At 35.9% G+C, this 144179-nt stretch overlaps 12 protein-coding genes and 1 long non-coding RNA gene across 14 annotated transcripts in view; 7 read left to right on the top strand and 6 right to left on the bottom strand.

The window, feature by feature from the left end:
• LOC114245554 (uncharacterized) overlaps positions 1-11103 on the bottom strand; it is a 13476-nt gene extending 2373 nt beyond the window's left edge. Inside the window, exons 1-7 of the mRNA XM_028177773.2 lie at positions 10876-11103; positions 9782-9945; positions 7773-7966; positions 1474-1683; positions 800-971; positions 362-536; positions 1-292 (exon numbers count right to left, since the gene is read on the bottom strand). The exon at positions 1-292 is cut by the window's left edge and continues 369 nt beyond it. Of these exons, the coding sequence (XP_028033574.2) occupies positions 1-292; positions 362-536; positions 800-971; positions 1474-1683; positions 7773-7966; positions 9782-9945; positions 10876-11103 (1435 nt within the window). The remainder of the gene's footprint in view (positions 293-361; positions 537-799; positions 972-1473; positions 1684-7772; positions 7967-9781; positions 9946-10875) is intronic.
• The window catches only part of LOC114245557 (uncharacterized), a 35463-nt gene extending 12976 nt beyond the window's left edge, over positions 1-22487 (top strand). The window contains exons 2-7 of the mRNA XM_028177775.2: positions 17581-17678; positions 17812-17949; positions 18327-18429; positions 20349-20483; positions 21030-21300; positions 22333-22487. Coding sequence (XP_028033576.2) covers positions 17581-17678; positions 17812-17949; positions 18327-18429; positions 20349-20483; positions 21030-21300; positions 22333-22448 — 861 coding nt within the window. The 3' untranslated portion in view covers positions 22449-22487. The remainder of the gene's footprint in view (positions 1-17580; positions 17679-17811; positions 17950-18326; positions 18430-20348; positions 20484-21029; positions 21301-22332) is intronic.
• Positions 11927-16054, bottom strand: Cyp6ae22 (cytochrome P450 monooxygenase CYP6AE22). The gene is made up of 2 exons (XM_028177774.2): positions 13690-16054; positions 11927-12730 (listed from the first exon to the last, which is right to left on the bottom strand). The coding sequence occupies exons 1-2, from the start codon at positions 15062-15064 to the stop codon at positions 12555-12557; spliced, it is 1551 nt and encodes a 516-aa protein (XP_028033575.2). The 5' UTR covers positions 15065-16054; the 3' UTR covers positions 11927-12554.
• A 1570-nt stretch (positions 22488-24057) lies between the features above and the next one.
• LOC114245597 (ubiquinone biosynthesis O-methyltransferase, mitochondrial) lies at positions 24058-29012 on the top strand. The gene is made up of 6 exons (XM_028177826.2): positions 24058-24367; positions 25239-25415; positions 25912-26020; positions 26611-26745; positions 27217-27487; positions 28425-29012. Exons 1-6 carry the CDS (start codon positions 24291-24293, stop codon positions 28544-28546), a joined length of 891 nt encoding a protein of 296 aa, XP_028033627.2. The 5' UTR covers positions 24058-24290; the 3' UTR covers positions 28547-29012.
• A 714-nt stretch (positions 29013-29726) lies between these two features.
• LOC114245567 (uncharacterized) lies at positions 29727-39389 on the top strand. Its single transcript, XM_028177789.2, has 4 exons — positions 29727-30284; positions 32084-32308; positions 32813-32935; positions 39142-39389. Exons 1-4 carry the CDS (start codon positions 30194-30196, stop codon positions 39381-39383), a joined length of 681 nt encoding a protein of 226 aa, XP_028033590.2. The 5' UTR covers positions 29727-30193; the 3' UTR covers positions 39384-39389.
• Positions 34704-38489, bottom strand: LOC149500168 (uncharacterized). The gene has a single exon (XM_089737482.1). The coding sequence runs from the start codon at positions 38393-38395 to the stop codon at positions 37451-37453; it is 945 nt and encodes a 314-aa protein (XP_089593608.1). The 5' UTR covers positions 38396-38489; the 3' UTR covers positions 34704-37450.
• A 641-nt stretch (positions 39390-40030) lies between the features above and the next one.
• Adck1 (aarF domain containing kinase 1) lies at positions 40031-45796 on the bottom strand. Its single transcript, XM_028177822.2, has 6 exons — positions 45074-45796; positions 44452-44862; positions 44060-44233; positions 41930-42130; positions 41130-41336; positions 40031-40813 (listed from the first exon to the last, which is right to left on the bottom strand). Exons 1-6 carry the CDS (start codon positions 45509-45511, stop codon positions 40700-40702), a joined length of 1545 nt encoding a protein of 514 aa, XP_028033623.2. The 5' UTR covers positions 45512-45796; the 3' UTR covers positions 40031-40699.
• Positions 45797-50218: 4422 nt separating this feature from the next.
• RpL18A (ribosomal protein L18A) lies at positions 50219-53473 on the top strand. The gene is made up of 4 exons (XM_028177797.2): positions 50219-50374; positions 51067-51243; positions 52340-52519; positions 53266-53473. The coding sequence occupies exons 1-4, from the start codon at positions 50357-50359 to the stop codon at positions 53422-53424; spliced, it is 534 nt and encodes a 177-aa protein (XP_028033598.1). The 5' UTR covers positions 50219-50356; the 3' UTR covers positions 53425-53473.
• Positions 53474-60550: 7077 nt separating this feature from the next.
• On the bottom strand, positions 60551-109595 carry dcr-2 (dicer-2). Of its 2 annotated transcripts, none has more exons than XM_089737835.1 (34): positions 109429-109595; positions 108948-109085; positions 108102-108229; positions 105690-105803; positions 104932-105109; positions 104373-104496; positions 103882-104074; positions 102727-102905; positions 100200-100336; positions 99509-99749; positions 98678-98796; positions 97980-98092; positions 97359-97461; positions 96116-96291; positions 95243-95358; positions 94065-94194; positions 91992-92266; positions 91155-91332; positions 90485-90570; positions 89587-89725; positions 88966-89180; positions 88547-88629; positions 88321-88417; positions 87788-87890; positions 86082-86251; positions 85279-85515; positions 84376-84511; positions 72171-72356; positions 67824-67928; positions 66055-66210; positions 64716-64927; positions 63776-63929; positions 62873-63057; positions 60551-60912 (listed from the first exon to the last, which is right to left on the bottom strand). In XM_089737835.1, exons 2-34 carry the CDS (start codon positions 109054-109056, stop codon positions 60756-60758), a joined length of 5034 nt encoding a protein of 1677 aa, XP_089593961.1. In that variant the 5' UTR covers positions 109057-109085; positions 109429-109595; the 3' UTR covers positions 60551-60755. The 2 variants fall into 2 exon arrangements, with proteins under 2 accessions (XP_089593961.1, XP_089593960.1); XM_089737834.1 differs by having other exon boundaries at positions 108948-109060; positions 109429-109589.
• Positions 68091-68598, top strand: LOC149500167 (uncharacterized). The gene is made up of 2 exons (XR_016325274.1): positions 68091-68217; positions 68480-68598. It is a non-coding gene; the product is annotated as an uncharacterized LOC149500167 (long non-coding RNA).
• Jheh-lp1 (juvenile hormone epoxide hydrolase-like protein 1) lies at positions 77574-84370 on the top strand. Its single transcript, XM_028177754.2, has 7 exons — positions 77574-77636; positions 77811-78004; positions 78085-78474; positions 79404-79561; positions 81192-81382; positions 82110-82338; positions 83011-84370. Exons 2-7 carry the CDS (start codon positions 77828-77830, stop codon positions 83246-83248), a joined length of 1383 nt encoding a protein of 460 aa, XP_028033555.2. The 5' UTR covers positions 77574-77636; positions 77811-77827; the 3' UTR covers positions 83249-84370.
• Positions 109596-112801: 3206 nt separating the features above from the next.
• Positions 112802-115880, top strand: LOC114245583 (PRADC1-like protein). Its single transcript, XM_028177806.2, has 5 exons — positions 112802-113047; positions 113486-113622; positions 114281-114396; positions 114467-114592; positions 115522-115880. Exons 1-5 carry the CDS (start codon positions 112987-112989, stop codon positions 115691-115693), a joined length of 612 nt encoding a protein of 203 aa, XP_028033607.2. The 5' UTR covers positions 112802-112986; the 3' UTR covers positions 115694-115880.
• A 2919-nt stretch (positions 115881-118799) lies between these two features.
• LOC149500166 (uncharacterized) lies at positions 118800-121898 on the bottom strand. Its single transcript, XM_089737836.1, is given in 4 exon segments — positions 118800-119343; positions 119346-119792; positions 119795-120525; positions 120527-121898. Coding segments are annotated over 4 exon segments (2886 nt in total). The 5' UTR covers positions 121816-121898; the 3' UTR covers positions 118800-118924.
• Between the last annotated feature and the right edge of the window lie 22281 nt (positions 121899-144179).

Raw genomic sequence — 144179 nt, 5'->3', positions numbered from 1 at the left:
GTGTTGGTTTCAAGGTCCTTTTTACAGCATTGACATCGTTGGTGCAAAGGTCTTCACGTTTTGATTTTACAACTGATATCGTTGGCGGATATAATGAATATTCTCCTTTAATAAAGTTATTAGATGTTTTAGCTAACAATTGAGCATCAATTCTGGTGCAAGCAATCAAAACATCATCGTCGTTGTTTCTTTTTTTGGGCGGGATAGCAGATCCAAAATCTTTGTCAGCTTTCTCATAGCCAAATAGCATAGTCTTATTGTCATTTACAGTTGAATTCAAAATTCCTCGAAGCTAAACAGAGATAAATTTAAGTTCATGTATTTTAAAGTAATACAAATATTTTAGGAAAATATTACCTACCTCAATTATAAAAGGGAGATCTAAGAAAATTGCACAAATTTCAGAAGCTGATTCAAAAGTCATAGGTACTGCATGATGATCGTTAAAATTTATTGATTTCGTTAATTTCATTGTTTGCTGTTCAGAATCATGACTTTCCTCTCCTAATTTCCAACGGGTATACAATTTTGATATTCTGAATGTATTGAAAAAGTAGTTTTAGTTTAGATATACATTTTCTACACGATTGATCCCAACAACACCCTGTATTAAAATCGAACCCGGTAAATAAAAGCCAGTGGGAGTCTTAATCTAACCGTAAACTAATCTTTGCTGATGATGACAAATAAGCTTTTTCTTACAAAATAAATAAATAAAACCGATTAATGTAATTATTTATTAGGATAGGATAGAATAAGATAATTCGTCTAATCCTAACTTAAACCTCTGATAATTTACCTTAATTTTTTAAAGTCATTAACAGGGGCATCAAATAACTTTTCAATATTCACAAAAACTATTGGTTTGTCATCTTTAGCAGGTAAATTATTGCTTGACAACAAAACTATAACTTCACCTAGTTCAGGCGGTCTCTCTCCAGATACCTCAAAAGCAATGATCCTTCCAACACCTAAAGAAAATATGCCTATGATTCAAAACTTCATTTTCAGTAAATATTAATTCTGTTCTAATTTTCGACCAGAGATTGAGCATCTCTAAGACTAAATAGTTCTGACGGTTCTTTCGTCTGAAATAATTCAGGTTCGTCGTACTTACATAATGGTCTACACGTTACAGTGTGTGTAAAATGATTCTCGAAGCAGATACGGAAAGAATCTAAAACCCTGATATAAATGAAAAACAAAATTTATTTACAAGGTAAAGTTACTTGTATAATTATATTAGTAGTTCATTTAGCAAACTCAAAGGGCAAGTAATACCCCATAAATGTTCATGTGCTCGTCTTTTAAATAATCGCCAATCGCAAAAAATCGCAAAAAAATTCTGAGTACCTTCAACATGTGCCAAGTAGCCTGCGAATATTTTCAACAATTATGTGATTTTCGTATAGCTTAGCGGTATCCAGAGTGTATCTTAACAGGCTAATTAAAACAACAAAATTATTATAATACCAGCTAATATAGCGTCACCAGTTAACTTTATCTCAAACTTCTCTTTTGCCACATCAGTTGTCTTCTTCTTTTCTTTAAGTTTAGAATCACGCTTGACCTTATTTTTTGGTTCTTCGGGCACAGTTACAGCATCTTCGGCTTTTTCAAATACATTTCGATTTAATGTGGCTTCTCGAACATAATATAAAATTTTATCTTGTTGTCTGACATCTGTAATTTTCACAATTAAAAAAACTGAAACATTTTAAATTATTGTTCATTGGAAAATAATGAATATGTTAAATGTTTTACTATAAATCTATCACACATCTATTATCTATAAATATATAATAATCTATCATCTATTATCTATAAATATTGTACTTCGAAGACAAACAGATAATCGAACGAGGTCTATTTCGTTCAATTATATTATCCTCCGAACCTCGTTATTTATTTTATTCAGAGTTTATCTCTATTTCTGTTTGATAATCAAAACATACTTGTTATGAAAACATACATAAGTAGTATAATAATATATGCTGCGTAGAAGAAACAAACTGTACAAACCTATGGACTCGATATTACACTAATCAATTTTCATCAAAATGGCACGTGGCGTCGCCCGGAACCGAATATAAGATCCTCAGTAATAAACTATTCAATTCTTAATACCGATAAACATCGATATCATATTGATGACATTGAGATTATGTTTTAAAATTACCAAAAACACGTGGCTTAAAACAAACTAAAATCTTTCAGAAATATTTCTTTGCATACGTAGGTGGAGTTTACATCCCACGTTATATATAGGTCATGGTCAAAGAACTAAATGATACAACAAGTGCAATGTCCTGTACTAATCTACTATGCTGTTAGTCGGAAACGAATTATTACGACGCGAATAGAACTAAGATCATGATATCATTTCGTGCAAGCTCACAATAAATCCTACTGTGAGACATGCTATGTCTTAGGTACGAAATTACGAATACACATGATGAACATATACGACTAAGACGAATAGTAAGTAGGTCTTAAAAAACAAAAAATATCTGAGACATAGAGACCGTGATCGCATAATACTATATACATATACGCACACGTATGCATAAATACATCATCACCGTCATCATTCTCCTTCCCTTCTCCCAGTCACCTGGGGTCGGCGCAATATATTTTCTCCTTCCATACTCCTCTATCATACCATTTCTTCGCTCACTCCCCTCTTACACATATCGTTTTTCACGCAATCCACCCATTTCTTCTTAGGTCTAACTCTTCCCCTAAAGCCTTCCACATTCATATTTAAAACTCTCTTACCAAGCTCAATGTTATTTCCTCTCATCACATGTCCATACAATCCCAAACGCGCACTTCTCAAGTTCTCTGTCACAGGTGCCACTTTCATATACATATATAGCTAGTCAGGTCATAAGTATTGTCACACAGTAAAAACTTTTCTTTTAGAATGCTGGCCACAAAAAAGTTTATTGAATTGGAATTTCGAATTGTTCATGAAAATTAAAATGTATACTTTTAGAATTTTACTCATTTTTAAATATGGAGTGGACGCTTAAAGAAGACCGTGTTGCAGTTATTACGATGCATCGTTGCGGTTACGCGCCAATTCAAATTTTTAACATACTGAAAAATTTTAATATAACCAAAAGATTCGTTTATCGTACCATCAAACGATACAATGAAGACTCTAGTGTAGATGACAGGTCAAGAAGTGGTCGCCCTCGGTCTGTTAGGACTCCAGCAGTGATAAAAGCTGTGAAGGCGCGAATTCAAGGAAATCCCAAACGTAAGCAGAAACTGTTGGCCCTTCAGATGGGGTTAAGCAGAACCACGGTGAAAAGGGTGTTAAATTAAGACTTAGGGCTTCGGGCATATCGAAGAAAAACAAGACATCGTTTGAATGCTCGTCTAATGGACCTGAGACTGAAGAGATGTCGCGCTTTGTTGAAGCGGTACGCGGGAAAAAAATATCGGGAAATTATTTTTTCGGATGAAAAAATTTTTACCGTAGAAGAGAGCTACAACAAACAAAATGATAAGGTGTACGCACACAGTAGTGAAGAAGCGAGCAACCGTATTCCGCGTGTCCAACGAGGTCATTTTCCATCCTCGCTCATGGTATGGTTGGGAGTTTCTTATTGGGGCTTAACAGAGGTACATTTTTGTGAGAAAGTTGTAAAAACGAATGTAGTTGTGTATCAAAATACAGTCCTGACGAACCTTGTGGAACCTATTTCTCATACCATGTTCAATAACAGGCACTGGGTATTCCAACAAGATTCGGCGCCAGCTCATAGAGCGAAGAGCACACAAGACTGGCTGGCGGCGCGTGAAATCGACTTCATCCGGCACGAAGACTGGCCCCCCTCCAGTCCAGATTTGAATCCGTTAGATTACAAGATATGGCAATACTTGGAGGAAATGGCATGCTCAAAGCCTCATCCCAATTTGGAGTCACTCAAGACATCCTTGATTAAGGCAGCCGCCGATATTGACATGGACCTCGTTCGTGCTGCGATAGACGACTGGCCGCGCAGATTGAAGGCCTGTATTCAAAATCACGGAGGTCATTTTGAATAAACTTTAGTGTCATAAGAATCTATGTTTTGTTAAGTTCATTTTGGTATATGAATGATTACATAATGAATAAACTTGTTTCAATTATTTTACATTAAACATGTGACAGAATTTATGACCTGACTAGGTATGTACACGTGTACAGTATACTTAAAAAATAGTATTTTGATATGTGACAGTCAATATAGTTTTCTGACTGACTCGGTAGAACTATTATTTAGAGCCCCTGACTGCTGTGCTAAGGTTCGTGGCTTAAGGTGACAAACAGCTATGTTTGTTATTTGTATAGGTAGTTCAACATCTACATATATGCATCTATTTAAAAATTGTAAATTAATATTGCATTGTTTTTTTTTTGCTGTTGGAACTGTGACATTGGGCAAATCACGTTGAACTCCAGTTTACTGGATCAGCTCATCGACTTATAAATTGAAAAAAGTATTGTTTTCAATTTTCTTAGAATGGATGGCATTTTCATGAATTTTTACTGCTAATATCTCAATTGTAGAATATAACGGCTACCTCACTCTTTAAACAGAAAAGCATAAACTGCCTCGTGGCAAATATAATTAAATTGATGACATTCATTCGTTAAAACGATAAATCAACAACGTCGTGAAAAAATTATTTTTATTATAAATTTTATTATAAATTATTTTATTATTATAAATTATAAAGTCATAATGGCCTAAAAGATAAGACGCCTGGTACATTCGTATCGACAAATTTTTATAATAAAATACGTACTTAACAATTGTTCAGGAATTAATTCCACGATGCAATAAAAATCAAACCCGCGAAACTTATACTTGGAGTAAATACTGGTGGTAGAGCGTGCTGTGAACCCGCACGGATATACAAGGGCGGGATGATAAATAACTAGCCTTAAAACACTTAACTTTCCGTGATAAAATTAATTTTATTTTTCGACATAGTCTCCGTGAAACTCTACGCACTTATTCCATCTTCGTTCTAAAGCAGTAATGCCTTCCATAAAATGATTTCTTTCGAGGCCTGCAAAATACTCCTCTACAGCGGCTATGACTTCATCATTTGTGGCAAATTTCTGTCCGCCCAAAAAAGTTTTGAGCTTAGGGAATAAGTGGAAGTCTGATGGTGCTAGATCAGGCGAATAAGGTGGGTGGGGCAGCAAATCATACTTCAATTCGTTGATTTTTGCCATAGCTTTAACACATGTGTGAACCCTAGCGTTGTCTTGGTGGTAGATGATTTTTTTTTCGCCAAGCCTGGTCCTTTTTGCTGAATACATTGCTGAAAATTATCTAGAAGATTAGCGTAGTATTCTCTATTAATTGTTTAACCTTTAGGAAGGTAATCTATCATCAAGATCCCATCTGCAGCCCAAAAGCCGGAAGCCATCACTTTTCCAACCGACTTTTTTTTTAATTTTTTTTTTATTGCCTTTATTGGCAGACGGGCATACGGCCCACCTGATGGTGAGTGGTTACCGTCGCCCATGGACTTCAGCAATGCCAGGGGCAGAGCTAAGCCGCTGTCTACCGAGCCAAGCCGCTGCCTACCGAGCCAAGCCGCTGCCTACCGAGCCAAGCCGCTGCCATGGCTTTACAGCCATGGCTTTTTTTGGAGCCGGGCATCACGATTGCGTCCGCTGTTTTAATTCTGGCGTGTAATAATGAACATACGTTTCATACATACATTTCTGTTGTTACAATCGATGTAAAAAATCGGCATTATTACTCTGAAACGGTCCAGACATTCTTTTGAGTTTTGCACCCGAATCCTTTTTTGATCGTGCGTAAGCAATCGCGGCACCCAACGGGCCGATGACTTTTTCATATTTAATTCTTCACTTAGGATATGATGTACCCGTTTGCTTGAGATACCTGTAGTGTCAGCTGTTTCAGATAACTTCAATCGTCGATCTGTAAACCTATATCATGTTCTTTCACGACAATTTCCGGAGTCGTGACGCTTTTTGGACTTCCGGGCGGGCTTCATCTTGGACACATGTACGACCGCGTTTAAACTCATCCACCCAGTTTTTTACTGTGCCATAAGAAGGAGCACATTCACCCAAAACATTCTTTAGCTCGTCATAGATATATTTCCCCTTCATGCCCTTCATATGAAGAAACTTTATCACCGCTCTTTGTTCAATTTTATCCATTTTAAAAACAGTTGACGAAATATATTTTCAAATGACAAAAAATCAATAAAATTTTCACGCCACCAAATTCAAATTTAGAACACAGGTAGCCAGGGATACGAATTTAAAAATGACGTATATATTTTTTTTATTTTAACTTTTTAAATAGGAGAGGCTAGTTACTTATCATCCTGCCCTCGTACCACCACCCTGTGTACTTCTGCCGTGAAGCAGTAATGCGTTTCGGTTTGGAAGATGGGGCCCCCGATGTACTGTAAAAACTGAGACTTAGAACTCAAGTCGCAAGATTGGCGGCTTCATTAACGACGACTTAACACTAGGTGACCCCTCTTAGTAACAAACATAAAAAAATGTGTTTGTGCAGCTCACGTTCTGATCTCCACTTTATCTTTTGTTAGTTTGACCTGCATCATTAACAAGCGATATTAATGTTCTTAATTAGCATTGATTATTACTTATGTGGACCTTGAGCGCTTAGTCCAATGTAATTCGATCACGACTTAAGCTTTCAAACGACACACACATGTAGTAGCAGGGAAGTAGCTAGTAGGTTGATCGAAGAGGATCGAGAGCGCGGAGCGCATTAACAGAACTCTAGAGTTCTACTTTCTGAGAGTCTTGTGTACAAGAGCGATCAGTTGGCGATGTGTCACGTTTTGCTCCAGGTGGTTCAGCGGGGTATTTCGAAACAGCACCGGCAACGCTTGGGCGACCAGACGGACCGTCGTATAAAGGCTGCCCAAACAGAGTCGTTGATTCGCCTAGACGACTCCGCCAACCGGGCGTTCTCGAGCGAGATTACAATGGGAGTCACTTAGCGGGTGTCATCTTACATTTGACCAGTTCCGCATTCACCGTGAGCCCCCTCGGTGCGGGAAACTCGTAGATGGTTTGAGTCACAGTCCATAAAATAAGAAGGGAACTGGGTAATGAACAACAGCGTGGTCTAAGTTTTATACCAGCATATTTCGATCCTGCACGGGAAATCATTTCTATACTTCCCCGAGCAATCATGCGCTACGATTTAAAGCACCCTCAGCCGGTACCCTATACATGAGACTTCAACCTTATGTAACAAAGTAGGTATCGGCATTCACGTTTTAATGTTCATGCATTTCGGTAATCATTTAATACAATTCGTTTTCAATACACTATGTATATTTATAAATAGGTAAAGACAAAATAGTTAAATACCCCCGCGCGGGCGTACTCACTCCTTTACTCGCTCATCCAAGTTAAGCGGTAAGACTACACAAACAAACTTTTGGGTACCATTTTCTACTCTATTTTTCAATCGATTTTCTTTTTCTTTTGTTTTACTCAGTAACTATGAAAGACCTTCATTTACTAATTTCGTTTTTTGGAAATAATTTACTTCTCAATCTCACTACACAAAATCAAAAACAAAATCATCCAATGAATCTAAATCTTGAAACATCAGTGAGTATGGTCGATTTTCCATCAACCATTCATTCGTCATGATACAGTGTGTTGCTAAAGAGGCGAATTCGTAAGCCATATTAGTAATTTTAGTTTAATAATTCTTTTAATTATTTCTAATACTGACCTTCAATAGGCTGTGGAACATCAAATGACCCATCGAAATAAGAAGATGGAATATATGTCTCCACGTTTTCCCATATGATTTTCTCGCAATAACTACTAATACTTTCTTCACTTTGAAACACGGGTCCGAAGAATCGGCTTTCGCCAAATTTTAAAACAGGAACATAAACTTCAAAGTTCTTATCATTTTTCGCACTTAAACAAATTAGTGAGATGGATTCGTTTTATCAGACAGACCTAACTAGTGCATACATACATTTCTTAACAATGAGTTAAATTTTTTGGTGGACCAAAAAATATCTAAATTTTCATATATCTTTATTTAGTAAAAAAACGATTGTAGTAGTTTTTTACTTGCTTGCGGAAATATGCCCGATATGCGTATCTATCACGATTAACTGCCTTTTATTTTTAACAAACAACTATATTGCTGTTCGATAAAATATATACACATTTCCTCATCAGGTAAACAACTTTATTATATTTCCGTTGTAGGCCAACCTGATGTTTAGTAGTCGCCGTTATTCATGGATATCAGCAATGCCAGAGGCATAGCCAAGCCGCTACCTAATCCTCTAATATATATTATGATGTATGGGAACTCGCACACGCTGACTAAACAGTCGATTACAGACTTTAGTGCGTTAACTGCAGCCGTTGAAGCTTCAACTTCACATCTACGTTGCGGAGGAATTCAATGAAAATATTGAGGACATTAAGCTATTCTGTACTCAAAACAATTTCACGAAATACAAATTTCGCTTCAAACGTAACCTAAGAAAGGTATTGAGCTCTGCTTCGATGAAAGAGTGGGATTATACTAACAATCACAAACAAACAATCTACAGGGATGTTATTCTCTCCAAAAGTTTTGCATGAAAATATAGTTGAGTTTCATTTTGAAGTCGTCGTGGCCTAAGGGATAAGACGTCCGGTGCATTCGTGTTGAGCGATGCACCGGTGTTCGAATCTCAGGCGGGTACCAATTTTTCTAATGAAATATGTACTCAACAAATGTTCACGAATGATTTCCACGGTGAAGGAATAACACCGTGCAATAAAAATCAAACCCGCAAAATTATAATTTGCGTAATTACTGGTGGTAGGACCTCTTGTGAGTCCGCACGGGTAGGTACCACCGCCCCGCCTATTTCTGCCGTGAAGCAGTAATGCGTTTCGGTTTGAAGGGTGGGGCAGCCGTTGTGACTATACTGAGACCGTAGAACTATATCTCAAGGTGTGTGGCGCATTTACGTTGTAGATGTCTATGGGCTCCAGTAACCACTTAACATCAGGTGGGCTGTGAGCTCGTCCACCCATCTAAGCAATAAAAAAAAAAAAAAAAAAAAAAAAATTTTTACGTCAAAATACTTTTTGTCGTGTTTACAATCACCTTTTTGACAGTGCGTCATTAACAGTTAGAAACGCTGCTTGACTGATGGACAGCTTTTGATAACCACTCGAAACTTAAAGTGAATACGCCACCGCATATAATCCAGTAAAAGGTTTTTCAACATTAACTACACATCTACACAAGATTATACTATAGATTTCAACGGCAACTGTTTCGTCACACATAAAAAATTTGAGAATTCAAGTTCATTGATTAATTAACCAAAAGATTTTTGTTGGAACTACAAATTACATTATGTAAGTACAACACCAATATTTCATCAAACCATCTACTAAAACTAACTTTGTTAGAACTTAGGTCATTATCGATACAAAAAAAATATGTACATACCTATATATAAATATTTACTGGTGGTAGGACCTCTTGTGAGTCCGCGCGGGTGGGTACCACCACCCTGCCTATTTCTGCCGTGAAGCAGTAATGCGTTTCGGTTTGAAGGGTGGGGTAGCCGTTGTAACTATACTTGAGACCTTAGAACTTATATCTCAAGGTGGGTGGCGCATTTACGTTGTAGATGTCTAGGCGTTCCAGTGGCCACTTAACACCAGGTGGGCTGTGAGCTCGTCCTCCCATCTAAGCAATCAAAAAAAAATTACATTGCACTCAAAGCTGTTGATCCAGGTGTGACGACAACAGTGGCTATAAATTCACGTAGATCCTCCACTCTCACAGGAAAAGCATGTCGTATTGAAAAGCTGAGCCATCTTCGTTCTAAGAACTGCCAACATCTCACCCAACCAAACTTACTGCCGCACCAAACCTATCGGACAATGATACTATGCATTTCCTACAATGACAGTATAGTTCATAACAAAATTAACATAAAAAAAGTATGCGCCCTATGATTGAAATTTGATCATAATCACTGACACCTCAAGATTCAAATTCATCAGTCACCTCAAGATTTGAATCTTTGAATGAATTCATTTGTGCGTTACATTTTATCTTTTTTTTTGTCATGTTAAAAAAAACCATTACCATTGGTTACCAACAATCGAAGAAATTCACAAAGGAGAACAGGAAGAAGGAGAAAACGGTACTTAAGTATTTTGTCGTTGTCTAATTATGTAAACAAGTAAATACAGATTCCTGTACGTGCCCATAATTATAAAGGCGTATAATTCACTATTCGAATCACCTAGCTATTTATTACCATACTTGATCCAGCCTAAACATCATTTCCTTACTTTTTTACCATCACACCGACCGCCACTGGAGCATGGTTCATTCATACTATTGGAGTCGCTGTGTTCATTCACAGTGCATTTCCAGATATTTGTTTTGTCATGTATCACCCGGCTCTTTAATGAATTCCCCTCTACGGTGTTCCCGGGCGCTATGACATGTCTTTCTTCAGACGAGGTTTACGGAGACTCCTCATCTGTAGACAGCGGCTTGACTATATGCTGATTTTCACGAGGGACAGTGACTACTTACTACTTACACGGGCCGTATGCTCGTCTGCCTACAACCGCTATATTTAAAAAAACTTAATAGACGCCAGCGTGCATGCGCTCTTACTAATAATGACAGTTTATTATTACGATAGGATTGTCAGTTGGTACGGATAAGAAGCGAATGCATAAAATAATTTAGATTTTTCTCAATAACCTCAACAATTCTAAAAGTAAAATTATATTTAACATCGTTACGAAAAAAATAACGAAATGCTTAAAACATAATTAATTACCTTAGCTACGTGTGGCCACACTAGTATATCTAAGTCAAATGTCTGTCCGTGATACAGTTGATACTGTATTTTAAAGCCTTGCACAAATGTTCCGAGGTCCAATAATCCATTTTCAAAATCTTGCCATACATCTAAACCAATAATTTCAATGGCAAAACTCAGTGCAAACACACTCTTGCAGTATTTCGATAAATCAGCTGTCTGCGATTTTGTGTTGTTTTTACTCATTTGATTTGTATAATCAAATAAACACTGCTATTTATTTACTCTAAAACCACCAAGTTTTCTTTTACTATGTTTAAAGTACGCTTTTCAAAATTTATGAATAATGCATAAATAAAAATGCTTTTGTATCGGAATTGCTACTTTAATATTTAATAATATCAACGACAGGACGTACACATGTCAACAAATAACAATTATTAGAACCAAACAGTATTTAAGCCTGAAAAATGCCTGAACTAAATTTTCGTATAACATTAGCTGTTCATGACCTAAAAGCAGAAAGCTCTATGTAATCCCATCGAGTACACATACAACTTTTAACCAGTTAATACAAAGGTGCTCTGTCGACTTCCACAAATAAAACTAATCAATCAATTCGTAATTATTAACAATTACTAATCTTAAATTCTTAAATATTTAAAAAAAAAGGTTTAATATATAGTCGAATTCCACTTATTAAAAAAAAAAAGGTTTAATTAAACACACTCTTCACTATCAAAGCACAAGACTTTTCCCTATCTCTCAGTTCGCAAAACCATTCGCGAGCGTACTACAGTTTTCAAATAGTTGAAATATTCTAATAAAAAATTCAAGTTTCCTTTTAAGGTTTCAAGTAGATATTACGTTTCTGGTTGACACTTTATTAATATTTATGTATTTTACATTAATTATTAAAATGCCGATGTACCTATCGGTAATTACCATAAATACTTGCTAAACCATACATACATATATTATTTTATTTATTTTTTATTTATTACACTTCCTGTAAAATTTACATTGGCGGACTTAATGCCTAAGGCATTCTCTACCAGTCAACCAAATATTACTGTATAAAACAAAAAATTATTATTAAAGTGAAAACTTTTTTTCACCATAGTTATTTGATAATGAAAAAATTACATACATACTTTTGAAAGTTTCACTTCTACCACGTGTGTTTTGCATACATATTATTTACAATGTCATTTTAGGAGACTCCAATATATTCATTACTAGCGACCCGCCCTCACTTCGCTTCGGAAACTAATTTATTACTGATTTCTCCACTATTTAATGGATGTTATTATACATATAAACCTTCCTCTTCAATCACTCTATCTATTAAAAAAAAACACATCTAAATCCGTTGCGTAGTTTTAAAGATTTAAGCATACATAGGGACAGACAGATATAGGGACAGAGAAAGCGACTTTGTTTTAAACTATGTAGTGATTATCATTAAATTAAAAATATTAACATTGTACACTTCTTCTCTATGTTCTCTATAAGTGTAAAAAAGGAGTTTCGTAAAAAGGAATACAAAGTTTTTGCTTCACGTATTAATATATTTAGATACTATTATTGTGCTGTATTGACAGATCGATTCGATCGAGAAACAAATATAATCCGTGAAGTTAATCGATTGCTACAACTGGTGTTCTCGTGTTTCATCTTCAAACGTTTGCTTTTTATTATAGTGCATGTTGACGCGCTATCAACTTTAATTGAATATTTTCAATTGGAGTAGTAACAATAATTCTTGGATCAATTGTCAATTCCTGAGGTGTGGTATCATCTACAGCTACTTCATATTTCTTCAACAGAGTTGCAAAGCCCGCTAACATCTGCATCTTCGCAAAACGCATGGCTAGAAAAGTTTAAGACGCGTTACTATTATAGTTTATTAAAAGATCAACTGCGTAGGTTATCGGTAATCAGATATTAAAAATAAAAAACATAACGAAAATACATTTATGTTTCAACATACTAACTATACTTAATTAATTTGTTTTTTGTCTTTGAAAGTTTCTTTGATGCCCTTATCTTCGACTTACCAACCACCCTAAGCCGTCTTTTGAGGCAATCTTTGATCGGTTTTTACGCTTCCCATCACCCATTAGTTGATCTGTTATCAAGCTCGCTTATTTCCAAAAGGTAGCTAGACTTTGTTAACATTGATAGAAATTAGAAATTTCTAGAGATAAAAACTTTCGTGTTCTACTATATTACAAATACTTATTTAAGGTTTCTTTACAGCTTGCTTATATCAATGGGAAATTCATTAACTACAAATAGGTTTATCTAATAAGTTCTTTACGATATTTTTCAATGATTAGGTAAATACTCAAGAAATCATTTGTGGAGCATACAAAAGAAGTAGGGTAGCACAGACGTAAAGGAATTAATTCATGAAAGAGGTTTTTTAAATTTCTTTTTAATTTAGCGATTATTAGGCATTACATAGAATATAGAAAACTGAATAACGGCATTTATCTCCCGGGTTAAACCGGGTAACCATTTCGTCGCAGAAATACACAGGATGATGATACTTGTGCGGACTCATCATAATATATACATAATATGCATATTTTGCGGGACTGATTTTTACTACACAATATAATGCATTTGTTGTGAAAGTCGTTCGCGAAGTTGTGTTACGTCTGTATTTCCGCAGAAAAATGTAGTTTGCGGAATTTGAACACCGTCACAGCCTGATGAAAATACACCGGGCGTCTTGTTATTAAAGCTACGATAGCTCCAAACTAAAATCTATGAGCTTCGGACAGAAACGCTTGGAGTAAATAATGAAAGAAAACTGGAACTTACCAATACATATCCTATGGCCCTCCCCAAATGGCATATATGTGAAAGGGTAAATTGTTTGCTTCGCTTCTGGTAAAAATCTTCTAGGATCAAATTTATTTGGCTCGGGAAAATATCTCGGATTGCGTTGAAGATGATACACAGGAATATGAATTCGGGTGCCTTTTTCAACTTTTAAGCCCGTCGGGAATGTGTAGTCTTCCATTACCTCTCGAGTTAAATTGGCTAATGAGGGATAAAGACGTAATGTCTCGTCAATGCAAGCATTTAAATACGGAGTTTCCGAAACAATGTCGAATTCAATTTCATTGTTGTGCTTAGCGAAATAATCATCAACTTCTTCGATGGCTTTTTTTTGATATTTTCGATTTTTGGCGAGTTCATAAAATGTTAAGCTCAGGGTAGTCGAAGAAGTCTCAAAAGCGGCCCCAAAAAAAGAAATGCACTGGGCAATCAGTAATTCATCTGTCACTTCCAAATTCACTTTCTGTACACGGCCATTTTTTATATCTGGAATACTATCACCCACCAGATACTTATTCTGTCTGAGCTTCATGAATAAATCAATAAAGTCTTGTCTCTGTGATAAATTCGTTTGTCGGTCTTTAAACGCACATTCTACCAGGTCAGTAAAGAACATTGTAATTACTTCTGGAAAAAGTTTCAGTCGTAATGCATAAAATAAGGAGGGCCAAATTCCTCTTAATACATTTATGATACCTCTTGTAGTCGATTTCGGAAAAATTTCCTTACTGACCTTCACAATTGGGTTTTGCGAGTGCTTTTCCATGGCATTAATTTCTACTCCGAAAAGACAAGCACCAACACAATCCATTATAAAATATTTTATTATAGAGTTTATTTCGAAACTTTTAACAGTGGCTTTTTCTACCAATACGTTTTCGAAGACTCGGCAACAATTCTTTATCAAGTGAAACATGTTTTTCATTTTTGAAGTTGTAAACAAAGGGGTTAAACTATGCCTCAAAACTCTCCAATCGTCACCGTACGTAAAAAATATACTTTGCGTGGTAATTTCTCTATCGACATATTTGCAGACCTCTCGTCCATGAAAGTAAAAAAAATCTTTTACCAGAATCAATCTTATCAGATCAGGATCCTGGACCACAAGAGCTGGTTCGGTACCATAAAAAGTGCCCACGTATGGTGATTCCGGAAATTTTTCGCAGAGCTTCTTCGTAACATTCCCAAAAAAATTTTTCAACAATATATAATCACCGTAGTTTCCAAGAATCGGGTATGGTTTTTCAAATGGAACTTTTTTATTTTTCCAGTAATCATGGTTTCGTTTTGTTATATAATATACAACCAATACAAGAAATAAAATAAAATGCAGTAAAAAAGTTAGCAGATACATAACTCACCAACGATCGATTGGAGTACAAATTGAACTAACAATATTGACGGTTCTTTTTTGCTATTTAAACTTCAGATAATAATATTTATAAATATACATATGTATAAATATAAATGAATTGACCTGACCGACCGATTAAGTTACTGAGTAAGCGGTTGAGTGAACGATACATCAACGCCTGCTGATCCTGTAAAACTAAAATTTAAGACGGCGTATTTTAAATTTGAACGCGTAGAGTTGTAAGCAATTATCGGAAAAATCATTCTCTCACCAGATCTTCATATTAGGACAAAACTAAAAATACGGAAATAGTTGAATATGAAATAAATAATATTTCATTATCATAAATTGAACCCCTTTCATTGGCAAAAGGATGGTAAAGTACGCACAGAAATACAAAACAGATTCCTTTGTCGGATTAAATTGAAACTTCATGTAAATACTTTTAACAATTTAAAACGAACTGCATATCCAAATTTAGATTTTTCTGACGATATTAATTATTAGCATTTATAGCGAGTGAAGTCACCAGCAACAGCTAGTTTATCTATACATAATTTAATATGAGTTCACTTGATGAACTTTTTATCAAACGGGTGATTCCGGGTGAGTAATGTCATCCAACCAGTATACGAGTATACGATATAATCTTCCGTTGTTTGTGATCGTTTTTCAATAAAGTCTAAGTTTGTTTATTATTATGTTAATTAAAAAAGTTAATTAAAAAATTAATTTTGTATGCGACTATTAGAAGAACGAATTTAAGTTTTAAAACTATGTCAAAAAAGATATTAATTATTTTGGATGCTTCAAAACAAAACTCGTGATTTATTTTGCCGCAGAAACAGGCAGGACGGTCCAACCGTAGCGACTCGTTTGGTCTAACAACACCCGTAGTACCTTATTCCTTACCACAAGAATTAGAATGCTATTATAGAAAATAGAAAAGTAACAGCAAAAGCTTCCTTTATGGTTCCTCGGTGCCGAAACGGTTCCTTCACCATCTCGCTTTTAATAATAATATGTGTCAGCAACTCAAATCACATAAAGAACGTCTTTCATTTTATGGGATACACTCATTAAGCACACGATCTATATCAGCTGTGCATTATTTTCCTATATAAGCTTATACATAACATAATAGATTCCCCAGATTTACAGGAACTTGTTTATTTTATTTTTTATTGCTTAAATGGGTGGATGAGCTCACGGCCCACCTGGTCTTAAGTGATTACCGGAGCCCATATACATCTAAAACGTAAATACCGCCACACACCTTGAGGTATTTGTAATGTATCTTCAAGTACAACGGCTGCACCCTTCAAAACGAAACGCATTACTCCCTCACTGCAATAAGTAGGGTGGTGGTACCTACCCATGCAGACTCATAAGACATCCAAATTCAAATTCAATTTTTTTTCCTACCTCTTCGTTGGTAGCCTAAGAAGCTATTCCAGCTACGATCGGTCAGGTAGGTGAGCTCATGGGCTTAACCTGAGAGAATTTGCTAGCACTAGCCCTACCTAGCAAAAGCAGTGCTTTGCAAAGTCTACCACCGGATCGGGATCACGACCCACTGAGAAGAAACGCCGAGAAACTCAGTGGACTGTGTCTATGGGCTTAAGTAATCAAAAAACTTTCAACGTACCAAAAATTTAAAGTAATCTTGGCTAGCACTCTACTGTCTACCGTATGACTTCCCTAACTAATAGTAACGTGATGAAATCGACCTATTTGTTTGTTCTTTAGCCTTACTAAAAATAAATTTAAGATCCGCGATCCACACTGAGCTGTAGAGCTTATTAAAATTTGATTTTACATAAATGTTTTTGTTGCAAATATTTATATAACTTTAATTTGCTCTTTTTTTGTTTTTAAGTTGTTGAATGCTTTTTGTTAGTTTTATATATATTTTATTATTTAATAAATAAAAGTCAGCCTCTGACGACTTTTAATACCTATGAATTGGAGTTAACCCATTTTTTTCTATTATACATAGGTTGAATTTTAATGAGTAGATTTTATCCAATTGTGGAACCTAATAATTAAAGAAAGTTTAGAAACCGCTGTAGGAAAACAAATTATATTTATACGTACACACTATTTATTCCCAAATGATCTTGTAACACCATAGGTGAAAGGTTCGTGATAATAATTGTTTATCTGAGTATTCATTAAGAAGATACGAGTAATTATGCTCGTCATCCACGTACATCAGATGATTTTGAGATACATTCAGTACATTGAGTGTAGTTTAAAATGTAATCGTACGACCGCAGCTTTTTTCAATGTCTTCGTGTTGGGAATTAAGAGCAAACAATCACATGTTTTTATTTTTAGCAACAGCATCATTGTACCAGACGATTTACTATATTATAATATAATGTTATATCTTCTTCTTTGAAAAAGAAGATCAAACTTCAAACTAAATCTCAACAAATCCGTATTGAAAAAACTGATTAAATATATTTAAAATTTTAAATAAAATACTTTAATATTTCCCTGTTTTGTTTCAGAAAATATTTTTCCATTTAATATTAATAACAGTTATCGTTTTTTGGACACTAATAAAGGTCCCAAAGCTCCTGCATCAGTACCTCTCAGAAAGAAGAGTGTAAGTTGTAAATACGAAATTATTGAAACGATTGTATAGCCAATTATACTTCTAATTATTTTATTAATTTATAATTATTTTTCCATTTTTTTTGTTTAATATGTTGTATTTTACATTTTCCAATCTATTACAGGACACACGAACGTAAAGTAACAGAATGCAATGAAAATTCAACAGTAGTAGAACAAAACGTCGAAATTTTTGCAAATCTAGATGATTGGTGGAATCCTCGTGGAAAACTTTCTACATTACACAAATTCAACGTTATAAGGTAGTTTTACCTATCATAACGCAACACCTTGTTTGGGATTTGAAAATATTAGATTAACCGAAATAAAATCATGAGTTACGTTGCTAAGATTCTGAAGTTGAATTTATTTGTAATTACGTTAAATAAAATTTACAGGCTTTTTTATTATCATACGATTTGATATTCATCGTCGTTCGTCAAGACTTATTAGGTAGGTACTTATTTATAAAACACGTGACCTACCAGAGAACTAGAACACCTACAAAGTCTCATCACTCGTTACCCAGTCACAAGTTTAATGTGTCTTAAACATCAGATTATTGGCACCAAACAGCTAAATAAAATTGGAGTAATCAATAATTTCTTAACATTCACAATTTTGCTTTTATCTTCTACAGAATTCCGTTCATTCAAAATGGTATCCTTGCTCACACCGGAGCAGACACTCTGAATAATATAAAAATACTAGACGTCGGCTGTGGTGGAGGAATACTGTCCGAGGTATTAAAACTTTCACTAACTTTCTGAATTTTAAATTTAAAAGCGGCCCTTGATGCCTTTCTTTCTTCCATGGTTCTTGTAAGACTCAACGATCGACAGAGGCTTTCGGCGAGAATACTTTCTTATGCACTTTTGTACCCTGATTTAGTGTACATTTACGATGTTCAATTACGTTTATTCTACCTTTTACTGCGTCAACGTGGAGTGTGAATTCAAAACTCACTATATTTCCTTTTCTATTACGATTACGACGATCTTATGACTTTGCTGATTTTATACAATTACCGGAGTCAGCAGAGATAGTATAATGAATGCGTCTGACCACAATGCGACATACAAACAATCATTCGAACCTTCAAATTTCGCTACTACCTTTATTTAAAATAATACTAGGGATTATCAATTAGGGGTTAAGTAGAAAAATAGGTTAGGTTATTGGCACTATCAGCGGATGATAGGTATAGGGATCGTACTTCATCTGATTAATAACCGGATTTCATTAAGATCCTCCGACCTTAAATTTTGCTACCATTATGTCCTAGTACTACAAGAGAGGTGTTTTTTATTATCATAGCAAGCATTTGGATTATTTTTCTTCAATCTGCCTAGTCTTGCCATAAATACTGAGACAAAGGAAAAAAAAAACTATTGCAAATAACATTTATTACTTTTACAGTGTGTTAGTTTAATACATAAATATAAAACAATCTAAAGTATAAAAAGCTTATTCGAAGTTGTCTCCATTGGCTGCAATACAGTCCTTTAAACGTTGAGGCCAGTTATCAATAGAAGCACGCACTCTTTCCATGAGGAAAATTTTCACTGCCAATTGTACGGATTGTTTTAGGGACTCCAAATCACCATGGCGTTTAGAGCAAGCCGTGCCCTCTAAAACTGACCATAAATCATAATCCAGCGGATTAAGATCGCGACTAGACGACGGCCAGTCTTCAGCTCCGATGAAGTCCGAAACGTTCGTTTCCAACCAAGACTGCATAGACCGAGCTTTATGACCTGGCGCCGAGTATTGCTGGAAGGACCATTCTTGATTATTGAACATGGTGTTGTTAAGGGGCTTCACTACCTTCTCAAGAATGGTATCTTGATACACTTGTGCCGATGTTTTGATACCTTTTTTACAAAAGCATGGCTCAGTCACTTCTTCATAGCTAATATCCCACCAAACCATCACTGAAGTCGGATAGTGCCCACGTTGTACTCTGTCGACTAATTGGGAAGCTTCCTTAGAGCTTTGAGCATAAATACGGTCATTTTGTTTGTTAAAATGTTACTCAATTGTAAAAAATTTCTGATCCATAAACAAAAGTTTTCTATGACCTCCTTGTGCGTACCGCTTCAGTAGTTGTTTCGATTTTACCACCCTATTCTCTTTTAAATTATTAGATAAGAAATGACCAGTACGTCTCTTATAGGCTGCAAGTCCTAAGTCATCTTTTAAAATACGCGACATGGCTCTAGGTGCTATCTTCATCTCCCGAGATAAAATCTTTTGCTTTCGGACAGGATTTCTTCGAATTCTTTCCCTTACTGCTTTGGCCCCCTTTTTCGTACGAACACTACGTGGACGGCCAGATCTTTTTCTGTCACAAACAGAAGAGGTCTCATTGCACCTATTAATAGCCCGGTACACAAACATTTTACTAATACCAAGCGTATGGAGAGTTTTAAAAATTGCATTTGGCTCCATACCTACTTTGTGTAATGCAATCACAGCGATTCGGTTCTCTTTATCACCCCACTCCATTTTAATATCGCAAAATATTGTACAATGTATTGGCGCCAAAATGAGAAAACTCAATGAGCAATCATATAAAAATGACAAATTCCAAATTCAAATCTAATATTTTGTTTATTTTTAATTGTAACAGCATTTATGGCCATACTAAGTATATTTTCAGGGTTTAGCAAAAGCGGGAGCACTCGTGACCGGAATTGACGCAAGTGCAGCTTTGATTATGATAGCAAAGGAACATCGTAATCTCAGTTCAGGTCTACCAAACAGCAACCCTATTTATCACCATAATACTATTGAAGTAAGTAGCGATAGAATAAAAAATAAAAAATAAATCTGGATGATTTTCATGATGCTATCAGTTAACTAGCTCTAGGGCTATAATATATTTATACTCGAACGAGGAAAATAAGTTTACGAATAAACTTAAACTTAAAGATAAATAAATTAGACGTATTTTCCACTCAAAGCTGTAAGTCAATGCGTAAATACCAGTAGCAAGCTTACTCAAACGACACAGCATTATGTCGCTAGAAAAGCCAAAACATCAGTCCTGGTATCGAGTGGTTATCATACATAGCTCACAACACGGATACCTTATGAAACAGGGCCATAACCTGAATTTTGCATAACGGTTCTACCCTTCAAATTTAAACGCATTACTGCTTCGTGTCAGTAGTAGGTAAGGTGATGGTACTTACTCATGCGGGCTTCCAAGACGCCCTACCACCAGTAATTAATGAAATTAAAAACTTTGCAAGTATCGTAATACTTCATTTTAATTTAAATAAAAATATTCTTACATATTTATAAAGGAAAATATAACAAGCACCTACACTTATTTCAGGAGCACGTAAAAACACACCCAAACTATTACGATGCAGTCGTTGCTTCAGAAGTTATAGAACACGTGAACAATCCAAAATTGTTTCTAAAATCCTGTGTAGAGACTCTCAAACCCGGAGGGGTTATATTTTTAACAACACCAAATAGAACGATATGGTCTTACCTAACTGTTATATTCTTTTGTGAGAACGTTATATCGATAATACCGAAAGGCGCACATGAATACAGCAAACTGATCACTCCAAGAGAACTTTCCGAAATGCTGACTGAAAGTAAGTACATTTGTCGTATTTCAGCTTATTCAAATATTATTACTTATTTCACTTCCAGCTCAGCGTCATTTATTTATACGTTTCATATTTAGTAAAAACTTCTTTAGCCGCGTTGTGCGATAATTTTTTCTTCACTCAGTATCTATTCGAATGTTCTTAGACAGTCGCCGTATGGCATGTATGTTTGTATGTACGTGTATAGTACTAAATGTGTTTCTCCTAGCTGAGCCTTTGCTCGCCCACCTGTCCTGATTAAACTAGAAAAGCCTCCGGTATCATAATATATACAGTCAAACCTGGATAAGCGAGAGTTCAAGGGAGCACAATCTCATTCTCGCTTATAGAGGTTTTTCACTAACCCGCTAATGCACCCTCTGAATTTCATTTCGCGATTTTCCGGATTCAAACGCATTCACTATTTTAAGTTTATCACTTAATAACAGTACTTTAATTTTCCGTTTTGACATGATGCAGAACAGAACTTTCCTTTGCAATTGATTAACAATAAACTGAGTAAGTTCGACAAATAGGACAATACACAGGCACACAAATAACAACGTTATTTAGTTCCACGAAATATAATAGGTTAAATATTGACGAGAAAACAATACAAAAACAATGGTAGGAAGTTCGACGGAAGTTAAGAATGAGTCATAAAATAGCAGATGTTAAATTTGTAATTTGTTTTGTCATTTGTTCCTCCTAAATAATATAAATAAATAAAGCTCGACTGTCGCTTATAAAGGTATAGATAAGTAGCAGTCTCACTTACGGAGGTCCATGAGGGAAAAACGACTCTCTCTTACAGAGGTTTCTGTTTCTCGCTAATAGAGGTTTTGAGAGCTTAAAATGACGGGTCCTGGCTATTACTCTCACTAATAGAGTTTTCTCACTTATCCAGTTCTCACTTACCCAGGTTTGACTGTATATAAAAAAAAACTAAAAGCATTGATCGACTCTTGTACCCGTTTCATAATAATACTTTCACTTTTGTTTATTTGGTTTTAAAGTGTATTATTTTTCTCTTTTCAGATAATTGCAGCGTTGTTTCAAATCAAGGAATTATTCTTAACATAATTACTCGGCACTGGCAATTTATAAAACCACGTAGCATAATGTATGCAATGCAAGCAGTAAAACTGAATTAAGATCAAAATAAAAAATTGTTAAACTTAAGAAACTCAAAAATGTATTTTGTTATTTATATTGTATTTTGGAGTTTGGTCAAACAAAAATAATATAATTGTAAACATGTATTCTTATTTTTATGCGATTCCGTTCACCAGATACAACTCAGTTCCTCGCCGGATCTTGTCATAAGTAAATGATTACATAATAAAATTTATTAATAATATAAAATAATTAATGCACACACCTTTTATTACTGTATCTTACTAACCCTTTTCTTTAACGCCGGGATTTTTTAACGGTCGAAGGTAGCAGACCGGGTTATCTCGGACTGCGGCATCTCCAGATAAGAAGAGGAAGACCGAGGTTCTCTTCCTCTTCCAATCCCTCCTAGCACTCTAGGAGGACTAGGACTAGAACCTAGGAGGGGGCGCGCGGCGTCAGCCACACAAGACCCGCCCCGTAGAATCTACCCACTAATCTAAGCTGCTACCACCTGAATTCCGTCGGACTCTACAATATTGGTTTGACCAAATCTACGGTGTACTATAGTATAGCAGCGTATACTTAGTCAATAATATATAGTACAGTACAGTGTGAACGTGTCTATAACAATGTATGGTGGATGATATTGTTGTACTATGAGCTATAGGTATACTATATGCTATTATATTATAACATAGTCTTAAAGCAGCTTTACGGTGAAACATAAAGTCGAATTTATAAAAATCACCTACTTATGAGTGATCCAAAGCGATATAAAGCGGTCGAAATGTCATGGAAGAATTGCCTCACATCGCATATGAGTCGGTGAGGACATTTTAGAACGAATCAATTCTGATCTAACATTCATGAAACGCATTGTTACTGGTGACGAGACGTTGGGTTAAGAATTTGACTTGCAAACTAAGCCACAAGCTTCGCAGTGGCGCTTTACAACTCAACCGAAACCGAAAAAACCAACAGCACAACAACATGAACAGCGTTATTGAAATACGTGTATTAATATGGATCCGACACCTTTGTCGTTTTTCTAAAACTATCGGTCCGACCTAATGTGAACCAGTCAAACAAAATTCAAAGCCATTATTTGCCAAAGATTATTTTTTGTTGCTGTTGCGGTATTGTGTACTCGGAATTCTTGCCAGAAGGTCAAACGGTAAAAAAATAATATTAGTTGAGCGTTATGCGGCGTTTAAGAGAGCTAATTTGAAGAAAAAGGCTGGATTTGATGAAAGGAAATTCTTGAATTTTGCACCACGTCAATGCCCCTTCACACAATCATTTTTAAAAGAATTTTTGACCAAAAACCCAACACAAACCATCGAGTAACCCCTTATTCACCAGATATGGCTCTAGCCGACTACTTTCTTTTTCCTAAACTCAAATGACCACTTCGTGGCGACCAGAAGACACAAAAGAGAATACGCGGCGAGAACTTAACTCAATTCCGGAAAAAGCGTATAAAATGTTTAGATGATTGGATTATTCGCTGGAGTAAGTGTATACTTTCTGAACGAGCATACTTTAAAGATAATAAATAAATTTAGATGAAAAACTAACATTTTGTGTTCTAATGAACGTTCCGGTATTTTCTTGACAGAGTACCTAGTATGACAGCATTCTTAAGTTTGACTTTGACAGTTGACAATTATATTATGGTGATTTAATCACAATTCACCCGAAATCAGCTGAAAAACATAATAGTAATAATAATTTACTATTTACGACAGCTACAAACAACATAATTTTATAATTTTAACAATTTAAAAACAATGAAATAGTTTGTTAGTGAAATAATATATGTTCATTCATGCTATGGCAAATAGAGTGACAGTAGTAAAAAAGTATATTTCAATATAATGTTTGCGAAAATGAGTACCAAAGCGCTAAACACTTGGCGACTTGCATGCTACCCTGCATCTCCAGTTATTAACCGGTAAAACTTTGCACATACTTTAAATTTCTCTATTTAAGCTATGTAACCATAACCCCTATAGGCTCTACTATTTCTACTACTTACCCATGAGACATTCTTCTAGTACATTTTAAACTAGTTACAACTAAGACTAAACTGAAGAATTGGTCAAGATGATCCCTTCATCTACTTTTTGCTATCAAACCTCCCGCAACCAGCGTAAAGTTCATAGATATAATCTGGAACCGCTGCATTAATCACAGTGCCGTTCTAGAGATCTTTTTTGCCACGTACCATCCCATGATTACGATAGCTCGTTGCTGTTTTCCAAGCACCAAAAGAGTAAACGATTTTTTTCTGTTTTTGCTTTGGTAGGCAGATGAGCATGCGGCCCACCTGATGGTAAGCAGTTAGTGTCGCTCATGGACGTCAGCAATGGCAGGGGCAGAGTCAAGCCGCTGCCTACCACTTTAAATGAGGTTTACAACGAGTACTCAGCAGTAAGCAGCAACTTGACTGTTCCACTAGTATTACTGACATCTATGAGCAATGTTAACTAATCACCATCAGGGGGCCATATGCTTGTCTTTGGCAGACAAAGGAAAAGCAATGTAAAAAACGTAATAGAATTAAAACTTTTTAATTAAAAGCTGCCAGTAACAGGCAAGATATGCAGAAGAAGGCCCAGAAGCAGTCCAATGTGCTGGTTGGATCAGGTACACTCTACCCTCAACATCTGGGTCCATGATACCATCCATGCAGCTGAAGATAGACTGAACTGGCACAATATAGTCGAGGAGATTATTTATGACCATCAACATTAAGGATTATTAACATGACAAGGAGGAGGAGGAGAGTATATAGAACATAATGCCTGATGAATTTTTTCCAGAATAATCACATATCCAAAATGGAGATACTATGCAACAGCCAATTTATACAGTAAAGATGAAAATCATGGGCGTACTACACTTGATTCCTCTGAGATCAAAATGTTTTCAAAACAAATGAGTGAATGGTGGGATGTTAATGGTTATCTAAAATCATTACATGCTATGAATAAAGTGAGGTAATATTATTCTTTTTTTAAAAGTCTAGTTTATATGATAAAAATCTATTTATTATTGAATGTCTAAGCCTCTGAAATTCCATAATATTGAAATATCTACATCTAACTTACTTTAAGTTAAAGCTAGCAAGTTTTCTTTTTATGATGCTTATTGTTATGTAGTAAGTTTATTGAAAACTAGAAATTAGATAAAAAATACATTCTTTGTTTTTAATATGATATGATGAAGATAATCACCACCAATTTAACAATCTTCATGATTCTTATAAAAGCAGACAAGATTTTAATATCTTATAGATTAGCTTACAATTTAACAAAATTCCTACTTGTTGATACTGTTACGGTCACTGCTGTTATGGCTTCATCTTTTATTTGCTAGTCATTATAATATTCTCATCATTTCAAATACTTTACAGTTTTTGTGATTACAAAACAACTGAGGAATTGCATAATTCTTATTTTAAATAATTTCCACATTTTATAATATTCTTTTCAGAATACCATTAATTAGAGATGGTCTCATACAAACATCGGAAAGAACCTTAACACCTTTGCAAGATAAAAAAATTCTCGATGTTGGTTGTGGGGGAGGCATCTTGGCAGAGGTAAAGTCTTAGTGAATTTTTTTATTAAAATACAGACGAATTCGATTCACAAAGAAATGACATTCGTTTTATAAATGAAAATTTGAAAAAAAATAATAATTTGTGAAATACATATTTTAAGCTAGTAAGAATTGTAAGCTCGCATGCATAGATAGCATCTTCTTGTCTATTCCTGCCTGTTGTTGTCTATAAACTCTATAAGAGTTTAATATTGTGTATGACGGTGGGTGGCACATTGTATCTAGGATTCTGATTGCCAAATGGCAACAATTAATACCAGGTGGCTCTTGAACTTGTTCAAATATTCAGGAATAAATACACTAAATTATGTTTATTCAAAATACGCAAATAATGCAAATGATCATTTAGCCAATGCTGTTTTTCATGATTACAATCGATGATGTCTCTGCTAAGACAATTTGTTATCCTCAAGTAAAGTTTTTCAACCTCATTTGGAAGTCTTGCACTCAATGGAATAGATTGGTTATTTATCGCTTTTTTTTATGATCATCAAATTACATGAAATCTTTTCTAAATCATTGGCTTAAAATAGTAATTAAATGTAATGAAACAAATATTTTTTTCTTAAGGGCTTAGCTAGACTCGGGGCGAATGTGACAGGAATAGATGCAAGTGAAGATCTCATAAACTTAGCCAGAGAACACAGTGAAACTAATCCAAAAATAAGTAAAAATAAACCAACATATTATCACTGTACTATTGAGGTAAATCTTACATTAATCTAATATCTCTATGAATTATAAAATTAACTGTAGTTTTTTTATAGGCTTTGTAGGTAAATCAGGTTAAGGCCAACCTGATGGTAAGTGGTCATCGTTGCTCATGGACGGTGAAAATTCCAGAGGCACAGCCAAGTCGCGGTCTACCGCTGGGTACTCTCCACAAACCTCAATTGAGGAAGACATCATGGTGGTCACTGGTCAGGAAATACCGAGAAGGAAAGTTCATACCAAACAAAGATGGTACATAGCAAGAAAGTTATCTGGAAATGCACTGTCATTGAATGCAACTTATTTCGGATATTATTAGAGTCAATAGATTATTTACTTATTATTAAAATTTAGATTATTAAAATTAATTTAAAATGTACTATAACTGAGCATAGATGTTTAATTTTCTCGGAGATATTTATAATTGTAAAAAATGTACCTAATAATAATAATAATATTTTTCAGAATCACATTAAAACACATAAAGAACATTATGACGCTGTAGTTGCATCAGAGGTAATTGAACACATAACCGATAAGCAGTTATTTGTGAATTCGTGCGTTGCAGCAGCGAAGCCCGGAGGTAGATTATTCTTCACGACGCCAAACAAAACGAGAATATCGCAGTTCCTAACGATATTTGTTGTCGAAAATATTATAAAAATCGTAAAAAAAGGAACGCATCAGTACGATAAGTTCATTACACCTAATGAGTTAACGTTCCTGTTAGAAAGAAGTAAGTATAGTAATGGTAATCTTTACTATTAGTAAAGCATTTCCGGTGCCCGTGAAGATATTTATTTCCTCCTTACTTTTACGCCAAAGCAATCGTGTATTCCGGTTTAAATAATGGTACAAATGCTTTACAATATAATTGAGATTTCAACCTCATAAGTCAAAGTGACCAGATTAATCTATGGGCTGCAGTAACTGTGTTCAAACTTCCTTGTAGTGGAGTAAAAAAAAGCCTTTTTTCCTTACCAATGCTGATAGCCTTGAGAGGCTATATCAGCTTCTCCTTGACGTGTAGGTGAGCTCACGGGGCTCAAACCGGAGTGTTGCTAACACTGGCCCTAGCAAGAGCAGTGCTTTGCAGAATCTACCACCGGATCGGAAACGCGACCCACTGAGAAGATCCGGCGAGAAACTCAGTGGGCTGTGTCTGTGGGTTAGTTTACTCGTCGAGCCCTTCCTCCCAAGCGACGGGTTCGACGAAGACGGTGACCGGTGCTTGTGGTACCTAAAAGCACCGTTAATGGATCGGGAGGATCCGTAATGCCGTGAAAAAAGTCTAAAATATATAAATAATTCGTATCGCAACTTTAGAATTGAATTAGTTTAATCCGAAATTCTTGTTTTTTTGGTAAACACTAAAAGTGTAATTGAACAATTGTATAATAATTTTTCGATTAACTTTAACGATTTTAATACTTTAAACCTTCAAGCGCTAACCTTAAATCTTAGTTTACTTTCTCGTTTTCTAGATTAAAATTAAAATTAAAATATAATGTTTAATTTTAAATATGTAATTTTATAAAATGATAGAATACATATTTATACGTCGTTCAAAGTATAAAACTCATTTTCTTAAAATTTTTAGTTAGGCCACTTCAATTCTAAAGGTGCGATATATTGATGATATTATTTTATAATTTAAATATCTATCTTTCCAGATAACTGCCTAGTCGAATCGATATACGGCTTGTTCTACAATCCGTTAAACAACAGTTGGCATTTTACAAACTCACAACTTCTACTATACGCTTTACAGGCCGTCAAACTGAAGTCATTGTAGTTTTAGATTATTATTTTTTTATTGCTTATATGGGTGGACTACCTCACTGCGCACCTGGTGTTAACTGGTTACTGAAGCCCATAGACATCTATCTACCTTGAGATATAAGTTCTAAGATCTCAAGTATAGTTACAACGGCTGCCCCGCCCTTCAAACCGAAACGCATTACTGCTTCACGGCAGTAATAGGCAGGGTGTTGGTACCTACCCGCGCGGAATCACAAGAGGTCCTACCACCAGTAAGAGTGAAAAGTTATTTAAAGTAAAAACGTCTTTAGTAGTAACTTTTGTGATTTAGTGGTGGACATTAAAAAGACAAACATAATATGTTATGTCCATAAGATATATCCCGGCAGAATAGATAAAAAAGAAATCCCTTCGATCGCGTGCAAATACACACGTTTTTTTTATAAGAATTTGTTACTGTTATGATTTGATTAAAAATAAAAATACTCTGAATAAAACACTATGCTTGTTTATGTTGTGTGCTGTGTGGTTGTCTCTGTGGGTGTGTGTGTGTAACTTTAGTATTTTTATATTCATTGAATGAAAGCTCATTGTATTTAATTTAACTTTTTATTATTAGTGTAAAAGGGCAGTTAACCTTATATTGAACGGTTAAGGAAACCCTTCAGAGCGTGAATGTATTGCCAATCTTAAGACATGGTTGAAGTCTCACCATGATAACGTCGAGGGGTGAAAGCCTTATTTGGTTTCAGCAATATTTTTGGAAGTTAACAGGAGAGCCATTTGAAGTTTAAAATCTGAAAAAAATATCATAACAAAAACATCTTCATCTATTCACTTAATTGAAGTTCAATTAAAAGCATCGAACTGTTAAGTATTGCTAATACAAAAAAAAACCGCACCTTCAATTACAAAGATAAATGTCAAACAAAAACAAATATTCAACCACTTTCGCAAGAGGGGTCGTCGTACCCCTTTACGGAGGCACGGAACGGGCCTCGGGGCGAACCCCACTATCCGGGCAGAAGCTCCCTGCCATGAAAGGCAGGGGTGGAATGATGTAGGGAGGACTAAAAGGGGGGGATCGCATGCGTGTTCGGCGCACTCCACATCGACATAATATATACTTAAATATAATACGAGGGCTTGAGTAGTTCACTGGATGGCGCCCGGCAGCAAGATTTCACCAGCGCCGTGCTGTCGACTGCTTGTTTTTTTTTTTTTCTACAACTAATCTATCTAATACTATCTATCTACAACTACTTAACACTAACTATACACTATATACACAAGCAACAACAGTCAGCGGGTTAGGGCCCCCCACCGGCCCTGTGCCGTGGCCCCACCTCTACAACCCAGAAGAGGAGCCATGGCACTTTGTTTTGGCGCTCACCCGCTCGGGCTCCCCAAAAGGGGAAGACCGAATCGGGGACGGACCGACATTAAAATAACACTCAGCCAAGGACAAGCAAGCAAGCAGTCGGTTGTTTGACTTCTAGCATAGTCTATAATAACTACTCTTTAGTGTAACTTCTCCCAACTCCCATCCAATTAGATCACGTCATTACTGTGACATTGTGACTGTCACAAAATTTCGGTACGTAGTAGGTAACAGGTTAAAAATATGTTGTGATTCAAAATTTACCTTCAACTTTTGCATTTGAAGGTGTGTTATGTCGAAATGTCGCTGACGAAGTTCTTAAGAGCACCGATCAAACTATTTAAGAAAGAAGTCATTACGTTCTTTGTTGTGCGACGATATGATTTGGGAGGTTATTAAAACAATCTTTGGTTATTTCTTATTCATTTACTCCTGGTCAATACATAGTTTAATATTATAAATAGACTATACTAAGTCTCTGCATGTTCTGACATTATAAAGAATATAGATTCCGTCCCTTTTATGTCAATAAAATTCGCAAATTAATTTGAAAAATTAACCTTACTCTTAAAATTTACGATAACGTCTCAATACTTAAAAATATAAAGCTCATGTCATGTTATCCGGCCTGGGTACCCCATCCTGGACCAGCGTCTTGCTTATTTATGACCGAAGTCTAGACTTCAACGACGTGATGCGATATGGGTAGCGGCATTTACATTGCCAGGTTCCTAAAAACGTTAGAATAAGATCTTTAATGAGAAATTAGTTAACGTGTGATATAGTTCCTTTTTTCCCCTACCTATTCGCTGGTAGCTTAAGGGGCTATTCCAGCTACGCCCGGACGGGTAGGTGAGCTCTCGGGCGCAGCCTGAGAGAATTTGCTAACACTAGCCCTAGCAAGAGCAGTGCTTCGCAGAGTCTACCACCGGATCGGAATCGCGACCCACTGAGAAGATCTGGCGAGAAACTCAGTGTGCTGTGTCTATGGGTTAATTTACTTGCTAGGGCCAGTGTTAGCGACACTCCCGGTTTGAGCCCCTGAGGTCACCTACAAGTCAAGGAGAAACAGAAATAGCCTCTCAAGGCTATCAGCATAGGTAGGGAAAAAAGACCTCTTTGTTATAATCGACGAATTCGACGAGGACGGTGACCGGTACTTGAGAGACCTAAAAGCACCGAGACTGAATCCGGGGGATCCGACAAAACATGTTTGGGGCGATGGCGGCTTTGCGTTGCCCCATCGCGGTCGGATAAGTAATTAGCGGCGGCCACGATAAAAGGGTTTTCGTGTCGCGCCGTTTTGTCGAAGTAGCTAGTTCCTTATGCCGGCCACTCACATGCGCGCGAACATTTGTACATTGTGCGAATGTTCGCGCGCATGTGAAGGGCCGTCAGACATTCATTCGCAAATATAGCGGCAGTGCAAATGGGTTCGGTACTCAATTTGCGAACCCGTTTGCGCTTCCTCCTACACTTGTTTACGAATGGCTCCCAAATTTCTCTTCGTTTTTAATTCATCAATAGAACATTGAAGAGAGAAAGAGTTTTTAACTGGAAACCAGGCGTCATTAACGGCCATTCTGTTTTTATGGGATTTCTTTTGAGGGTCCCATATGATCGATTCATTTTGCAGGAGTTCAATGAACTCCATCACCTTAGTGTTGTTTCATTCCATGATGAAGGTACGCTACACAGTAGACGTCACGAACTATGAAAATGGCGAAACGTCCGTCACCTTCGCAATCGTGGGCGCAACTGGTCACACGAATGTGTGGGAGACTACGCGAAGGATCGCGGTTCGCGCGCTTTGATGTCTGTTAAAAAACCGACTAAGCTTGGAAAACCGCGAATGCAGCTAAAACTTTGCGTACCTAATCATTTGCAAATGTCGTCCTACACTTGTGGGTTGCGTATTCGTGCGAATGTGAGTGACCGGTATCACTAAGAAGTTTTTATAATTTAAGTGCGTTTCAGTAAATTTCACTTCAACTACAAAATAAAAAAATTTCAACGTCATAAAACAGACAATTACTCCTTGACGAAAGTTAACAACATTATAAGTTGTCCTTAAGTAATATCAATGAATTAGTGATGAATAGTTACAATGAATAGTTAACATCGCAGCGGTCGCATGTAATATACTTAGGCATTCGTGATCCGAATAAAAAATCCTTTAAAATGTTTTAGTTACTGATGAGAAGCTCCGGTATGTAGCGGTAAAACCATCTGCCTCTATTTCGGTACTTCGACATAAAATATGGTTTCTTTTGAATCTACCGGACTACTGTGAGGAATTGATTATTCTCAAATCAGCCGATAACATTGAACTACCGTTAACAGCACTACGTAATGGCAACGAGCCTCAACGTCCGTACTTGTTAGAAGTTTGGCCTTCTGAAAAACGTAAACACCGTAAGTAGTCTTGTAGTCAACGAGATATTTGTGAACTAGGTGTAGAAGCATCAAATCAAATTACATGTCTGTTGTTCGAAATCAATAAAAAATATTTTATTCAAAATAATTTACATTGATCTCAACATGCATTTTTTCAATCTCTAATTTCAATTTATGCGGTACCCATTTGCCGATTTTCAAAATAGTTCACCTAGATTGCATAGAAATGGAGATGAAGATTTTTTTGAGTTTTAGTATTACTTTCATCCAATACTTAAGGCTTGAAATTTCTTGTCTGAGAACTTTTTTCCGGCTTTGGAATAAACTTCTCTTCTTCCTACCCGTGCAATGTACCTATATGAACTTAATCAAACAAAAAGACTGTGACCCTGGCATCGCTGCTGTACATGAGCGACAACCACTCACGATTATCTGGCCATGCAATGTCGAAATGTCCTCGATGGCAGTAAAGAGCTCATATTAACTCACTATAAGCTTATCGCTAAACTTTAATATCCACAGCGTCGACTAACATGCAATATATGCTGACACTAAGTAACAATACTCATAAAAGTAATACAGAATCAGAATCAAATGCCCTTGAGAATTGTCCGCGCGGAACCAAAAACGGATACGACGGCAGCGGTAAGGTTGTTTTAAAATTATAACGTGTACCAAACCTAACGGTTTTAGGGCATATATTTGCGCAACAAGGACTCCAGCGGCTCTCATTGAATAATCAATATCGATTGCATTAACATTCCACCCCATGAACCGAACCGAACCGTTAAATGGCAGAAAACTCCTACAAATTACAAGGATCACGGTATCATCCCTTACGAACGGTAGGCAGCGACTTAGCCGGTAGGCAGCGGCTTGGCTTTGCCCCTGGCATTGCTGAAGTTCATGGGCAACGGTAACTACTCACCATCAGGTGGGCCGTATTCTCGTCTGCCTACAAGGGCAATAAAAAAAACATTTAGTAGGTACGTACAAATGAGGATACTACTAATTTAAGACCTGATTTTGAGCTAGTAATGTCATTTATATTGAGCAGGGTTGCGTTACAGCCCTAATAAATTCAAAAGACCGGTTTGATACCGTGTAAAATACCATATATGAAATAGAAGAGATAAAATAAGCTATATAGATGAAAAACTTGATTGCATACAAAAACAGTGAATTTCGTATTAATGCAAAAAAGGAATCTATCGTCTAAAACCAGATGACCATGTTAAACTAAGACTTTTATTGAACAAATCTTAGACGCAAATTGATAAATTCCTTCGCAACAAATTTTGCGTCATGCGAGGTGTAAACAGACAATTAACACTTTAAGTCAAAATGTTTCATAAACTTACCAATTTCTTGAATCATTTAAAGCTCACGTACGTTTTTTTTTTATTGCTAAATGAGTGGACGAGCTCACAGCCCACCTGGTGCCAAGTGGTTATCGGAGCCCATAGACATCCACAACGTAAATGCGCAACGCACCTTGAGATTTATTTATTTATTTATTTATTTAATACAAGAAGAACCAACAGCCAACTAACAAAGTAAAATAATATAACAAATAATAGAAACAAAAAGCCAATTAAAGGTTCTCACCAATATAAACAAATTAAAAACACTAGAGAAACAAAAGCATAGAAACAAAAAAAATAATTAAAAACAATCAGCAAGCAAGAAACAACATAAGGAATGGAGGAAAACACCAGACTAATTTAAATGTACACTTATGTATAAATGTCACAAATTAATTAAAAACTGTTGTGCTACACATCACCGGCACATGGCCCCGCACCCTCTGCCCCCTCATCGCCCACGAAAAATCGGGCACTAAGCTGACGTCTAAGTCCTGTGATAGAGGAATAAAATGGGTCAATATCTAAGAACCTGCCAAGTCTGTTGAGGTCACCACCAACACGTAAAAAGAATGAGTTTTGCCTATAGTTAGTGGAAGCTAGTGGCAAAGAAATTAGATTTCGATGCCTTAAAGATATTCTCTGTGCATTGAAGTCAACCTTGGATAAGAGCTCCGGGCAATCCACCAAACCTTTAACGATCTTAAAATAATATATAATGTCGGAAACCTCACGCCGCAAGTAAAGAGGAAGTAGATGATGTTTTTTACAAAGGTTATCATAATTATTAGAGTTATAAGCAATATTTAATTTAAAACAAAGGTACTTTATAAATTTACGCTGAATTCTTTCAATTCGTTCTATATAGATATTATATCGAGGATTCCAAACTTGTGAAGCGTATTCTAAGTGACTGCGAACAAAAGTACAGTATAGTATTTTAATAGTTTTAGCTTTACGAAAATGTTGAGAGTTACGCATAACAAATCCAAGCATTTTAGAGGCTTTAGTCACTATAGAGTTAACGTGTTCATCGAATGTGAGTTTGCTGTCATGAATAATACCTAAGTCACGTGTACTATTAAGTTTAATTAGTTCATGTTCATTTAGTTTATACTTGTAGGCTATTTGGTTGATTTTTCGAGTGTAAGTAACAACATGACATTTAGTTGGACTAAGATCAAGTTTGTTTAGTAAACAATAATGACAAAGACGATCTAAATCAGATTGCATTAATTTGGCGTCATTGATGGAAGCAACCTTCATAAAAATTTTCATGTCATCAGCGAAGCAGAGAAGGCGTGAGAATTGAAAGCACTTAGTGATGTCGTTAATGAAAATAATAAAAAGCAAGGGCCCCAGTAACGAACCCTGAGGCACGCCACTGGGAATAGGTACCCAAGCAGAAATATAATTGTTGATCACGACTGCTTGCGACCTCTTCTCAAGATATGATATAAACCATCGTAATAAGTCGCCACAGATTCCTACGTTCTGTAGCTTTGAAATCAGAATAGAATGGTTAATTTTGTCAAACGCCTTGCTATAATCTGTATAAATTACATCAACCTGTTTACCACTATGCATGGCATCAGTAAGATAATCATTTAAGATAACTAAATTAGAAACAGTCGATTTATTTTTTAGAAATCCATGCTGAGTTGAATTAAATACATTTTGCAATGCCGCGTATACTTGAGTATAAATAACACGTTCAAATATTTTTGAAATAATACAAAGTTTGGAAATTGGTCTGTAGTTGGTAACCTCGAACTTAGAGCCTTTCTTATGTACTGGGGTAATAAAGGCCGATTTCCATATTGCTGGAACAGTGCACTCATGTAAAGAACGCTTAAAAAGAAGGTATATTGGCAAAACTATGCTATCAGAGCAACCAACGATAAATCTGGCAGGCAACTGGTCTGGACCAGCTGATTTAGATAGATCAAGATTAAGAATTAACTTATGTATTTCGGCTTGGTCCAAGTAGATGTTGTTTAAGTGAGAAGTTGCGGTAAAATGCTCATCGGCTACTCTAGGTGTCAGATTAACAGCGATATCACAGTCAAGAAAAGTAGATTGGAAATAGTTAGAAAATGCACTGCAGACTCCCTTAGCCGAACTTGAGATCACATTGTTATACGAGACAGATCCTGGCATTGAATTACACTTAGACTTTGATTTAACATAAGACCAGAACTTTTTAGGATCATTTCCTATTGAAATTTCAAGAGAGTCAATATAATCATTGTAACAATTGGTTTCCAGTACTCTAACCCTATCCCGAAGCACATTAAAAGAGTTTAGATCAGATTTATTTCCATAGTTTGAATATTTACGTTTATATTTATATTTTTCTTTGATAGCTTTTTTAAGAGCAGCTGAATACCAGACTGGGTAATGATCAGAGCCAGTCATGCGAGATGGTACATATCTCTCTTTAAGGTCGTTAACTGTCTCATAAAAATAATCAGTACAGCCCTCCAAAGATCTTGACTGAAACTCAACACACCAGTCAATATTATTAAGCTCTCTATTAATTGACAAATAATCACCTTTATTGAATCGATAGTTAGTGCGCGGTGCAGTTCTTAGAGTTACAAGTTCAATACATTTGAACGTAATACCAAGAGCCTCATGATACGGATCAATCGGGACCATTGGATCAACACACTTACTCACAACCAATGATTCATTTGAAAAAACTAGATCCAGAATCCTATCATCCTTATTAGTTATCCCATTATACTGAGCAAAGTCGTGAATATGCATTTCATCCACAAGCAATAATTCATCACTACTACGAGCATTATAAGGTGTAAAGTAACCAAGATTAGACGGCAGCCACGTAATTCCGCTCAGATTAAAATCACCAACAAGTAGGAATTTATCAAGTGAATTATCCAAAACAATGTTGGTGAGTTTCGTAAGATAATTAGTTAATTGTTCAGAGAAAGAAAACCTAGAACCCTGTTTGCATAAATATAATACACATATATGCAATTTAATAGTTTCACGTTTCAACTTAACGATGAGTGTAACCCACAAATCTTCAACCGATGAGTTAAATGACGGCTGCAAACTAACTTTTAAATCTTTACGAGTCGCAATCAAAACACCGCCACCCCGAGATTGACCCGTAAGGTCACTGTTCCTATCCCTACGCCAAACTGTATAATGTTCATTAAATAATTCGCCATCTAGGATACCATCAGTCAACCAAGTCTCAGTTAAAATAATCACATCATAAGAACATAATAGCAGGTTACGGCTAAACTCAAGAACTTTCGTTCGAAGTCCACGAACATTTTGGTAATAGATATGAATACTATTCAGGACTGATTCATTGTCCATTGTAAGAAAATAGTTAATAACATAGTAAGTAAAATTAATATTACGCTGTGGTAATTTCTAGACATTAAATAGTAAAAGTGAAAATAGTAAATTAAATTAAATTGTAGGTAGTATAAAAATAGTCGAAGAATATAACAAGTACCAATAAACCCCTGACACACTAGATCAGCGTTAATAAGTAGTAGATATGCAATACATTCGTGAAAGCAAGACAAATATATGTCAGTAATGACAACCTCAAACAGACAAGCAACGAGATATGAGAACAATAGCGGCAAAAGGCGAGGCGCCGGCCAGTGAACAACAACATGTGTTGTAAACATTTGGACCACGATTATAATTAATAAGTGTACATAACCTATGTCCAGTGACACGTGAATTTGCAACAAAAAGTTACTATAGAAACTAATACAAAATACAAAAAGTAATAATAAGACACAAGCTAAGTCAATTTGTTTAAATCTGCCTCTGTATGTACTATAATAACCGGAGACGAGTCAGATCTTCGCACATGGATCTTACAGAACTTAACCCAAATGTACTTAAAATTCTTCTTTTTGGCCCATGTTTTCACTTTTGTGAGCAGTTGCTTTGAATCACGAGTCAGGTGGTCATTCACGAAGATACGATTAGAAACAGTAAAACCAATGTCCTGGGCATTAAAAGATTTTAGTGCACGAGCAGCGGCGACAAAATCTTCCTTTGTGTACCTATTGTGGAAGTTTAGTATGATCAGTTTGTCAGGCGATCCAAATGTAGGTACCCTCGTAACATGGTTGATGTCAGCCCTGGAAAAGGACACACCCAGCCTCTGGGAGATGTTCTCGACGATTGTAAAAAGGTTTTCGTTCTTCCTTACAGGAACGCCCTTGATCTCGACGTTATTAAGCCTAGCTCTCTGCTCCAAAGCATCGATCTTACCCTGCATTTTCCGCATCGCTGATTCGAGACATTCAACAGACGACTGAGTACGCTCAATCACTGGGAGCTTGCTTTCAATCTCAATAAGCCTAGCGTCACACTCGGATACCTTTTCTATGTTTTGAGTGACGGACTCACGCAGCAATGACAGTTCTTCACGTATATTTATTACTTCCTGATGCAGCAGAGATAAACTATTTAGTTTCGTTTTGACGCCGCATAATTCAGCGTGGATCATTTCTAGCGTCACTAAGCCCTGAACTGGAGAGACTGGGCTTGCCTGTGAAGCAACCGCTTGCGAAGGGTTTCTGCAAGCAGAACACTTCCATGCCGCCCTTCTTTCGGGGCCCAGTTTCCTATATCCAGCTTCTGTAATATTAGCGCATCCGAAGTCAAAATGCTTCTTGCACGTACCGCATTGAACACCATCACTGAATTGGATCTTGCACAGATTACAATTCTTCATTGTCTGATAAATAATAAATTAAAGGCGACCAAATGTTGTCAATATCTGAGAAAAGATCGACACACTCTTCACAAACAACACGTCTTGCTTCAAGATATAAGATATAAGGATCTTGCGTCAAAGATATAAGTTCTAAGGTCTCAGTATAGTTACAACGGCTGCCCCACCCTTCAAACCGAAACGCATTACTGCTTCACGGCTGAAATAGGCAGGGAGATGGTACCTACCCGTGCGGACTCACAAGAGGTCCTACCACCAGTAATTACGCAAATTATAATTTTGCGGGTCTGATTTTTATTACACGATTTTATTCCTTCACCGTGGAAGTCAATCGTGAACATTTGTTAAGTACGTAGGTATTTCATTAGGAAAATTGGTACCCGCCTGCGGGATTCGAACACCGGTGCATCGCTACATACGAATGCACCGGACGTTTTATCCTTTAGGCCACGACGACTTCATAGAATTCACATTATTGGCTTGTCTTTCTACTCCTGTACAATCCTCAGGAGACAGTGCGAGTAGGTAGGTACCACTTTTGTGTCTATTTTTGCAGTAGTGAGTTCCGATTTGAAAGGTAGGACACTGACAGTTTTTACACAATTGTGACCGACCTATTTCCAGTATATCACCCTATCTATTTGACGATTTTCATCAATTTCATACTTTCTGTGATCTTATATTTCTTAATATGATTTCAAGCAATTATCACGCAAGTCGTTTGCAGTAATAATTTTATTTTTCAGTTACATCAACAATATCACATGTTAACAATCCTTTGCACATCGATGAACGTAAGCCAGTTCATAGTTTCTACGCAGACTACAAGAAGTCCGAACTGTCTTGCAGAGTTTCTAGTACTTCGTTCTTTAAGATTAATGGGAAGAAGAGTCGGGATAATTTCATACATGTACTGCTAAAAATACAAAGCGATTTGTCGACACTGAGCAACAAACTTTCTACTTTGGAGAACAGAATACCGGTTTGAGTAAAATATCACTAAAATCGTTTTTTTTTATTTCAAATCACGTGATGATACGCTTACCTAATCAGACATTTGTGACGCGCTAAGTACCTAAATGTCATTTAAGCTGGGATTTACTGTTGCCTAACTAAATACCGGTGGACATAACATTTTTAAAAATAATTTCAGAACTGTCAATAAAATTTGGTCGAATTCATTGGTTAGTGTTACCCATGCCCTGCGTTAGGGTAACTTTTTTTAACTTTTTCTCTTGATCGACAATCGCGTTTATGATCCCCCTGGTATCATCGCTATACAATACGAACCTTGAAGCATGAGACCCAGGTTTTAATTTTTGGTGGTTATTGAGGAAGAACTCGTCAGAAATAGGCAGCATAGTGGTACCTACCCATCCAGGGTCGATACGCCCAATAAACAATAGAAAAAATACTACCAATACTGATGGAAGATGCGAAAATAGTATTAGTAATTCTAAGCGACAATGATTATTAGCATCTTGTAATTTAATATCATGCCTGACCATGTCATTTTCCGATACGTTTATGTTCTCCAGAAATTATTTACGAACAAAACACGACCGGTTTTTTTCATAAGACTAATGGAGTACATCCTATGAACACGATTCACATTGTGATAAAATTAAAGTGTAGTTCATATTCAAAATAGTTTATTCTATCCTAGGTATATAACTTAACAATAACAAAACATGTACAGCTCTTTTTAATTTGGATATCAAAGACAAAAGGTTGGATATAATTAATTTCAATGATTCAAAATAAACATTTAAATTCGGCATTGGCTCTAACGAATACAGACCACGCAACTGTGTTTAAGATAAAATTTGTTGACATATACATGTTTTAAAAATAATTTTGTCTATGTATAACACACGGTATAACAGATAGGGACCGAGAGGAAAACGGAAAAAAAATTATACTTAAGAATCCACATATAGGTCATTATACAAAATAAAATCTTAGTTTGCTTCTAATATAAAAATAGACTACCATTACCAATGAGGTATCATCCTGTAGACTAGTTATTGACTAACTAATTCAGTAGCATCTCACTATTTTGGTTGAAAAACATTAGAACAAATACATACAAGCACCTTAACATTTTTATTATTAATTTAAGAACACAATTATACCTTTTATTACATGTGTAAACTAATTTATTATTTTTATACCATTTTTGATTTAACTTTGGAGAACAGCAATAAGTTACCCTAAAAAAGTTTACTTACATCATTTTATATAAATACGCTTATAAAATTAGTCAATTCTCACTACATATATAGGCTTTAGAAAGAATGTTTTTTATAATATTAATGTATCACATAAATTTAAATATACACTGTACAAGTAAAGCACCAGCATGGTCCAACTAAATTTTAAATTTAAGTATTGTCTTCTAAATATAGACTTCTCTTTCTGTAACAAAAATATTTTAAATAAACAACATTTTTATTACAATTCACATTGTTAGGTGTGTGAAATTTAAATTTGCACTTTAATCTCGTGTTTACTCAGAATCCAATGAAGTTTTCCAGTCTTTTATTACCACTATGAGACTAATTTTGCGAAATCTCAAAATAGTTAACTTCACCATTTAAATGGTTTTGATAAGAAGTTGTCAGCCAAAAGACAATTAACTGTCAATTTGCTTATCTAGACATTAGATATACGCGTCATTTTTTGATAATTTATTTTTAATTAGATTTTCAATCACACAATCAAAAATACTTACATTAATTTCTTCTCTATATGCGCTTTGTATGCAGCATTTACTCATTACAACAAAACCACACATTCTCTCTTGTGTTCCTAGAGCATATTCTATGCTACGGATTAAATCATTGGTTTTGAGAACCAATAATGCTTGCCGGTCCACATGCTCCAGGCAATCAGTGATATGGTGGAGAATGTTAGGCAATTCGTTTTGGAAAGTTGATTTCTGAAATTTTATTTTAATTTACATGTATACATGTCTGTTAAGTATTATATCTGATTTATAAGTTTATTTTGAGAACTAAATCATACAATGTGTCCCACAAGGTCATAACAAGTCAAAAACTTTAGTATTCTATTAGTATGATTCGGCGGAAAAAAGAAACCCAAGTAAATGGTTTCAGAATCTGACTACTGGAACATAACAATCAAACAATTTTCTGCAAACCCTTGAATTATGTTTTATTCAAGATACCATAACATTATTCGTAGTAAAAAAATATAGGTGGCATATCAAAAGATACGAATTTGTGTTTATATATTTTTTTATTGCTCAGTTAGGTGAACTAGCTCACAGCTCACCTGGTGTTCAGTAGTCACTGGAGCCCATAGACATTAAGAACGCAAATGTCGCCGGCCACCTTGAGACATCAGTTCTAAATCAGGCCGAAATAGGCAGGGTGGTGGTACCTACCCCTACAGACTCTCAAGACGCTCTGGCATCAATCAATACCACCAGGAAGTAAACGTATGAATACTAGTAGAAAATACTCTACGACCAGTAATAGTGCAAGATAATAAAAAACACATTTTAGATACCTCTTCTGAAGATGGCTTAGTTTTGCCAATTCCTTTCATAATAGAATCCCAAGGTCTACCCGTTACCATACAAGCAAACAAACCATACAATTCATTTCGAATACCTAGCTGCTCTGCATGTACTTTCATTTCTTGACGATTTCTGTCTATAATGGATAGCCACAATTTTGAATAGTGATATCTGAATTTATCCGAAAGTTGCTGAAAAATATAATTATTTTTAAATATTAATGATTATTATTATTATTATTTATTTACTAACAATCACGCCACATTAACTGGTCCCGTGCTAAGCTCGTAAAGAACTTGTGTTACAGGTATCAGATAACGGAAATACATGTAATTTTTTTATTATACACATACATATATTTAATAAACATCCATAACACTGGAAAAGTCATTTTATATTTATCATACAAATATCTTCCCTTGGCGGGATTCGAACCTGCGACCGCCTTGTGTAGTGACCATGTCACTTACCACTACACCAGACGGCCGTTTATTAGACATAATTTATTCTAATTGTTAAAAGATTTAAAACTTAACTAACATTTTTGACGAACTTTATATTGTAATCACTAGATCACATAAATCTTTGCATTTGGAATCATTATACTCAAAAAATATGAATGACCTGTTGCTTGAACCATTTATCCAAATTTTCTTTAAAAATTAGTCATAATCTTGTGCAAAATGCAGTTGATACCTACCCACAATTGTCCATCTTGATGAATATAAGCTTTTATAATTACCTGTCCTAACCGACCAACTCACTAATACATCAAAGGAGAGCCCTTACGGATTAACAATCTTAGCAATTGAACTCATTAATGTTATGGAAGTATTTTAGTAAAATTCACACATAAGTGTGATAGTTGAAAAATAATTAAAAACACACTATTTTAATTTTTAGGTCAATTACCTATAAAAATTAAGGTGAATAGATTAAAAAGCTGAAAAAAGTTATTAAGCATAAAGTATTCATAGTTCAGGATAAAAATAACCACTAAAATTTAAAAATCTAAATTAGAAATATTTTATCTAAAACATCATTCAGTTTTCTTAGAATGTGCTTAAATTACCCAGGTTTACCCATTAACAACTTAATAAAATAGTAAGAAAACCAATTTATTTTGAAATGAATTGGTATGAATTGACGTGGTGGTAGATTTAGGGAAGCATTACTTTTGCTACGGCAGATGTTAATAAAATATCTCAGGCTGAGCCCTGTGAGCCTACCGCCTAACTATCGAGTGATATTCTAAACTGTAATGACAGATTCACTCTTCTAATTCTATAAAATAGCAGCAATGCCTTTTAGTTTCAAGGGTGGTATAGCTGCTATGCAATTTAGATTTCAACATCATGTCACTTAACACTAGTTGTACATCTTGTTTGCCTATTAACACATAAATAAAAAATCTTGTTGAAGATTTTTCTGCAGGACGAAATAGGGTTTTTTATAGTTTAAGAAACAAATAGATTTAATTTAACCGTTACTAAGTGATTACGTAATAAATGTATAATCTTAAGTTATTTTATAGTCAATATGTTAGTGTATCAGATCAGAGAATGTAAATAGACCAATAGGAACGATTTGTGGAGCGCTTTCACTACGGTAACATACAGATCAAGGGACCGACAGTGGCAAAATGATTGCGCGTCGCGAGATGGGGTACTGATATAAATATAAAAGAAGGGCCATTTATAGGCAAAAACAGTTCTCGGCAGTTCTCCGATAGAAACAGACAGTTCTCAGAAGCTCTCTGACAAAGTAACATCATCAAGACAGAAACAGTTACCATCAGTTCTCCGATAGTACAGTTATCAGAAAACCACCAGTGAATCAGCTACCAGTGAACCAGACAGTTACCTGTGAAACCTCGCTACAGAAGCCGAAACCCATCGAAAGAAACAGCCGTCTTCTACCAGCGCACAAACAGACAGCAGAAAATATTATCACACTACTCGGAAACATCCATACAGACTGGGTCGTGTACAATTTTTAAAGTTTTGTTATGTTAGAAATTACAGCACCGTTGATAACATGCTGTTTAATGATTTAGAAGATATTGAGATAGCATGCATCTACAAAGAATTAAAAAATTGATGAACAAAACAATGACTTACAGCATATAACCCATGGTCCAGCAAATAGACTGTTACATCCTTGTCTCCTGGAGCTTTTTTAACCAGTATATTCCCTGGATGTGGATCACTGTGCACAAAACCAGTTATGAAGATCATGTGGGAGTAGAGATCACCAAGCTTCTTACATAAATCATATCTGTTGATTTTATGTGTCTAAAAATATAATGCATAAATAAATAGATAAACACATGTTTTATTACTAGGCATTCCCAGAGTTTTGTGCTAAATCATTCCATTATATATTTTGATGTTTCGATGTTTCATTTTTTTTACTAAGAGGCAGTTTTTCCTTAATAACATTTATATATTAAAATATTTTGAAATTTGCTTAATTATAAACAACATAGGTAAAAAGTAAAAGTTACACTTACATCAATATAATTAACATCATTAACTTGTCCACCGTAAACATATTCCATGACCAGCACTCTCTCTGTACTGTAATCCCAGAAAATCTTTGGAACCTTCAGCCATTTGTAATTACTGAACAATTCAGCTACCTTCTCTGCATTTTGACCCTCTTGCAGGAAATCCAGCTCTTTTGCAATGTTTTTCTTCGTTTCATCCACTAGCCATTGCATTTGGAAGTCAGGAAATACTTTTGACATTGTGTTTATAATAAATTCCATCCATTTTAAGTCAATCTTAATATTTTTCCTCACAAAATGATGTTGTACTTTGACCGCAACTTCAGTACCATCTTTTAATTTTGCTTTATGAACTTGTGCTAGTGACGCTGTGCCCAGAGGCTCAGGTTCAAAGTTGTCAAACAGTTCCTTTGGCTGAATAAATGAAATAGTTTGTCAGTACATTAAAATACCTTACAACTTCTAATAAGTTATTAGCTATTGAACGTTAAATTTTTAATGAGCTTAATAACAAAAAAAAAAATATATATAACAATAACAAATTTGTGTTAAATTACACCATGACATTTTTGTAAAAATAAATAGTAAACGCAATAATAAATCTCCAATGTATTTTATTACTTACATCCTTTTTCAAATCTTCCCTGATGACATTGTATAGTTCTTCGACTGTGTTTTGAGGCGCATCTTTATGCAAAACACGCATTGTTTTGACATATTCAGTAGGCAACAAGTAATCTAACGCGCCTACGTGCTGTCCAACTTTAATGTACACACCTTTGTTAGCTTTGCATAATTCAAGCAGTTTCTCTGCCCCAATTTGATGAGCTTGTTTCTTCACTTCTAAATACTCGGGGGACGATCTATCCCAATCTTTGCTGTACAACAAAGACTGGTAAGTCCTGCCTATGTCCACAGCAGTACATGCTGTCCTCGTGATTCTGACGATGGCTAACGAATTATAATCACCATCATGAAATTTTAAAGCAGTTACACAACCACCAACAGCAACACCACCATAAAAGCCGTATTTTATGATCCTAGTCAACTTTCTGGAGAACATGTTGATTAAAAGGGAAAATAATTATTTTAGGTACATAGCAAAAGCCAATTTAAATAATGAGCAATAATTGTGACATGAGCAAAACTTTGACTTTGAACTAATGTATCACTAACCAATCACTTATATCATTTTTTAAGCACTGAATCTAGAAAATAAAAACTACCGAAAATTCCTTTTTCTTTTTTTATTCAAAAAGTATTTAAATTTTAAACATTAAGTATTACAGTAGGTACCTACATAGCCTAGTGCAGTGCACGACTGCACACTTTTTTTTTTAATTTTACTGGCTTGGAAACAATGTCCTTTGAGGCAAATTAGTATTTCTGTTCAACAATGCACAGATTAATTAGTTACAATAAAAACTTCATACCTACTTCATATTGTTCATAGTGTTTTTATTAAGGGATTTTATGACCTGGTAACTAAGACTACTATATAGGTCAGGTCTTATTTTAATTTATATTCTTACTTTTATGAAAAATAATAATGTGAAATCAAATTAAATGAAATTAAAACTACTTCACTCTAGGAGTGGGTGATATAAATCGTATCTAGATTCAATATCTATATATCGCAGCATTATCGTTGAATCCGATATCGCCCCGCACGAAATCTATATATCGATATCAGCCGATACACGATATTGCTCAATGTGATGCGCATCGGCATATCGTACCGATTCGTGAATATCAGCAATATTCGTTTGGTTCGTATCGAATCGGCCAGAGTGAGTGAGCGCACTATAGGGATATCATGTGATGAATGAGACAGAAACAGGCATTATCCATACAATTGTAAACCTTATATTTAAGTCCATATGTCTGTAGATTATTCTTAGCGTATCAGCAGGATACAATTTAGGAAAGAAGTTTCAACTTTCGACCCTAACTTGAATGCAGTATAGCCTATTTGCATCGTTGAATTTAATTTCACGCGCTTTGACCTTGAACTAGAATTTTTGGACAAGTGTTTATAAATACTTAAAAGTTTTTTGTGTTTGATTTTTAAAGTACACATTTTTCTATTTTTAGTTGAATCCAAATAATTGAGTTTATTTCTTGTGTTTGTATTAAACTTTTGAAATCTACAATCTTTTGGTATATTTTGTAATTTTAAATTAAGACACAAAATACTAAAAACTGAAAATAATGTAGCCAGTCCTAAGCCTGATAAAAGCATGAAGGAAAGTTTTTTTGATATTTTTATTTTCATGTTATTTTTATTACTTTAAAATCATATTATAAATTGATATCAGAAAACCAACCGTATAACGTTGACTTAAATCTATATCTACTACGATATTATATCAGCGTACCGTTTCAAATCTCAAATATCATGAATCGAGAAAATCTACTAGCACCCATCAATATATAGATTCAATATCCGATATTCATACTCGATATATAGATACGATTCGATACGCGGCAAAACCGATATTACCCACTCCTACTTCACTCCTCGGGCTCCCCCCAAAAAGTTCCAACTGTATTTCAGGTGAATGAAGTTAGCCCCTCAAAAAAATTTTTTTTTCCTATATTATACTTATTCTCTATTAATTCGTTTGTTCATCATTTGTTCATGATTGTTCACTGTTAATAATTGTTTGTTCTGCATTTATTTATTTAAAAAAAATATTTAAAAATATACCTACAAGTTAGCCCCTCTAATGCAATTTTTAATACTTTTTCATCCTTAATGACTCGTAAATAGTCATTTTCGATTGTTCTTATATAAAACATGTTTGTTCTCTTTCGAAATTACTCGTTTTTTGTTTAATTTACTATTTTTATTAGTTGAATAAATGTATGCAAAATATGTGTACTGCGCATGCGTCAACTATAATGCCTAAACTTTCTACACGGTTTTAATCGTGAAAAAAAAAACAAATATAAATCCTGAAGGAGCAATTAATTGGTATACAGTTTAATTAAAAAAATTTAAAAATAAATAAATGAAGTAATGTGCATTGGCGTTAAGTTAGACCAAATACATTTTTGCCATCCTCTTACCTATCGTATTAAAATGTTATTTTACTAATGTTAGGAATATAATTTCGACTGTGTAAAAAAGTTATTATAATGTATACCTATATTATCTCTTGAAAGATAAATAATGAACATATTTACTTATTTGTTTATATTACCTATGTGAACTCCCTATCTTTTTTATACCTTCATAACGATAAGTAGGAGGATGGAAAAAATGTATTTGGTCTAACTTAACGCCAATGCACATTACTTCATTTATTTATTTTTAATTTTTTTTAATTAAACTGTATACCAATTAATTGCTCCTTCAGGATTTATATTTGTTTTTTTTTTTCACGATTAAAACCGTGTAGAAAGTTTAGGCATTATAGTTGACGCATGCGCAGTACACATATTTTGCATACATTTATTCAACTAATAAAAATAGTAAATTAAACAGAAAACGAGTAATTTCGAAAGAGAACAAACATGTTTTATATAACAACAATCGAAAATGAATATTTACGAGTCATTAAGGATGAAAAAGTATTAAAAATTGCATTAGAGGGGCTAACTTGTAGGTATATTCGTAAATAATTTTTTTAAATAAATAAATGCAGAACAAACAATTATTAACAGTGAACAATCATGAACAAATGATGAACAAACGAATTAATAGAGAATAAGTATAAAATAGGAAAAAAAAATTTTTTTGAGGGGCTAACTTCATTCACCTCTGTATTTCTATGTCAACCATAACATAGGTTATCTTTTATGGAAAAGCAACAAAAATTTATTGTATTAAAATAAATCAAATGAACTTAAATAGAAGGCCTTCATAAAATCTTCAACAAAAACAAAGAGTTCCTACTTTTTTTATAGATTTTGTTGCGTAGTAACGCGATCTTTATGCCATCATTTTAAATCCTAGTCCTCTTAAGCTAGCTAAGATGCCTATTCATGTGCTCTTTAATTACATCACTATCATTGTAAAACGAATAGGGGTTAAAGTATGAAAATTGCCCTTCTATTGTAATAGGTATTTCGAATTGACATAAAACCTTCATGGTTTGAGATTTTTGAGTGAAACTTTTTTTCAAATGGTACTTGGTTCTTTTTTTAAAAAATGTGGAACATTCGATTATCGACTTTTAGTTGTTTTTTTTTTATTCAGCTTAGACAAGAACTATGTTTAAACACTAAATGATAAAAAAACAATTCCCACAATTACGTTACTCACATTCCCGCCAAAAAATTTATACGCTTCTGTAAATATTCAATTTTGCTAATCAATACATGTTATGAATTTACTAAAAAGAAGAATTAGCATATTTCATTTTATCTTTGTCACTATATTTCAGAATTTTAATAAATAATGTTTAATACTGGTACATTTTTTACTCGTTAAAAAATCACAATGAAATGACTCATTGTGGTTCTAAAACAAAAAAACTCCGTGAGGCTGCAATTGAGTGCTAGGTGACACATACTCAGGTTTTTTTTAAATAAAATCCTGTTTATAGAGTATATATGAGTCGACTAGTATCAAAGCCGGCAATGTGACTTGTGGATAATTATTGGTAAATCAGAAAAACGAATTATTGACTTGGTATTCCATTGGCAGTCACAAAACTCTTCTGAACGACATCTTAGATAAGTAACAGGTTAAGTATTAACCTTTATTTAATGCAGGTTTTGAACCGTATTCTTTGAAGGAGACGATTATATTCAAATCAATCTGTATTGAAATATCAATAAAAATTTTTTGTCCAAATGCACAGATTGCCACCTTTGATAATAGACGACTCATATATACTAAGTTTATTCTTCCATATTAAATAAATTTCTACTAAATGTCCCTGCAATATATTTCTTGAACTTATAAATAATTATATATCATAAATAATCAATATAAATAAATAATCAATAATAATCAATAATCATTTCAACAAAAACAGATTTTGTGTGCATTACATTTATATTTTTTGAACTACGTAATTAAGTTAGGAATTAATTATTTTATTATAAAATATAAGTATCATAACTATCTCCTATTGCATGGTAATGAATAGTATCATTTTAACACGAAAGTTGTACTCCTAAAATATTCTTAGAATAATTAGAAATCATTGAAATTTCTTTAAGCTTGTTAATATTCAATATCATTAAAAATAACTGAATTTATTAAAACCGCGCTAATCGTACTTTAACGACTAATTGGCCGTCTTCACTGACATCTTTTTGTTGAAGTATTGTTGAAGTTTGTTAAAGTTTTCAATATTTTTTTGATATACATATGAAATAATTAGACAGTATAAAGGCACTTGTTAACAAAACGCCTGTAAATACGGCCATTGCCAGCTGCCTGACAAAACCGGCGCATGCGCAATGTAGGCGTGAGGTGATGGTTTGCTTAATAGATATAAAATAATTAATAATTGGGAATTTAATTGTTTTTATGATCGAACAATCACCAATAGGCGTTGAACAAACAATAATTGATCAAAATTAATTAATTTGAGCGATAAAAATAAAAATATCTAGTAAGAGGGGCCAACTTAAGGGTGATCATTTGTTTAATTAATTATAAATAAATATAAGACGAACGAACAATTTTTACATTTGAACATTAACGAACAAACGACGAACAAATAATTAAAAATAAAATAAATCCGAAAATCAAAAAAAGAGGGGCCAAATGCAGTAAGCCGTGTCTTTATAGTCACTTGTAAGTTTAATAGCGACTTACTTGTAGGTAGTTAAAAATAGCGTAGATTATACTCTAGAATAGTGCCAACGCTAGTCTGGTCGCCATTTATTTTCTTTACGTCAGTGTTCCGTTTCCGCTGACCAAGTCTTTCAGATAAAAACTCCAAAAATGAAGGCTAAAGGACAGGTAAGAATTGTGTATTATGTGTGTAATACATAGAATTTGTGAAAAAGAATGCCGTTATATGCTCAGGAACTCTTATTAGTATATAAATTAATCAAGTATTGTACAATAGTGGTAGTGAATTCCTCTGAAACGGCTATGATGTCAACCAAACACGCTGTCCCCGGGATTTGGCGTGAATAAGGTTCCTAATTAGTAAATTATGTGAAAATATAATCTTAAGTTATGAACTTAATAATGTAGATATATATTCACGTAGCTGTATTTATTGTGAAATGACGAATAAAGCAAGAAATATTTTAAGGTTATGTCATATTGTGTTGCCGAAATTAACCAAACACCATGCTTTTCTCCGTGCCATACTACACATGCCTCCTGATCGAAAATCGTAGACATGACACTAGATATTTACCAGGCTCCCTTCTTTGAGTCTATTGAAAGTAACCTGAAGTGTTTACAACGTTCACGTTGTCAATGTATTATGATTCTTAGATCTTCTCAGTGGGTCGCGTTTAGTTACAATCGTTAGTTAACGTTTTCCAATTAATTTGATGCTTTTATATAATAAAAATACATAAGTATCGTAGATATTGGGAACCAATAAAAATTTACCAGTCCCTTCTTTACTTTACTTTCACATCACCAAATTCTCTCAAAGATCCATAGAATTTTATTGAAAATGTGTTTTTTTGCAGTTGAGAGAATATGAGGTTATCGGCCGCAAGCTCCCTTCGGAGAACGAGCCCAAGCCTCCCTTGTATAAAATGAGAATTTTCTCTCCGGATCCAATTGTCGCCAAATCTCGTTTCTGGTATTTCCTGAGACAACTTAAGAAGTTCAAGAAGACCACTGGTGAAATTGTCTCTATTAAGGTTAGTTACATAGAAATATAGCTGAAGTTTGAGAATAATATATAGAATAAGAACGTGATTACAATGTACCTATCACAAGTAAGAATGATTAAGCAAAATCTTCCCATCTGACAGTAATTATATCGACTATTTGTTTTCACGAAGTGCAAATGATTAAGATATAAATAGGATTTGATTAACTACAATATATGTTTCAATTGTATTTTACTAGTATCTATTTGTGCCCACAAAGTGCCCTACCACCAATAAAATGTTGAACCTGTACAGCTCAGTAAAAAGTACAGCACCACTTAATATATATAGTCTTATAGTTATTCTACTAGCAGCTGTCGGTTACATGAATTCTATGATGGAGATCATAAGCCCAATATTTTAGCAACAACAGAGCAGACTACCTGATATCAATTTATTTATTTATTTAACTTATTTATTTATTTATTCAACTTGCCAAGTAATTAACACTATTCATGAGGAGTAGGGGGGCCTACCCAGACTATTGTCTTAAATTTGATGATATTTCTTTATATAGTCTTGGATCTTTATGTAACTGTGTAATAAGTAATCTTTAGTAGTGGGTAAAATTTGTGGGCCAATAAGGGAAAGTGAATGACGGTATTATTTTGTACAGGCAGGTACAATATTTTCTAAGTAAAAACCTACAATACTAAACACTTGTTATGAAGTAAAATAAATAAATTTTCATTAATGATTCTCATGTCAACAAACAATTTGCTTGATGATTATTAGGATTTGATTAATTTGAAGCCAGATAAGTGTGACAGCTGTTTAAAATAACATTCGGGCTGCAATTATGAGCTCTTGTAACCACTTATTATTTCATTATGTATAAGCTAGTTCGACCATATATGCAATAAAACAGAAAGACAATTGTCAATAGTCAATAAACTATCTCAAAATGTTATTACAAAACTTATGGGAAGTGTTCAGAAATGACAAACGTGCCCAAGAATTAAAATATTGGGGAGTAATTTGATAAGGAGAATCAGAAAATATTTATTAAATCAAATTATTCATATTATATTAAATCAATTTATCTAATTTCTAAAATTAATTTTTTATCTGCAATTGATTTCAGGAAATTCCAGAGAAAAGCCCCATCAAGATTAAGAATTTTGGTATCTGGCTACGCTATGAGTCTCGTTCGGGTGTACACAACATGTACCGTGAATACCGTGACCTGAGTGTAGGTGGAGCTGTCACTCAGTGCTACAGAGATATGGGAGCTAGACACAGAGCCCGAGCTCACTCAATACAGGTAATTTTTTTATTTTTTTATTGCTTGGGTGGGTGGACGATCTCACAGCCCACCTGGCGTTAAGTGGTTACTGGAGCCCATAGACATCTATCTACAAGGTAAATGCGTCACCCACCTTGAGATATAATTTCTAAGGTCTCAGTATAGTTACAATGGCTGCCCCACCCTTCAAACTGAAAGGCATTACTGCTTCACGGCAGAAATAGGGGGGGTGATGGTACCCACCCGTACGGACTCACAAGAGGTCCTACCACAGTAAGGTGACTGACCATCTGACTCCCAATAAAATATTCATAAAACAGATTTATAAATACTGACGAGGACCTGTCTGTGGGCATGGGCTAGAATAGTACCTGCAGTCCACACATTGCAGTATAATAAAAGATGGGGTTGTAATCAAGATGCTTATAGGACCCTATTCCGCAAAGTTCATAAAATTTGTGTTTTGTTTTGGGACCAGAGCAAAGTAACACTTAAGGTCTAAAACGGTCGAAGTATTGGGTAGTACATCTCTGCCAGTCCCTCAAGTATAAGATAAGAATAGGGGGTACTTGCATAGTTTTCCAAATCCACCAGTAATAAAATGTTTTAGTAAGTGATAATAATCACATCAAAAACAAACACTATTTATATATTTATTTTGTCTTCTTATTTGGGCATTTTAATATTATTATTATTATTTAAGTCTTGGCTGGGTTTTTAATCATGTTGATTTCGTGCTTATTAAATCTAATTTTAAATTTCAGATTATCAAAGTGGAAGTAATCAAGGCTGCTGCGTGTCGCCGTCCACAGGTCAAACAGTTCCACAACAGCACCATCAGATTCCCATTGCCCAAACGTGTGCACCACTACAAGAGACTTAATACCTTCGCGTACAAGAGGCCTAGCACTTACTTCTTGTAATTGTAATGTACGTCACATAACAATAAAACCCATGTAAAAATGGAATAAAGTTTCTTTTTATATCCCATAATATGTGATAGAAAATGCTTTTTCAATCTATTCAATCGCCCTTTTTTTATCGTCATAATGGATACCTTTTAACTAAAACGCTTCAATATATTGTTGACCCATCAGTTCAGTACGACACCAACAATCCGGTGCACAAAGTAAGACGTCATGTAATAAAAATATGATAAAATTATTATATTTTACAGCGATAAGTCTGTTCGGGGTGCCGTCTTTTAACCTGGATGACGAGGACTTGATTATTGCATCTAAACCTGCTATTGAACGGAAACCTTGATTGCCTTTCAAGTAAAATCACTGTTCATCCCGTTCGTATTTGCGAATTATGCGTTCCTTTCCTCCGGATCCATTCTGTGCTTTTAGGCGTTCCAAGGACCGGTCACTGTTCTCGCCAAAGGCGACGAATAGTTGGATATGCAACTCAATGCAGAGTTTCTCGCCAGTTTAAGGCTCCCCGCGCACTAGGCAGTCAGGCTGCGGCAACCGAAATATTTGAGCAGCCAATCGACGCCAATTTATGATATTTTCGTCGAGCGATTTGGAATTTATCTCGTAAAAAACGCAAAGCAAAGAAAATACACTGAATTCATCCTCTTTTTCTAGAACAGCATTCAGAAGGCTTATTCATAACTATTTTAAAGATGTTCATACATGCCCAGACTGGGTTCTTTAAATGCAAGGGATTGTACAAGTATGCTGTGTCATATAACTAATATTTGGCAAAACATTATACATTGGCTGCTACAGCAAGTGCGCGAGGACTGACAGCAGCCACATACATTCGCCAACAGCCTGGCTGCCTAGTGCGCGGGGAGTCTTAAGTGTCGCGATTAGATCCGAGGCTAGATTCAGATTTTAGCAAACTCTCAGGTTGAGCCCCTTCAGCTCGCTCATCAGGTGAAGTCTGAATAGCCTCTCGAGACTACTGGCGATATAAAATGAAATTGCGGAACACAGATAAACGGCGGGTCTTAGTGCTTTTTTCTTTACCACTGCCCATTTAATTTACGGTATAGACGTATTCTGTCTACCTGAGCTTATTCATAGGAAATGGGCTTTTTTTTATTGCCCTTGTAGGCAGACGAGCATACAGCCCACCTGATGGTGAGTGGTTACCGTCGGCATGGACTTCAGCAATGACGGGGAGAGTCAAGCCGTTGCCTACCGTTAATTACTCTCCACAAGCCTCGTTTGAGGAAGAATATGTCATAGCGCTCGGGAAACACCGTCGAGGGGAGCTCATTCCAAAGCCGGATGGTACATGGCAAAAAGATCTCTGGAAAAGCACTGTGGATGAACGCAGTGGCTTCAGGAAGTATGGACGAATTCTACTCCGGTGGCGGGCGGTGCGATGGTAAAAACGAGATGATGGTATCATCTCAAACAATTCCTCAGAGCACTCCTCATGAAACATACGGTACAAAATACAGAGGGAACAGAAGTCCTCCGCAGACTCAGAGGTTCCAAATGATCTGTGAGAATAGGCTGAATTAGGCGGAATACTAATATCTATAGTAACTACATAAAGTCAACAATGTAGTAATTAAGTAAAGTCCTTACATCATAACTTTTTAGTGACTCCAAAACTCATGCCAATTAACAAAGTTTGTTTTATTCGGAATTTATAATACAAATACGCAAAATTAAAATTTTTTTTCATGGAAAAAAAACATTGATAGTATGGTTTTAGAATATATTTATAGACATTTAATTTCACACGTAATATTGCCAAATTATTTTATGGTGTGGTGCTCCGGTAACATCAGGTAGACGGTGAGCTCGTGCACTAATATAAGCAATAAAATAAAAAAGAAATTTACAATCGAAATATTCGCTCAATTTTATACGTTTGATGAATAAATTGGCCAATGTGCTCACGGCCTAACTAGTATAGTTATCGGAGAACACACGACTATCGACACTCACCTTTGGGCAAGAGGTCGATGCATTAACACTGTGAAGGAAATTCATAAAATCCAATTCATGAAATTAATATAATTAATTATAATTTCTAATCTACATAAAAATATAGTAACATAATATAAAACACGTAATTTTTATATAAAAATACCTTCATAATCGTTCCAAAGCGCTTATAACTAATGTCCTGTATCATAAAGTATGTGAAATAACACACATTAGTTTAAGAAAAAATATTTATCCTAAATAATTGATATCGACAGTAACATCGAAATTGTAAGATAAAATTAAGGAAATGCGTTGTTACATATTTTCTTACCTACTATCTTTTTCTGAATTAAATGCTAAAAATTTCGAACACTACATCAGGCAGTCCTTCATTATTAATTTCGATTCAAAAATAAATATTTTAAATAAAACTTAGTTCAATGTTCCAGAAAAAAAAATAAAAAAAAACTGTCTGGTTACTGTCAAATAATTGAATTTCATTGAATTTCTATGGATATAATTATAATTATACTGTATTTTTTGTGACACTAATTTTTTTATTTATTTTGAGATGCGACTGTGTACGGGTTTAAACATTTCAAATCGTCGATGCCTTCATGATTTTGTATTCGGATAGAGAATACTCGCAATACATAATAATATGACTTTTCGAATTTTTTTTAAATTATAATGTTTCTATGAGGGTATTTCTAATAGGTAAATAAACCATAATCATATTTTTAAAATTTTACACTAATATCTGGCAAAGGTCTTTTGTCGTCACTATATTTTATATAAACGAGACTATTATAGAGAGGCGACTGTATTTTTGGTAATTTGAAAAAAGTTTTATTGGGAGGACCCGGTGATCTAAAAATAAAAAAATTAAGTTTTAAATATATTGTAAAATTGTGGTGAAATCAGTATGTAGAGTAGGCATGGTCGTTGCGCAACGTAAATGGTTATTGAAACTATCTATAGACAAAATAGCGGTTAGCTAGTTTCGCCGTACTGCAATAACCTGCTAACATCTACTACTCAATCACGTCACCGATCACGAACACAAATCACACAACGTTCGGCAATATTCGTTTAACTTCGTACCGCTCGGTCGGCAGCTATCGCGACACGCAGCGCAAACATCGGTTCGATCGAAATAGACAATCATCATTTTGTCTCTTTCACGCACACGACTGAGATGCATTTGACCTTTGACTTTAGCCCTTAAAGCCCTTAAAATAAGATTTATAAAATTAAATTATGAGTGCAAGTTGAAGTCGAATTTTGTGGCCTTGAACCAGTTATTCACGAATCGCGTGTTTAGCGACAAAATGTATTAAAGACTCGGCGCGGAGTTTTAAGTTTAATTGCCAAATTAAATAGTTAAAAATATAAAGTGTATAGTTGTTTAATATAAATTATCCTTAAAGATAAATTACAAATAAAGTCGTAATTACTGAAATATTAATCGCGACGCTAGCTCATTCGTGTGCACATTAGTTTACTGCTAAACAAAACCCGCTATTGCTCGCTAATGAAATAGCGCGTTTCAAAAGCCGCTATTGACATTCGATAGCTAGTTTCGTTTCGCTAACCGAAAATGCCGCTACAACCCACCGCTAATGTAGAGTAGTAGGTTTAGGTGTAATCTATTTTTACTCTTATTTTGAAAAATATCTAATTTCCACGAAATAATAATAAAAAAGTAGTAACTATTATTGTATTTAGTATAATTGTTGGTGTTTGAGATAGCTAATGCCCCTTGAGCTAAAATGATCGATTTAACTTCTTCTGCAGACTGAATTATACGCGAGTGTTAAAATAACATTTTTTTATAAATAAAGTAATATATAAAGTAATAATATAATAAATAAAATCTTTAAGAAATAATAGATCAAAAAAAAAGAAACTGTCAAATCGTGGGTGCTAGGCCACAGGGTCCCCCCTAAGCAAAAAACAAATTGTCAGTAATATTGTTAAATAAACTAATCTAGTTTTGAATGATTTTATGCAGTTTTCAACCCCTTATGTGCCGGGATATTATTGTGAAAACGATTTTTTACTAATCCTAATAATAATGTCCAAGTGTGAAAGGCTATTTGGTTTAACACGTTAACAGTCCCTATACAAGCGTTCCAAAACACGCCATATGTCCAAGTGTGATTATATATTTTTTGCCCATTATTAGATGTCCACCTATCGGCTGATGCATTAAAAGTAACAAAATATGGTCGTTGACCCCGGATATACCCGTGTACAGCGGGCGGTACACGGACTTATGAATTAAATTACCGGGTAACTTTAACGTGTACCACAGGCTCATGAGTGTTCCAGTAGACGTATGTATGGTTAGTTTATTACCATATCGATGGTACCCTTCCGCGGCAGACTACTTTTCCGCTAATACATACCCTCAAACACATAAATATAACATAAGATCTATAAACTATGGTCTGCAGAACACTTGGGGATACCAAATTTACAATGGTCAAAATGTGTAAGTTTTTGGTTTGGATACCTCCGGAAGTATAGTAGTAACATTGGCAAAGGTTTACTTGATGAAGGTCGCTGCATGATAACTGACAACTACTACACGAGCGATCCTTTGACAGAATTTATGCTTTCTCGCAATACAGACCTCTGTGGCACAGTCAATAAAAAGAGAAAAGGTTTACCGAAAGAGGAGAGAAGGAGAGAAAAGCATTCTAGCAGTACATGAAACGTTCAAGTTCAAGTTACGCCGCTGAGAAAAACACATTTTTTTTAGTTTTTGGGCAAGAAATAATCTCGATTCATCCGAAGACGATGCGTGGGATGCTGCCAAAACCTTCTTAATGAAGGTCGACTTGCTCCATATGCACAGGCCCAAGGCAAAAGGGTATCAACGCAATGTAAAATATGCAAAAAAGCATATTGCGTTGTTTGTTTTTCTAAACTTTTAGTTCACCAATTAAAATTTGTATCTTTTTTTCTAAGTTTTTTTATGTCGTGTTGCTATACTAAGAATTTTAAAAAAATATGACATGTCTTCGACTTTTTCTATTTATTAGATCCTTGGCCACAAGTCCACAAAGAAAACACTAACTAATTTGACAAGTCCGTGGATCTAGGCCCCGTAGAGAAACACATCGGCTCGTGTACCTCATAGGGCACACGAACTCGGCGGAACCGCTCACCGTGTACCACATACGTAACACCGGACTGTTAACGTGTTAAGCGACATTTTTGCAACTTTACAAGAGTCGTTTAAAATTTGGAAATAATATCATAACAAAAACACTTCTCCAGCTATTTGAATGGAGTAAGCTTAATTAAAGGTTTAAATAAAATAAAACAAAAACGTGTGGCACTCGGGGACTGCCGCGGTAAAGCTATTGCATAGCATATTTTATCAACTTATGCAATTATAATTAGACAATCAACAATTTTGTATAAAAACAATAATAAGACCACGTTATATTTATAAACATTAACAAAAGCAAAACATTAACTGTCCCCTTCACACTCATAAGCTAGACCGCGCGAGAGAGAGATGGGCAGACTTTTCATGATGCATGCGTGTGACGTCACGCCGCGCGCTTATTCACAAACACTAAACAAGCGCAACGTGTGAATGTGTTGAACGCGAGCTACCCAGTAGGTGGAGTGGGGGGTATTAGGTTTTATTTTCGTTACGGAATTTCTTGATTCAGTCGCCGCGCTCAAAGCCCGCGATAAAAGCTATGCAATAACTTAACATCGAACTGTTGATGCTAAGACAAAATAAAACGAATTTATAGTTACAAAGATAAATGTTGCGTATTAAGCAAAATTTCGCTTAAACCGAATAGCCCTTTCACACGTCGATGTGCTTTTGTTGTGTATCGTTTATAGCTGACACACTAAAAGATATCTTATGTATTAAGCGGATACAGATGAAAGTGAAAATGACAATTTGATTTATAGCTCTTAATGCATGTGAGAAAAATGACTTAAACAACTCAGTCTTTGTTAGTGCCTTAAAATGTAGTAAATATACACACAAATGAATGATTTTTAATTCGTTTACTCATATGTAACTATTATGGTTCCAATTGAAAATAATAGTAACGACCAGTTTTTTTATATTATAGGAGATAAACAAGAGAGTTGTTGAGGTTTGTATTCATCGAAACCGAAGTTTAAACTTGGACACTACTACTACTGCGCTGGCGCTATGACCTCGAAGTGTGTCTTGGCCTCCCACAATAAACGTCGCCATTCATACTAGCACTGCGCAACACCTTACCAATCCGACACTTGGAGCTCACGCAAATTTCATTTCACAGCATCAGACCACAGACAATACCATAGATTGAAAATAAATATTGCAAATTTTGCTCGCAGAGAGATTCATGACTATTTATATCTATATATTTTTAATAATAATTACATTAAAAATACTTAGAAAAGTTAATAATCATTATCATAATAATAAAATAATTTTGACACATAAACATTTACACGAAAAATAAAACATGGAATAAAATTGTAATAAAAATTATTTGGAAAATGAAATATTATGTAGTATTATTTATATATACAATTATATTGTCCAATTTTCTTTTTATATTAACTTCGTTATTGTTTTGAATTAAAATACATCGAAGCATTCTCCATATTTAAGAACTTCTTCCTTCATAACATGGTATTCTAAATGGAAAATTACAGGAATGTAAAAATACATTACTTTGTGACAACTCTCTAGAAGAGATAATACTCTCAATTGCATTATCATCGGAATGAAGCAACGGTTCATCTGCATATTTGAATTAAATGAAAATTAAAATTGAAAATAGTACCTAATTATAGAATTGTAATATTTTTTTCAACGAAAATAGTTCATGAATTTTTATTACCCATCAATCGCGTAATATTCTAATTTTTACACAGATTCACAAGTTTCAAATATATCTTTTTTTTTAATTAAAAATAAGTATGCACTTTAAAAAAATAAAAATAAAAATTTCTGAATTGTTTTTGTAGATAATAAGTGGTACTCTGTCCTATCGCTAATTGTATTAAAAACAGCGATTTCTTGAACGTACTCCCGCGTCACCTGTTGTACGTCAACAGAAACATGTTAATGACAGGAGTGTTAAGAACACATACAGGAGAAACATACACGTAATGATTTTATTTTTTTAGATTAAACGAATATCCAATGTTATATTTGTTTTTATATTGACTTGTAACACTAACACCGGTATCTAGAGCTAGGCGCTGGAAGTTACACGGCTAAATATTTCTTAACTAACATAGGATTTTTTTTAAAATATAAACTATAATATAACATATCTATTTCTTATATGTCTATATGAATAACGTTCCGTTGGAAATTAAGAGTCTAATATTTTGAGAGCTAATTTCGCGGCGGCCCTCTTCGCTTGCGATTTGTTGACGCCGACTCCGTAGGCGGCGAGACGCTGGTCGTTCTTCGTGAACGAAACCGGCACCATCACCTTCGGGATGTCCGGATTGATGACTATTTGTTTTCTGTGAATATATAATTTTAATTGTATAATTTAACACTAAACATACCGTAACGGGTCAAATGACCCATTTTGAACTTTTGCATTGAAAATGCACGTATCATCTTATTGCATTTGCACATTTGACTTCAAGACTTTTTCTTATCAATTAATCTACGGTTATTATACTTTTTGTTGTCGTTTTGTTTTGTTCATTTTGAGAAATACTTGTCGTATGCCGCTACCTTTTTTTTTTATTGCTTAGATGGGTGAACGAGCTCACAGCCCACTTGGTGTTAAGTCGTTACTGGAGCCCATAGACATCCACAACGTAAATGCGCAACGCACCTTGAGATATAAGTTCTAAGGTCTCAGTATAGTTACAACGGCTGCCCCACCCTTCAAACCGAAACGCATTACTGCTTCACGGCTGAAATAGGCAGGGAGGTGGTACCTACCCGTGCGGACTCACAAGAGGTCCTACCACCAGTAATTTCGCAAATTATAATTTTGCGGGTTTGATTTTTATTACACGATGTTATTCCTTCACCGTGGAAGTCAATCGTGAACATTTGTTAAGTACGTAGGTATTTCATTAGGAAAATTGGTACCCGCCTGCGGGATTCGAACACCGGTGCATCGCTACATACGAATGCACCGGACGTCTTATCCTTTAGGCCACGACGACTTCATAGAATTCACAGTATTGGCTTGTCTTTCTACTCCTGTACAATCCTCAGGAGACAGTGCGAGTACGTAGGTACCAATTTTGTGTCTATTTTTGCTTAGATGGGTGGACGAGCTCACATCCCACCTGGTGTTAAGTGGTTACTGGAGTCCATAGACATCCACAACGAAAATGCGCCACCCACCTTGAGATATAAGTTCTAAGGTCTCAAGTATAGTTACAACGGCTGCCCCACCCTTCAACCGAAACGCATTACTGCTTCACGGCAGAAATAGGCAGGTGGTACCCATCCGCGTGCCACCAGTAAATCTATCTACCCGCTATGGTAGAAATAGATACCAATAAGTGTTGGTATGGTTAGTGTTAAAAGGTAATCGCCTTTAGCTGTTCGATTAGGCGAAACGCGAGAAAAAAAACTATTAAGACTGATAAAATGTTGTTTTGATAAATATCAGAAAAATGTAGGGTAGGCGCCGTAACGCCAAAGTATAAAATGGCGGTACGTGGACAGAGTCGGGTCCATCAGTCAGTCGGAACGAAACTGTCGGTTTACCCTGTCGTTGTGAAAACTATTTGTTGAGAGTTTCAATAATTATTACTCGAAATCCATCCCTGGCGCCGAAATACATATTCTTATATAGAGATGGCGAATTAAATAACTGGGAACTAATCACGCAGTCATCTGGCCTCGATTTTAGATTCCCTGTGTTATGGGTACACAATGTTTGCCCGATGTGTGAATCAAACTCACGACCTTAGACGCACCAGTCAGGGGCGCTAACTACTGCACCACCGAGTCAGTCAGGCGAGAATGCGGGACGCGTTTTAATCTTATGTATGTGTATTTTCAAACGTTGTACGTATTGTTACGCCGGTAACAGTAAAGCCATCTATCGCCGAATTGCCGAAACGAATATGAAATGATCTAGTAACATCTAGAACGCTCGAGAAGTACAATGCCATCTATTGTCAGACAGCGGAAACACACATCGAAAATACTCGACTTGTGAGGAATGTTCTCGATAATTCTAGGAATGTCGTATAGGCTATAAAAGCGTTGCAGAGATGGCACGAAGCAGTTAGTAATCGGAACTACTCGAAGCGAAACAGCGAAAGGAACACCTGAAGCGAAGCGGAAGAAGTGAATTGGGAATTTTAAAGTGTTCGTTAAGTGTTTTAAGCGTTAATACAGTTAGTTCTAATTTACACTTCGGTAGAACTTTTTTTATTTATCCCGAAAACCTCACTCAGCGCGTAGCAGTACAACCACGAAACGAAATAGAAAAAAAATACTCACTCGAAAACCGGACAAGCGTGTATCATTTCGTATAGAATTTTGACGGGCTGCTTCGGTATGCGTTTCGAGAACGAATCGATCTCGACGTGCATTATCTTGTACAGAACCGACCACACCGTCTCCAGATTCCCGCCCGAGTCCAAGTACACGGCGCCGACTAATGCTTCGAAAATGTCGCTCAGCACCTGCGAATGATTACAACATAGAACCATTGGTATTGTGGTATTGAAAGGCTTAAGGCTTGCCGTTTTCAATAACCTATCTGAGATAACATCTCCGATTATCAGTATGAGCGTATCTATCTATCTTTAGTTTACGTTTCACAATCACGGATAAGTGCTATCTATCTATAATCAACAGTAGATAGCTTCTTACCTCTGATCTATCCGAGCCTCTGGATAAGTTTCGTTCTACTGCAAATACGAAACAACAGCAGGTCCAAGATTTATTTTATTTTATTCTAAACTAGCTAGCTGACCCGGCAGACTTCGTAGTGCCTCAATCGACAAATAAAAGACTAAACATTTGTATAAAATAAACTTAAAACAAACAAAAAGAATCCGTCCGACGGGGAACACATCAAAGGAAAAACAAAATTGTTATTTTTATTTAATTCCGAGAATTTTTATATTTATCTACTTTTTAAACCTTCTCTGGACTTTCACAAATAATTCTAGACCAAAATTAGCCAAATCGGTCCAGCCGTTCTCGAGTTTTAACGAGACTGACGAATAGCAATTCATTTATTTATATATAGATAGATTATAACTATAATTTAACCATCATATCGTAGACCGTCATACATTCATTTGTTTATAATAAAAAGTAATAAAAACATTTGTATATTTTTACTATACTGTAAAAATGCAGCTTAAACCAAATTGGAGAAAAGAAGTATAATACCTTCGGCACATCAACATATTCAGCGACTTGACAATCGACTTCGCTGATAAGTAACAGAACGTCGAACTCAATCTCGTGGTTTCTTTCTATTTGATGTTCGACGAATTTCATTATCGCCTTCTCCAACGAAGGGTTCAGCTCCGAGCAGAGGTACCTGCGATGTTATTACACTGTTACCTGTATTTTCAGCTAAGAAGCAGTCAGTCATTCCGGTTTCAAAATACAGTTCGGACTTTCGACTTTGTGTATCGGGAACTAATTATTAGATGTAAAACGTATTATCGACTAGCTTTTGCCCGCGACTACGTCCGCGTGGAATAGTTACTTTGGCATAACGCTAAATTTTACCCGCCTCTTCATTTACGCAGAAAGTGAAAATATTTTTGAATAATAGAATGTTAAGGAGTTATTTAAGGTACCAAAATCTATAATTGTTAAAGCCTATCTTGAAGTGATTTGGGTGTTTCAATGTTGTAATGAATAACATATTTATTTGGATAGGGATTAATATGATCTTTATAAAAACACCTTCACAAAAATGCTTTTTTTTTAGAACAAATTTGTTTAACATAAAAAACGTTATAGTGAGCCAACCTTAATAAACAGACATATGCTGTCGCGGACTTTTTTTTAGATCTTTTAAAGGGGAACAATTCTCTCATACATTAAGTACTTTAGCAAAACTAACCGTTTCCGCAGCGCACGCAGTGGAAGCTCTCAAAAGGGATTAAAACCCCGATTTTGAAACATTCTTTATTGGTGCTCCGCTTGCATTGATCTTAGCGTGATGTTATATAACCTATACCCTTCCTCGATAAATGGTCTATCTAACACTGGAAGAATTTTTCAAATCGGACCAGTAGTTGCTGAGGTTAGCGCGTTCAAACAAACAAACTCTTCAGCTTTATAATTTTATATAGTACAGGTAATAATAAAGTACTTGTGCAATCCAAGTTTGACGGTGTAGGCCGCGAACGTGACGTTATTGACGAGGGCGGATCTCAGATCGGTCATTTCGCCGGGCTTCAGTTCGCGACAGTTCTCGAAGATGTGCGACGTCACCAGGAAGTCGATTATGGCGTCCCCGAGGAACTCGAGGCGCTCGTACGAGCTCGTCAGCCTGTTCCGGATGTACGACGAGTGAGACAGAGCCTGGAAACGATTTAATGATTGAGCTAATATTAGACGACTTTAGTTCACTGAGATTTTTCGCCGGATCTTCTTCGGTAGTTTTTTTTTATTGCTTAGATTGGTGGACGAGCTCACAGCCCACCTGATGTTAAGTGGTCACTGGAGCCCATAGGCTGCCCCGCCCTTCAAACCGAAACGGATTACTGCTTCACGGCAGAAATAGGCAGAGAGGTGGTACGTACCCGCGCGGCCTCACTAGAAGTCCTACGACGAGTAAAAATAGAATAGATTCAGCGAAGCACTGCTCTAGCTAGGGCTAGTGTTAGCATATTCTCTCAGGTTGAGCCCGTGAGCTCGCCTACCCGTCCAGACGTAGCTGAAATAGCCCCTTAGTCTACCAGCAAATGTTGTTGTTGTTGTAGTCCTAGGGTACCCCGCTGGTACATAGGGCCCTCACAAGGTGTCTCCACTTGACCCTGTCTTGCGTTTGCTCCTTGACATCACTCCAGGTCACGTTGGCAGTCCTCATCTCACTCTCCATGGTGCGACGCCAAGTGTGTACAGTCTTTATTAGAGATAGTGACTGGCCAGAATATGCGGAGTATAGACCTTAAGCACCGAATAAGTAGGGAAAAATAAATTAAACTACTGTCATCAATGCCACGACCGGGACTTATGGCAGGATTTGGGGGAGGCCTATGCGAATGCAAAACAATCTTAGCCGATGTCAAATGCAAAGAAAAAAAAATTAAATGAATAGTATGTACCTAAATATGAATTAATTGTTAATAAAGGCTTCTTTATCTTCATCTAATGTCAACAATGTACACGGATTGAGCTAATAGTTTTAATTCACGTATGTCGAGCAACATAAAATTGACGACGAAAAAAAATATTTTTTTTTAATTCATTTATTAATTGATAAAATTTGATCAGTTTTGTTTCTGTTGCTTAGTTGAGTCTTCGAGCTTACGGCTTACCTGATGTTAAATAGTTACCGAAACCCATAAACCGGAGAAATAGGTGGGAGTAGTAGTACCCACCCATATTGTAGACACGAAATTATTGTTTTACTTATTATTACTTATTATTTTACTTATTATTACTTTATTATTATTACATTACCAAGCCGTGTTTTCTCCACTTACGTTTAGCAGGAAGGTCGAATCTTTGAACGTGTAGTTTAGGATCTTTTCGACATCAGTTCTCGAATTGTTTAATAAAAAGTCAATATCAGCTTCGGTAGCTAAATTCTTCGATAACGGTGTCTGCACCGGCTTGTGGAGCATGTCTGCAAAGTTATCCTGTAAAATTCGAATACAATCTCAATTAAACGTCTTGTTTTTTCTTTTCAATATAAACCTTGACATTCGATTTGTCAGGTTATATTGTGAACAAATTATTGTACAACGCCATATCGAGGGGCGAAAGGCTATTTGGTTTAAGCGACATTTCACTTAATATGCGACATTTATCTTTGTAATTAAAGGTGCGTTTTATTGGGCATTAACATCAAAATTTCGATGCTTTTAATTGAACTTCAATTGAGTTTACCCAACCCAAATAGCTAAATAAGTTTTTTAATGATGTCTTTTACAAATTTTAAACTTTTAATTACTCTTCTGTAAAGTTGCAAGAATGTGTCTTAAATATTTGGTCTTTGGTTTGGCCTTTCACCCTTCGATATGAAAATGTTGAAAGTAGTTTTATAGCGAATTAATCAATCGTTCGCAGCCTTTTAAAGAGCGAAACAGCTTTGATCCGACACAAGGAAATTTCGACCTTATGTCTCGAGGTAGATTCCGGTTTTTTTTCTATTCGATGTCTACGGGATCCAGTAGCCACTACAAGGTCGATAATCAATAAATCGTCATTTGCAAATGAGTTAATACATTTCATTTGCGCACACAAATATTATTCGCAGTAAATGTCCTTCTTCAAACGAGGCTTGTGGAGAGTATTAAGCGGTAGGCAGCGGCTTGGCTCTGCCCCTATGGCATTGCTGAAGTCCATGAGCGACGGTGACCACTTACCATCAGGTGGGCCGTATGCTCGTCGGCCTACAAAGGCAATAAAAAAAAAAAAAAAACGTGTGCATTACGAATAATTATTTTAACTCGCTACATTTACTCAATGACGTTTCCGTCGCTGCCTTGTTATTACAAATGATGAGACGTGTGTTTTGTAAAGACAGTAACCAATAAACATATCTAAAATACTAATGTTTTATCAGCGTTAAAACCATATTATCATTAATACATTGTATGTAGCAATGTTAGTTAGTATACTAAACAACATCTATGTAGGTTTATTACTAAACTATAACTATTAACAGATACTCGAAACGCCTGCTTCGGACTGGATATTTTTATTATGTATCGATGTATATTTTTAAGAACTTTTTTTATGTAGAAAGGATTATTGCTGGCCCGAAGGCCTTTCCAGTTCTTTTTTTTTTTAGAACCACATCTACACTATAGGTAAAGCGGCCTCTGTTTCATCCCTACATCCACGCAAGTCTGGATACATTTTTGGAAATCGTTTTTGCAACGTACCAATGCGGTTTCGATATGAGCTGATCGACTCCCTTACACTGCACTAAAACAACTCTAAACGAGGTCATGATCACGAGATTTCATAATCATCATGAATCATCACAATCAACATCCGGTAGGCTCTGAGCCATAAAGCGCAATACTTTTGGGTAAAAATACACTAATAAAAATACGTAGTCCATGTATGAAGGGACCTCGAAGATTGAGGAATCGTAGGATCGTTGCCTGAAAATACATTTCCAAAGAACACAATATAGCCAGTTTAAATCATTTGAAAAAGTTTGACAAATTTTGATAAATAAATCAAAATAAAAAAATAACGGGTTAAATTAAAACGGTATTAAATTCAACTCTCGTGTTACCTGTGGCGGAAACACCTCCATCCATTCGAGTAGTTTTACAGCTGCTAATATCCCTCCACTAAGCAGATATGTACCGATCAGAGCTTCCACGGAATCTGCTATAGACTGAAAAAGAAGTGATTTTTTTATACACATATTATGCGTGTTTGTTATGTATTTTAATGTTTATGTATAATAATATTTGCACATCGCTTTTTGTGTGCATTATAACTTTATTTTTGGGTTTTTGATTGTCCAAAATTCATAGTACCAGAATTCATTAAATTATTTTTTTAAATTGGCCTAAACTTGAAGTTCTTGTTAGTTAATCGAGTTCCTGATTCAAGATATAATCTCAAGAGTGGTCATCGTAATGATTAGTTAAAGTCAGAAATTAGAAATTAGTGCATAAAAGGTTGGTTTTAAACTGGTGGTAGGACCTCTTGTGAGTCCGCACGGGTAGGTACCACCACCCCGCCTATTTCTGCCGTGAAGCAGTATTGCGTTTCGGTTTGAAGGGCGGAGCAGCCGTTGTAACTATACTTGAGATCTTAGAACTCATATCTCAAGGTGGGTGGCGGCATTTACGTTGTAGATGTCTATGGGCTCCAGTAACCACTTAACACCAGGTGGGCTGTGAGTTCGTCCACCCATCTAAGCAATATATAAAAAAAAAGGTTGAATAACGTACATATTTGTATTGAATTAAAATGTATATTTCTCGTGATTTGAGTAAAAAAAGGTACCACTTAAAAAAACTAATAAACTTTAACTTAAAAAAAAAAACAAATAAAAATCAATGCTAAATTCACATCAACATGATTTAAATGGTTATCTATAAATGTTATTAACTTATTAATAACTTTATACATGCGCGTGCTAAGAAACGTCCGTATAATTCGATACGTAATACCTATAATCAAAGTGCGCAATGGTCGATATTCCGACGCTTCGCACATTACACGCATTAAATAGAGAGTCGATATATCGAGGGTTCGCGCCTAAGTATGAAAAACTAAGACAATCCGGCCATTCATTTCTAAATTATTTTTACTCATCTGTTCATATCCGTCGCATCGGCCATCTATTGACCTCTAATAAACAAAAATGTTGTCATTAACGGTTTTGTAACGGTAATGTAGAATGCAAAGTGAATTAAACACTGTTTTCTATTCATGGGAATCAGTTTTCTTTTGGCGAAAAATATTTTTATGCATCAAATAATTTAATTTTGTTCAAAAACACCTTTCAACGACTAGTATCAAGCTAAAATTACTCTCACACAGTTGTGACAAGTGACAGTTACAAGGTCTACGAATATCAATCTCATATTTTATGGTTAATATATTGACTACGATGTGACTTGCATCAAAAATAGAAAAGGCTCACCCATGCAATTTTAGTATTGACTGAACCTTCATGGAGGTTCTGACAACACAAGGATTTGTGTTGTAGTTAGTAGAATTAACTATGATCATCCGATCTACTAAAAGATGGTAGAAACTGAGGGATTGAAAGGGAAGGAAATCTTATTACCGTGCAAATTATTTACTGATGTAACAAAAAGATAAATAATACGCGAAGTTAGTACAGAGTTCAAAGATCAGGCTCGTTAGAACACGAATATTCTCAATATTTCTATACGCTGCTGAGATGTGAACCGTGCGAGATGTGGACAGGAAGAAAATAGACGCTCTGGAAATGTGGTGTTGGAGAAGAATGCTTGGGGTTTCGTGGACCGACTTTCGTACAAATGTCTCGATACTTCAGGAAATCGACATTAAGCAGCGCCTATTTGCTATAGTACAGTCTCGAATGGTGGATTTCTCCGGACACGTTTCGCAACGCGATGGCCGATACATAGAGCTCCTCGTTGTACAGGGAAGGGTTGATGGTACAAGACCGCGCGGGAGGTCACCAATGCGGTGGACCAACCCAATTAAAACTGCAGTGGGAGGTCCCCTAAATGAGTGCAGTAGAATGGCTTCGAGCAGGGAGAGATGGCGGGACATCGTGAAACGCATCGCCCCTTCCAACACTACATGACGATTACGACCACTCTGCCAAGAGTGACACGATTGAGAAGAAGGAGTACAGACAGTTACAATATAAACAAGGAAAACATCAAGTTACGTCTGGTACGTAATAACAAGCGAACTTTGTAACTTGCCTCGTGTGTACATTGCGGTCGTACGTTAAGCCTATTCTATAGAAATAAATATTATACGGAACCCAAACATTAGACGATTCTTATAATAAAAAGTACATTGCTCCGGAAAATAGAAACCGGCACGTGTTGACGCGCCTCGACTTTTTTTTTATATATTGAAATAGGAAACAGGTTTGAGCAGAGGCATTAAGTTGTATAACAGCGTTACAAAAAAAAGTCACCGAGTTAAAAATAAGCTGTCGTTTACAGTATTATATATTTTTTATAGATAGCCTATCAGTACCGGTCGGAGGTACCACTTGTTGTCAAGTGGTCACCACATCCTACGACGTCGTGAATGTGACCACCATTTATCTTGAGACTTGAGTTTGGAGTCTTATGAAGACTCAATAAAATAAAAACCCAGAGATTAAACAGTTAAAGTAATTTTAATTATATCTAAGGTGAATGTTTCATAAACTAGAAAAAGAAACGATTGTTTTCCTCATAACAATATTTTTCGCAGGATTAAGTAAATACGACATTTCCAACAACGCGATATAACTACAATATTATATTATTATCTACATAATTATATCAATATTTAATTTGAGATTCTAAACCAATCATAGATTTAGCAGTGTAGAGTGAAGTAGTTGTATGAAAGCCTGAACCTGTTTTTTTATAAAAGGTTTAGGAAGATTACATTTAAGTTAATAATTAAATTGCTAAATACTCTAATCTAATCGATTTTATTTGAGTTAGTTGAAAAATACGACGAATTAATAGTTTCGGGCTAATAGAACGGTTTTTCTGATCCTGACCGACATTACTAAGTTGAATTCGTAACTGACTAAAGCCGGAAAACCTCACAAAATTATTAAAGTTTGAGAAACAGTTAGTGACAATACGTAATAATAATATAAAAGGGGTAAAATAATATACAAAGGCAAATTTTGATTCTTTGGAGATCGATCCCAGACATATGTAAGCAGCGGCTTGGCTCTGCCCTTGGCATTGCTGAAGTCTATGGACGGTAACCACTCACCATCAGGTGGGCCGTACACTCGTCTACCTACAAGGGCAATAAAAAAAGTATATGATCTGATTAGAGCATCGAGTTTAGAACGCATGATCTGACTTGAAAATCGATTCAGAGATAAATGCTCCATGCTGATAAAAAAAATCGTGCACTCCTAAACTAATCTTATAACGCCATTGAACTTTCATGCAGTTTCGTGACAAAAATGATAAGATTTTTTGATAATCAATAATTTGGGTGCAAAACGAGTATATAACGCAATTAATAAGTATTTATCGTGTTTTTCCAATTACTTTTACTTTGCGATATTTCGACTTCTGATAGTTGAAATAATTTAAAACAATCAAACACTATTTTTTTGTTACTGTAACATTTACAAAACATGAGAATGAATAAAAACAATCCATTTATATATACAACATTTAAGAATCAGCAGCAAATTTAAATGGCCCTCGCTTCCTTGAAATAAATTTGTGAGCGCAGGTTTTGTTGTAATCGAAATGTTTCGAATACTTTAAAGTTTTCGGAAGACTGTGACTAACGAAACACTAGTAGTTCTAATTATGTCTACATCTACCGAGAAAATACTATGAAAAAAATATCATTCACGGATCAGTGTCCAATAGACGTTTGTAACCACTAAAACTCAACAAAACACTCTGTCGTCGTCGTGGCCAAAGGATAAAACGTCCGGTACATTCGTGTTGAGCGATGCACCCAAGTTCCAATCTCAGGCGTGTACCAATTTTTCTAATGAAATACGTACTCAACAAATGTTCACGATTGACTTCCACGGTGAAGGAATAACATCGTGTAATAAAAAACAAACTCGCAAAATTATAATTTGCGTAATTACTGGTGGTAGGACCTCTTGTGAGTCCGCGCGGGTAGGTAACACCGCCTTGCCTATTTCTGCCGTAAAGCAGTAATGCGTTTCGGTCTGAAGGGTAGGGCAGCCGTTGTAACTATACTGAGATCTTAGAACTTATATCTCAAGGTGGGTGGCGCATTTACGTTGTAGATGTCTATGGACTCCAGTAACCACGTAACACCAGGTGGGATGTGAGCTCGTCCACCCATCTAAGCAATAAAAAATAAATAAATAAAACTAACGTTCGTCTAATTTTGAATCATAGTAACGTGTTTCTTTACAAAAGAAAATTAAAGAAATTCTTACTTTGTCCGCAACTGCTTGTGAATGTACATAGCATTGCATAGAATTTTGGGCACAGCCTTCGGGTTCTGACTCAGCGATGCCATTTTGGAAATTATTCATCACAGATTCCCAGCTTTCTTCACTTAATTCACCGGTCATTACTTCCTCTTCGGTGAACTGTATGCCGATTAAGAATGTTGGACGAATCTGTGAAACAAAAAATATTTTTAATTCATATTATTAAATATTTTTTTTAAAGTAAGCATTTTTCAAAAAAACAGACAACCCACCGATATGAGCTTAAGCATAGAATTAGACCTAGAACTTGTAACGCTTCGCATTAGCAATTAACATATTATGTAGTTAAACGGCTCGTCTGTGCATTGATTGCAAAAGATGAACTATTTGTTCGTCTTATGTGTTATGTATAGGTAATATTAGTACGTAATAAACATTAGTTACATAATTTTAATAGACCAACTAGAAAAAAAAAGCCACCGGCCTCACATATCTTTAATGATTATTTGATTAAGATAAGCAATAGAAAAATATTAGACAATGACTTCAAGAAAAAACAAAAGAATTATACTCGTATTGAAAGAAAAAAATAACTATACATTGATTAACACAAACATTCCGCATACGCATAGTTTTTATCTAAGCCGTGTGGTAATAATGTTTTTATGTAAATCAATCCTTTTATTCTTTGGTGATATGGAATCAATTGAAAATCAGTAATCAGTTGTTCTTTAAAGCGCTGATAAGACCACGTATACGTGCATAAAAAGTGTTGTGCGGACACGAGTCTTCAAGGAAATTGTTTTATTGCTTAGACGAACGAAATATCGCCACTCACCTCGAGACGATGAGTTCAAGTCTCAATTCTATAGTACAACGGTTGCCCTACCCTTGAAACCGGTAGGAATTGGCGAAAGAAATAGGCTTAATTGTGGTAACTACCGGTGGAGTCGAACGAGATGCTTCATCACTACGAAGGTACGGTAAAGTACCTACCCCCATATTTCCTATCTCGTAATGAAAACCATCATCCTAGTAAATTCTGCCGCGAAGCAGCGATCCAGTTTAAAGACGGACAGGACAGTTCTACAGTACAATTGAGACTTCTGCCTCATTCATGTCTCAAGATGGACGGCGTCATTCACATTGTAATGTCTATTATTTCAACAATAAATAAGGTAAACTAATACTGAACAACACAAAAAAATATTTATTAGATAATAACGTTTCGGAAGACGAAACGGTATTAATTTCTGCACCGACGACGTAAGTGAAAAGAAATATTAATTTACATAAACATATATCGTTCTAATGTTTAAAAGTTTATAAAAATTTCATAAATGTGCCGAGTAAGTGTGCATTTAAAGTCGTCGTGGCCTAACGGATAAGACGTCCGGTGCATTCGTGTTGAGCGATGCACCGGTGTTCGAATCCCGCAGGCGGGTACCAATTTTTCAAATGAAATACGTACTCAACAAATGTTCACGATTGACTTCCACGGTGAAGGAATAACATCGTGTAATAAAAATGAAACCCGCAAAATTATAATTTGCGTAATTACTGGTGGTAGGACCTCTTGTGAGTCCGCGCGGGTGGGTACCACCACCCTGCCTATTTCTGCCGTGAAGCAGTAATGCGTTTCGGTTTGAAGGGTGGGGCAGCCGTCGTTACTATACTTGAGACCTTAGAACTTGTATCTCAAGGTGGGTGGCGCATTTACGTTGTGGATGTCTATGGGCTCCAGTAACCACTTAACATCAGGTGGGCTGTGAGCTCGTCCACCCATCTAAGCAATAAAAAAAAAAAAAAAAAAAAAAAAAGAGTAATACAAAGGTGTCTTGGTGACGCCCGTCCGCTTCAAACGAGGTCGTGGGCTGTATGTAACCAGTACTAACTACCCGCTACCCACCTATCGTTGTTTTCGGGAAAATCTCGACAAATACTTGTACATAGATATTTAAATTTGAACTATGTTCAAGCTCAGATCTCCTTCAGGCATGATGGAATTAAGAAAACCGTCTATTGTCATATTCCAGACAAGAAACAAAATGTGTTCAGACACAGATTTTGAAACATATTTCTGCTCAATTAAAGTTCACAGTTCTCTTCATTTACTATCTTAATTAAAAAAACTCCCGCCTCGTCCTTGTTTTCTTTTGTTTCTGCATCAAAACTGATAAATAGGGAAGTGCTGTGTTGAATATCCATACTATTATTTAAGGATGGTTCACACTGGCTAAGCGATGTGAAACCACGGAACGATGACCTCTTCCTCGCAGGTGGACGACCAAAGTTTCACAAACAAATTAACGCGTTTAGTAGAGCTGCATTGTCGAATGACAAAATTCATTAGCCTTTAACGGTTTTAGAATTAATTTTAGTAGGTTTAACTCTCGCAATATCTATACTCATATTATAAATACGAATGTTTGTTACTCAATCATTCAGAAATTCCTGATCGGATTTAGATGAAATTCCACACTAATAATTTTTACAACCTGGATGTTACTCTAGTAATATTTTATCATGGTAAATGAGATGGCCCGGCGAGACCTGGCATATATGCTACTTTACTGTCAGTAGCTTCAAGAGACTATTCGCTTTGATAGATGGGTGAGGTCACGGGGCCCAGCTTGAAAGGATTTGCCCTAGCAAGAGCAGTGCTTCGCTGAATCTACTACCGGGTCGGAAACGCGACCCGCTGAGAAGGTCCGAGTCGAAATTCAGTGGGTTGTGCTATAAATGTTAGTTCACTGTTTCGTGTTGTTTACGTACCAACGGATCTACAAATCGACTGGTATAAATAAACCACATAGTGAAACAAGTAACTTTTTATCTCGAGAAAATAAAATATATTGCATTATTTCTGAATTACAAATCTTAAACCTTAGAGTAATAATACAGCATATTATTTCTATGCCTCAAACTTATTAAATTTCTTTTAAATTGTAATTGTGCCATACCGGCATAAAAATGAATGACGCGTTAACTCGTCATTTTACTGAAAACGTTATTAAATATTCACTATGAAATGCTTCTTAGTCATAAGCGCTGTCCCCATTCTTTCGTCTCGACGTTCGACGTGACAGACCGTCGCTATCTTGGTTATCAAAGACCTATTCATTTTCGGCCTAATTCTTTCTTCAATAAACTATCTCCTCCGGTTCACGTATTATGCATTTATTTTAATTATGATAATGCAATATTAAAACTGTGAACATATTTTTTTTATCGAACGCTATCATATCGCTTGACGGTATGCACTAGCGTTAGTTCCGTAGCGAGTGCTAGTGAGTCCTGCGTAAGACAACCGGCGAATATGATTTTGGCGGTCGTTGCCGGCGAAGATACACGTGCTTCAAAAAAGTTATTATACAAAAATTCCGGCTCGTGAATATTACTATGAAGTATTTATTTTTGGATCTGCATCGTATCAGTTGAGGTACTTCGTTTTGAATATTGAATTTTAGTGAAAGTGCTTTACAAGAAATATTTTTACAATTTTGTGATCACCGTATAAATGAAAGTGTGATAAAAAAAATATGTTTTGTGATTCCTAAATTCTACTTAGATTTATAGGCTTTTAAATAGCAGATTATTGAAGAAAAATTAGAAAAATATAGAATTTAATTTTAATTTAAAGATTACCCCCAGAATAAGCTAGATTTAGATCACCATTGATTTTAATTAGGTTGATTTTTGAGGGCTTTTCTTTACTATTAAATTTTATTTACGCCCATTGATTTTTAACGCTTTTATTCAGACCACATTTGGTACACAGAAAGTGAAAGCCTTGGATGACCTATTTTCAAACTCGTTCCGGGAGCACAGCATTAACTCACGTTTAAACAAAGTTGTTATAAATATTATATTAGTCTTATATATTCTGAATTACGTATGAGGTCTTGAAATTTTTTATAAAAAAACCCACGATATATTATTGTGTATAATATCCTGTAGCATTTTATTTAGCGAGCACGTATTTTGAGGGTAGCACGTTCACTATCAGTGTTATCGTATCATGATTAAAGTGAATTTACCTATTGCACTAACAACTAATAAATGCACAATCGAAGACAGTAATCAATATAAACGTGACATAATAAATTTCGGTGCATTTCCTGTGTCATTGTGGAGATAAGGCTTAAAGTTATGTAAGAGCAGGCGTAATAGTTACTTTCATTTTAGAATATTAAAAAAAAAAATCGTATTCCGATCTAAATATTAAGGTGCATAGTACAATTTTCATGGGTAACATTTTACTGAACACAGTATATTATTATGATTTCATTAAAGCCATTCATGAACAAAGTACTAGGCAACAAAGGTCAATACCCGGAGACATTTATTTTAAACGCAAACAGTGCTAGCAAACACAGTATTTACGTACTTTAAAAAAAAAATTAACGTTCTACTTTTAATTAAACATAATAGTGCACATCAGCTAGTTGCAAAAATAAAGGGCAGTATTTGTTTTGTTAACACGTTTGTAGTTCTTCTGGTAAAGACAAATGTTAATCACAATTTATGACAAGGATAAGCAAAAAAAAAATTGGTTTTGGTAAAATATAAAAAAAAAGGTTTGAATACATATGTAGAGTATACGACTCATCGGATTTTAAGACGTCGCCATGACTTATTGAAATCGGCGATAGCAGGCACAGCCCGGATCTTTTTCTAGAATTTCATTTGAAGAATGACAAAAAATCTGAACTACTTCAAACGGTTTTTTTTTGTCTCTCTATTTATTCACTTATTCGGTCGAGCATCGAGAAATTGTTTTCTGATGGTGGATAAGTGTGAGTACTGAAATATTGGGAGTCCAAGATGCAACAATGAAACGACATTTTTCACAAACCAGATAAACAAATTCAAAGTAGGCTGGCGAATAGATAATAATGCAACATAACAGACAAACATCTAAGCGGTCTAAAAGTTCTAAAGGAAGTAGGAGTAAGGTACAAATGCTTTCAGGAAATCCTTTTAATGAATATCGTGTTAAATATTCTGAGATAATTCAGTTTTTCAAGACGTCATGAGAGCTAGTGAAATGTAGGTAGGTGTATTCCCATTTATGAGACAACAACATTGAATCAAATAACATGGAATAGGTAATAAACGGTCTAAGAAAATTGTTATGTCAAATAAATTAGAAAATGTTAAGAAAAAGTGATTATGTCATACTGTACTTGATAAATTGACGAAGATTTATTTATACATATATATAAACTTGAAGGTCAAATTGAATTTTCTGTTTCTAGTGGAGTGTGATTGTAAGAACGCACTGTTCTCGTTCGTAGAATTATACCTAATATTTTATATTTATTTCCAGTCGGAGGCTCAACAAGGTTTCAAGCGCCTCTTTTTTCATATACATATTCCTATTATAGTGAATTTTTGGTACATCCTTTTTAAATACATTATTTCAAGATAATTATTTTTACGAAAACAATATTCGGATGTTTTTATGTAAGTAGACTAAGTATATTGATTCTATTTTCGAGTTTATATATGATGTCTTTGTTAATCCACAATTTTAAGAAAGATAAAAAGATCTATTTTAGATATTATTTGGTACCTCAATTAAAATCAGTTAAGTGACGACTTCGGTCTTGCTAACACTTTCGCGTTTTTTTTTTCCAGATCTACCATAATTTAAAATGATACCAACACTTATAGCGACGTTCGGTTTAGCATCGGGTTTGGCAATTACATATTACTTATTTAAATCGCCGAACCCACCAGAATTAGATCTCCAAAAATGGTGGGGCAGTGGATCTCCTGTTGCAGTAGTAGACACATCTATTAGACCCTTCAAAATTGAATTTAATTATACGGTACGTCGTTTGTCAAGTCTATATTCTGCAGTCTCAATTACCAAATATTTGCGTGCTTTATTAGAAAGTTTACATTACAGATGATTAAAGACTTAAAAGAGAGATTGCATAATCGTCGAACATTTACAAAACCGCTTCAAGGTATCCAATCTGAATACGGTATTAATACCATCTATTTGGAAACGGTCCTCGATTATTGGGTTGAAGATTACGACTTTAAAAAAAGAGCGGACCTATTGAATATGTTTCCCCATTACAAAACAAATATTCAAGGGCTCGACATTCATTTCATCAGAGTAAAGCCCGACGTGGAGGATATCGAGGTTCTGCCGCTTTTGATGTTGCACGGATGGCCTAGTTCTTCGAAAGAGTTCGACAAAGTTATACCAATGCTGACGAGGCCTAGAGTAGGCTATAATTTTGTTTTCGAAGTAATCGCCGCCGATTTACCTGGTTACGGATTTTCTGAAGTGAGTTAAATTTCGCTTAACCCTTTTAGTGCTGAGCTTATATTGACATATTTTGCATAAAATTCTAAGAGATTTTTGAAAAGTAATTTTTAAAAAATTTAACTTAAAATAATTTTAAATGGTTATTTATAAATGTTATTAACTTATTTAAAACTTTGTACATGCGCGAGCTAAGATACGTCCGTTCTGGTCGATACCCAACACCTATAATCAAACTGCGCAATAGTCGATATTCCGACGCTCCGGACTTTATACGCATTAATAAAGAGTCGATCTATCGACGGTTCCCGATCTAAGGGTTAAAGTTGTAACAAATAAATACTAAATTGCCCTACTAAAAATCATCAAAAAACAAAATGGATTAGAAGAAGCACGCCGTAACAAAATACGAACTTTAATTTGACAAGTTTTAAGTGAAGTTTATTATAAATTATACTCTTTTTCAATGTACAATTAAAATGTATAGAGAATCACTTTACATATTCGATTACGGAACCCTAAATACGGTGCGGTCACTATCGGGGTCACTTAGCCACTGTTACACGTGTCTGTTTTTTGCCGAGATCACGTTCAAGCATGACAATCAAATCACAACATAGTATCCGTAAAGTCTGAGTGTACGGTAAATACAAATTTGGCAAAAAACGCCATTATTCTATGTATAATAATTTTTTTATTGCTGAAGATGAGAAGCGAATTCCGTTTTTGTGTTTTACTTCAAATTTGTAGCGGATAGAACAGTGGCTCATATTTAATATCGCGTAAACGGATAATCTTTTCTTGAAGGTCTTCTTATGTCGTTTTTAGTCACGTAGTACTTTAGAGATCCTCATAAAATAGTTTTTTGTAGGTGAGGATTTTTAAATTATATTCGTGTATTCGTTAAAATGTGTCACAAGCACGATAGTTAAAAATGTCACTGATTTCAGGGTACGAACAAACCCGGTCTCAATCCAGTTCAAATTGGTGTGATAATGCGAAATTTAATGATGCGGCTAGGCTTCGAAAAGTTCTACATTCAGGCTGGAGACTGGGGTTCGCAATGCGCAACGCATATGGCCACCTTGTTCCCTGAACAAGTCCTAGGGTAAGTGATCATTGGCGCGGTCATAAGGTCATAAGGCGCAAATTAATTTTTATAAGTTTAACATCAAACCAGAGCCACCAGACCATATATGTTTTAAAATCAAGATCCCCAAAATTTAAGTCATGGTATTAAGAGGAAACAATTCAGATTTTCAATGATATAGACATCAGAACTAAATTGTTACAAGGAAAATTCTATACTATTTTGGAACTGCAATATCTCCTTTTTAATCAGTTTATGGAATAATTGAATTTGTGAAAAGGCTCGATTCCAAAAAATAGAAACAACATTTTATTTGTGGTTTTAAACTTACTGTGATGCATTGTGATTGATATAATTTCAAACTTACACTTTTTTATTTATTGCTTAGATGAGTGGACGAGCTCACAGCCCACCTGGTGTTAAGTGGTTACTGGAGCCCATAGACATCCACAACGTAAATGCGCCACCCACCTTGAGATATAAATTCTAAGGTATAGTTACAACGGCTGCCCCGCCCTTCAAACCGAAACGCATTACTGCTTCACGGCAGAAATAGGCAAGGTGGTGGTACCTACCCGTGCGGACTCACATGAGGTCCTACCACCAGTGAAAATACATAATTTTAATAAAATAATAATAATGGTAATAAAAGTAATATGATATATCGATATGAATGATTGTGTACGAGTAAAAGACGAAAAACCAATTTTCTGCTTTGTTGTTTCGATAAATGATGCCATGTAGTCGCTCAGTAAGACGGGTTTTATGTAAATCCTATACAGAATGAATTTTTCATCTAACATGGCATACATAATAACTACGCATATACATTTTATAAGTTGCCATGGTAACGGTTGCTATGGCACTAACACTTTACCAGAGAGTTGACACAAGCAACTCTTTACCGCGGGAAAATTCAATTTGCTTCATTATTACTTGCCTATTTCTGCCGTGAAGCAGTAATGCGTTTCGATTTGAAGGGTGGGGCGGCCGTCGTAACTATACTTGAGACCTTAGAACTTATATCTCAAGGTGGGTGGCGCATTTACGTTGTAGACGTCTATGGGCTCCCGTAACCACTTAACACGAGGTGGGCGGTGAGGTCGTTCACTCATCAAAGCAAAAAAAAAGAACTGATTAAGAAATTGAACACCGATGAAATGGCGGGACGTGTCTAGTATTATTATGGAAGTAAATATACATAAATATAATTATCGATATTATAAAAACGAAAGTGCGTTTGGGTATTTGTTTTTTTGCTCTCACGTCTTATTTACGGTAGATATAAGTGATCAATACGAAAATGTTCGAATACGCTGTGAGGGGTACCTTTTATCCCAAAAAAATGCCATTCCCGAGAGATTAAATTTTTTGTCATACATTAACGGGAGTTATTTTGCAAAAAAATACAATATTTAATTAGCAGTAATCTACCGACCAATTAATTAACCAGGTGGAACTATAATAGTTAGGATTTATGTTTCTTTCATAATTTATTAAATTTAACAAGACATTCATATTGATACTTGAACTCTTTAATACTACTTTTAGCTTATGACTATTTTTGAAAGTGTTCTTAAAACTGATTTCCTTTTCTTTTTTATTATTTTGTTGTCTTTTTCTTAATTACCTTCAATCTTAATTTCAGCTTGCACACAAACATGCCACTATCATCGAAGCCAGTTAGTACGTTAAAATTAATATTAGGCGCTTTAGTACCAAGATTAGCCGTCGACCGGAAGTATGCTGATAGAATATATCCATTAAAAAATCTTTTCTCGTATTTGCTCAGAGAAAGCGGATATTTTCATATTCAAGCTACGAAACCAGATACGATTGGTGAGTATCCCTCGTGTTTCAATGACTTTTAAACAAACGATCTCACGGTCTGTCGTCTGTTAATTTATTATAGAAACGATACCACATTGTTTCATAAATACCAGTCATAAATACATGGAGTCGGAAGTCTTAATTTTAAAAAGCCGCCCCATTTTTCTTCGATTTTCACGATTCGTAGATACAATTAGAACTACGTTTACGGTTTAATCTTACCATTGTATTATTGTTACACTGTTTCCGATGCTTAGAATACTTTACATTTTTCCTAACACGAAGTTTTCGAATACACGAGATTAAACCGTTTAAAAAAAAGGAAGTTAATTATGGTCCACAATATTACTAGTTGGTCTTGAAACCGAAACATAACAATGAGGCCTACTAAATACTACTATGAGACCTAAATACTAAATAATAATTACTCAAAGACTTATTCTGAAGCATAATCATGACATTTCTTTATTATTTCGCTAAAAACGCCGACTCGTTTGACATTCGTATGTAACTTGACTTATGCCATTTATGAAGTTTCCGATGTTCTTGGATTATGAATGAGCAACGAAAGGTATTTTAGAATTAGAGAATTTTAGAATTCCTTTACCAGAGTCTAATTAAGGACCATTCGTTAAATTAACCATATTATGTACTATTACGACACCGGTTTGCTGTTTATGTGTTTCCAAGTTCTTTTGTTAATTCCTCTATAAATATCAACTACGTCATTTCGCAGGGGTGGCACTAACGGATTCGCCATCAGGTTTAGCAGCGTATATAATTGAAAAGATGGCCATTTGCAGCAGTAGAATAGAACTCGACACGCCACACGGAGGCCTTCAACATTTAGACTTGGACGACGTTTTGGATACAGTCACTATAACGTGGATGAACAACTGCATTGTTACATCCATGAGACTGTATGCAGAAGGATTCGCACTGCCCGAAGTGCAGACAGTTCATGAGTGAGTTCTCTATTATTTACGTTTTTAAAACCTCAAAAAAAAATCAAACCCACAAAATTATAATTTGCGTAATTACTGGTGGTAGGACCTCTTGAGAGTCCGCGCGGGTAGGTACCTGCCTATTTCTGCCGTGAAACAGTAATACGTTTCGGTTTGAAGGGTGGGACAGCCGTTGTAACTATACTTGAGACATTAGAGCTTATATCTCAAGGTGGGTGGCGCATTTACGTTGTACATGTCTATGGGCTCCAGTAACCACTTAACACCCGGTGGGCTGTGAGCTCGTCCACACATCTCAGCAATAAATAAAAAAAAACGTTTTTTGTACATGACGAAATCTTTGAACGTAATTTCCATTAAATTCAAGACGTTCGATTAACATGAAAATTTGCACACGCATCGAAGACGGATGAATGAATAGAATAATTTTATAATTTCGCTCTAATATCGCGATCAGCATTAAAAGGAGAAAAAATACTAAATTATTGTTAGTTTTGCTCTTTAAGCGTTTTTTTTAAATTTCAAAGCTAAAGAACGTTTTGAAGAACTATTTGTTAGACTGGAAAGTATATAATGAATTTGTTAATTAATAGTCAAATTAGTAGCACCACTGCATTAATAAAGTTGAAGGGAAAAACGCCACGCCATGTATAACGAAATCCCTTTTTACAGCATACCGACCTACGTACCTACTGCTGCAATAAACTTCTTATACGAAGTTATTTACCAACCGGACTGGATTCTGAGGGACAAATTCAAGAACTTGGTTAGGTCAACCGTTATAGAATCGGGGGGACATTTCGCCGCCATGCAGACACCCAACTTGCTGACCGACGACATTTTCGATTCCGCTGTGGAATTCTTGAAGTTTCACGAGAAAAACAAACGAATTCGAGACCAAAATTATTAGTGAAAACTAATCGTAGACTTACTAAAGACAAATCAGATTTTAAAGTTCGCTGAACTCATTTATTCCAGTCATTGTACCGAACTTTATTTTTTGATTTGTTTTTATAATAATAAAAAATGTAATATAGGATAGCAAAAAAAATACACAGCAGTTATTTTAGGTAAGTTAGTTTTAAGTTCTTTCTCGTAGTTTATTTGCATTAATCTAATAATGCATGCAGTGCATTGGCACTACTGAGCTTTCCAAGTAAAATTGAATATTTAGAAACAATTTTAGGTATCAACTTTTTAACGCATTTTCATTCATACCTACGCGGAATACAAACGAGGCTGAATAGGATAAAACCATTTTTAGTACATTAATAGAATTATTCTAGTATCTATATTCTCTGTAGACATGAATTAAAATGCTAGAACTGTTTAGAAAATTCTAGAATTTTATCTGTAAGTGACTGGCTCGGGTTGAACTAAGCATTTTAGTTATGTATGACGGTGTGCTTGCTTGATATCGTTCGTTCTAGATATAATATTACACGAATGACTTGATATATCTATTTATATCTTGAATAAAGCAGCTGGACGACTCATGAATCGAAGTTTAGATGAAATATTACATTTGACATTTGTATTATTTTTAATTTAGTTTAAGGTTATTTTGGTAATAATAATAATAATAACATAATAAAATGTATCATAATAATTGCGACCGAATCTGATTTGTGTGTTCAAATGTTAATTATGTATGTTCAATCGTATTAATTTATAATTGTGAAATGATGTCTTAATTATTTGTGCATAAAGAACATTTTAACAATTTAAACAATAATGTCGTTCGAGATATGGATATAAGTAAATAGCAAATTTTTCGTATTACTACGATCGATTTTAATGTAATGAACATAATATTAAATAAATTAGGCCTAAGCTTACATTGCCATTATATTAGCCAAATGTTATGTGTTTGTTTCGTATTAGTTACATAAGTTAACTTTTAGTTTCTATGACCTACATTATTATTTGACAATCATGATATAAGGTTATTATTGGCCCGAAAGTATTACTAATGTAATGATTACTAATCTAATGTAATGATACGAAATATATTATACAATACTAATTCGAACTCACTTGTTTTTGTTCAATAAATTCTTCCAATTTAGGGGGCGCAAAGAAACCTGGGACGAGGAAGTCACTTCTAGGGCTGAACTGCTCCACCTTCATGCGTCCACCCAAGTTGAATTTCGCACCAGCGTAATATAAATTCCTGTGAAACAAATTATATTATTAGTGCAAAAAAGGTGCGTGTAACTTTGTGCACATGAAAGAAGTGAAACTTCTTTTGCGGTGGGTACTATTGTGGTTTTCTTTATTTTTTATCCTTAAATCAAATTGGTCTTTTAATAGGGAATAAGAGAAACGACCTAGCTCGCTTTGTCCTTTCCCTCTCTCCACAGTCGAGTGGTTTGCGAGTTAGATTAAAATATCGATATAAGAAAGCAGAATTGTCGTAACTTGAAAAAACCAACCAGAGCCATATGTATAACATAAAATGGTAAAAAGTGATTTAACTCAAAATGTAAGTTTCTCCCGTCGATATACAAATAGTGTCCATTTGTATTCACGGCCCACATAATGTGAAATGGTAGCTGGACCTCTAATGTCAATATCGTAGGATATTGTTGTAGGACCTCTTGTGAGTCCGCGCGGGTAGGTACCACCACCCTGCCTATTTCTGCCGTGAAGCAGTAATGCGTTTCGGCTTGAAGGGTGGGATGGCCGTTGTAACTATACTTGAGACCTTAGAACTTATATCTCAAGGTGGGTGGCGCATTTACGTCGTAAATGTCTATGGGCTCCAGTAACCACTTAACACCAGTGGGCTGTGAGCTCGTCCACCCATCTAAGCAATAAAAAAAAACTGTTCCCGTTCAGTGACTTAGTATTATTTTTATTTTCAGCTTTTATTTTTGCATTAGTGTCGTTCGAAAATAGAACACGCGAACTTGATTTAAAAAAAAAAAACATAGTCACCTGTTACTGATCAGCTTGCCCTTGATGTTCGTTAGTTGACCCTCGTTCATGTTCGGAAACTTGTGGTGCAGGTACAGGCTGGCGGCGAACTTCAAGAACGAGTCCCCCAGTGTCTCCGGTCGCTCCAGATCGAAGGTATCATTGGAGTTGATCGTGGTGAGCGCGGCGAGCACGTCTCTCAGTTCCGGACCTCGCCCGGTCGGCGTCTTCTTTAATATTTCGATTTTATCAACGTACCTACGAACAGAAGATCGTAGTAAAAGTACAAGAACAAATAAGTAGTTTAATTTTCATACAAGCAGACATTGGCCAAAGCAAATGTAAGGTATAGCTGTCCCAACCTTCAAACAGAAGCACATGATTATTTAGTAAAAACTAACAAAATACGCTTTTATAGAAAATCCAACTAAAAAATAGAAAATAAATCTTAATAAATTTGAATTAAAAATAGTGTAAGATAAAATGGTTTTATAGTAAAAAAAGCGTCGGGTGCTTTTCAGAATATTATCCAAATAACCCTTCTACTCATATCTGTTCATAAAATATTTATAATTACTGATACCATGCACCCCACGCTTTTTTTTCAATAAAATCATTTTTTCTTACAACACATCGGTCCTTAATAAGTATACCAAATTTCGAGTTAATCCGACGTTTTGAAGGGGGTCAAAATTATGTTCAAAGATTCCGTTACATATTAACATACATACGTCTGAAGCTAATAAAAGCGTATTAAAACTAGTGTTTTATGCAATCGCTATTTTTATATTTAGATATTTTCTATATTTGTAAGAATTCCTTACTTGATGGGCGGCGGTGCTATAGCTGGGGCCTTAGGAACGATTCTCGGCGGGGAACAAGGGTTGTTCGATGCAGACGATATCGGAGCCGACACAAACTCGTCGTAACATTCTATGTCCATTAACGTGATGGTCGACAAGTTACGCTCTACGTCGATGGGTTCGATTCGTTGCTGTTTAGTAAAAAAAAGTTTTTAATCCTTTTAAAAAGCGATCGGGTCATTATTTGGTGCACAGGCAATTTGTTTTTTTTTTTTTTATTGCTTAGATGGGTGGACGAGCTCACAGCCCACCTGGTGTTAAGTGGTAACTGGAGCCCATAGACATCCACAACGTAAATGCGCCACCCACCTTGAGATATCTAAGGTCTCAAGTATAGTTACAACGGCTGCCCCACCCTTCAAACCGAAACGGATTACTGCTTCACGGCAGAAATAGGCAGGGTGGTGGTGCCTACCCGCGCGGACTCACAAGAGGTCCTACCACCAGTAATTACGCAAATTATAATTTTGCGGGTTTCATTTTTGTTACACGATGTTATTCCTTCACCGTGGAAATCAATCGTGAGCATTTGTTGAGTTCATTAGAAAAATTGGTACCCGCCTGAAATTCGAACACCGGTACATCGCTCAACACGAATGCACCAAACGTCTTATCCGTTAGGCCACGACGACTTCAAAAATTTTTCAAGCTGTCTTATTATGGTGACTAAAATACATTTTCTTAACCACAAATTAAATGCAACATTATAAATATTTTCGTTACATTCTGTTTGCCACAGTGCTAAATTAAATCGCAAATTTCAAATGACGAAGTCTTTTACTGGACCACCTACCCAAAAAACAGCATTTATCCAATTAAGTCATGAAAGAAAATAAAAAAAATAGTTAATAATACTTTAAATTTCTTTTTTTTTCGCTAATTATGAAATAAAAATACTTTGAACCTACGTGCACAGTTCAGCGTATTCCTACTTTGCATACAACAGTACTTCTCGATTTAGCAAATTTATACGGATTGATAAGGGTATTGCTTAAATCTTACGTTAAGGATCTATTTTCCCATATCGGGCAAATATTTGTGTTATGAACAAATTTCTTTAATATCCCCATATACATTATGTATTTATGTTAACGTTGGTAAGTTTTCATAAAGTTCACTGGTTTCCATAGTACAACTGAGTTTCTTAATTTGGATTTTGGATCTTTCAGATGATCTTGTGCGATTAGTAAATGATTTTTTATTCAAGACCGCTTAAAAAATAATCAAATTTATGTTTTTAACAATGCTCTTGGTTTCTATGTATGAGTTGAATTCAAACTTATACTTATTCTTTATTATTTGTGGTGTCCAATTGTTATGTACACATTATTTAGTCAATATACTAGTTGGTGGTATGACAGAAAGTTATCATAGCTATATAATTCTTTAAATAATATACAAAGACAAAACAGTTGGGTACCATTTTCTCCTGCGTTTTTCAACCGATAATCTTCTTTGTTTTTTATTTGTTCTTTTGTAGCCATTGATGAGCTTTAGTTATAATTAATAATCTTTATAAGTTTTTTTATTTTTTTTCATCAAGATGTCAATTGTGAAACAAAAGAAAATGCAGTACACAAACGAAAGCCTTGAGGTATCAGTAATTGTGGTCCAATTTTTATTATGAATACTGAGGTATACCTACTAGAGGTATCAAAAATACTTACATCCCAGGGGTACTCTTTGTCGATTTTCTTTCTTTGTAGTTTATATAAGCTCTTTTTTAACGGTACAACTTTCTTCAAACAATCATCTGTGCCTTTGTGTATTCTAAAATACAAACAATAAATACAACTTTATGTTTCATAGAAATTTTCAGTTACGTAAAACAAGTAATTTTATCGGGAATTATGAGACATTTGAGGTGAAATTAGTTCTACTTTTTAAATATCTTTTCTTAAGCTAGATTTTTGAAATGTCTATTTTAGTGCTAGAAGCGTTATCATTTTAGGCTTAAATGAGCCTTTTTTTGCTGTATTGCTGATATATCTTAGTGACTCAAAATTAATCTCTAAATGCTAATTTACTAATATTTAAAATTAATTCTCTTTTTTGTTTCTATTCGTTCCAGCATTGTATTTACGATTGAGTTAAAAGTTCTTGATCGTACTTTCGAGAATGAATCTGTAATAGTACAGTAGTGGCAGGAATTCCTAGCCGGTAATAAAATGAAAGAAATACGATGTGAAAATATGATTACCTGTCAATAGTGTGGACATGAAGTGGTTCTTCAACTTGGGACAATAATGAATTTATGGCTATATACCGGTCCACTTGTATCGGTTGAAATGATTCCGCTACAATCAATGTAAAACATCGATAACTTTTAAAAATCGAAAAAATAAACATATTTTTTTAATCGATGTTGCCTAACTCTTAATAGAGATAAACAAAAACAACTCTTACTTTTAATTAATGACACTTACTTTTTTTCAAAATTGGTTGCCCGTATTTAGTGGCGTTTGATATTTCCACGAGCAATTCATGTGCCACTAACAACATGTGAACTCTGAAATAAAATTCAATCTAATATTTAATAACACTGATTTAATATAAATGTTAATGGAATGTTCGCCGGTAGTGTCTTAAGAGTCCGCACGGATGGGTACAACCCCCCTGCTTATTCCTCTGCGAAACAGCAATGTGTTTCGGTTTGAAGGGTGGAGCAGCCTATATACTTTAAAAATAAGACTTAAAATTCATGTTTCAAAATGGGTGGCGGCGTTTACGTTGTTGATGTCTATGGGTACCGATGACCACTTAACACCAGGGGTCCTTGACCTCGTTTACTCAACAATGCTATAAAAATAATAATAATGATAAATTAAGAAAACTTTATGATTACCTGTGAATAATACTGGGCAGTAGCGTTGCCTTATACCACAGTACTCCTGGGTAATCGTATTTAATACAGAATTCCGGTATAAATATCTCTGCAAATCCCTTCGGTTTATCGTCGCCGAACGCAATCGATATCATCTTCAGCTGCTTGTCTGTGAACGCTTTGAGCGTAGCCGCCCGGGGCAGGAGGCAGTTCATCCGCGTGCTTATGTTACGTACCTAAATGTTTTTGACAAAATTTTAATAACGCTAGTCAGTAATTACTTCCACACTCGTATTAGCTGGTACTATGGCTGCCTATGCCTCTTTACTGTAATGCAAGATTGCCGCAAGCAAAAGCTTTTTACGTTGCAAGAGATGATCATGACTTTTGAAGCTGTTAATCGAATGATACAGACATTTCTGGTCTGAGTTGTTTGGTGGCGCCACCATCGTTAAGGCCGTACGCTCGGCTGTCCTTACGAGACAATAAAAATGTCGCGATGTCTATGGTATGAAGGTAATAAAAGGCGGGCCTTGTGATTCGTCAGCTATTTGTTCATATTACAAAAAGTTTATGTTTTTATTAGAGAATGGATATTTATTTATTAATTACATTTTTAATCAAATAACATGCATGACATACCTCCAACAGTGGTTGACTTTCACTGCCTAATATATCCAAGTTATATTTGTTTGCATAATAATTTGCATACGATTCATAACAGTCAGCATCGAATTGAGATTTCGGCGTCATGTATTCGAGAACCTTTGTCACGACGTACCTTTAGAAAAAACATTTAAAGATATATCAAAATATAAAATTAATATGTTATAATTTATAAGAATTAATTCCGCTATCAATAAAACGCATTTTAATCATCGTCTAAATTCTTATTTTTAACTATGAATGGGCTGATAGTTTTTATGATAGTAATATACGACTATAAATTCGTAAATAAAAGAGTTCTAAAAAAATTAAATTGTCTTGTTACTTCGACAAATATTACTTTCGCTTTCCTATTATCATGACTTTACCCATCGATTCGGGATAATTGTTTTTTACCACTGAGAAGGATCGGAATTACGGGGCTTGATTTTCGAATATAAATAAATACACCATAACACAAAAAAAACAGTTCAAAATATTCTAAATAGCAAATAAATGAAACAGAACTAGATAAAGTCTGCGTTACTGAGCACAATAACTGTTGAGTGTGGTTGCGCTGATGAGAAATTATTTAGTAAATTAATATTTAGCTACACTCGAATATTTACGAATGCTAATATAAGGAAAATGTGAATATCTTATTGAAATAAACAAATTATAATATTATATAAACGTCTATCTTTCTTTATCTCACTATCACTATCACTATTTTTTTAAATTAAATATACTATTATTAATATTAATTTACTATATATTTATTATACCATTTAGTAATATTCCCATGTTCGTGTCATCCCTAATGAATATACTTTCGGCCATTCCCTAAATAAATAAAAAGTAAGCGGCTTTTCGCTCATTCAACTCATCAACATACCGTTCAGGTAGAATAGTCCCGCGATACCAGGGCGTTACAATACAATTCGTGTAGTTTTCTTCTGTGACTAACAGCGATTTTCTTTCCTGTTAAAAAAATTCAAAAGGTTTTATTTACTTTACTTCCTACCAAGCTGATATTCTTCGAACACCACATAACATTAAGTAAACGAAAATACGGATACCAATAGGACGACGAAAGATAATAGTTTTGTATACGATAATTGGAAATATTTTAAGATACATTTGAAAAAAATATCCAAATAGACCTGTTCAAAGTCATTCTCTTAGAACCTTTTCTTAGTAATGTCCGCATGATACGATTTTCGGTTATGATACAATACGATGGTACGATTCAACTCCCGATTCACTAACGGTGCTTTTAAGTACTTCAAGCACCGGTCATCGTCCTTGTCGAACCCGTCGCTTGCGACGAAGGGCTCGACGAATAAATTAACGTATAGACACAGCCCACTGAGTTTCTCGCCAGATTTTCTCAATGGGTCGCGTTTCCGATCTTGCTAGGGTCAGTGTTAGCAAACTCCGGGTTGAGAGCCCCGTGAGCTGACCTACTCGCTAGGGTAAAGCGGATATAGCCTATCAAGGATATCAGCATAGGTAGTCAAAAAAAACGATTCAAGGTTCAGGACTGTTCGTTCTGTTTCTATTACCTCAACTGAAGGCGCGGCGACGGGTGGCACCGTGTGGTGAGTCTGCATTGTTGTCCAATCAATGTTGTATCCATTATGTTCCAGTACCGGGACAACGTACATACAGTTCTTAATTCCCTCGAATATCAGAAACTTCTTATTGATCGCCAAAATTTGGTCGAATAGAAAATAATGGAATCTGTAACGAATTTAAACGGCTCAAAAAGAACATGATAATTTTTTCTAGTCATTCTTCATCATTACATTAGAATAAAGATGTATATTAGATTGCCCCCGTAATCACCAAATTAAAGAGGGGACGGTTAGCGTGGTATGGACATGTGATACGTAGAGAGAAGATGCATGTGACTAGGAGAAGGGGAAGAGGTCGACCGAAACAGATATGGATGGAGTGTGTGAATGACGATACTAGAGAGAGAGGAATGAGTGTTGAGATGACGGCTGATAGAAGAGAATGGAAGAGAAAAAATATCTGTGCCGACCCCGCCTAGTGGGATAAGGTGGAGAAAAAGAAGAAGAACAATAAATATGTATATTTAACTGAAAATGCTTTAGCTTAAAGCCATTGTGATTGATCAAAGATAATACTATAAGAGTCAAAAAAATATTGAGATGTTAGCAAAATGTTTTAACTGGATACTTTAAGATCTTGATTGAAGCGTAGAGCATATAGAGAGACCCAAGCTCAATGCGCTCAATGGAAAAGAGGCGTATGTAGGAGAAAATTTTTTTGACCAATTTCACTTTAAATAAAACTGAGAGGCAGAGTTTAAAATGCTTTGCATTCCAACATGTACAGAGTTCACTCAGGGTTGTTACCCAGCCGTGCGTACTTACTGCTTCACTAGCTCGAATATAATCGGGGTCAGTTTTATAACTGCGTAATTAACTTCTATTGACGTGGTGATTTCTCCAACGGACGTGAACGCTGGGAACTCGCACAGTTTAGGCAAAGGCTTCTGCGTCAAAAACCCGTAGCATTCGTTTCTCTTTATAAAATCGTACAAAGCCTTTTCACGATTATCGTTGGGTTTCTCGAATGCCGCCTCCATTTTTATTACGTGAAGATAGAATACCGAACTATCTGGTACTGCGTCTAGGTGTGACGGGAACTGAAATCAATTTTAGTAGATTATGTTATTGTTTGTGAAAGTGAAATATGTACGTGATATATACAAGATGGTATTTTTTATTGCTTGGTTTGGGTTGGGATGGCCCATCTTGTGTTTGGTGGTTAAGTGATGGGTGACCATTGTTTTACACAATTTTATATTCACACGCACGCCTATGGGCGATGACCCGCATGATAGCATGTCACGTCTTTACGGATCCATCAGATCCAATAACTCTTGCATTAGATACCTTCAACTCTAACACTAGGAGCAGGCTGAGGAACCCCGGTAACCGTACTCGTCGAACTCGACAAAGAGGTCGACGTGCAACCTAACCCGTGCATCAGCCCGCTGAGTTTCTCGCCGGATCTTCTGTGAGGCGCGATTCCGATCCGGTAGTAGATTCATTCGCGAAGCGTTAGGTTGTTAGGTTTCCTTCGGAGGCTCTAGGGCAGTTGTTAGCAAATCCCACCCCTCCTGGCTGAGCCTTTGCTCGCCCACCTGTCCTGGTGAAGCTGGAAAGGCCTCCGGGCAACCAGTAATCTTTCAATCATATAAAAAAAAAGGAAAAAAGATAGCATGTTTTATTTATTTTATTGGTATTGGCGGATGACCTTAAGGCCCTCTTATTGTTAGATGATCACCGGAGCCTACAGAAATCCACAATGTAAATGCAACCACCAACCTTGAGATAAGAGTTCTAAATCTCAGTTTTAAGTTTTTTTATTTTTTTATTGCCTTTCTAGGCAGACGAGCATACGGCCCACCTGATGGTGAGTGGTTACCGTCGCCCATGGACTTCAGCAATGCCAAGGGCAGAGCCAACAGCTGCCCCACCTTTCAAACTGAAACACATGGTACCTTACCGATGTGGACTCACAAGACACTCTGCTACCACTAATTACGCAAATAAAAACTTTCGCGGGTTTCATTTTCACTCCTCGATGTTATTCCTTCATCGTGGGAATCATTCGTGAACACCTTAAGTACGTATTCCATTAATTGGTAGCTGCCCGTGGGATTCGAACACCGACACAGTCGGATCGCTTGATACGAATGCCCGCTCGTCTTATCCTTTAGGCCACCACGACTTCTTTCCTTATCACTATAATCGCTAACCACTATCACGTTCGAATAACCGGTAATTGAAATATCAACAGAGAAAGCGGCTATTATTAATGAAAGCAACGTCTTAATTTTAACGTTTGACAAGATATTAAAATTTATAATCACCTAAGCTAACTTTCATTTCTTTAATTCGTTATCCGATGTTCAATCGACATTTCGACTTCATATCTCAAGGTGGATAGCGGAGTTCAAGTTGTGGTGTCTATGGGCTTAGACAGCCAATCTATCCACTGTGAGTTCGTTTTTCTGCCAGTCACTATAGTCATCCATGGTGTATAGGCAGCGTTTTGACTAGAGTCACCGATATTTTCCTGCCAGTGACTATAGTCATCAATCGTGTATAGGCAGCGTTTTGACTAGAGTCACCGATGTTTTCCTGCCAGTGACTATAGTCATCAATCGTGTATACACAGCATTTTGACTAGAGTCACCGGTGTTTTCCTGTCAGTGCAAATAGTCATCCATCGTGTATAGGCAGCGTTTTGACTAGAGTCACCGATGTTTTCCTGCCAGTGACTATAGTCATCAATCGTGTATAGGCAGCGTTTTGACTAGAGTCACCGATGTTTTCCTGCCAGTGACTATAGTCATCTATCGTGTATAGGCAGCGTTTTGACTAGTCACCGATAGTAGCGAAAGGGATAAGAACAGTCAAACTTAAGTTATTAACCTGTATTTTATGCTTTCGTTTTCGTTTCTTGGAACCAGGCTTGGGTACATTCTCTTTGATCTCGGTCTCACAATCTTTAGTCCAGTTCGGGAAGCAGCCACGTATGTCATCTCGTTCGTAATCAACTTCCCTAAAGTAATAAATTGCACTCTCCAATTATTGAAACAATGAAAACGACTTTATATTATTTAATCACGCGGTTTTACTCCTATTATATGGAGGTGTAAAAGGATATTTGGTTTAAGCAACATTGTTGCAACTTTACACGAGAGCCAATTCAAGCTTAAAATTTAAAAAAATATCTTAAAAAAAACTTCTTCAGCTATTTGAACGCAGTAAACTTAACTGAAGTTCAAAACACATCTTCAGTTAAAAAAGATAAATGTCGCGCATTAAGCGAAATATTGCTTAAACCAAACAGCCTTTGACCCCTCAATATTATTTCCGAGGATTAAAATGCTTTAAACCTTTCGTTGGGAGAATACTGACTACAAATACTGAATACAAAAGAAAACGCGAAATTAAACCTTAAAAATAGTGTAAATTAGGTCTACGAGTTGCGAAAACCAAAGAAAATACTATGTTTATTTTACAATAATTCTAGTCAAACACGTCACAATACAGTATTGTATTCTTAAAACAATTTTCTATAAGGCTTTCTATAAGGCAATTTTCTATCTAGCGTGTTCTGAGACAGTGCTGCAAGGCGGAAATTCTTGATTTTTTTTTATTTTTTATTAAGTAATTATCATGTAACAATTGTTTGATAGGTGGGACAACAATTATACAATACAATAAGAGATGAGTAACACCTTGCCGTGTTTATTTATGTACACTTCTGTAAAGCCGGTCGAGATGTACCTATTGTCGATCAGGTCATGTTACTAAAAATTACCTCACAGTAATTTAAATTACGCCACCACCACTTCAGCTTTTAAGTCAATCAAGACAATTGTATATCTTGTATTCACATATATTTTTTTCGTATTTACCCACTCCGACGATAGACAAACTATTTTAAGATTAAATAGGTTTAAAATTTTAATGTCTTCAGTTTCGTAATAAAAATAACGAAATTACCTGACGAAAAAACTCCAGAGCTGCACTTTCGTAAACTTTCAACTTTTCTAGATACATTTCATAACAGATTCTATTATCTATTAAAAAATTAAACTTACGCGTATTTGTACGGGAGTAATGTTAACGGATGAAGTTCGCCCAATTCATGTAGCTTAATGCACGCCTTCAGTGCAGCGGAGCGTTTAGCGGTTTTCGTGTTTGAGTACGGGTCACCCTGGATTTTGGAAAAAAAGAATAATGACTTTAAACAATTGTTTATACAGGGTGTTCCGTAATACCATGTCAAATGTGCTCTTCGGTTTGTAGTCACCACGTTTGACGGGCTTCTTACGGCAGACTTAATTACACAGAATAATACATCCCTAGCTTTTTACCCCACCCTATCCCTAGAACTACGAAACATCCGATTGAACTGCCAAAAGGAATTGACATCTTCAAAATAAGTTTGAAAGTAACCTTCACATATAGCGGCTCTGTCGTGCCTCTGATATTAACAAGGACTCCATTGGGATCCATGAGTGACGGGGCAACAAAAAAGCTTGGCAAGTATTTCAAGGGAAATGAGAATTCTTATATCAATTTGTTATTTCGATCAATATAATATAATGGACAGAAGCCGGCTCGTAATTCATATCAATATACGGCAAGTGTGTATTTTGGATCTAACACCATTGTATACTATACATACCATAATATTATGCATCTCAATTGAATCTGCACTAATTTGAAACCGAGTTCCCACTTTAATTTTATTTAATGACAAGATTGAATTACTTTTAAACCGATCGCTTGTGATGTGCTGAAGTTTTTTTGAATTTTTAAGATTATATAATTATTTGTAGCGTTGGTGGAACTCCAACTCAATTTGAAAATTATCAGCGGCTAAAGATCATATTTTTACTAATAATTGTGCGACGTTATACGACATTACGCTTTTAATCAGTTGTTTATGTATAAATTGATCCACGTACCTTAATTTCTTCTTTGACGGGAGATCCTATGGGAAGTATGACGGTGACCTGTTTTTTAGCTCCGCTCTCAACCACCTCTTGTAACCAAAGCGGAGTGATCGTTGTGAATTGATCATGTGGTAAAATCGAGCAATACCGGCTTAGTAAACTAATTGCTGATACGGAATATAATATATCTGAAAAAGAAATTACTTAATTAAAAAAAATAATAGTTGAGACTAGTCATTAATTAAATGACGTTTATTAAAATGAGTAGAAAAGAATACGTCATAAATGCTTTATCCAGGATAAATATGTGATTTTTAAATTAGAATTTTCGGAGATTTTCTCTTTCATCTCAAAGACTTATGTACAATAGCAGGAAAGGCGTATTTAGTCCATGTAGTGCCCGCCATTACCCTAGCGCCCTCTAGTGAGCGCGCGGTCAAAATGGAACAGTTTTTTTTTTTATGATTGAGAGTTAACTGATGATGGCCCAGAAGTCTTTCCAGTTTCACAAGGACAGGTGGGCGAATAAGGGCTCAGTCGGAAGGGGCGGATTTTGCTAACAGCTACCCGAGCGCCTTCGAAGGAGACGTAACAACTCAAGAGCGGCTGCTTTGCGAACGAATCTACTACTGGATCGGAATCGCGACCCGCTGAGAAGATCCGGCGAGAAACTCAACGAGTTGATTCATGGGTTAGATTGCACGTCGAACTCGGAGTACGGTTCAATGCTCACTCAAGTGTCTCGGACATTCGAACCATTCCAGCACGGCCTTCGAACATCGAAATCTCTGGACTCGTGTACTAGTGATATCGATAAACACCTAGGACTTTACTTCAACTGTTTCTAAGCTTTTTAATAATACCTCGTAAGCAGACTTGTCGTTTTCGACTAGACCTTTTGGCGCCTTTTCAGGTCAATTTATACAGTGGTTTCAACTAATTTTGTGTATCCGACAGATCGTTAGCTTGTTACCCTTGCCCAGCCCCTGCCTTCTGAAGTGTTATTTAACTGACCCATACACGTTAATCTAGACCTTGTACTGGGCAAGAAATAATGCACATCGACTTCTAGAAAGAGACATTTGGTTAATTTCGGCTTTGTAGAGCATTGTCCTTTTCGCACACTACATGTGTTACGGTTTGTCAGTCGTTAGACAACTGCGGTGGAGTATGGCCGCGTCCAGTTCAAAATATATATAGAGAGAGTTGTTAACACCACCAAATTTAAATGATTTTGAATTATGTATTTACTCACTGCCATTAGATGTTTCGTATGGGGGAACCTCGTCGTCATCATACAAGTTCTCATGAATGTCTTGAGTTGTGGGAGCGGCGCGGCTGTCATCACCGACTATGAGCTGTCCAGCAATTGCAAACACAATTCAGATTAATTAATAACAAGTAACAGTCATATCTTTTGAACGTATACTATTTTTAATTTATTGCTTAGATGAGTGGACGCTCACAGCCTACCTGGTGTTAAGTGGTTACTGGAGCCCATAGACATCTACAACGTAAATGCGCCACCCATCTTGAGATATAAGTTCTAAGGTCTCGGTATAGTTTAAACGGCTACCCCACCCTTCAAACCGAAACGCATCACTGCTTCACGGCAGAAATAGGCAGTCTATTTATTCACGAATCACTCACACGATTAAGGAATAATATTGTTTAGTAAATAAAAATCAAATCCGCAAAAAGTATAATTTATTATGCATTTGAGACAAAGACCTCAAGCCTCAAGTAGGTGGCGTTATTTACGCTGTCACGTTTATGGACATTTACGGGAACTTAACACCACGTGAAGAGTAAGATCGTTTACCAATCAATGCAAAAAAAGTTCTGTGTATGGATTTTTAAGAAGAAGAGAACTTACATTACGAATACGTTCTTCGGTTTTTTGGAACGCGTCGTATTTTATTAAGAACGACTGTTTGTCTTCAATATCAACGAGTATAACGAAACTGGCTTCAGAACTTCTTGCACGACCTGTTTAATAAAACACAAAATGCAATTTGTATGATTAATAAACTAAATATTTTATTATCTCGTTTATCTGTCAAACGAATTACTATTCGTAAATGTCAAATTATATATAGTTATATATTGGCTCTGTATTTAAATAGAACATATATTTAAAACATTTTCATTACTGGTGGTAGGAAGTCTTGTGAGTCCGCACGAGTAAGTACCACCACCCTGACTATTTCTGCCGCTAAGCAGAAATGCGTTGAAGGGTGGGACAGCCGTTGTACTGTAAAACTTGAGACCTTAGAACTCATGTCTCGAGGTGGGTAGCGGCATTTACATTGTAGATATCTATGGGTTCCGATAGCCACTTAGCACCGGGTGGGCCGTGAACTCGTCCACATATCTAAGCAATGAAAAAAATTACGGCCGTCAAAATAATAAAGCAAAAGGCATCAATCACTATTTAATCGAATGAAAAAATATTAAATTTATACATCTTATGAATAAATGAAAACCCTTTTATTTAATTACGAATAACGAACCCCTGAGAATGTCTAAAACTTTAATTTTCATTAATTTATAAATGAATTGATAAAATGTCACCTTTGCTTTGGATATAAGATCGATATTCGGTTGGCGCATCGTATCGGACAACTAAAGCACACTGAGGTATGTCCAAGCCTTCTTCGATGACGCTCGTCGATATCAAACAGTTCAGGTCTCTAAAATTAAATTTATATTTATTTTTAAATTCTAAACTGAACATATTTATCTAATAGGACCATACGAAAGCGGTTGTAATAAAGCAAAAGCTCTTCATTCATACATATAAATACATATAAATTAATAAAAAAGATTCCAATATGTAGATATCCAACCGAATATACTTTGTAAAGGCGCTTTTACATATTCAAAGTTTCTGTATTCGCAGCATGTTCACGGAATAAAGAGCTTTTACTGTAGTATTTACACACTCAAGGACCATGATGCTATGAGACGACTCGTTACCAAATACTGTTTCTGTTTGCGTTTTTCGATAACCTATATTCATGGCTAATAAGTACATACTTTTCCCAGTTACCGTCCTTGCCGAACCCGTGGCTTGCGACGAAGGACTCGACAAGTAAACTAACCCACAGACACAGCCCACTGAGTTTCTCGCCGGATCTTCTCAGTGGGTCGCGTTTCCGATCCGGTGGTAGATTCTGCGAAGCACGGCTCTTACTAGGGTTCGTGTTAGCAACATCGTCAGGTTTGAGCCCCGTGAGCTCACTACTACTTAAGGTTAGGCTGAAACCTCTCAAGGCTATCAGCTTAGGTAGGAAAAAAAATTTGTTTTCTCAACTTTATTTTTACTGAGTAAGCAAATTATCTTAAACGCGTCGTTTTCAAATAAAATAATTATCTCGTAATATAAAACTTAAAACAGCTCACCCGTTATTAAATCCCAAAATGGCTTTTTGAGATGATTTTTTTAAATAATGTTCTTCCCTTGTACTTTTAAAAGGATTGATACTGAAGCCGACAACAAAATCATGTTTCAAAAATTCAAACTCGTCCGGTCTAGCTTTTTTCAAGTCCATTAAGATATTATACAAAATCTTGGAGGTAAACCTTTGTTTCGTGAAAATTATTCCACAGAGAGGTTTTCTTGAGTGGTTTACTTTCAACAATTCTGATAAATAATGAAAATTGGATAATTACATGTCAAGCTTTGTTTACTAGTGTGATTACTGCCATTCATACTATATGTACAAAGCAATTGAGGATTTGACCTAGATCCTTAAGGTCGGTGGAGGCATTATCTATGTAATGTCTATGGGCTTTAGTAACCAATCAGCCCCGGATTCAGGAGCAATAAAAAATTAATTGATTATTTTGAATTAAATTCTAAGTGTCATGAACGTTTTGTATATTGTTGATTATAATTATGGATAAGTGAATACCTTTAGATTACCACGTTCGGTTTTTAATGACACAATAAGATCTGTCCAAGCATTAAGATCCCTAGAGACAAAGAAGTGCGTGGGGAAACAAGTTCTAATGTCAACTGTGCGTTTATAGAGTTTTCTGTTAACTAATTCTCAGTGATAGTAACACAATCTTACAGCTCTGTCAAACTCACCTCCAGGCTTTTCCAATATCAAAGGGTTATATTCCTTCAGCAAGTCAATCAATTGTAAAATCTTTTCCGATGAATGTTTTATTATTTTATCGTACCCAGTCTCGTTTTCCATGGCGTCCAAGAGTATCATGCGAGCTCTGTTAACATAAGAGTTTTTGTTTATTCGACGGCCTGAAAATCTTACATATTTTTTTATTGCTAGATTGGCGGACGATCTCACAGCCCACCTGGTGTTAAGTGGTTACTGGAGCCCATAGACATCTACGACGTAAATGCGCCCGCCACCCACCTTGAGACACAAGTTCTAAGATCTCAAGTATAGTTACAACGGCTGCCCCACCCTTCGAGCCGAAACGCATTACTGCTTCACGGCAGAAATAGGCAGGGTGGTGGTACCTTCCCATGCGGACTCACAAGAGATCCTACCACCAGTAAAAAACGCACTATATTAGTTTCGCATCCAATTATAGTGTAATGGTGAGAGTGGTAGTATTCGCAGTGTTGTGTCAATATTTATGAGTTCCGGTAACCGCCTAGCACCAGGGCCGGAAGTTCGTCAATCTATGTAGTGGAAGAAAAAAAAACAATTCCAGGTACATACATTTTTATTGCCTTCGTAGGCAAACAAATGAACGTTCGTTCATAATTCATAGCGAAGGCGCTACCTTTACATACAAAAATATGTATATTTAGCCTATATTAGAGTTATCATTTCCAAAATAAATAATAGATCAAATTATTACTTCATATTAGGCGCTAACATTACCGGTCTCTTTTTTTAATTAATATTTTGTAAATTGGCATTTATAAGAGTTAGGGTTCTGCTACAATAATGACAACCCGCTACTTATGCCGCTATCTGAGACGCACACCAGACACATTATCAGTAAAACAAAACGAAACCAAAAATAGGCGTATCCGTAATTTTTCTTCATTTTTTTCAATAATAAAGTTTGTTCAAATTTTATAATTACGAATTGAATGAATATTACGCCACTAATATAATGGCAGTTGCTCCTTTGTGCTTTAATCTAAGAGAGAAGATACCAACAGAATGTAAAGGCAACATAAAAATATACACATAATTATTCCATACAAAATAATCTGATTTCAACCCAAGACTATACTTAGTCTGGCCATAAATACTGTTACAATTAAAAATAAACAAAATATTACATTTGAATTTGGAATCTGTCATTTTTATATGATTGCTCATTGAGTTTTATCATTTTGGCGCCAATACATTGTACAATATTTTGCGATATTAAAATGGAGTGGGGTTATAAAGAGAACCGAATCGCTGTGATTGCATTACACAAAGTAGGTATGGAGCCAAATGCAATTTTTAAAACTCTCCATACACTTGGTATTAGTAAAATGTTTGTGTTCCGGGATATTAATAGGTGCAATGAGACCTCCTCTGTTTGTGACAGAAAAAGATCTGGCCGTCGACGTAGTGTTCGTACGAAAAAGGTGGTCAAAGCAGTAAGAGAAAGAATTCGAAGAAATCCTGTCCGAAAGCGAAAGATTTTATCTCGGGAGATGAAGATAGCACCTAGGACAATGTCGCGTATTTCAAAAGATGACTTAGGACTTGCAGCCTATAAGAGACGTACTGGTAATTTCTTAACTGATAATTTAAAAGAGAATAGGGTGGTAAAATCGAAACAACTACTGAAGCGGTACGCAAAGGGAGGTCATAGAAAAATTTTGTTTACGGATGAGAAAATTTTTACAATTGAGCAACATTTTAACAAACAAAATGACCGTATTTATGGTCAAAGCTCTAAGGAAGCTTCCTAATTAGTCGACAGAGTGCAACGTGGACTCTATCCGACTTCAGTGATGGTTTGGTGGGGTATTAGCTATGAAGGAGTGACTGGGCCATACTTTTGTGAAAAAGGTATCAAAATATCGGCACAAGTGTGTCAAGATACCATTCTTGGGAAGGTAGAGAAGCCCCTTCACAACACCATGCTCAATAATCAAGAATGGTCATTCCAGCAAGACTCGGCGCCAGGTCATAAAGCTCGGTCTACGCAGTCTTGGTTGGAAACGAACGTTTCGGACTTCATCAGAGCTGAAGACTGGCCGTCGTCTAGTCCCGATCTTAATCCGCTGGATTATGATTTATGGTCAGTTTTAGAGAGTACGGCTTGCTCTAAGCGCCATGATAATTTGGAGTCCCTAAAACAATCCGTACGATTGGCAGTGAACAATTTTCCCATGGAAAGAGTGCGTGCTTCTATTGATAACTGGCCTCAACGTTTAAAGTACTGTATTGCAGCCAATGGAGACCACTTCGAATAAGCTTTTTATACTTTAAATTGTTTTATATTTATGTATTAAACTAACACACTGTAAAAGTAATAAATGTTATTTGCCATAGATTTTTTTGTTTTCCTTTGTAACAGTATTTATGGCCAGACTAAGTATATACTGATTGAGGATCAATTAAAAAAATCCACATGTTTCCCATCACATATTTTCACCATCAAAAATTGCATTGCATAAATAATTAACTTACTCTGTGGAATGGGTGATGACGGTTGAATACAACAAATTTTCCTCTTTTGTTGATGCTTTACGTTTTAATCTTTCTAACAAGACAATGTACGCCAGAATACCCAAAGATCCACCATACAAACCCATCTCTTCGAGATTTGTTATCATTCCTACTATAAGATTTTTTACCGCCTTCACAATCTGTAAAAAGGTACTAAACTAAGTCTTACAAGTGTGCCTTACAAAAGTGCCCTTTTTTGGTTTCAATTATAAAGGAATTTTATCACATTAGGATATAAATACCACGGGGACGTCATTTATTTCCCAAAGCGACGTTTGAAAAAGGTATAATAATATAATCAGTAAAGAATGGCCAGTAGTAACAATAGTAGTAGTAGCAGTAGTAGAAATATTAATAATAATAATAGTTGTAGAGCAGCTTGAATAATGCTTTTCATCTGTTTCCCAAAACTCATATATGTAGGTAACAAATTGTAAAATTAAAAAAAGAAAATATGGATGCCACACGAATTAAATGAAATAATTGATTAAACTTAAAGAAGAGATTTTCCAAATGGTGTTTTTTTATTGCCTTTGTGGGCAGACGAGCATACGGACCACCTGATGGTAAAATAGATAATTAACAAACAAAAAAATTAATTTTAATCTAAAACTTAATAATAAATGATAATTATATGTTTAACAATAAATTATAAACTTAATATTACGAGTTTTTGATCGAGACTACCAGTTGACCTCAGATAATTCTCTGACCGCGCGCTCTGCGCCCTTTATCTCGAAAACAATTCAAAGTGTAAAAATATGATATTGATAATAAATACAAATAGCGTAAAACCCATAGAAAACGAGATATTTGCAAAAAATGTAAAAAAAATCGACTTTAAAACTTGCGCCCATCCAATTATATGTGAATTTTGAAAACTGTTTTAGGATGCCAAAATACAAGTTTTTACTAAGTATAATATACTGGGTATATCGATTTTCCGAGATACGCACCTAATTTGGCCGAATATGACTGGACTATTACTCTATCGAGAAAGTTAAGAAAACTCGCATTAAGCACAAAGTACTCAGCGGAGAGGTACTACAAAAAATTGTTATCTTATTTGTACCTTCTTGTCTGATTATAATCATCGATAAAAATAAGGTTTCATACCTTGTTAGGGTCGTTCGAAATATCTCGTTGGCATGGTGTCTTTTTAAAATCTTTTGATGGCAGAGAGACAGGCAACTTAACACTCATCACAAGATTTTGTAGCGTATTAAGTAAACTTATCGCTTCCTTGGCTGCTTCCGACATTTGAGGCTTCCTGAAGTACTGTATAAACTCCTGGGGGTTGGTAGAGTAACTAAAAAAATTATCCTTTTTTTTATTTTAAAGCTCGGAGAACGAGCTTACGGCCCACCCAGTGTTAAGTGGTTAACGGAGCCTATAGAAATGAACAACGAAAATAGCCACACCCAACTTGAAACAATTTCTCAGTTTTACAGTAAAATCAATGGCTGACCTATAAACTTATGAGGTTTCTCTAGTGCTAACATGTATTACGATAGGTATAAAAGATGAATTCTAAATTACAGTAAACAATGGCATAAAAGAGCGAGCGAGGCTGTGGTAAATAAGTTATAATAAGGTTTTTTCATTACGTCATAACTTCACCAAGATCATCAACAGTTGCGATGGTTGCATGAAACGTGTTTTCCAACTGCTTAAGTGTTTCCTCGATCTTAGATATTGATACATTCCCATTCAATAATGTCGCCGTTAAACCTGAAACGTATTACATTGGTTTTGTTTTTTTAATTTCATATTAAGATTCAAATTAGAAAATAACACGGTAAATTCAAAATACTGAACACGATTTCTATAAAAAAAAGTATCACAATGAAAATGAAAAGCGCATAATTTTTTAATTTGTATAGGTAATTACAGGTAATAATGAACCGGCACGGTTGAGTATCAGGATAATAGCTATTTGGAGTATTTTTCGTTGGTAGCCTAGGGGGTTATTCCAGTTACGCCCGGACCGGTAGGTGAGCTCACAGGCTCAACCTGAGAGAATTTGCTAGCGATGTTTCGCTGAATCTACGACCGGATCGAAATCGCCACCCATTGAGAAGATCCGACGAGAAAATCAGTGGGCTGTGTGATAAGTGACATGGTCACTACAAAAAGAGGTCGCGGTTAATTATTTAGTGTTCTCACCTAGAACTCTGGGCTGTTCTTGAGCTTTACAATTCAAAAAGTGCTTCATTATAACTCTCATTGGATGGTCTTCCACAGCATGATGACATTCATCAAATATAATCAGATTAATATCCTCGATTCTTATATATGCATGTGTAAGCATGTCACTTAATATCTGAGAGGTCATTACAATTACCTGAAAGTTTCAAGTCAATAATAGTTACTTCTGAAGCTTAAACAGCGTCCAGCTCTTTTCATTTCGAATCAAAACTTTGTTAGCTTGAAGAATTCCCTTAGTGAGAATTGAAGAAAAAAACAGAACGCACGATTCGTACTAATTTCTAGAACGTCTAAAATATGCATAATTTGAGATCAGTTGATAATGGTATTCTATTTGATATAATAGAAATAGAAATGAATACATAGCTCAACCAAAAATATAGAAGGAAAACACCGATTTCGTTTTTCTAGTAAGTACAATGCATTAAAAAAATATTACAACAATGAGTATATTAATCAATAGTTGAGTACTTAAATTTTCAACCTAAACTTAACTAGGTTTTATTCGTTGAAAATTCAAATATGAATGTGTTAAATATGTTAAAGAATATGCAGAATATGTTAAAGGTAATATGATCCACTTTTATATAGTATTAAAAAGACTATACATTTATATGAATTAAGGTATTTTTTTTAATCTAACACCAGATTTAATGCAATCATTGATAACTGGCCCCTCTGGTTACCGTCGCGAATGGGTAGGAAAAAAAATATACCTGGTTTCGTGCCAATTCAGAGTCCCAATCGGCTTTCTTCCAATAGTCTACCCCATCTTCGCTACTATAGGCACCAACTCCGTCGACGGGACACATCATTTCAATTACATTTTTCTAAAATTAAAAACAGTCAGACAATTTCCCAAAATGTATTGTATACAAGTTTATATTGTAGGTTACTAATAGTATACTTAGGAAAGAAAAAATGCTCATGGTTTTTTTTAGATACATACGTAGATTAAATTCTATAATTTAAATATTGCGACCGTGTTTTTAATTATTATATTCAACAGTAAAACAGCCATCTCTTCAAAATTATAAATATGTAATATTATCATTTTAATGAACTTAAATTAAAACGTTAGCAACACAATGTAAAGAAATTGAAAAAATCTTTTATTGATCTATTTTAAATCATATTCTTTTATACATTAATCAGCCTTAATAAAGGAGTGTAAAGTTCATAGTTCAATAAATTTCATTCGATTCGTCTTTTTTTTTTTAACTAGTAGGTGAGCTCACAGGGCTCAAACCTGACGACGTTTCTAACACGAACCCTAACAAGAGCCGTACTTTGCAGAATCTACCACCGGATCGGAAACGCGACCCACTGAAAGATCCAGCTAGAAACTCAGTGGGCTGTGTCTATGGGTTAATTTACTCGTCGAGCCCTTCGTTGCAAGCGACGGGTTCGACAAGAACGATGACCGGATTCGTCTTCCCTACGCATAACCAGTACACTTCAGTGTTTAAATTGTAGTTTGACATATTCAAGTACACGGTGTGAAAATTATGCATTATACTGTTAAAAAATAAAAAAAAACATTCGGTCGGTTTTTAATTTAAGAATGGGCCGATAAGTTTATCCCCAAAAAAGTTTGCGTGAAATCATTTACGAGCTTCTAGATTCCTCAGTCGTCGCCGTCGTACTGTGCAAGAACAACCGGGTCGGCGGTGTATCGCGTTCCGACCCGGCAGGCTGGTTCGGACCTATATAGTCTAGTCTCTAGTGAGCTATCCCGAACACCAGCGGCGATAGTAAACGATCGCCTTGACGACCCGTCGGCGTCCTGGGGTAGGCGCTGCGAGTATGTCTGTAGTAGTAGCTCAGCTATTACGAACACGCCTTCTAATTACACAACTACAACAATATAAAGAGCTAGCTCACGCCAAATGAACGATTTGACTACAACGACTACTAGGGCTGAAAATGAAGATTCTTATCAATACGCACTATTCTACACATCCAAATTCGTTGTATGGACACGATTTTACATATTTCCTATAATCCTTCTTTTCGAACATGGTCTCAGATAACAGCTCCAAGCCAAGAAAAAAAAACTTGTAAAAACCTTTTACGTGACAAGCTACGATTGATCAGCGACCAACAACGGAAAGTAATTGGCAATTTGGATTATCATGCTGTAGCGACACTCGTACATACAAATGGTCGCGCGGACTCCGTCTAGAGCAGAGGCTTGTAACGAAAGGGTTAATTTTAAACTAAAATAAAATTCGGGAAAATAAAATAGCTTATATGCCTGCTCTACTTTATATGGTATTAGCGACCCGCCCTCGCTTCGCTTCAGAAACATGAAATTTTATTTTTGATTATTTACGACATCACATTAAGAACCTCAAAACGAACAGTATTTCTCCACTATTTAATGGATGTTATTATACATATAAACCTTCCTCTTCAATCACTCTAATAATACATTATGTATCTAATAAATCATTATGTCCGTGCATACATTGAGTCATGTTCACGACATGCTTTGAAATGGTTAATTAAATGAATTGTTTTAAACGCTACAAACATTTACCGGTTGGCATGAAACCTGACTTATCCGTAGAGAAAAACTGCTGAATGCGAATATACAAACCTCTTTAACTTACAATATGTCAGTTAAAATACACAACCTTTCAACCCTGAATCACGTTTAAGTTGTTTTTTCAAACTCAGTTAGTTGGTAATGTAGTTTAATAGTGAATAAATCACAACCTTCTCAAGGATAATTTCAATTTTGAATTTAAGATAGTTTTTATCTTTATCTATACATACTCGAGGTTGGTCAATTTACAGATAACTAGTGCTCATTGCTCAGACCTCACCAAATGAAGAATGAAGGTTCCTTTTAAGGACTTTTTTAATGAAGGTTCTAATCAGCTTTATGAAGAATCTGTAACTATAAAGTTAGGGCTATACCATATAGCCATATAGGCTATAGCATTGAGGATATCTATGAGTGACAGCAACAACTAACAATCGGTTGGCCAGTAAACTTTATCTGCCTTGTATGACACTAAAAATTTTCTATCAATGTGGTTGAATGGTGACTCTGATAACAGATGAACAGGTTTACTGACTTCTTATAATAATTTTTATAACATAAAAAAATGTGTAGGCACCTGTTGATTTACTAACGGAACTGTGTTTACAAGAAAGAAACTGCGTTTCCCACCTTCTCCCCAAGGCTTTTTTAATTGGTTACGGAACTTTTTTATAAGCCTCTGAGCAATAAAAGTTTTTCCAGAACCTGAAAATAGCATTATCAAAATTTTATACAAAATTTTAGCTTTTAAATTTTTTCTGAGAAATGTGTATTTAGAAGCTTCTGTTATGCACCATTATGAGTTTTGTATGCATTTCCAGTTATATTATTATTATAGTAAATATTACTACCAGCTTTATGTTACTTAGCAGGTCATCATCAAAAATTGTTGTGTTTTATAATAGAATCAGTCTTTAATCTATTTAATAAAAGAGACAACTAGCAATTTGGAAAATGAAAACTGGAATCTTTTGTTGGTTACTCTTTGTGCTGAGAAATACCATATCTAGTGATATGACACATAATGATAAACAATATTGAAACACTGTTAAATGATGATGCAATATTTTTTATTTAAAACTAAAATAAAATTTCTGGGATAGTATAATAAAACCTGAGATGAAGTTTCACCCACATTATATGTAGAATTTATGAATTCTATATTAATCTCTCAGGGGAAGAATTTTAGATGTTAATTATGTATGGTACCCAGAGTTGCATACCCAAGCTGTTAAATCCAAAAGGCATGCCTGGTGTTTTATTCTTGTTAAGAAAATGTGTATTCTGTAAACATGTTTGTTCATTTTTTGTCAATATTGTTGTACCTTTGGTCATAACAATCTATTTGTGTGTATTAACCTTATTGCACAACAGTCTGTTTAAGGGTAACTATCAGTACTATATCACAGTTCACAGTACTTACCAGTAGGCAAATGAATTATTGTATTTTTTGAACTTGCTATTTCTTCCAGTATTGCTTGATAGGGGCGAGCTTTCTGTTCGTGATACTGTATTCCTTCTGTTGTAGTCATTTTACTTGTGCATGCAGAATTTGGAAGTTCTAAATTATATTATATATTTATAAATCAGTTTACTAATGAAAATATCATATTGTAGAATGTTTGCGTTTGTTGTTATTTGAACAGAATGTTTTATATATAAATTACGTAAATAATTATGAAATAAAACTCATATTGTCGACATACCTATTGTTATTTATACGACATTTTTTATTTTGTTATTTTCCGAACCAGTTTTGTTTGAAAAAAATATAATAAATCAAAAAAGACAACAAATAAAATTAAGGGATGAATTTTAAATACTAAAATGTATGTTTATTTGGATATAGTAGATAGGTATGTACCTAGTAATACTCTTGATAAATGCAAGAAAAATAAACTTACCGGTTACATACCAGCACTGTCATAAAATATGATTAATAGTAAGCATTTAATTTTAATCTTAGCCGGTACGACTACGAAACCTTTCTAAGCTTAAAAAAATAAAATATAAACTTCAAGAGATTTCTTAGGTCACGTTCCTCTTTGAATGTCTATGACTACAACTTTACTACGTACACCAAGCCTCAAAAAGTAAAGTAGGGGAAGTACCTTATAGAGATAACACAATAATTTGACAGTTGCAGCATTAAATGCTAAATATAATAAAAAAAAAAATTAAATGCTAAACGCAAATGTACGGTTTGATGTTAATTTTTTTTTTAAAGTGTAAAAGTGTCCGTTGAGTACAATATAAGTTAGAAGTGAAAATATTTTAAAAAAAGCGCCATAAACTACCACACTTCACTTCAACCCAACACACTTCATTCTTTTTAAAACTGCTGTATAACATAATCACATTAGTGCTATTTCGGTAAGTCGGTATTTCGTTATGTAAGTAATTTCTAAATAACTATTGTTTTCGGTTTAAATATGTAAAGTTAGTAGGTACACACATTACCTCCTTTCTCTTTCGAGAACGATTCATATAGTCCCTGAAAAAATATTAGTGATAGGCTATTTTTTGTATTCTAGATTTTCAGCATTTATAACAAAAATAATTGAGATGTCTCGAGTCCAGAATACCATGCAAATATTCGAATGCAGCGTCAGTACTGGAGTAGTTTACTGGATTCTTTTACGTTTCGTTTACGTTACGTATTTCGTTTACGACTATAAACCGTTATTTCAAACTAAAGATAAAGCAAGTTAAAAATTGTTAAGAAACATTTCGACATTTAGGTGCGTATTGTTGTTACTCGAATCAGCTCTCAACTACTCTGTCTTTAAATAGTCTATTAAATGAAGAATAATTGAGTACTTAAGTGACTATTCGAGCAGGTATCAGGTAGTTTTCCAATGAGGAAGTTTCCAATCACATAAAAATAATAATATAAATATTTTATATTATATATATTAAATTATATTTTAATAATAATAAAAAAAAAAATTATATAAATTTAAATACAATACAAAAATATTAAACCTAGTGAAAAAATTACTTGAATATCTCTAAAAATGACGACACTGTGAATTTTTTAATATCACCCACACGAAAATAAAAAGCCGCGCGACCATTCACGGTCATACGTCACAAGTCTCGTAGGCCGCCCTGTGCGGGGCGGGACGCACTAAAACTGTTTAGTTCGGCAGGGAGATTTGTGTTTTATGCTCGCATTACTATCTCAGAACACTATTTTAATTATTTATATTTATTTTATTAAACTACTGCTACTATTTTCCCCTGAGAGGTATGGAAATGTCTAAATAAGATATACATAACCACGACCACTCCGTTAAGAGTGTACGACTGAGAAGAAAAGAAAGACTATTTCAGACGTGGCGTGTGTGGTTATAGACTTTTTGACTAACAATCCGTTGTATACAAGTGCAGAAATATGAGGCGTAAAGGTTTCAAAGTAAGTGACTACCTACATACCTACCTACTTAAAATTTAATCTGCCGTACATTTACATCTTATTTATTATCGTTTTATTTGTTTTTAGTAAAAAATATCTACGTAAATACGAACACCTCTCTTAGTACTATATATTGGTATACTTAGTATAATATACTGGTGGTAGGACCTCTTGTGAGTCCACACGGGTAGGTACCACCACCCCGCCTATTTCTGCCGTGAAGCAGTAATGCGTTTTGGTTTGAAGGGTGGGGCAGCCGTTGTAACTATACTGAGACCATAGAACTCATATCTCAAGGTGGGTGGCGCATTTACGTTGTAGATGTCTATGGGCTCCAGTAACCACTTAACACGTATTTTTATTTATTTATTTTTATTGCTTATATGGGTGGACGAGCTCACAGCCCACCTGGTGTTATTTTTTGTTTTTATTTAAAATGTAATTAAAGTATTTCCCTTAATAAATATATAATTATATGAGTACTTAAGTATTATTAGATTAAAAGATACTGATATAGATACTTACATCACTAGTCGCTGCGTCGTCCCGAGACGGGCGAGACTTATGACGTCAGCACTAGGCCGGCCGGCCGCGCGTCATACGATTTCAAAATGGGAGGAAAAGCTTCAGAACTCCGTCATTTATGAAGATAATTAAAAAAAAAGAACACTAGGATTTGTTGCAGTCTTAGTGTGATTATTATATAAGAAAATTAAAAAAATGCAAACTTCCCTATTACAGAGCATAATGCGACTCAGTGGCACACAATGCCGAATTATGCTGAAGCTTAATTGGAACGTGAATTAGTTTTCAAATGCATCAGCAGAGTGCGCTAAGTTCAGTGTTGAAAAAAAAATCATGGAGCTAGCAACCTCATTAATGTATAAATAATGTGATAAACAATAATAATTGGTTGAAAACTATTTACGGTTATTTTAAGTAATTTGGATTTTGATTATTTCATTAACATTTTTTTACGTTTTGAGTAATTTTTTTAAATGAGTTCTAAGAAAATTATATACTTTTTAATTGAATCATCTTATCCAGATGATAGTGATGACGATGATTTATCGAGTGCTCCGAGTTTAAATCAATCAATTATTTCATTATCAAGTGATATATGTATTTATTGAAAATATATATGATAACGAAACAGATGAGTTATTTGAGCCATTAATAAAACATCTATTGACAGGCAGTACTTTTGAGAGTGCTCGACTGTGCGAAGCGTTGCTGTAGTTGGAACATTCAACGTTTAGCATTATGCCGCTTAATGCGCTCTAGTGCTGTAATTGGAAAACTATCTTGATATGCGTTGTGCTGATTCGAACACCACTACCTACTAAATAAAAAACATGACATATGGCCTAAAGGTACTAGGTCTAGATACCAGGCCTTAGACTCCAAATAAAAAAAGACTTGACATTGACAACACTTTTTGGCGGGAACGCGAGGAGTGAAGTTGTGTGATTTGTTTTATTTTGTCTATTTAGTGTTTCTTGAGGTTTAAATGTGTAATAGCGGTGGTTTATTTTAATATCTGTGAAAGTGCACAAATGTGGGAAAATGAAACAAAGCCGCTGGACATAACTTCTCGGGATCCCTCAAAAGGTCCCCTGAAAAAATCTCAGTAATTGACCACCATTTTACTGAGATTATATTTCATCCCATGTTATATTATTTAATTTTATTTCATCCCAGTCGATTAATCTCTAAAATTAATCATCTTCATTTCATTTCACTCCATATTATCTTTTTTCACAAAAATAAGAATATAAATTAAAATAAGACATGAGATAAAAGTCTTAGTTACCAGGTCATAAGATCCTTAAAAAAAAAAACTGACATTGACATTTGACACTGACAGCAAGCATTATTCTATTACTATCACTATCGGTGTTGATAATAAATTTAAATTATTTTATTAATTATTATCTTGTTGATTAAACAAGAGACGAGTAATACAAATTAAAATAACGATGTGTTAAACTTTTTAAATCTAGTTGAAGTTAAATTCGCATAAAAATAAATACAATGTAAAAAAATGAGAATGAATTACACATTTTTACTTATTCTTTTAAAGGTTACTTTCGTGATGCCTGGTGGTATGTATTATTACGTGATAAGTTGGTGATTTCGCTGATAAAATAAGGTGTTTCAAAATTCAATTTGAAGTGCATTTACATGTTTAGCTTTAACTTATATGAATGAAGGACCTTCATTATTTACTTTATACTTATTTTGTACATGACTTTGTTGAAGACAGCTCTTGAATATTTTGTCTGTTTCTTAACGTTTAGTCATTCTTATTTAAATAATTTTCATCTATAGCTTGAAGGGACAGAGTACGGAAGATTATTAAAAATATATATAAATTAACATGAATAAACAAATAAACTCACCTGCCAAATATTCACTAAAGTTTCGAAAGCTGCTGCCCCTTTTAAGTCATTAGGTTGAAATCGTACTTTCATTGTCTTTGTAAGTCTCTAATATTATTTATGAAGTTGTATTAAATAAATGGAGTCTTTTAAAATTTTCAGCTAATGATCTGCACTTTTATGATGGTTCCTCTACTGCAGATGTCATTGCAGGTGATTTCTTTTTTGAGATAATAGATCCACCGGAACTTGGATACTCATATAGAATAAGACCAGCAAAAGATTTCGGATCTGTGTTTGTAAGTTTTTCTTTTATTTTTGTATGAATTCTTTCATGGTTCAATAATATCAGACATAATACATAAATTAAAAGTAAAACATACTGGGTTGGATATTAAAAAAAACACTAGCCAGGATACAGATTTCCTTATTATCACAATAAGTCTTATCTAGGTAAATTTCTGCTGATTAATACTTTGGAAAGGAAATCCTTACAGCAATTTTGTTGACCTCTGGCAGTTTCATAATTAAAGCTTGTGTTGTAAATCTTTAAGTCAATCATGAACATTTGTTACATATGTATTTGATTAGAAAAGTAGGTACCTAGTTGGTAGTAGGTTCTGAACACAGTTGAATTGCTTGATAACTAATCAGTGGGAGTTTTATCCTTTAGGCCACTATGACTTCAAAGTTATTCATTTATTACCTAAACTGATGCTAGTCTCTGTGAATTCCTACAGCTATATTTTTTTTTTGGAGTTTTGGTTTATGGCCTTGTATCTAGGACCTACTGCTATGTTGGTGGAGTCTAGGGTTGCCAGATCGTCAAATAAGTAAATAATGTTGCAACTGCTTAAAAAATTAAGCATTTTTAATTCTGGCCTGATCACAATAACGGTAATGGTCATCTGTTAGTGCATCTGAATTTAGTTAATCTCTTGGTGGATGTGATTGTAGAATGAAACCCTACACTTCCACAAGGCTCGTTTAGTACCCACAGTGCCGTTGCATAGTTGTTCTGAGATAATCAACCATGAAGAAATAGTTGGGCACATTGCACTATCCGAGAGAGGGTAAGAAAATTCCTAAATAAAGTAATTACATATCTGCTATATTATTTTTATTAAACAATACAAATTTCAGAGAATGTTCCTTTGTTTTTAAAGCTACCAAAGCGCAACATGCTGGAGCTAGAGCTGTGATAATTACTGAATCAATTGATAGATGGGATGATTCTTTGGATCATCTTATAGAAATGGTTGATGATAAGTAAGTATTTATTTCATAACTGTTATTGCCGACACAATTATTTTCATTATTATTTAATTATTCTTCATAAGACATATTTACAATTTATTTAGTCACAAGTGCTCTTATAGCTCAAACGGCCCCACCAATGCTTTTTACTGCATAAAGCAATAATGCATTCTGGTTTGAAGGATTTGATAGCCAATAGACAATGCAATTGAGATGATGTCCTTGTGTGATAAGGATCTCGTTATCTCTGAGCTCCGGGAGCACCATTTGCATGCTGAGAGAGTTCACATGTCCTTGAAAAAAACATTTTTTGTTGATTGTCTTGTTTCCTTAGTAGGTAGTTAATAAATAGATTTATGCTGGGTCATTATGTACTGCTTAAAGTGAACAACTGTCACCCTTCAGTTAATTATTTATAACTTGAAATTTAAGTATTGTAGAATTATTTAAGTATTCAAGCATTTCTGCAGCTGACTCGATATGGGGATTTTTTTTTTTAATACCACAGAAGGTAGTTGAGCAGCTTAAATTTTGACACAGGTATATGTATATTATATATATACCTGTGTCAAAATTTAAGCTGTTCCTAAAAATTAATTCTGGCAATTACTGCCACTGATAACAATTCAAATAGAAAAGTCTTGTTTATCTAATATTTTTGGGTTGAATGTAACACAATCTAAAGTCTACTGGCCGGTGTTGCATCAGTTAGAGCACTTTGCTGAACATTCCAGACTATGTTTTTATCCAATTTCAAAGTAAAAGTATGTAGTAAAAACTCTCGATATTGAACTCCTTTTTTCCCCTCTCTACTGCTAGTAGCCTCATGGGGTTATGCATTCTTCACCGAATATGTAGGCTTGCATGTAGAACTAAATATTTGCAAAATTATTTAAGTTCAGTTTGTGAAATATTTTTATATTCGTTTTGTCTCTTTTCAGAATGGAGCTAGACGTAAACATTCCTGCAGCATTCCTTCTCGGCCGCAGTGGAGCCACGATACTGCGTACGCTGAGACGTTTAAAAAGAAAATATGCTATAGTCAATTTACCAGTTAATATGACTCATGTACCAATAAATAAAATGAATCAACCCCCCTGGGTAGCATGGTAATATCTAATTTATTTGAAACTGGAACAGAAGGCTAAATGTGCGTTTATGTTAAAGATATATAATAAATACATTATTGTGGCGTCTTGACCTGACTTGACCCTGATCACCTGATATCAGATCCCAAATATCTACTTAATTTATTTTTCTGTCTGTGTAATGTAAGAAATAAATTGTTCTTTAATTGTTAGTGTATGTACTAATTATTACAAAAGCTACTGGACCTATTTGAGTATGCGGTACGTTTAAAATAACTTAGGCTATGATTAGTCTTAAGACTTGTATAAATTTGATCTCGCTGTGATGACGTTTTCTCTGTATTTACAGAGAAAAAAAAATCATTAAGTATAATATCATTTGGCAAGGGATTTAAACATTATGTAGCTCTAGCCATACAAGAGTTTTTATTTCAAACTTATAACGCGCGTAGCGCCACAGGTGAATCCAGCTAGTAATAAAAATAGGAATCTCATGAAGCAACAATGAAACGTGAAGATTAAATGATTAGTGTATACATATGAGTATATTAGTAAAATAAAAGTACAAGGAAATTTTCAGTAACACAATTTGACTTACCTACTCAATTTGTGAATTGAATTCTGTATTGGTTATTTATAAAAATAGCTTTAGCCTGATTGGTTTATAAAGCATATTTGTCAGTAGAAAAATATTTAAGACACGAATCACGTGAAGAGCAAAAAATTTTTACAACAATATTTTTAGTATGTTATTTTAGAATTTGACAACAGTTTCGTAGTACAGAACTGCTATGCTGGTACGTCCTTCTGTATCCCTCTGCCATACTTATTTGGTTGCTTCGATTGCTGCCAGGCTTTGAAGTTTTGACTAGAATTACATGAACAAGAAGAACATATTATCATGAACTTTTTTTTTCCAAGCAAAAGTAGTTGCCTCCTGTAAATTTCAATGTGCTAGCAAATTCGAGCAGTCACCTGTCTTAGCTTAGGGATTGAAGGATAGGATAGGTAATAATTTAAAAGAAAAAAGTAGGCAACATAATTATTGCATATTTTTTATTATTGAACTGAGATTAAAAGAGTTGAGGCTACTTTCAAAAAAACTAGATAGTAAATTATCATGGACCCCTTTTGCCCCATTACGTTGAAGTCCCTCAAAGCGTAGACGAAGAACTCCGTACAAAGCGTGAAAAAGCTACATGTGATTATATTATAAGTTTGGAATTATGTTGATATAATCTTAGTAAATAATATGAACTGTTTTTTTTGTTAGGTAAGTACTAAAAATCTCAACGTTCCCTTATCCTTCCTATAAAAATAAATAAATATAGAAGCTGTATAGGTTGCCGAATTTCAGACCGATAGTATTTACTGATAGTAGGACGTCTTGTGAGTACGCACGGGTAGGTACCACCACCCTGCCTATATCTGCCGTGAAGCAATAATACATTTCGGTTTGTAAGGTGGGGCAGCCGTTGTATTATTAAAATTAAGACCTTACATTTCTGTCTCATTTATGTTGTATATGTTTATGGGCTCAGGTAACCACTTAACAGCAAGTGGGCCGTTAGCTCGTCCACCTAGTTAAGCAATTAAAAAAACAGCAAGATATTGAAAAAATATATGGCAAATTCTGAACCGGATCAATAGGGTACACACGTGCTGCAAGTAAAACCAGAAGATAATACAAATTTCCTGTTTTTTTATGAGGTATTACTGGTGGCGCCTCCATAGGAGACCTAACAACTCGAGAGAATGAATGTACTATCGGATTGGAATCGCATGAGAAGATCCGGCAAGAAACTCAGAGGGGTGATGCATGGGTTAGGTTGTACGTCGAACTCTTTGGCGAGTTCGACGAGTACAGTTACCGGGGTCCCTATGCCTGCTGCTAGTGTTAGAGCTGAAGGCGTCTAGTGCAAGAGTTATTTGATCTTACGGATCCTTAAGAACGTGTATAGGGCGTCGACGTGGACTGGCCCCTGCGTGATCAGGATTCGGGGAGTAGTCAGCGGCGGCAACAATAAGGCGATTATCATGACACATTGTCTTATGGAAGTAACGTTCCCACGCTGTCTTAATGTGTTTTCGTTTCGATTCGAGGCCCAGGTCGTCGTTTAAGTCGACGTTCCTCACGAACCACGGAGCTCCGACAGCTAACCTGGAAAAACAGGATTGTAGGGATTGGAGAGTGTCTATAGATATGTGTGTGGTCTGCGTTCCACGAGCGAACACTACACTCGCGTAAGTCATGACGGGCTTTATGCAAGTTTTGTAAAGTTTCACCTTGTTCCGAAGAGACATTTCTCTCCACTTACAGATCACGAGGTAGAGTCTGTTAGGAGTAAACGCGGCGCGGTCGCGAACTAATTTTCTATTCGGGCGGAATGCCATTGATGCATCCTGGGTGACTAGGTACTTGACCTTCCTGACCCAGGGTACCTACTTATTGACGGGCCGAAGAGGGTGATCGGGGGAATGAGGTTTCAACGTCTAATGCGGGAGGATATACGGGTTGATTTCCCTCTTTGAAAGAGGACCGTTGTGCTTTCGCTTGGTTGATGTCTATGCGCCATTTTCGGAACCACTGTCCGAGGGTTACGGCTGTGCTCTGAAGTTTCCTTGCGATTAGGGACTTGTTTCTACTCGAGTAGTAAACGATCGTGTCGTCGGCGCATGGGTCGGCTGTGGAATGTCGTTAGGAAACAAACTAAAGAGGAGCGGAGAGAGGACAGAGCTTTGTGGGACTCCGGCCGTGAGAGGTCGCACGGCGGAGCGGGTTCTCTTGACTCGATATTGAAAAGAGTGGTTCGAAAAGAAGACCCGTATGATGAGCACGAGGCTGTTGTACGCATGTTGAATAGTTTGAAAATCAAACCCTTGTGCTAGAGTGTGCAACGCTTTGCGACGTCGAAGAAGAGGGCTCCCGCGTAGAACGGTTGCTTATTTCCTAGACCAGGTATTTATACTATTTATATAATTGTAAGCATTTGTATGTTTGGATGTTTGTTACTCAGTTCACACACAGTTTCGCACAAAGATAGCTTATAACTGGTTTTTAAGATAGGTTTTTGTGTTGTCCAGCTGGAGCACTGGGTATGAATACTCCAGAGGGTCCCACTACCAAGTTCGAAAAGGAATGGTAGCGAGCGAGGTGCGGACGTATTCTCGTGTGTATGCTTCGGTGGTTGCGGGTGAACTGTCGGCGCCAGTAAAGGCGCACGCGCGGCTTGCCAAAAGGAAAGCCACTCGATCGCTACTCTTTGAATCGCGCCGGGAGCCGACAACGAGAATCCCTCATTGGTCGCGGCGCGCGATCAGACGCGGCTGCCGACGCGGCAGGCGTTAGGGTTGCTATATACTCCCCCTCTAGTCCTGGAGAACGCCCTCGCTCCTGGACTAGGACATCAACAGCCTTAGCTGGGCGTCCACGTTTCCTCTTAGGAATCACAGGTTTGGGTAAGGAGTCTTTGTTACCGTGATAACAGGTAAGGTCTTGGGTATGGTATTTCCCTAATATAATATCAGACGGTTTCTTCGAAGGATTTAAACAGTATGGGAGTACTGATATTGGTGTATGCTCACCTGTTTCGTTGCGATGATCTGCAAACGGAGTTGGACCTCCCCCTGCTCTGAAGATGTGTGCGTGCCTGTCCAGTACGTCAGCGAGCGCTTTCGCTCGGCTGGCGTAAGGTGAGTACCTTCGTCATCTCTAAGGATGTCTGTAGCGGCGCAGGAAACTTTGCGCGACTTATGTTCGAAACACAGATTATACTTTACCATCGCATCATCACTGAAGAACCAAACCTCTTCTTTGAAGTCGATTACTACTCCAGCTGCGGTAATAAAATCTATTCCTAATAACGTTTCATTATTGGTGGATTCAGGAAATATGAGGAATGGAGTGGAAATAATTGTCGTCTCTAGGCGTACATCGAGTGTGGTGGTAAAAACGTCCATAATGCGCACCACACCGTCGGCAAGTCTGACTCGTTGAGAGGAAACGCGGAGAGGATGGTTGTTCTGCTGGAGGAGAGCGTATAGCGTATGACCCGCGATGCAGTGTTTTGCAGCTGTGTCTATTAAAGCAGTGCCGTCAAAACCCTGTATATTTAACGTAAAATCGGCCGTACGTCACGACCAATAGGGGGATCGTCATCTCCGCCGCAACCATAAAAACAATCAAATCCCATTACATCACGCTTATTCCCATATTTCGGAAAATTCGGGTTTATCCCGTTTTTATCACAATAATTTTCAAATAATGGTATACAAACCTTACTGTCGCCCGGACATCTTTGATGAACAAAAATTGAATTCTCTGCGACCGCGCAGGTTAATGTTTGACATTGCCCGTTTGTATTGGCATTGCGGCAAAGATGTCCGTCGACGCCAGAAAACATATCCAAATGATTACTTTTGTTTAAAAAAAAATTATCATTTTTAGGTTCGACAACCAAAGAGTTAACATTTTCAGTTGTGGCGGCTGAAGGGTTAACATGAGTAATGTTTTCGCTCGGACTATTATTATTTTTGCGATCGTCACTCGATCGATTACATGTTATGCATTTCGTGTTGCATGCAGTGATATTGTGGTTCTTTTCTCGAGAAGAACCTGGGCGATCAATACGAGCTCGATCGGCATTATCACTGTTATCAGTAACCTTAAACCGCGACCGATTTGAATTATAGGCAGCAAAATTATAATTTTGTGGAATTCGCCGCTGTTTATACTGTGTGTAGGTATCAGTGCATGCATCACTATTTGGCAAAATAGGTATACAAGTTTCATGAACTAAATTAGAACTATGAACACGGTCTTTTACTGATTTGTCGTTTTCAAATTTAAAACACACTTGAATCGACACAATAAAATGACTGATCACTTTTAATTTCACTTTCACTAGATTTTGAGTGAGTTTTATTTTTAGATAAGTTAGTATGAGATTGATCACCTTGTTTTGAATCTAACTTACGACACTGGTTCTTCTCGTGACCGAAGAAATGGCAATACGAACATTTCGGGCGTCGCTTCCTTTCGACGGAGTCAAATACACGCGGCGTTCCGGGAACAAGCGGCGGCTGCGTCGCGGGCTCGTGGCCGGGGGCGGCGCCGCTCGGAGCGCACGCGGCCGTGCGCGCTGCTACTGCTGGCAGAGGGCGGGTGCGTCCGGTGCCGGCCGTCGACTCGTATGGTTTTCTTGCTAATTCTCCCGTCGGTCTTGAGGCATCGTGCTCGTAGCGAAGTTCGTCCGTCGCGTCTTCAATTTGGCGCGCTCTTTGCAGGAGCACGTCGAATGAACTTACTTCGTCGCGGCGAAGTCTCTCCCGTACGCGGCGGCTGAGGAGTCCGTAGATCATGTCCAGCTGGACTTTCTCGCTTAGGTTGCCGGCAGGTAGCTTCGCGAGAAGAGCACGCGTCGCAGCGATGAATCGGTCCGTTCTTTCATCGTTTTGTTGACCTCGTTTGAATAGTTGAGCGTATATACGGTGTGGAGGTCTGCGATCACCGAAAGCGTCTCGTAGGGCTGAGACGGCATCGCACCACGAAGATATGGAGGACTTCACACCCAGCCACCAGACGGCGGCGTCGCCGCACAACATCATGGACAATCCCCGGACGGCGTTCTCATCCGAGATGTCGGAGCAGTCGCGATACGCCTCAGCCGCATCCAGGAAGGCATCAAGCGACTCACCTGCAGTCCCACTAAAGCGCGCGGTACATCGGGCGAAGTTCGCGTGTGCATGTGATGCGGGCACTGGTGTTGATGTGTTGTGCCGTATCGTTTCAAATAATGATTTTAAAACCTCTGTTTGGCTCCGCTGTAGTGCCTCTACTATTGTTGACACGTGCTCGCTGGAGAAGGTGGCTTCGGCGGGGGCCACGTGGCTGTCGCCGGATCGGTTGTGGTGATTGGAGCGCGAGGCGTCAGCAGCGCCGATTTCGCAGGCGGGAGACGCGCTCGTAGATGCTTCTCGAAAGGACTCGTAGATTATGCGCGAGGCGTCACCGGCGCCATTTTCTTGGGCGGCGGACGCGCTCGGGGAGACCGATCGCGGGACGCGGACAGACGACGGGTCCGTTGCATCATCATCCCTGCGATTTCGGCTAGCACGGTTATCACTTCGAGTGTTCACCATGACCATGAGTTCACAATTGTATTGGCAAAACCGGTACGATTCGTCGACTCACCGCTAGATTTTCCTTACCACGTTGAGGCGCCAGTTTTGTGTTGTCGTCCTTACCACGTTGAGGCGCCAGTTTTGTGTTGTCCTTACCACGTTGAGGCGCCAGTTTTGTGTTGTCCTCCTTACCACGTTGAGGCGCCAGTTTTGTGTTGTCCAGCTGGAGCACTGGGTATGAATACTCCAGAGGGTCCCACAAACAAGTTCGAAAAGGAATGGTAGCGAGCGAGGTGCGGACGTATTCTCGTGTGTATGCTTCGGTGGTTGCGGGTGAACTGTCGGCGCCAGTAAAGGCGCACGCGCGGCTTGCCAAAAGGAAAGCCACTCGATCGCTACTCTTTGAATCGCGCCGGGAGCCGACAACGAGAATCCCTCATTGGTCGCGGCGCGCGATCAGACGCGGCTGCCGACGCGGCAGGCGTTAGGGTTGCTATAAGGTATATTATTTACCTTTTCTTTTTAACTTGATATACTTTTAAGCAACTCTTTGTTCCGATAAAGTTCCACGTGTTTTATGTTTCTTGAATTATAAATTCAACACCGGTGAAACTGCGGGGCAGGTCTAATATCTATTATGCATTGCAGTATTTAATATATTTCACTAGCAATGCATACGTTTTGAACCCACAGTATAATTATCGTGTGCAATATTCGGAAGTCAACTTGATAGTTTTCGTGAGTATTTGGATGACGTCCCATGAATAACATGCCTTCGAATGAAACTCAAGTGTGAAATCTATTCGCCGTTTATGTTTATGAAACGTCCTTTCCACGTCCTCCAATGCATTTGTGAACAATGTGGGGGATATAACATCCCTTTGTCTCACTCCTCGATGCAGAGCGATGTGTTCAGACTGCCAGTTCTGGATTTAGACGGTCATAGTCGCAGCGCTGTAAAGACATTTCATCACTTGGATATATCGCTAGTCTACTTGGCAATGCTGCAAGGTTTCTAGAACTGACCAGATTTCGATAAGAGTCAAAAGCCTTCTCATAGTCCACGAAAGCTAAGCACAGGGGCTCATGGGTCTTCTGTATATTGTGTGTATGTAGTCTATGGTGCTGTATCCTCCTTGAAACACTCGTCGAGTCTCCGCGCGGGACGATTTGTGATGACTCTTGAATACAACTTGTAAATGTGGCTCAAGAGGGATATGAGGCGATATTTTCTCAACAGGGTTTTGTCAGCATTTTTGAAAAACAAAACGACCACGCTCCTAATTTACGCCTCTGGAGTTTTCCCTTCGAATAGGACTGAGTTGAAGATTGCTTTTAGAAGCTCAGTTGTGATTCCATCGTCCGGAGGCTTTTCCATCCTTAAACTGTCCAACAGCCATCTCAATTTCGCTAAGGCTAATTTCCGGCAAGTCATCGGTAAAGTAGCGCATCAAAGTAGCTCTTGAATCTTCATTTTCGTGATCAGTACGAGAAACATGTGAAGCGTATTGCTGGCTATAAAAGTTTTCAACCTCGGATAAAATCTCAGGCTTAGAAGTAACGACTCCTCCACTGGATGTGGTCAATTTCGTTAAGTGGCTCCTCCCCAAAGATTGGACGAATACTTTCGACCTCCGATTTTGCTCGAACGCTATAGATCGTGTATTTGGAGCATCGAAGATCGTATCGTACCAGTTTGTTAATTTTTTTGTTGAGTGCACGGTATTCTGATTAAGTGACAAGTGAATTTTTACGTTGCTCTCTCATAAAACCCCGGGTTTCATCCGAAACCGAAACACTATCGCATACCAGGCTAGATCATGCCCTACCCGGTTGCTATAAAGATATCTAGAGATCGTTAATTACATGTCCCTCTTATCCATAGAAATATTAATAGTAGTATTAATAATCGTATATTTGTTGAATAGTAGCAGTGTCATAGATTTTTAATAAATTCAAGAAAACTTGCTAGAATTTATCAGCCGGTGCTCGTGTACCTACGCGAGTGCGCCGCGCCATTGCGACGCCAAGCGTATCAAACATTCAAAGCTATCGACGTTCCAAAGCCATTTTGTCGCGGAAGTTCTACTTGTTGGCGAGCATGGTACATTAATTTTATTAGAATACAGACTCGTTAACGGGGAAGAAAAGTGCTACAATATTTTTTTCGGGCCGTCTATAAATTTCAGCCACGAGAATTCGATTGGGTTAAGTGATGTCGATATTTCCGATTCAAGTCGATTTTTCAAAAAAATCATTTTGTATACAATTTTTTTCCTGACAATTAAGAACACAAGGTAAACTCAAAATAATTGAATCGGTCGAGTTCTCTAGTGATACTTCAACGTACTTGTACGAATTATTGATTTAAATCTATAGGTGTTTCCCGAGCGCTATGACACGTCCTTCTTTAAACGTGGCTTGTGGAGGGTATTAACCGGTAGGCAGCGGCTTGGCTCTGCCCCTGGCATTGCTGACGTCCATGAGCGACGGTAACCACTCACCATCAGGTGGGCCGTATGCTCGTCTGCCTATACGGCAATAAAAAAAAAGATAAATAATGCCACTCACTTAGTAATATGATCGTTATATGTATATATAATCTCAGTTCTACTAACGGCTGCCTTTCCAATCGAACCAGAAAGCTTGACATCAGGTGAAAATTTTGAAATATATTAGATGAGTGAGTGCTATTTCAGTTTTATGTTGAAATTCCGATAAAGACTTCACTAGTATTGTTATCATATCAATGAGATCGTAGTTAAATGCAACAATAATGAATTGCATACATTTTAAATATATTGAGATCTTTTGTTTTTTACGCTACAAAAAAAAAACTATATGTAGGTATAAACTTATTACAAATATATCATGACAGCCAGTTGACCAGTGTTGCTTTGTGTTTTACTGTTGTTTTGTTTAATCGAGCTTGAAATGCCAGCAGAATGCGAAGGGGCATTGTCATTTTTATCGTTGCACTTAATTCACTGTTTTTTTGTGAGAATTTCTTGAAACACAAAGAAAATTAAAAATTTGTCGTTGCTCGTTTCACTTTGATATGATCAGTTGAAGCGTTCATAGATTTAGGAATCTTTATGTTCGGCCCATCTCCCAGCGGCACTATTCTTAAGAAATTTCAAAACTGGGCAAGCATCAGTATAATATTTTCATTAAGGCTTAACGTAAAGCAAAATGTGTTCATGATTGGTCAAGAACATGGTGACTAAAAATAAAAATTTAAGGTTTTTCAACATGTCATTGTAATCATGTTAATGTTTGTGAATTAGTTATCTTAGTTACTAATGCACGATTTGAAAAATGGCTCATTTTAATTGGTCGCTACTAAATGTATACCGAATTATTCATTATAATAGCAGGCTGTGTGGTGTCTAGTGTAACACCATAATATCGTCTCTTCCGTGTGCATCGTTAAAGATGACAAAGGGATTGTGGCGAATAGGCATCAGCGTTCACTATGTATTTTACCAGGTACTACACTACCGACTTTTACTCGCGATAGAGCAATCTATCCATCATTACTATGTCCATTAATGAGAGTTTTATGTATTACTAAATGAAAAAATACCATGACCGACTCAGTGCATGTGAATTATGGCACAAAATATGATATTCCGGACAGAAGCTCAGACTGTTATAAAGGTATATAAATAACTCCGTTAAATATAACACTATAACAGTAAAAAACTGTTATAATGTTCAATATTTCATAGTATTTTCTTTTAGTCTCCCGTGACCGTAAGCATAACACGCATCCACTTTTTACTTTTTATGACTGGTTTGTGCTTTGTTTTAATAGCTTGTTTTTTTTCTATAGCGCTCGCTAGGCGTGCGTTCGTGTTAGCCAAGAGCTTGCGTGTTCGTACCGGTATATCGAATAAAAAGTACTGCAATCTAGTGAAAAATGCTGTAAGAAGCGTTATCAAAGTAGAACATGTGATTGTCGTCAGCGGATAGGCAGTGGATGTGTATTTTCAGTACACAATTAAACAATTTTGTATAATTAGATCCGTATTGCATGTTGTAGTAAGCAATGCAGATGGTTAGACTCGAAAAATATTTGTTGAATTTCAAAAGGTAAATAAATGATTATGACTAATTGAGTTGGAATAATTGGGATTTCAAATAGGAGTATTTGTTCTCTACCTTTGAAGCATCAATGATAGTGCTTATTCAAAATGCGTTTTTAAATATTTTTTAAAAGTTCTGGATGTCTCTCTTGTCCACTCTTTTTCATTAGAACTATGACATAGCCTTCATCAAACGAGGCTTGAAAAGAGTCATGTGCGGTAGGCAGTGGCTTCGCTGTGCCTCTGGTTTTCATCAGCAAAGGCAGGGGCGACGCTCACGAGCGACGCTGATCCCGATCCTGCGGAAAGAATGGAAAGCAGTCGACGTCGCCCAAAACACGTCATCTCGGATCCTCCCGATCCACTAACGGTGCTTCTAGGTACTTCAAGCACCGGTCACCGTTCTCGTCGAACCCGTCGCTTGCGACAAAGGGCTCGACGAGTAAATTAACTCTCAGACACAGCCCACTGAGTTTCTCGCCGGATCTTCTCAGTGAGTCGTGTTTCCGCTCCGGTGGTAGATTCTGCGAAGCACGGCTCTTGCTAGGATTCGTGTTAGCCACGTCGTCAGATTTGAGCCCCGTGAGCTCACCTACTAGTTAGGGTTACGCTGGAATAGCCTCTCTAGGCTACCAGCTTAGGTAGGGAAAAAGAAAGCTGATCACCCACTATCAGGTAAAAACACAAGGACTGTATAATAAAATAGTAGTGATTCTTGGACAGGACCAACGAAAATAATGAAGCCTTCGAGAAAAACCAGAAAATTGTTATATGAAAAAAAAAAACAGAAATTAATGACTTCTGAAAGTTCGGAAAACAAAATATATCAATTGCAGAGTCCATAACTGAATGATAAAATATTACTACAGTATTACTAGCATCTATTTGAATTTTTAATAACAAGATTAAGGTTCGTCATGAGAACCCATGCAAATGTTTTCAAAGAGTTCTGTTGCAAGAACCAATTTATTTCTTCGTCAATTATTAAAAGGTGTTATTAGAAATAATTGTGAACGAAGTAGGTATATCATTACTAGGAGTGTTTCACTAATTTAGGCATGTAGGTTTCTTTCTTTAACGTAAATAATAAATAAACTAACGTCTCACAAGATCTTAGGTGGCTTACAGAAGTAATAGATACATATGCTTAATTGAATGCTGGCATCCAACTTGCATACGGCGAACAGGTAGGTGATGGTATTTATTAGTAAGGGTAGCTCCGTCAACCGCGGATACATTTTTCGTTGCGTAGATTGATAATTTAATATTTTTAATATCTGTTTCACTTATCAGTTTTTTATAGATACTACGTAACATATCCTTCGAGACATTAGATATTTGCCTCCTTTCAGCCGACCTCTTGTAACATCTCCCCGCTTACGCCTTCTTCGAATTGGTTGTGTGTTGCTATGAGCTTATTGTGCGAGACGCTTAAAACCGACCTGGTATGCCTGGCAAGCTCTGTATGTTAATTGTATCCCTCTTGCTTGTGATTTGTTATGTCGTCTGTGTAATGTTGATATTGAGTGTTTCTCATAAACGCGGTGTCTACGAATGCTTTGCTTACTATTGTTAATGAATGGATGGCTTTTTGTAGAATAGTGATGTCCATGCTCACCGCTAACTTATATTATTATTATTATTTACTATACAGGAAAACCCGTCAAATTTCTCTATCAGTACCGTTATGCTGCTACCGCATTAACAGTTAACAGAAAAAAACTCCGGTCCGGCCTCGACAAGTAAATTAACCCACAGACACAGCCCACTGAGTTTCTCACCGGATCTTATCAGTTTCCGATCTGGTGGTAGATGCTGCGGAGAACTGCTCTTGCTATGGTTAGTGTTAGCAATGTCGCCAGGTTTGAGCACCGTGAGCTCACCCACTCACCCGGAGAATCTAGTATAACCCGTCGAGGTTACTGAATAGGAAGGAAAAAAAAAAGACGTGTGGCACTTGGAGACTGTCGCGGTAAAGCTATTGCATAGCATTTTTTATAAACTTATGCAATTATAAATCGACAATAATAATTTAATATTAAAACAACAATAAAATAAGATCCGGCGAGAAACTCAGTGGGCTAACTTTCAATGAATCTGCTACATTGTGAGTATTCCATTTTGACCGCGCATTCACTAGAGGGTGCTACATGGGATAGAGACACGCCTTTGGATGCTAGTTCTAACTATCATTCGCCCAGAATCAACGGTTTAGCTAGTTTATTTTTAATGCCACTCCAATCACTGAATGAGTAGTAGGAGTAGTAATAAAATTCTTCGACTAAGCGATAGAAAATGGCACGCGCAACGCATTGTAATGTGACATAATTTCTATTTTACAATTCCGTTTGTCGCCGATAGATGGCGCTTGACGCAAAAGCTGAATCGTGCTATCGTTGTGTTACCCACGAAATTATATCACATATTTTGATAGTACATAAATCGGTGTTTGGACTTCTTACTTTAAACACTACACAAGCGCACATGGTAGGCGGAGTGAGGGGAGGAAGGTTTTTTTCGTTACGGGATTTCACGATTCCGCTCTCAAGCCGCGCTCAAGGCCCGCGATAAAATCTATGCAATAGCTTAAAAAAACTCTTCGTTCTACCACTACCGGTGTTCTGTTTCCATTGCGAAGCTATTATATAGACTTGCGCAAAACATCACTTCCCAATGTAATGTGATATGACATCACTTTTACAGACAGGTGATATTACTCGAAAACATTACACATCACTCTTAACATTACTCGGTGCGTTCAATAGATACTGTGACGACGAATGCATTGTATCTATACACCCGAATCATTACCTAAGTGATGTGTTGATACACATCACTTAGGTAATGATTCGGGTGTGTCATTACAGTAGTGTATTACAATACAAAGTATGAACTTTGCATTGTAATACACTGTTATATTACTTGACAGAGATTGACTTACTTAATAATATAATAATTTTATTTTTTACTTAATATAATTTATTGTGGGATGAACGGATTTCATATGGCGACTTAGACTGCAAATTGAGCTCGACAATAATGTTAATATACGAGAGCAGTAGATGCATTGTTTCGGCGCGATATCCTCAAAGTGCATCCAAGGAGGACTGTACTTTCATTTAGACGCCGTTCTTTCTTTCACTTATTAAACACGCATTAAAACAAATAATTAAACTATCTTCAAACAAGTGCTTAAGTAATTCAAATCAAACCCAAAAATTAATATGAAATATTACTAAACAATTACGAGCGACTAGCGATTTTACAAAAGTTGCGAATAAAAAATTAAGTAAGTACTTGCGGGGACAAACCGGCTGGGCGCATGAAAAATATAAACACAAATACCTATATTAAAATTCAGACGTACCATAGGTATAAAAATGTACCTAGCGGCCAGGACATACGGTTCAAAATCACTAGGAATAATTCCGTGTCGCTTGCTCATTTATTTTGCGTCGATCGGTCTGTCTCGCTCGCTCTGTTCCGTTCGTGTATTATGCAACATTACACGACAAAGAAAGAAACATGTTGGGTGATAGTGTGATGTTTGTTTCCTTCGCGTGATGTGTGATGTTGCATTACATCGTAGAGTAATATTACCCGAGTAATATCACTCGCATTACTTACACATGTCTACTATTATATTACAAGCTCGTCTTTGAACTACGAGGTCATCAAAAAATATAATTTTGAAAACATTCTACGTGCCGTGCTCTATGGTCGAAACGATAATGAGACTCTGAATCATTAATGAGTTGTGGAACATGGATGCGGGCTCATTGCGTATGCGCATCGATGTTAACTAATTTGAATAGATGCGCCCGAATAGGCCTGAACAAAGGAATAAGGATTATCAACCGGAAACGATAAGTAGGTAGTTCAAAGGAAATGTACATAAACTATAACACAACAAAGTTGACTGATTCCATTTCGAATTAGTGTTACTCATTTTTCTTTTTGTTGTTGATCTAGTGATGTTACGCGAATTTCTCGTGCAATCTCTTTTACAGGTTGAAGACTTGTCAAATATTGTGTTGACTTAATATTTACGTATTTATTATACAAATGTACATACATGGGCGACGTTTGAGATTAAGCCTGCTTGCAAATAAAATGCAATGGTGAATCATAATAAAAGTTTCCTAGTTGCACATGAAATTGTTTAAGGAATTAAAATAGTACGTGTTATTTTATTACTGAATCTATAACGGGTATGTCTAGGTTGTTTTTATTAGCTTTTGTAGGTAAATGAGTTCACGCTCACCAGACTTGAAGCGATCAGCAGAGGCTGTAGACAGGACGACGTGAATATATGCCTACTATGAGACTTGTGGTCTAAATCTGATTGGCGTTGGAATATTGGATATCTCGTACACTCGAGATAGAGAGGTGGGGCTGAAACGTGCTGGCTCCCATACATACCCTACCAAACGTAGTTGCAATATCAATGTTCTAGTGTTTACTTGTGTTTTTTTTTATTGCCAAAGATGAGCTCCCGTCCTACTTCGTGCTATGTGGTTATAGGAGCCAGATATCAACAACGTAAATGCCGCCATTCATCTTGAAACATGAATGCTAGGTATTGTCTTTTAAAGTACAACGGCTGCTTCGAACCTTTAGACCGAAAAGTCATACTTTTCATGGCAAAAATAGGTCGCTGATGCCTACCCGCGCGAGCTCACAAGATGCTTTACCACCAGTTTATAAGAAGAATTATATTTCGGTTATAAGGTAACTGCCGTAAAGGCCGTAACCTGTTCTAGATATCTAGAATCAATCTTAAATGCTTTTTCATTGGTGAAGTTATCGTATTTTGGGATCCTTATATCGACGAGTTTTTTTATAAGTTGTCTTGCAGTTTTTGATCTCAAAAGCCCTGTATAGTTTTAACATGTAGTTACGGAATCAAAACGATATAAAGATTGTAACAAAACGGTAGTGCGCGTCCGCAATTGTGTTTTCAAGATGGCGCATAAAGCACTGCGCACACGCCATATCCGCCACGCTTGGCCAGTGAAGCTTGAACAGTTTTTTTTCCAACATAAACATTGTTCGCAGAGAGAAATCGCCGGGCGTGACCGGGGCCATTGTTGTAAGTTAACCAAACGCAGAAATATCAGAGCGTGATACGGTAAAACGAGTCACAAATGACAAGACTAAATCTGTAACACGAGAGCGTAATGGTAGTAGTTGTTTTTGTTTTAAATAATCATTATTGTCCGTTTTAATTAAATGGCGTTGTATAACAGTAACGAGAGAACCAGCTGGTACATTAAATATATTTAGGTAACGGTGCTATTTATTATTAAGTAAGATTTCATGCACCTCGTTAAAATTCTCAAATACCCGAAAGTCGTACAAACTAAAGCCGTTACGCTGTAGTTCATGATGAGTTACAATCTAGCGCAGATCCTTGGGGTCGTTAATCCTCTGAATGACTAACTTAAGTCTAATACAAAGCGGACGAACAAAGGTATTCTTGATGATAACAAAGAATGTCACATAATTTGGTATTTAAGAGACAAGTCAGTTAAAATATTATTATTTCATGGAATTCGAGTATTTTTCCTGGAAATTTTCTAAAACTAGATATTAAGTACATAAAAGATGGAATTTAGCTTAACGTATAAATATAATAAGTCTATATAATTGGTTCCAGTTGCGCGGCGTATACCTACATTAGATGTTTTGGCCTATTCTGATTACTACTTAGAGCTGATCGGCTACACCGAATGCCGAGTACTTTTTATTTAAATTTCATTCTAAAAGGGAAACCTAGTGTTAAGAGGCTAACGGACACCATGGGCACCGTGACGTGAATGCCGCCATACACCTTGACACATGAGGTCGACGTCTCAATTATACAGTAGCTGTCCTAACCCTCAAAATATATAACCGCTTCGCGGCAGATGAATACAGGGTGGTGGTAGGTGTTTGTGTTGTGTTGTAGTCCTAGGGTACCCCGCTGGTACATAGGGCCCTCACAAGTTTTTTCCACTTGACCCTGTCTTGCGCTTGCTCCTTGACATCACTCCAGGTCACGTTGGCAGTCCTCATCTCGCTCTCCGCGGTGCGTCGCCAAGTGTGTATAAGGCGACCAGATCTTCTCCTGCCAAAAGGTAGCCACTCAAACGCGATTGATGCCGCGTTGACTCGTAATTGTGGTGGTAGGTAACTACTTCTAACTGCATACTTAGAATACGCCGCACCCCTAGAATTTTTATTATTCCCGTCTTACATTTAGTATTTTAAAGCGTATTTGTATAGGTATGCTTTGCTGTATTCGAACTCAAGACAATCTAGTTTCACATCGTGTTGGTAATATGACTAATTGGTTCGAGGCCTGTTTGGATCGCCTTAGGTCTAATTGTTTTCGGTAGCACGCAACCAAGCTTGAGTCAGATTTCTAATTATTCCTTTTAGCGGCTTCGAGGGTCAAGGTGGCTGCAATTTACAACCAACAATGGCTAATAGCAATTGATATAAAAATGACCTTTATTCAAATCTACCTTTGGCTATTGTTCCGGTCAAATCTTAATCATAAGAATATCGATTTGCAAACGATAAACAAGTTCTGTAAACTTAGTTAGCTGTTAGCTAAAAAAACAATATTTAGGTAATATGGTTTCATCTCGCGTTGTTGTTTTCATTTTAATATTTCTTTTATTGCATTATTGCTTTGTAATTAAAAAATATATTGTCGTTATAATCAGTGGAAAACTAAGTAAAACTTTTGTTTTGGGCTTTTATCATTACCTTGGCCGCTTTAGAATACTTTATTTTATTTTATTTTTATTGCTTAGATGGGTGGACGTGCTCACAGCCCACCTGGTGTTAAGTGGTCACTGGAGCCAATAGACATTTACGACGTAAATGCGCCACCCACCTTAAGATATAAGTTCTAAGGTCTCGGTATAGTTACAACAGCTGCCTTACCCTTTACACCGAACCGCATTACTGCTTCACGGCAGAAACAGGCAGGGTGGTGGTACCTACCCGTGCGGACTCACAAGCGGTCCTTCCACCAGTAAAAACTACTACTGTGCTACTATTTGTGCTCGCGCGACTTATTCGACTGAGTTGGATTTTTATAGTTACAATTAGCATACGGTGCATGCGTACAATTAAACTTTTTTCGTGTGAAAATAAAATCTGATAACTACATATATAAAGTTTAAATAAATAAATATAAATATAAATATTTTAGTCAATGAAAACTCCACGATGCTCTTGTTAGAGAAAAAATACAAAATTATTAGGGTATTTTTTGGTTAAGCTTAGTGAAATTCGTATAGCCATTACGATTGTTGCGTTGAATCGCGTTGCGCTTAGATCATCTCGTGGTTGGTGACTATAACTTCTGCACGGTGTTTTTTTTTCTCCTTTAGATTGAGCAGATGGGTGAACGAACTCAAAGATAACCTGCTCTTAAGTGAATACCGGGACTATAGTAAGCGTTACGTGAAAGCCACCACACAAAGTGATACACGAGGTTGAGATTTCTCTCTATAACGGGTGTCCCACCCTTCCAACCCAAACGCACTATTCTTTCGCGGCTGAGGCAGGATATTGGTTTTTTTTATTGCTTACGTGGGTGCACGAGCTCACGGCCCACCTGGTGTTAAGTGGTTATCGAAGCTCATAGACATCTATAACGTAAACGCCGCCACCCACCTTAAGATATGAGTTCTAAGATCTCAGTATAGCTACAACGGCTGCCCCACTCTTTACACCGAAACGCATTACTGCTTCACGGCAGAAATAGGCAGGGTGGTGATATCTACCCGTGCGGACTCACAAGAGGTCCTACCACCAGTAAAGAACTGGTACCTAGCCGTGCGGCCTTAATATGTGTCCTACCACCAGTAATTACGCAAATTTATAAGTTTTGTAGGTTTTTTTTGTACGATGTTATTTATAGTGTCAGTCGTACGTGAGTAGAGTATTTTCTTAGAAAAATGGTATTGACGGCGAGAATCGAACACTGGTATAGTCACTTCGTTTGTTATGAAGACATTGGCCGTCTTACTTTTCAGGCCGCGATGACTTCAAATCGCAGGTCTGAATGTCCTTATTCTTTGTTCGAATTTTCTGGCTCCCCAAACAGCTAGAACAGTAGCTAGCCGGCTAATACTAGATTAGATCTGAAGTGGAACTTTGTTTTCACTTGCCAGTTCATCAGTGCAGACTAATAAAAACTTACATAACTTAGGAATTAAATATAGTGCTGTAGGATCATTATCATAACTATTATCGAAACCCATGTAGGTTCCGATCCATTTGCCGCTCACAAAGAACAATAAACCATTAATTTGAAGACAGTTTATTGCGTCCAATGAAACAATGCACCGCTACCGACGCCGACCTACGTACCTAAGCCATTCATAGTTTGTATTGTTATACTGTCCCATACTGTTATAAAGTCATAAATATATCCATTAATAGGTACCTTTTTTTTGAAGATTGTACGTTTTGTAATCATTAAGCTACACACGATTTTATTAATATCAAACTTATTTCGATAAATTTCTAGGAGTACTTTTTCTGTCGTTGGCAATAATAAAATCAACCATAGGCCACAGGACGTAAGGGAGAGAGTCCTTATTTAAAAAAAAACGTCTCTCACAAGCCTGGCATCACATAATTTTATAGGAGGTAGGGGAATTAAGGCTATTAGTTATTGCAGTAATTTTCCCCACTGGTTGGTTGGAACGAACATTCCAATCATTGCTAACACCGAATCTGTTACGTTGGTACGAGTGACCAGCAGCGATAGTGGTCTGCTTAGATTAATATTAATAAACTAGCGACCCGCCCTCGTTTCGCTTCGGAAACATTAAATTTTATTATTGATAGTTGAGTCCCGCGATGTTATCTACGGTTATTGTAGTACCGCGAATGACCATGCGGGGCGAAGCTAGTCTAAAAAAAAGTAGCCTACGTTACTCCTTATATCATCAGCTACCTGTCAGTGAAAGTCCCGTCAAAATCGGTCCAGCCGTTCCAGAGATTAGCTGGAACAAACAGACAGACAGACAGACAGACAAAAATTGTAAAAAATGTTATTCTGGTGTATGTACCTTATATATATTCATATGCATGTAGTAAAAAGCGGTTATTTCAATATTACAAACAGACACTCCAATTTTATTTATATGTATAGATTGATTTTAATGGGGGATTTTAAATATACATAAAAGATAAATACCCATAGTGTGCATTTTGAAAGTGAACGTGGATAGCTAAACCAGAAACTAGGCGACATTGAGATAGATTCTGAAAGAAGTCACGGGAGATTTTTTATAGAAGGACAACGAAAGCTGCTTGGAAAATACCCGGACGAAACCGGTGACCTTGTGAAAATGCTTTACCATTATGTGTATATAGGTACATTAAAGGTATTGAATTCTAGACAGTAATGATACCTAGGAAACAAAAGAGAGTGAATTGCTCATATCTAAAAAAAAAATTTAATACTTTTTTTGAGCTCCTTACCAATAGGTATGGATGTATATATATTTTTATTCTTGTCCTATCGTTCAGACCAGAATGTATAACTGACCTCGGTACCCATCCTCTCTAATCGTAGCGCATTTGGTTTTTATTCTCATGATGTTATTCTTTGAACGAGGAAGCCATTCGTCATAACTTGTTACTATTATTTAGGAAAATGACTTGGTAACAATTAATAAGAATAATTTTGAGGGTGGCATAGTCGCATCACTTGAAACAATGAGACATAGTTTAGTTGCAGACCTGCTATTAACAAAGTTATTAAGCGACACTTACGACCGAATGGACAGTCTACATTCAAAGAAAAAAAAATCATGCTTCAGATATAAGCTAATACGAATTATTGCTATTTTCGATTTTGTTTGTAGAGCTAGTTTGATTAATACCATGAAATAGATACGTACATGTAGTATGTATTGAATGCAAATTTTCTAAGGTTGTGTTTTATCGACATATACGCAACCTGTCAAGAATATAATATCTAATGCGCATGTGCAGCCTTTCTGACAGCTGTAACATTCTCAGGCACGCTTAGAAATTACAAGACAAGCAATAAATAATAAAATACGCCAAATCATATCAAAGTTTCAAATATCAGAACTATATTTAAAAAAAACAATGTTTATTATAGCAAACGTTTTTTTTGTTTCAAGAACACCTTGCTTTTGAGGCTTGTTTATAAAGATTGCATAAAACAAAATAACGCTATAATTTCTTATAAAAACTGTGAAAATGTGGTGAAGATACAATTCGAAGACTGAACAGTGTATATTCTGTGCATTTGTTTACATAATGACTGCATAAAGGTTTTAGTAAGAGTTGATAACCTAAAAAGAGTGTGATGACATAAAAAGGTGCGTGGCGTGGCGTCTTCACCCAAAACACAAGCTGCCTGAGATTCTAACGCTCTACATGACTTAGTTTTTAAAACAAATCAAACGAAAATACATATCAAATCGTGCCTGTAAATTAATTCTCTTATACAATTTTACATTAAACTACGTGTACACTATTTTGAGCATATCGTTTATGAACATTTTTATTTGGCGAAGAACTATCCTGGATACAGATTTTGTTTAGAAGGTAAGTAAATAATCAGTTTTATTATTTTAAACATATGTTATTAAAATTTGAGAACCATTTGAGAGCGCTTGTTTTTTTATGAGCCTAGAAAAAAACTATATTAATATAATCCAGCATTATATTAAACTCTAGTATTAGTATTAGTAGTTTTTAGTATTATACAGAAAACTAGAATTGTTGAAGGTTTTTGCGATTCGTAGTTAAATACAATAAAAGCTGTAAAATTGCTTATGTTTAATGTTAGTCTGAGAATTTGATCGACAGAAAAAAAAATTTTTGTAAAACTTAAAAATGAAAGCCTCGTTCACTTCAACTGTTCACGTTAACTTTGTTTATATCATTTAACCACAATTAATTTAATAATTTTCTGTGTTTATGCAACGAAATAGCAAACTTTGAAGACCGGATATTAATTTTTTTTAATGGCAAGTTTTTCACTATTGCGGAATGTGTGGGAACAAATTTCACTTTATAAATTTCTGTAATATTCATGCGAAAATTATTATCAAAAGCACGCAAAAACGGATTGAATGAAAATTCGGACAAACAGTTATATGTATTTTATAACCTGGACACAGGATTTTTTTTATATTGATAAACGATAAGTTGACTGGCCACGTCAGATATACTTCCTACTAATAAATAGGGCAGAATGTTCTGTGGTTAGTGATCTTACGTACTAACGAATTTAGAAATGGACTGATGCTTATGAACCAAAGAGCGACCCAACAAATCTATAATCTCGGAAAAATTCATTGTTTTCATTCTGTCTCAATTAAAATTGAATGCCGAAGAAACCGCAGGGCACGTCTAGTTATACCAAAAGGTTTTAGCTTCAATTTTACTGCAACTTCTCTAATAAGCGATATTTAAAAAAGTAATTTCATCTGTGTTCAAAAACGCAGTACGTACGTACTCATTGGGTAGGTATTTCATCTACGCTGTATTAAAAGCTGACAACGATATCTTATAAAATCTTCTGGCAGTTCAAGTGTTGTTACGGAGTTCTTTTAGTTCACACTTGAGACAAGTCATAATTTGTAACATATCTATATATTATATTTTTAAATCTGGATACAATTTTGCAAAACAAAATACGGGGACTAATGTTTACTCGATATCAACATATTTACTCGGCATAGTGAAAACTCGAGGAAATGACGGGAAGCCAAACAAAGGTGTGTGTTTGTAAAGGCTGTCTAAGTGAATTCAAATTACGTTTTTTCGTGTTTTAGTGAAGCGGAAAACGGTGTATTTGAACGTTAATTTGCTGTTGCTCTTATCTGTTTCCATAATGTCGAAAATATAACATTACGGTTCTGGAATTTACCGTGCTCAGTAAATATGTATTTCTTGTACTCCTTACTATGTATATGTAACTTTTGATAAATATTCTATTATAATACATTGGTATAAAGTCGGGCTTTACTTACCTAAACCCAAAATTTCCATTTTCAATTTTATGATACGGACACGGAGTTGCCCTTTGAGTCAGTGAGTTTGTCGATAGGAATGTTGTCCTGGAACTATGAAGTGGAGACGCTCGCCGCTGATTATTAGTGGCGGCACAATCTGCGCACCCGCCAGTTCGTTGTCCCAACGATTTCTGAGTATAGAAAGTCGATCACGAAATCCGATTGGTTCAAGAATCTGGTACTTGGGGGAACTTCCAGTTGGGGGAACAGTATTCTACGCTACTAATATGGACTTCTGATTCTTCTTCATTTCCCTTCATTTTGTTCTGTTGAAAACTCGTCATAAAAACATATTCCATGAGTCCACAATGACCTTCTAAATTACTCCAATATTGAACCCCTAAAAATTTCCCAAGACATTTAGAAGGTTCCAGTGATATTTCTTGGCGCAGCAATGCGCTATAGCAAATGGGTCTCTTTTCACAATAAATGCACAAACATTCTATTCAGACTAAATTTAACTAAATTCCTTATCCCCATTTTGAGACCCGCTCTAGAGAGTTTCCTAATTTAAGCATCAATTAATCTAAATTCATATTTTTTAGCTTAATTTACTTTACCTGAACCAACTCTCCAGCTGTGGCAGGTGGTGACTGGACACGGAAGCTAGGTTGTGGCATTCGCGTTGTAATGTATCCAGTGTTCAGTAACTACTTAACTTCCTACTACAAGCCTTTCTCTTCTTACTACAAGCTGACTCTTGGACTCTCCACCTCTTTCATCTAAATGATAGTGGACTCTCTGAAGTCAGGTATCGCTTTTCACTGCTTGCCACTGTCGAGAATCTTAACTGAAAATTACGTGCCTGTTCATTTGCGTGGAATTGTTGAGTTCCAATCTTAAGGTTTTCAGATATTTTACTGCCGACATTTTTCTTGATGTATGAGTGAGTGGACTGTTTCGTTTTTATAAACAATTGCTGACGTTCGTGCTCGCCTACATTCGAGATTCCGATAAACATACCGTGTTACCAGAACGTAACTTAATTGTTAGCTATTACTGTGTGGAGTGGAGTTGAATTCAAAGTTTGTTATTTAATGAATAATAACTAATGAATGTGGAAAAAATTCTCATTTTTTTAATTAAGTAGGCGGAACAGTTTTCTTATTTATATTAATAGCTATTACTGTTATATTTTAGTTCTTATGTATGTCGGGAATTATCTATAGTGGTACAGATTAACGAAAGTGACGATCTCGTACGATTTAATTTTATCATACAAGATTTTTATTATAATTTTGATCCCGAATGATTACACAGCTATCTTGCGCAAATATCTACTCATTTGGTGAGTTCGCTGCAAGATGCCTATTAAGACTGTAATGCTGGCTTATGTTGAGCGGATACTATAGGCAATGTTGATGTGAAGAATGATCCATCGCATGTCACCAGTTTATTGTGATAGCTACTAAAGGGAAATCTTCAATCGAGCGGGGCGTTTTTCATCGATAGACCGAATATGGTCCAGTCTGAATACTGTTATGAAAATGTTGTTAGCGCGATTCAAAGTTTTGCGGATTTCTTTTATTTTATTATACCTATAAAACTTCACACCCTACCAGCAGTGATGTCGGCTGGCGTTCGCGACGTGCTGATATAGTATACCGACAAGAATGCCGCCTTTTATAAGTTTAATGGGAAAAAAACGGTTAGCTATTATTTTTCGCTACACGTTAGATACTAATAGCGCTATGGGGATATTATGCAGAGATTGCACGAGAATGAGATAGAAAATTTCTGAAGGTTTCACTTTGAATGCGTCTGAACTGTACTATTAAAACGTGTTTATTTCTAAGCACATTTTTTGTGTGGAACGATTCACGCCCATAGAAAAGATTGCACACACACTGCCCTACTTAATTCAATTACCCTTTTAAGGGGACCTCATTTGCCATGATCGCGGATCGTACAGATTACCTTATCTTTCCTATTATACACTTGTAATTCGTAGGATTAAATAAATAAAAATAGATTAAGTTATAATCCTCTTGAATTTTCGAAAATTCTAGATATAATTGAAACTTATTTCCGTTTTATTATAAAATGTTATTATAAAGAGTTGTTTTTTAAGATTGCAAATGATGCTAAAAATTACCTACCAAGTTTTGAAAAAAAAAAAAAAACTAAGGCTTATTGAAATAATTAAAATAAAAATAAAAAATTAAATATCAACATAAAATATTAGATTGAAATCGGAAATGTAAATTAATAATGCGAAACATATCGGAACAGATATGAATTTGAACATCAAATAAAGCAACAGCCATACACGGTAACAGAATTTCCCTATCCATTTATCATTACATGAAAATGTCGTTACGTAAATGCGTCGATCAAGATTTAATAAGAAGCGCACAAAACTAGTCCAAGGCCCATCTCCCCCCCCTCGTCGTCTAATCTACCTAATTTGTATAACTTTGGTTGGAAACGATTATTTCTGAATACTATACGTAAATTCGTATAAGATGTCTGTGTATCTATTGAGGATTTACATTGTACGTACCTAGGTTATAAGAATTTTATAGGAACGATAGTCACCGGGTAATTTTTATTACAGTTGTTATGATATTATGAGTATTAAGCGGTAGGCAGTGGCTTAGCTCTGCCCCTGGCATTGCTGTCGTCTATGAACGGCGGTAACCACTTACCATCAGGTGGGCCGTGTGCTGGTCTGACTGCTCGGGCAAAAAAATTAATTAAAAAAAGTTATGGAACTTTTGTAATCTTTTATTTTTATTTATTGCTTAGGTGGGTGGACGAGCTCACAGCCCACCTGGTGTTAAGTGGTTACTGGAGTCCATGGACATCTCAGCGTAAGTGCGCCACCCATCTTGAGATATAAGTTCTAAGGTCTCAGTATACTTACAACGGCTGCCTCACCCTTCAAACCGAAACCCATTGCTGCTTCACGGCAGAAAAAGGCAGGGTGGTAGTACCTACCCGCGCGGACTCACAAGAGGTCCTACCACCAGTAGTAAATCTCGAATCGAATTTTCTGTTGTCGTTGAAATTGCCTTTTTTTTTTTTTTTTTTATTGTTTAGATGTGTGGACGAGCTCACAGCCCACCTGGTGTTAAGTGGTTACTGGAGCCCATAGACATCTACAGCGTAAATGCGCCACACACCTTGAGATATAAGTTCTAAGATCTCAGTATAGTTACAACGGCTGCCCCACCCTTCAAACCGAAACGCATTATTGCTTCACGGCAGAAATAGGCGGGGCGGTGGTACCTACCCTTGCGGACTCACAAGAGGTCCTACCACCAGTAATCCTACCATCAGACTGTCGATTGAAAGCATTTTGTTTTTAAAGAGATATTTTACGCTCACTTCAATTTGGTTTTACCTAAATGAATAAGTTTGTTGAATAGTCTGCCAACAGAGTATTCGTGCCGCATCGCTAGAGCGGTGCGAATTGAGCGGTGGCGATTTCCAATATGGCGCAAGCGCAGTTCTCCATGACCGCTATCACTAAACTGTTATTTTGTAAACACTATTTTTGATCTATCATAAAAAAAGCAGTCTCTGGTTTTCGTTTCAGTTTAAATTGCTTTTTAAAATAATGATCTACCAATACAATACTGGTGATAGGGTGTTTTGTAAGTCTGACAATCTGCCTGCTTCGTCATACCGCGACGCGTACCGGTTTGCCGTAGTCACTTTAGACCAGGTGGGATGTGAGCTCATTCAGTTATCTTAAAAAGACAATAGTACCAATAATAGCCAAATACAGTATAGTAGTATATGCTTCTAAGTTTTCCTAACCAAAATTTGTTGTTTTCCTTTAGCTTTATCATATTACGTAGTTCTCCTGGATGGACATCAAAAGTCTGATTAGAAACATGTTCAGAGTACAATTATGCCTATATCCAGTTACAATTATGACCTAAATCACTTTCGGCTGTGTACTCATATTAATTGAAACACGCGCAAATTAAGTCTCATAAAATTTTCAAAATATGATTATAATGTTTTATTTATATATATTAAAATAAATAAATAAACATTTAATTTAAACGGTATAATCTATTTACCCATAAAACCCTCTTGGTTATTCTGTCCACGAGAGCGCTATCTCTCACTTAAAGTATGTATAGATATTTAAAGGATATCATTTAATTATAATATGTAATTCCTAATAAGTGAATGGCGTAATGTGTTAACGCTACTACACACAATAGACAAACGGGCACGGCTGATGCGATTTCATTTCCTGCGCGTGCGCCGACCCGTGCACTGCGCTGTGAGCCAATTTCCGGCGATGCTACCACGTTCAACGATTGATGCGTATTATATTGTATTCAGGTCGCATTTAAAATCAGTTTACGATTTCACTTATCTATTAACCAATGATTCCGAATGATTTCGTTGGGAAATCATCACGAAAAGCCAAAACATTTTGCAATTTAGTTTTAATCGATTACTAAAGCGAATTAGAGAAATCGCTTGTTCGTTTTAACAATTAATTGAATGAATAAATCGAAATAAATATGATTTTTTATAATTCTTCTTTTTCTGTTGTCCTTTGAGAATTAGAATAGATAAAATAATTTAATTGTTCTAAACTTGAATTAGAGGTAGAGGTATAGACAATGGCTAATTACGTGTACAAACTATAATATAATCAAAAATCGTAGCTTAAAATTTGTCTTCTGAAATTCTGAGTGTTCTCAGTGGCATTAATTCTTATTTTTCACCAATTAAGGCAATTGGTCGACATTCCTTCAGGCCCTAATGATTAATGATTCACAGCCTTGTGCTTTAAATGGCTGTAGGAAAATATTTTTTGTTACTTAATAAAAATAAGTAAAATAAATTGGATATTATTTTTGTCGCGTGCGTTATTCTAATGGAGGTTTCAGATTTGGCGTGTCACACGCAGTTTTGTATATTTGTTATCAGAAAAATATTCATTGTTAATGTTTAAAACGCAACTAAAAACTATAACTGCCTTCTTGTTTTTTATTAATACACTAGCGACCCGCCCTCGCTTCGCTTCGGAAACATTAAAACACACATGAAACCAAAAAAATAAATTAAATTTTTTAAAAAAAAAAGTAGCTTATGTTCATCAGGGACAATGTCGGCTTCTAATGGTAAAAGAATTTTTCAAATCGGTCCAGTAGTTTCGGAGCCTATTCGAAACAAACAAACAAACAAATCTTTCCTCTTTATAATATTAGTATAGATAAATCACATAAACTATAGTTATTAACGCGCGTTACTTTTTTCAAATTTCAATTTGATTAATATTCAAGTACCTATTTTCAATATATCCGAGTAAAGTTAGCAAGGAAATATTTTTATTGCTATGGATGGACAATTGATCAACGTGGTTTACAGCTAGTTACCGAAGCCCTCAATAGCACAAGTTAAATACTTTAGATTGCGTAGTGTATTTCACCGTATGAAGTTGTATTTCAATATTCGTGTGTATTTGTCCAACGAAGCAATAATGCGATCCATTGTTATTAATATTATTGTATTACTGGCGGTAGGGAGTATTATAAGCTGGTAGAAGCAGGTACCGACTTTAGTTATTTCCATGCTTAAAATTTAAAACTTTCCATAATTTTCCAGTCAACAGAACAATTTTTTATCAAGTCGCGTGTTATCAGACCGCAAAATAAAATGTAAATTTCAAAAGACAATTAAAGTTACTGTTGTGAGATTAGTAAAAGAAATACAAGTCGTAGAGTGTGTTGTAAGATCGCGAGGGTAGGTACCATAATGAGGCATCATTATGGTACCTACCCTCGCGGCCATGTTGGTGCCCAATACTATTGTTATTTCGACTTCGTATCTCGTGAGAGGGTAGCGGTATTCACGTTGTGATGTTCGATAATCTAAAGTTTTTTTTTTCCAAAGTAGACTGCTTTATTTTTACATCTACCTTCCCGTTTACAAACGCAATTAGATGTCCGTACACAACAATGTCTATTGGTTTCGATAACCGCTTAACACAAGCTGAACCACGAGTTTCCAGGCCTTCTAACCTTTTAGTATGAAATGAATCGTGAGCTCGTCTACCTATTTATCCAAAGAATACCCAATGAAAAAGATTGTACTCCATTATGTGAATTGTATATTTTCGTAAATTAATATCTCTGATTGCGGTAAAGCATTTGGCCAACTGAATTTAGTACCTTTGTATTTGCTATAATAATACCGGCCCCGAAAGCCAATTATATGGCGTCTATCATTAATGTAACCTTTTCGTAATTTTTCC

Source organism: Bombyx mandarina, chromosome 23 (genome assembly GCF_030267445.1).
Source record: "Bombyx mandarina strain Sakado chromosome 23, ASM3026744v2".
NCBI classification, from domain to species: Eukaryota; Metazoa; Arthropoda; class Insecta; order Lepidoptera; family Bombycidae; genus Bombyx; species Bombyx mandarina.
This window is presented reverse-complemented; position numbering and strand designations above follow the sequence as displayed.

Bases quoted from the DNA above. Each gene is read 5' to 3' on its own strand.
- Jheh-lp1 (XM_028177754.2), top strand. From the start codon at position 77,828: ATGATACCAACACTTATAGCGACGTTCGGTTTAGCATCGGGTTTGGCA. The intron at 78,005-78,084 runs GTACGTCGTTTG...TTTACATTACAG, and splicing joins AAATTGAATTTAATTATACG to ATGATTAAAGACTTAAAAGA. The intron at 81,383-82,109 runs GTGAGTATCCCT...GTCATTTCGCAG, and splicing joins TACGAAACCAGATACGATTG to GGGTGGCACTAACGGATTCG.
- dcr-2 (XM_089737834.1), bottom strand. From the start codon at position 109,451: ATGACAGTGCTGGTATGTAACCG. The intron at 104,075-104,372 runs GTAATGAAAAAA...TAATTTTTTTAG, and splicing joins GATCTTGGTGAAGTTATGAC to TTACTCTACCAACCCCCAGG. The intron at 96,292-97,358 runs GTGAGTAAATAC...TTTCTTTTTCAG, and splicing joins ATACGAAACATCTAATGGCA to ATATATTATATTCCGTATCA.
- LOC149500168 (XM_089737482.1), bottom strand. From the start codon at position 38,395: ATGAAGAATTGTAATCTGTGCAAGATCCAATTCAGTGATGGTGTTCAA.
- LOC114245567 (XM_028177789.2), top strand. From the start codon at position 30,194: ATGTCGCTGACGAAGTTCTTAAGAGCACCGATCAAACTATTTAAGAAA. The intron at 32,309-32,812 runs GTAAGTAGTCTT...TAATATCCACAG, and splicing joins TTCTGAAAAACGTAAACACC to CGTCGACTAACATGCAATAT. The intron at 32,936-39,141 runs GTAAGGTTGTTT...TTTATTTTTCAG, and splicing joins AAACGGATACGACGGCAGCG to TTACATCAACAATATCACAT.
- Cyp6ae22 (XM_028177774.2), bottom strand. From the start codon at position 15,064: ATGTATCTGCTAACTTTTTTACTGCATTTTATTTTATTTCTTGTATTG. The intron at 12,731-13,689 runs GTAAGTTCCAGT...AAACTTTTCTAG, and splicing joins GGGCCATAGGATATGTATTG to CCATGCGTTTTGCGAAGATG.
- LOC114245597 (XM_028177826.2), top strand. From the start codon at position 24,291: ATGTTTGCGAAAATGAGTACCAAAGCGCTAAACACTTGGCGACTTGCA. The intron at 26,746-27,216 runs GTAAATCTTACA...AATATTTTTCAG, and splicing joins ATTATCACTGTACTATTGAG to AATCACATTAAAACACATAA. The intron at 27,488-28,424 runs GTAAGTATAGTA...CTATCTTTCCAG, and splicing joins AACGTTCCTGTTAGAAAGAA to ATAACTGCCTAGTCGAATCG.
- LOC114245583 (XM_028177806.2), top strand. From the start codon at position 112,987: ATGAGAATGAATTACACATTTTTACTTATTCTTTTAAAGGTTACTTTC. The intron at 113,623-114,280 runs GTAAGTTTTTCT...ATGTGATTGTAG, and splicing joins AAGATTTCGGATCTGTGTTT to AATGAAACCCTACACTTCCA. The intron at 114,397-114,466 runs GTAAGAAAATTC...TACAAATTTCAG, and splicing joins ATTGCACTATCCGAGAGAGG to AGAATGTTCCTTTGTTTTTA.
- Adck1 (XM_028177822.2), bottom strand. From the start codon at position 45,511: ATGTTCTCCAGAAAGTTGACTAGGATCATAAAATACGGCTTTTATGGT. The intron at 41,337-41,929 runs GTATCTAAAATG...ATAAAATTTCAG, and splicing joins CTAAGCCATCTTCAGAAGAG to AAATCAACTTTCCAAAACGA. The intron at 40,814-41,129 runs GTAAGTATTTTT...TTTTTGTTACAG, and splicing joins CATATAGAGAAGAAATTAAT to AAAGAGAAGTCTATATTTAG.
- RpL18A (XM_028177797.2), top strand. The intron at 51,244-52,339 runs GTTAGTTACATA...AATTGATTTCAG, and splicing joins GTGAAATTGTCTCTATTAAG to GAAATTCCAGAGAAAAGCCC. The intron at 52,520-53,265 runs GTAATTTTTTTA...TTTAAATTTCAG, and splicing joins CCCGAGCTCACTCAATACAG to ATTATCAAAGTGGAAGTAAT.